Source organism: Amborella trichopoda, chromosome 4 (assembly GCF_054954075.1).
Source record: "Amborella trichopoda isolate Santa Cruz 75 chromosome 4, AtrichopodaSantaCruz75HAP2 v2.0, whole genome shotgun sequence".
NCBI lineage: Eukaryota > Viridiplantae > Streptophyta > Magnoliopsida > Amborellales > Amborellaceae > Amborella > Amborella trichopoda.
Window position 1 is genome coordinate 51,240,414 of NC_142339.1, and position 126,564 is coordinate 51,366,977.

The following is a 126,564-nucleotide window of genomic DNA, read 5'->3' on the forward strand; positions in this document are numbered from 1 at the left end:
CCCAAAACATAAAACACGACAAAAAAAAAAAAAAAAAAATTAAAATCAGTCTGTGGATACCATCCTCGAACCGCAGGGCATTATGGGAAATTTTTAAAAACTCTACAGTGAACGACTGTCCTCAAAATTTTTATCCAAATTGACACATTTGGTATTTTATTTATTTATTTTAGAGTGATTTACAAACGGATTAGCAAACTTTACCTAAAATATGAAATGGGGTAATTTTTGGCTAAATTTACACATAAGGTCAGTCCACCTATGTTTTTTTTTATCAAAATTACCCCTAAGACCACATTTTATTTTATTTTTTATTTTTTTTAGTTTTTTCGTTAATAAGTCAATGCTCAGACGGTCCAAGGTTAGCATCCTAAAGCTTGGGGCACCACCACCTATTAATGAAAAAGATAAAAATAAAAATAAAATACAGTTCAAGGATGACAATTTTGACACAAAAAAAAAAAAACACGCTCGGTTGATCAACTTTCCAAATAATTTTTACATATTATTGGATCAAGTAGTATTTTAAGTAATTATTGCGGGTCCGCACGCTCATTGTTTTACATCCACACTTAAATTACTCCTATTCTTAATTCAATTTTACGAGGTGGCCCTATTCAGCTCTCTCTCTCGAAACGGTATATTTTGGTCTATCTTATCATCTCTCTTACATAATAACAAACCCCCCATTTGTGGCTCTAGCCAATAAAGAAAAGAGCAAATTAAGCCTATTTCTCTCATCAAAAGTGGAGACACCTATCTTGCCTCTCTCTCAAGAACCAAGAAGCCTCTCCCTCCCTTTAAACGATAATTTTTGTTTTTTTCTCTCTCTCTCAAGATTCAAGAAAGTTATCTCTCTCATTTCAAATGTTAATTGTTGTAGGGCAAGCTTTTCATGGTTCTTCTCTTACAGTATAAAAGTTCTATCTTTCCCCTTATCCAATTGTCCATTCTGAATGGAAGGCTAATGTTGTTCCAATCACAATGTCATGTTTTTATATTATTTTATTTTTAATTAATTTTTTATAGATTATTTTGATACCAAATTTTAGACATCCATTTCTCTATTAAAGCCACATTAGCCAAAAGTATAAAAAAATATTAAATAAAATAAAATAACCAAATACCCCTGAAAATTCAAGGGGTATTTTGGTTATTATATTTTATCGAAAAATTATTTTAAATATTTTTTATAGGTGTGCCTCAATGAGAAGATAGCAAGTACCAAATTTCATATTAATACAATTTATATAAAAAAACTAAAAATAAAATACTTTAAGATGTCGGATCTAAAATCAAACGATTAGTAGCTCTAGTGATCAAAATTGGACGGCTCAATAGTAAAGGGAAGATATAACTTTTATGATGTAGAGGAAGCATATAAACCTTTCCCGTTGTTGTTTATCTTGTCCTGATATGTAAGTCAAATCAAGATATCCAAAAAAAACGAAAGGAAACTTCTCTCTTTTATCTCATCAACTAAACCAAATCCACTTATCAAAAAAGAACAAAAACCCCTCTATTCTATCAAGACACAGACGCAGGTGCTCCCCTTCTAATTATTTTCTTCCTTTTCATGTTTAAGACAATCCTAGTCCGTCTTTCCCTCCCATCTTTCCCAGTTTCTCTATCTTATCAAATCCCATCTCTCTTTGTTTCTCTGTTGTTGATTGCAGAAGCCATGTGTTCTTCTTTCTCAACGTTTCTACACTGCCACCGAGCTGCGCCGCTGCTTTGAAAGATGTAGGTCTATCACTCACTTTGACTTGCAACCCACCCTACGAAAACATTCAGCACCTGTCTATGGACCTTGTCATCAGATAAAGAGTCGCAGCATAGACAAGTTCAGGGACAGATGGTCCTAAAGCCTTGATTCTATCTTGAAAATCCTTAGCAATATAGCATATGAGATGTTCAATCCTTTCCACTGCTCAAAACATGCCAACCCTAGAAGATGCCATCTCCCTGGTGTGCAAAGAACTCAAGGAAGTAGACCCTGTGCTGCCCTACATAGGTAATCTCGTAGCACCCTACATGTTTGATGTAGCCGAGTCGCTTCGTGCTAATCCTAATGGACCCCAAGAAGAATTGAGCTTCACCAATTCGTTGATTCTAAATGTCGAAGCCGAATATTTTGGAGTGGTATGTATCTCAAGTTTGAAACATGTTCAAGGAGTGTCTTCGACCAAGGGCTTCTTTGGTAGAGTCCTTAGAGCTAGTGGGAGCGACAGAGACAAAAGAAGATGTACGTGTTGTGCGCATGTCCGAGCCATAGTTACAGGTAGCGCCTAACTAGGGTGGCGCTCCCCCTCTGGAACCCAACTCTAGCGCTCCGTAGTCGGGATCTAGATCGGAACTCGTTCTCTACTTTTTGGGGGCTCGCTCCTCGTTACTAAATAAATTTAGATCCCCGTTCCTAAAATTTTAGGAGCACGATCCCTATATTTCCAGAACTCCATCCCTATTTTTCTGATCCTTCCTTGAGTGGAGCTCGATTCTTTCCAAATGGGAACGCTGTCATTCTTAGATGGGGATGCAATCTTGTTGTTAATGGGAGCATTCCTTGAGTGGAGCTCGATTCTTTCCAAATGGGAACGCTGTCATTCTTAGATGGGGATGCAATCTTGTTGTTAATGGGAGCATGATCCTAATGAATATGGGAATACGATCCTATATTTAAATAGGGATCTCGATCCCGATGTATTGGGAACGCGCTTCCTGTTTGTACGAGATCTCGATCCGCTACTTTTACCTTCACCGGAACTCGTTCTCCAATCTCCGGAGCTTTGGGCAGACGTCGCTCCGACGCTCCCGCTCAATATGGTCCGAGCTGAGCAATGGTGCCAGCAATGTGAGGGAAATGCCGTGTCTGGAAGAATGCATAAGCAACTGGCTTGAGCACAATCAGTCATGTCCACTGTGCCGACATAGTTTGCGATCAGACTAACTTTCTACACGGGAAGGACAACAACATGAATACATCAGAAATTCTATTCTTCTCAACCTTATTTTTATTCATTTGTTTATTCATTTACTGAAGAGATAATACTTCATGTCGCTGCGAAAAACAGAATTCCAACTGTGTGGGATGTATATTCAGGTTATATAAGATTTGAGTCCACCTGATCCCAACTATGCGGATGTATATTCAGTTTGTAGTTATATAAGATTGAGTCCACCTGATTTTACCGCTGTTTTTTCTTCGTATATTAAGATTCTTTTCATTTTTTTTGTCAATAAGAATGGTGAATTTGGGAACCAATTTCATTTCCAAACAAAAATTGCACGCAAAATAGTGAATTTTGTGGCAATCTTGGAAAAGTTTATTCTCGTGGTCCATAACTTGGATCAAATTATTGTTCTTTGTTATCACAGAACATTTTGACGATGACATTCTTCTTGGAAAAATATTTTGAGGAAGAATCGTAGTAATATCAAATACAAGAACTTGTGATTGTGATTTAAGCAGCTGAAGTTGCTTAAACTCATGGGGAAAAGTTTTAGTCCCAAGGGGACCAAAATGCACATTGGAACTCACTACAAAACCACCGCGTTAGATGGTCTGCTTGACCTCAAAGATGAAATCATTTTTATTCATCGTCTTCTTCTTTTTTCTTTTTTTTAAAATGATAAGGATTTTAGAAATTGAGTAAACCACTTCCATATGTGATATTGACTTAGGCCCCTCCATCTCGAGTTTGGTGGTCAAGCTTAGGATCTTAAAATGATTTTTAAAAACTTTAATTAAAAACCTAAAATATAAGAAACGTTTTCCATTATTTTGGCAAAGATTAGAGAGTATTTTGGCCAAGAGTAATTTTACATTTTTCCCTTGGATTATTTCTTAAAAAAACAAAAACCAATCACAAATTTATTTTTTCAAATCAATCCTTTAACTATAGTTTTAACCTCATGTAGATACGTTTTATTTTATTTTACTTTAAACATATTTTCATATTTTTGAGATTTTCCTATATTTTTTATTTTTTAACATTTTGGGTAGGCAAGGACTTGCACAACTCTGGCCGAGTTACGAAGTCCAGACCAAGACCGGTAGAGTCGTGCTTTCTTACATTGTTCAGAACTCCGGTGGATACTTTTTTTTGGATAAAATTAGGGTCTGGAAATTGAGTTGTGAACCTAGGTTTCACTCAAAGAAAACGAGTTTGAAACTTAAACTTCTTAATTGCTTTTTTAAATAAAAAATGTAAAAAAAAACATTTAATTTAGGAACTTGAGGTCACACATTGGATGTAATTTAAGGTAAAAATAAAATAAAAATAAAAAAAATAATGAAAAAGCCTTCAATATAAGATAGATACGGTTCTAGATAACAACCCTATTTTTCCATATTTCTTCATCTGTTCTTTAGTAGATAGATGAACGTGACCATTATCACCATAACTCCTAACAGAAATAGTTTTAAGTTTTAACACAATGTTAAATGAGCAGAAGATAAGATATAATCCTAGTTGCATTAGAAACCTCTCATTATTTCAACTTTATTTAATTCTCCTTCTCTCCTGTTTCAACATCACGTTCCTCTCCCTTGTTCTCTCTTCTAAGCGTTATTCAGTTCTCACTCCCCAGATTCGAGTCTTAAAAGCGGCCACTATATGCATAAGTCAAAGTTTTGGACCATTTCCAGCCCATCCCTCTCGAGACCTTACTTAGGCGGACCAGCACCGGGTTACGGCCCCTTTGGCTCCCATCTCCCTCTGTTTCTCTGTCTTGTTATTCATTGTAGTCGCCATGTCTACCTCTTTCTTAACTCTTTTGCCCAACCACAGCAGCTCTTCGAACAATGTTAAGACTAAAACTCACTCTCACTCTCACCTTCTACCCACCCCACGAAAACACTCACCACGTACTTATAAAACACGTCATTAGACAAAGAGTTACGACATAGATAAGTTCGTCATTAGACAAAGAGTTACGACATAGATAAGTTCGTCATTAGACAAAGAGTTACGACATAGATAAGTTCGTCATTAGACAAAGAGTTATGATAGAGATGAGTTCAATCACAGATGACCCTAATGCTTTGATTCCAAATCGGAGATTAGTTCAAGGACAGATGACCCTAATGCTCTCATTCCAAATCGGTTTTGATTCCAAATCGGTTTTTAGCAATGAAGGAAAGAAGAGGATATCTCCCTAATGCCAAATCGGTTTTTAGCAATGAAAGAAAGGAGATGATATCTCCCTAATACCAAATCGGTTTTTAGCAATGAAGGAAAGAAGATGATATCTCCCTAATGCACAAAGAACTCAACAAGTAGAGCTGATGATATTGAGCATAGGTAAGCTCGCATAAAGAATTCAAGCAAGTAGACCCGATGATGCCTAGCATAGGTAAGCTCCCATCATCCTACATGTTTGGTGTAGCCGAGGCGCTCCATGCTAATCTCAATAGCCCCAAGAAAAACTGTGCTTCACTAATTTGTTGATTGTGAATGATGAAGGTGGTGACTTAGAACTGAAGATTTTGAAGAGCTTCATATCTCAAATTCGAAATAAGTTTGAGAAATTTCTTCGACCACGGGCCTTTTTGGTGGAATCCTTTAAGCTAATGGAAGCGACAGAGACAAAGGAAGATGTACATGCTATATGCATGTTCGAGCTGAGCAATGGCGCCAGTAATGTGAAGGAGACAAAGGAAAATGTATGTACTGTATGCATGTCCTAGCTGAGCAATGGAGCCAGTAATGTGAAGGAAATGCCTTGTTTGCATCGATATCATGAAGATTGCATATGCAAGTGGCTCAAGTCCGTGTACAATTTACCAACAAGTAGTGTCCAATTTGCCAACATAGTTTGCGATCAGAGTAACTTTGTGCACCGGCAAAATGAAGACATCAGTTATTTTTTTTGGATAAAGATTCATATCAGCTAAAAACAAAATTCCAACTATATGGATGAATATTGTAGTAATATAAGATTGAGTCCTTTAGATTTTTGCCGAAGTTTTGTTTAAGTTCAAATGCTCCTTTTCATGATTTAGGTAAGAATATATAAATTATTTTCATTCTTTTCTCAATAAAAATGGTGAGTTTGGGAACCAATTCATTTGGACGCAAAATAGTGAATTTTGTGGCAATCTTGGATAAGTTTACTCTCATAGTCTATTGGATCAAATTATGATGAGGGATTTAGGTATGGACCCTAAATTTTGTCCTAAAATACGAAGTCCTCTATTTATAGGTAGAAATTACCAAGAAGGTCGGTCAACCCATTTTTTTATTTTTTCAAAAGTGCCCCTCAATCTAAGGACCTCAGACCAATTTTTAATTTTTTTTTTTTTAGTTTTTTCGTTAGTCGGGCACTGCCATACTTAATAAAAAACTGAGAAAAAAAGTAAATTCGGACCGAAGATTCCATCATCAGACTAAAGGGCGATTTTTTTAAAAAAATGCAAGTTAGCTACTTTCGTTGTAATTTCTGCGTATAAACGGAGCATTTCTCATTTTAAAATAAATGTTAAGGTCTATGTGCCAAATTATTATTAGCTATCAGATAACATTTTGACAATCACATTCTTCTTGGAGAAATATTTTATGGAAGAACCCCATTAATATCAAATACAAGAACTTGGGATTAGGATCAGCTGAAGTTGCTCAAAATCATGGGGAAAAAGTTATAGTGGTCCTGAGGGGGACCAATTTGCACATTGGAACACACAGTAAACCACCATTTTAGATGGTCGGATGAAATCAGTTTTATTCATCAGATTTTTTTTTTGTTTTAAATTGATACAAACTTTAGAAATTGTTTAAACGAGTTTCATGTCATATTGACTTTGGACCCACCATCCAATATATGAACAATTATGGGGTTTAAGAGCTCAAAATTAGTTTTTTTTTGTCCTTTACTCTAAATTGATTACAAAGTGAATTAGAGATAATTCAAAAATTCTACTTAAATACAAAATTTCTTACACATCCCCCTAAAATGAAAAGGAAAAAAAAAAGAAAGAGAAAAAGACATGAGGTTTGCATGATAGACCAAATGTCCATTTTGGTCGTGTGAGGCCAGAAATATTAAGAATTACTGGTGCACAACCTGTCCATGACAAAGGCACAACGAATCATATTATATACAATGTTTCAGCTTTTTGCTATTTAAACTCATACGAATTATTTTTCATATAAGAAAAATTCTATAATTACAAGATTGAAAAAGTAGCATCACATTCATTAATTTTATAAAAAAAGAAAAGAAAAATAAGGTAATTGAGAGAAATTTAAGAAGTCACTAAAAATAGTTCTTTTGTATGAGGATACAGACTAAAATATATAATTTGAAAATATAAAAATTAAGGAAGTATCACATTTTCTTTTAAAAATATCGATAGCATCAAGAAAATTAGTCCAACATAAGTAAAAAATGTTCTACTCCCTCGGGAGTACATTGTCCATTTATTCCTCTGAGTAAAATTTCACCTAGGATTAATTTTAGAACCTCAAATTTCGGGGATATAGCCTCTTTAACACATAGATTAACATAAAAAAAAAAAATTTGCCCTCTAAGCACATCAAAAAATAATGTCTCAAGATTGAATAGAAACCGTCCAATATTTTGGGAATATTAACATGATTGTGACTTCCATGTACAAAAGATGTATGGTTTCTTTGTAGATAATCCCATATTAAAAAGGTAAATTTTATTTTAAATAGGCATATGATATTTTAAAGTGGATCCCAATATTTCAAAAGAATGAGAAAAAAATATTTTGTGTGAAAGACCAAGTTTATTGTGCTCTTCTAAAAATAATAATAGAGGGGTGCAGTTGGCATACAGATGCATCCATAAGTGTAGAGGTAAGGTGCACCTTCAAATTTTATCATGGTATATAATTTTGATGTAAAATGTTTTTAGGATTATTTCAAAATCTATTTTTATATCTCATTATAAAATTTTAAATTTCAAAAATGATTAAAATTAAGTAGATCTATAAACATATGAAAATCTTAAAAATAGACGGTGTGGATAATATATTGTAAAATGCACTAGTTCTGATACTTAAAATCTTTTTATTTTTCATAGTCATACATCTCGATGTCTAGATGATCAAACAAAGGGTTTTTCAACATTAAAACTACCTTTTCCCATGGATTTTTGAGGGGCATATGTAGTTCTACATTATAAGGTAACATCCTTATATAAACTTTTTCCATAATAGAGAGAAACATTTAAATTTTTAAGAGGAGAGAAAATATTTTAAATACGGGCTTGCCACTTTAGGAAAGAGAAAAAAAATATTTTTAGCTTGGGGAATTATGTGTACTCCTTCTGATCTCATATTATGTAGATTGCTTCATTTTCAAGAAATAAAAAAATTTAAGTATAATAAAAATGAATTATGAGTTCTTGAAGGCCTCAATCCAACAACTCATGAAATGGAAGGCCTTTCAATGAGTTCAAAGAAAAGAATTTGTTGGGGCTTTCCCAAATTATTTTTTTATTTCCATATTCTTTTTAATAGGCTTCTTTGGAGGATCCAAAAGAATTTACACGCCAAATTTGGGATTTATTGTTGCATTTCTTCTTTTACATCTATTACATAGATTTTAGATAAGGATGCAGTTAGCATGTAGAAATGAGAATCCCCTAATAAATTTAGTTTTGAAATAGTTAATCCTAATTTTTAAGGAATATATAATTTTTAACATAGAGATCAAGAATATAAATAAATAAATAAATTTGAAAAATAGAAATAATAATTCTATCAAGAAAGCATTTGGACCGTTAGGTTCAATTGTTTTTAGATGGACTACCCATTTGCATCAATTTTTAAGATGGATGCTTTATACCTCTAGACCACATATTGCACAAATGTAGTCCAACCCACATGAAACAATTATAATAATCACAATCACTCTTGTCCGTCAAATTTCAAATCAGATAATCTTTTATTAGACTAAATATTCAAAAAAAAATTTATTGACAGATACCTTAAACCATCTAATTTGACATCTAATAGCTAAAAGTATATTATAATAGAGAAAAGATTTCTTGAACTTCATGTCATACCCTAAGCCGTCCGATTTGATATCTAGTAAGTACCTTGTAATAAGATAAAGGATCTCATAGCATACAATTAGAAAGTTTTATTGGTATGGAAATGATAAATTATGCAAAGTTGTAATTAAAAAAGAAATATTTGTTATTTTCAAATTTAAAAAAATAATCATATATTTAATATTTTATTTTACACTATTAAGAACTAGGAACCAGAAAGGAGTTGAAAAAACAAAGGAAATGAGAATATTCAATACTTGAGCACCAGGCCAAAATTTGGATCCTCAAAATCACAACTCAAAAAATAAAATAAACCGGCTCCTAAAATATGTGTGGTTCGTATAAGGAATCACAACTCAAAAAATAAAATAAACCAGCTCCTAAAATATGTGTGGTTCGTATAAGGCTGAGGTCCTAAAGAATCAAAGTAAAGTAAAACGCACCTTTAAATAGCATCAATATTGAAAATCTTGATGATACCCTCAAATTTTATTTTTATCTCTAATTACAAAATTTAAAACTTCAAAATTAATATAGATCAAATAAATCTATAAACACTTGAAAATCTTGAAAATTGACTGTCCATTAAGTACATTACAAACTGCACCATTTCCAATAATTAAAATCCATTTTTTTTCATTTTCATACATCTTGAGATCTTGAGATCAAGATGATCAATTTGAAGAATTTTAGGCATCAAAACAACCTCTTCTAGTGCACCTTAATTCGATTGTTTAGAGCCTCATCCTTATATAAACGTTTTTCCTGAAACATTGTAGAGGATCACTAAATTTTGGTCCACTCCACCAATTACTCGTGATATATTAAACCCAAAAATTGGCTAGTCTTTTGAACTCAAAATACTGCAAATATTTGGAGTTCCCCTTTGAATATGCAGTGGGGGAGCTCACAAAAAATATACAAAAGCTCGGACCAGGCAATTTCACATTCTCCCATCAACTTAATAGTAACCCATCTCTTACAGGAAGAGCTGACATCTTCGAGCATTCACTACTATTTCTATGCAGAAACCTTGATGCCTCTGCTGTCAATTCCGCCTAATCTTCCGTGAATCTATTTTTTGAATAATTAGGTCATCGTTCTTGGACGGTCCCGATTGTATCTTGGCGGATTTGTCTTTGCAACATCAACGACAATCATCCACCCATTGATGATCTGAAAAAGTCATCGATCAGCAGTCAGATATAGAGAGAGAGAGAGAGAGAGAGAGAGAGAGTAGCCTAATCTAGCTGCATTACCTTGCCATTCATCTCCTTCAAGGCCGCACTCGCTGCTTCCTCTGTTGTGTACTCGATAAATCCATAGCCCTTGGACCTTTTGGATATCTTGTCCATGATAATTTTGACTATTGGGAGGAAATGCAAAGGATAAAACAGATGAACCTCAAAAATACATTCAAATGTGTGTGGATTCTTTGGCTAGAGACACTGAGAGATCATAAAAAACATCCAATATAAAGCCACAAAATTAGGGACAACAAATTATGGCGCGATAATCTTTAAAAAAAATGTAAAATTCCATAATACAATGACAAAAGCTCTGTATGGTATACTCTCTAAAAATATATCTTAAATCTAGTGAAATTAACTCTCATCGTGTTCACCGGGAGGCCAATATGGAGTCTGGCATTTCAGAAGGATTAGCTTTATGTTTAAGTTTCTTAGGTTCATTAAAACTTTGGGACTCTTAAGCTTTTTAGATGCATAATTGTGCATACATGCCCAAGAAAAAAAGTGTACAATGCTTGTACAATGAAGCATGACCTTTCAAAAAAATAAAACGAAAAGCAGGGGCAAGTGAGATGGCCAACAATCTCGCTAAAGCAGGGGCAAGTGAGATGGCCAACAATCTCGCTAAAGCAGGGGCAACACTCCACCCATCTCATGGAACCATTTTGGCACATTTTAAGCTCTCAACTCCTTGTTTTTTTTGTTTGCATCTCGTGACAATGTCGTGGGATATTATGTAAAGCATTCTTGGGACCCCTAAGGGGTTGTATAGAGCCTCAGCAAGTGGGAGGCCTATTTTTTGCATGATGTTTACCCTTCTCTTTTAATACAAAGCCAACATTTCCAAAAAAAAAAAAAAAGATCCAAAATCCAAAATTTTGCTTTTACTAACCTGTCGAAACCATACCAAATTAGAAGTTTTAAATAATGTCCATACCATCAACAAGCTTGCCAAAACCTTCAAATTCTGCACGCAGAGTCTTCTCGGATGTGTAAAAGGAAAGTCCTGCAATGAGATGATCGCATAGAATGGTGAATAGTATGACTTACAAGGGATAAGCCACCCTTTATCCATACATGCATAAGAATTGGGTACTCCAACCTGGGCATCATTTCAGTAACAGATAACAAACTGGAAAAACTCAAAAGTATGGGATGGTAAAAAGATTCATATAGTTCTTTCTACCGTACTATCTTCACTATCCATATCCCGCCGATTCAATCTAATCCACTCATTTAAGACTTGGAATTGTAAGAATTAGAATCCCTTTCATTTCTTCAGTCATTGATCATTGATAAGAACTAATAACTCAAGTTTCATTCAACAATTATATAGAAAACAAAACTAATCAATTGCCAACAAAATTTGCAAATGACATAGCACGAAGGACCTCATAGCAAATACAAGACTTCATGTTTTTGAACTAGGAGATTTTATGGGGAACTCCTTCAGATAAGAACCCGGATCAGTCAGGTGAACAAGCCATCTAAGAAACAGGTCCGGATCAGCAAATCACTAATCCAAAACGGCAATCCAGCCGAAAGAATCAGCCAATTTAATAAATAAATAAACAAATAAAAAAAAATCGATGGCAACAATAAAAATTGAAAAAAAAAAATTTAAAAGTAAGAAAATGTGGGAAGACAGAACCGGTCGGTTACTAAGTTTATGTGCTGATTTTTTTAATTTTATAAATAGAAGTACTAAAAGAGGGTACATTTTCTTTTTCTGGAAAACAAAAATGTTGGAATATAAGCAGGGAACCACTGTGACAAACTCTCAATAAGTATTTGTATAAAACAAATGGAAATAAGAGGGGCCATTCACATGTATTAGGAGCCAAGGATTACATAACACTACAGTAGTAACCGCCAGTACAGCACTAAAATGTTGGATAGGGTTTTGGAAGTAGGAGCCAATCAAACTTATCGCGAGCATTTCAAAATCGAAGAACCCACAAGATAGGGAGCTTGATGGATCTAACAACTGGCATTGGAAAGAAGAATATTTTTGACAAGTACATCATCTTGACAAGTAAGTTCCTTGTACATACTGAAAGGAAATAAAACCAGTGAAAGTAGCATAGAAGTCCCACAAAAGCCTTCCTCACCGAGCCTCCTCTATTTAAGAAAAAGAAATTCTACAAAGGCCACTTTCCTCGAGTAATTGCCATTAAAATTAAAGCATCACTATTTTTGGCATCAACTTTGGGCCCGAACAATGTCATTTCACCCATGTTACGCACTTATACCGTACCACACATCTTTATATATTCCCTATATCTCTCCTTGTTACCTTGCCAGATGAAATCAGGAAATCTGAGGGCATCCTAAATGACATTTTTGGCTACTTACTGATTTTATTTATTAGTTCAGAAGATTTTGCATATCTTTATTGTTATATTTGTTGTCAGAGATAAGAATTAATCATTCTTAGGAGATGAGAGATATTGTTAGGAGCTTATGAGTTATGACATTACCTGGGACATTTAGTGACTGCAACAAATAACAAATCACTCATATTTTCTCCTTGGAAGTCAATAAGCTTCATTTTGCTAAACAGATTGATCTGTGCAAACCTTGATAGTGCAATTTGGGGATTAGATGCTTCAATGAGTACAGCGTGGCAAGTGGAATTGTTGGGTTTTTGTTGACAGGGCAGTCTATGGCACAAAATTTGTATGTGGAATTATTGGGCCTTAGAGCTTTCAGAGGGTCTAAGAGGTCGTCCATTTGCATGTAGGTCCATCATATATCTTCAAGTTGAGAGAGTGAAATAGTGAAAGTAAGTGAGGGCAATAGAACGACAATATTTAGAAGGATGAGAGTAGAAACAGCAAAAGAACAAGGTACAGAGTGGAAACAAGATAGAGGTTCCCAAGCAGGAATGACATACTAAATATAATGTTCTTGAAACTAACAGCCATTTTGTCTATGGGTCAATATACAGCGAACGTACATGGTTTGGGGCTAATGATGCAAAAATATTTCAAATAATGTTTTTAGACTCGGCTCAGGCCATGGACTCAGACCCAGTCAGAGCTGAGTAACTCGGCCAAATCCGAGCTGAGTCGGAGTGGACTCCGGCGAGTAATGTACAGGGCCCAAGCCCTAAAAAACTAAAAAAATTTCAAAAAAAATCCAAAAAGTAAAAGAAAAACTTTAGAAATGAAACAAATAACAACATAAGAAATCAAATAAGTTGAAAAAAATATAAAAAACATGGATTTAGAAAAACGAATGATTTACAGTTGGAGACATTTCAGAAAAATCCAAGAAAAAAAGAAGGTACAAAAACACAGCATTTGACAGTAAAAACTCACATTTCACTGTAAAAGACATCCAAATACATATATACTTTGTATGCAGCGATCCCACAAAATTTATATAACTGTTATGTTGTTTTAAATTTTTTAATATGTGCCCGAGTTGTACACAGTTACTCGGCTCTGCCAGGGTCCAAGCCCTTGTAACTAAGCCGTGTACTTAAACACTGCTTCAAAATGGGTTCAATATCCATGTCAGAAACTTCAAAGATGTATCTAACATCACCAAAAAAAAAAGGAAAAGAAATATTGTTTTGTCCATATCCACTGCCTTATCTATGCATCATAGGTTAAGGCTCAGGGATCATCATACACTTCACTTTATGTAGATTATGTCGACTTGTCCTTCCAGGATCAGCTTTCCCAAGACCGGCAAATTGCTATTCAATGAGAAAATTGTTAGGGCCAGCTGTTTTTAATATTTGAGGGAACAAAGCAAATTGGCCTTTGTTATTCAGGGGAGGTTTAAGGAATTATTAGTTTGAGGAGTGGTGTCTTCTCTTAAAAGTGCCTCGAGACTGTTTTTGTTTGCCCTTGTAGGGCAGATAAGTTTGATCCGAACTAGGATGATTGGCCCAGAATGAGTTGTTATTACCAAAAGGAAATAAAAAAAATATACAACCAGCCAATTTATTAATGAAAATAAAAGGACACGCAAATCTAAAACATTTCCGTGTTACTCCTGTCAGGGCAGTATTTAATGGGTGAAAATAAGAGTAACGCTATACTTAAATAGAGTACGCAAATAAATACAAGAAAAATCTAAGGATGATCACTCAAACATAAGTGAGTAAGATCCATTAAACTACATAGAGTGACATACCAGTAACAAAAAGCCTTTTTGTTCTAATGGGTGGATCATTTGATGAATCAGTTGATTCGGTGGACTTCAACGGATTACTGACACCTGGACAATCATGTTGTAAGCATATTAAACAAGGCAGCACACTATCTTCTCTTGCAGTTAAGTTAGTTTAAATAATGAATATGTAACAACGTTTGAAAACTACAGGCCAATGAACAAAATAATATATTTTAATAAAGATATCTAACTCAAAAAGTTCTCGTTTTTATTTCTAGTGTAGATTTGGGTGGATTTGTTTCACAACTAGACCAAATATCAGACAACAACCCAATAAAGGAAAAAGTGGCAAGGTTTAATGAACCTCAAAAGAGATAATAATCTGAAAAAAGAAAAGATAAGAACCTCAAAAACGAAAGGCATTTGATTCAGCATCTATAAAGTACCTGCAAGCTCTTGGATTAAATTTTCAGCCTAGAAATGTATTCGACATTTTCACAACCCCCCAAACATGCAATGCAAACAACCAAAACTAATATAGTACGCTTAAGTTATATATTATATGTTTAAACTATATATTATGAGTAATCTAGGGTTTGAATGTTGAAAATGAAACCAAGTGTGGTTCTTTGGATGTCAGCAGCGTGCAACAAAGCATACTATTCATAACTCATTATTACATGCAACTGTTTCACATTCGTGATGCAACTCAAGCTCCTCAAAATTCAACAAAAATTTGAATTTATGACTGCATGCCCTTGCTAGATTGGAGTTGCCCCAATAGTCATCAGAATGATAGCAAAGGGAAAACTCCAAGAAAAAGAATGCAAGCACCTCAGTATGTACAAAGAAAACAGTTACATAAAGTTGACAACCTAGACAACACAACATTCAGACGAACCATACCTCCATAATCCTTGACTTCTGATTCAAAATTTGTATCTGGCTGAACCGACAAAACTCCTGGAACACCTATACAAATTTTCTTCTTGATTAATTAATTCAACAGCAAGTGTCACCACAAATAGAATTGGCAGCATCATGCATCCATACTTACCAGCCAGTTCCTTTGCATCATCATGGTCAAGTTCACAACAAAACCCAAAATTTGTTTGCCAAGAAACATGGTATATACACATCTGTGCGTCCTTTTCACTACAAAAAAAAAGAAACAATCCAATTCAAGAAAAATTGGATAATGCATAGAGGACAACAACAAAATAGATAAGTGTGAAAAACAGAAGTTGCAAAGGCAAGAAAGATCTAAACAACAAAATAGAAACTCACTTTCCCAAAACCTTGGTCAATGTTTGAGCATAATAATCCACCATTTGCGGTTTGGTAATGACCATAACACGGGGTTTCTCCATACGAACAAGCCAGTATTTTGAAACCTGAGGAGGGGAGGCCTCTGATATTGCCACTTGATTGCCATTGTTCAAGTTGGATAGATTACTAAAAATATTAAAACTATAATCCCCTTGTTTACTTCCCTTGTCAGTACTATAGTCTTTGTTGGAGGATTCAATGTCAGAATCTGGCCGAACAGACAAAACCTCAGGCAGACCTACAGAAAAGACTCGAATATCTAATTAGTGACAAAATTCATCAACCAATTACAATCCTTAATCAATTAAGTACCTAAACATGTGTAACATCTAAAGAATATTGTTTCAGCAGAGTTTTTTTTTCCTTTTTTTAAAAGACAAATGCATAGGAACACAACCTCTAATCACTAGATCACTAAAAAATGACCATAACATCAATGTTGGAGTTAAATTACTAATGGGACGATTTAACCTATCAACCAATCCCACCCCCTCACCCTCGGGCCTTTCATTTGAAAAAAGGAATGGATTAATGCGCATGTCTTTTTTCTAAGCACGCTCAAGCCACAAATGTAGTATCTTTATCAGTGAATACAGCAGAAACTGATCAAAGAAATCCTGTAATGCACAAATAGAAAACCTAAAAGTTAAAAATTAAGAGTGAGCCTAACATTAACATCCCATTAGATCAAAATGTAAAAACTCATGTATTATTTTTTCTGAAGACAATCACATTGCATCCCAACTTGGCACAAAAAACAACTGTTAAGTGTCCAGAAAACTACAAAATTCATACCATCCGAACCACAACGATTAAGATAGCAATTACACTTCAATAGAACACTGTTAGAATAAAAAAAAAAAAAAACCACAAAGGCTTACTAGAGAGTTTGGTAGAGCTCTCCTCATCGATAACACAACAGAACCCGAAATGGGTTTGCCATGAAGCATCATAAATACACATCTGAGCTTCTTTCTTGCTGCAAAACCAAAACCCATATTTCAAATTTCCTGATTGAATCATTCAATAAACAAAAAAAAAAAAATGGTAAGGAGAGAGAGAGAAGAAGGCCACCTCCCCAGAACCTCGGCTAGGGTTTCGACATAGTAATCGATGACTTGTGCTTTAGAGAGAGCCCCATTTTGTGGTTTCTCGACAACAACTAACCAGTGGTCGCAGAAGGAAGTTTGAGGAGGAAGCAGCTGAGGAGTTGCAGAGGCACGGATGGATGAGGGTTGGGTGGAAATGTAAAGGGTTTTCTGAAGGGTTTTGGGTTTTATGGGGCAACAACCGAGTCTAGGGTTTCTAAAAATTCTTGAGAGAGAATTGCAGGGCGTCGGAGTAGGTGGGGATAAAGCTTGTAAACTGAGGCGAGAGGTGGACATGAAGCTCACCTCCATACATGCATACACCACTTTCTCTATCGCCTCCTTCTTCCGCTCCCGCGCCGGATGCTTGGGTTCAGGATATCAGATGTACTATCCAAGGGTGCGGTTTGTATAGAGCCGAGGCTCTAAACAATCAGAGTGAAGCGCACCTTCAATATTATCAAGAATCTCGTTTCAAATTTTCAATATCGGAAATCTTTGTCATAGCCTTAAAATGTATTTTTATATTTAATTATAAAATTTAAAGTTTTAAAATTAGTATACATCGAGCCCATTTATAAAAACTTGAAAATTGATAGTTCAAAAACTTGAAAAAAATTTTCTTGCGTCCTTGCATTTTGATGTCGAAATAATTAATTTGAAGACATTTGAGCATCAAAACAACCTAATAAATTTTTTGAGGGGGGCTCTAATTTGATTGTTTAGAACTTCGGCTTCATATAAATTTTTTCCATTATGTCCAATGGATGAAGTTTCTACAGGTTTTAAAAAGACAAAATAAAACCTCATCTCAAATCCTCGTGGGGAAATCATTTTGGGGCAACATAAATCTATATGATAACTCTAAAATTAATTTTTAATATCAACAATAAATTTTAAAACCTAAAAAATTATACGGATCTTGCCGATATATGAACACCTATTTTTAGGGCTAAATAGACGGTCTAGATAATTTGTTACAATATATATTATTTTTAGAGTTTGAAATCTTTTTTTTTATTTAAAAAAAATCTTATTTTTTTTATCATAGCCATAATGTTCAAGTTGAGATAATTAATATAAAGCCTTTCGATGCTTGAATTGAAAATTTCAATGAGTTATGAGATTACTCTTTATTTACTTATTTTAATAAGGTTGCAGCCCTATCAAAACCATTTTTCTTATTTAATAGGTAATTATGCCATGCACAACCTGTGTGGGGTATATGGTACGCGGTAAGAACGTATCAGTTGATCACTATTGATAACATAGGATGAATATTTCTTGAACTCGGAATGGCTGACTACGCTTAAGTTTTTATTTCCATTGATGAAAGCAAGCCAGTTTATGAGTTTTAAATTGGGATTGTACACTACAAGACTACTTATATTTAGTATAAGGAGGTCATAGTCTATCAGCCATCAGATCTGAGATATGCCTTTGAGTTTGTTGCAAAGGTTAAATAAATTTCTTTTTAGACTTTGAACCAAGTCCATAAAGCACTCATAATTACCTAATTTCGTATTTAATGGTTAAGGGTGATGTACCAAAAAAAAAAGGTTTTATTATATATATATTTTTTTAAATTTGATAATTTGGATTATCGCCAACATTTAATGGTTAAAGATGATTGTAACCTCGCTGGGCATATATAACCTTCATGGATACATATGACCTTCTAGCAATATATATATATATATATATATATATATATATATATATATATATATAACAATGATTTCATGCAACGGTTGCATCATACTATAATACAACAACAATTCTAGAAAATCATGTGTTGTGTTATTTCTATGACCCAAAATTAGGCATACACACTCTCTTCATCTCAATTGTCAATCCGAAAAAAAAAGAGTTCAATTTGAAACCCTAGATATGGTCAAAATGAGTCCCTTCCAAAAACGAATCTAGACCATTCATTTGGTGAATTTCAAAATCTTAGCTTTTATAAATTCAAAATCATTTTTTTTTTTTAACATTATTCATCTAATGATAATAAAGTCATCTGAAAAGATTGGAAATGAAAAATTCCTTTTAAGGCCTAGATCTAAGCATCTCACCAAAATGAATGGCTTATGCTAATTTGGCTAAAAAAATACTTTTTAGGTTGTGTTTTGAATTATTATTATTATTTTGTGATTGTTTATTAGAATGAAAAGGGTGTAAATTTCAAATTTTGGATTAAACAAATTGCCATAACATGGTTTTTAAAGGTTGTTGCATTATATTATGATGCAACTGTTGCATGAAATCATTACTCATACATATATATATATATATATATATATATATATATATATATATATATATATATATATATATATATATATATATTTGGATTTGTATAAGAAAAAATTAAAATTCAAATACAAAACGAGGTCGTGACCATTTGATCGGGCGCAGATTTAATCTGGGCCGTTGACTGACACTGTAGTTTTCCTATATATACACACTAGTGTTCGTAAAATCAAATCGAAACGATTAACTAGACATGGGTCTAGAAGCGGTTTAACTAGCCTAACCGGTAAACCGGCCGATTCAATCGTTCTAACCGGGCAAGTGATGTGGGTCAAAAGAATGTTGAAAAAAATAAAAAATCAACTAAAATATGATAAGCATGTAAAGAATGATTAAAAAAAAAAAAACACAATCACATGAAGTTGAAAATTAATGAAAAAAATGGATTTTAACCCATTTTATATTTTTCAATGGCTATTTTTAAAGTTTTCTAAAAAAAAAGGGAAAATATAAAAGTGAGTATTAATGACCAAAACAATTTTTAATCTTTATCATAATGTAAAGAATATTTAAAAATGCATTACAAATCAAATTCATTATTTTTGAGAATTTATATACATTTTTTATTTTATTTATTTTTAAATATTGGTTGATCACCCTAACTGCCCAAAACTGGAACCGGCCACTGGCCGGTTCTGATCTAACCGGGTGATTAACGGATAGATCGGGCGATTTTGTGAACAATGACACACACGCACACACACACAAATATTTAAAATGAAAATATCACTTAAATGGTCAAATTGTATTACAATTGTCATTAAAGTCATAAAGTCATCCTATTTAACAATGGAGTTGAAAATGGTGGAGGAACCACGACAGATCACTTGGAGGCCTTTTGGAGCTTCGAAAGTCCTGCAATGGGAGGCATGATGGAGAGGGACAAGCTCGAGCTGTGTAGCAATGGAGGATTGACAGTGGTAGGGAAGAGGACAGGGTGTAAAAAGGGACGGAAAATGACAACGGGTAGCATAAGGCCCGATTAAACCTAGTTTAAGTAATGAAAATTGTTTCATGCCGGCTGGACTACATTTTTACATATGCGGTCGAGAACGTGTAAACATCCATCTTAAAGATAGATGCAAGTAGGTGTCTCATCTACAAACAATAGAAACTAGCTGTCCAAATATTTTTTTATTAAAATTATTATTTATAATTTTTAAAATTTATTTATTTATTTATTCATATTCATGATCTGCATTAGCCTTAAAATCTATATCCAAAATAGATTTATTAAGATGCTATGCGGGAAACGGGTCCTTTAAGTAAAGCCGTGATATGTCAATTCTACCTTTTCTCGTGGAATTTGTGTGAGACGGCTTCAACTCGTTTTAGGCATACACAAAACCTGGAAATGGACCCACTGCAATCTCCCGAGAGCTTTGTCATTGCAAAACCTGGATAAATAAAATCTGTATCTGTGACTAGGTCCCAAACAACCCATTACTTCTATAAGTAAGATTGCAGTCTTACATAGACCGTGGCCTTTGTTTATTATTCAAATTATGTGTTTACAGTTAACAAAAAGGAGCGGTTCGGCATAAAAGTACACATAAAAAATCAACAATTTAATATTTTTCATATAGCATTTGATTTGATTTTGATATACCAATTAAAATATACATGACCATTGTTAGTTGAAAATAAGGAAGAACTATCGAAAAAAAGTGGTAGTACTGCCTAAGCTATTGGCCTAGGCCTCATTTCTTAATAACGCATTTGAAAATTGGCTATTCGACTTCAAAACTCTTTTTTTAAAAAAATAATAATAATGCTCTTGTGGTTCTTAAATGGTTCCCAAAATTTCAGAACAAAGAAAATCCTTCAAAGTATGTACATTTAATGCGCGGTATGCTCCTGCGGTAGCATAGGAACCCTCCTCCAATCGCCGAAAATAGAAAAGGAGAACATGACTAATATAGTGATTAAATTTCCATGCACAATATGATTATGTTCACATGCATCGCTATGATATTTTGATTGATGGACATATTTGAAAGATGGAAAAAGTTCATATAAGGTCGCAACCCTATGCTATTTAAGTAATGTGTACCCCAAAAATCTTATAGAAGATAGGTTTCGTTTTAGGGAACCTCCAATTTATCATCTCAACCTTGAAAATTATGGATGTGAAAAAAAAAGAAAAAAGAATTCAAGTAAAAAATAATAATAATGTTTATTGTAGCAAGTTATCTTGACTAATGCTTCTCGTAGCAAGTTATCTTGACGGTCTATTTTTAAGATTTTCAAGTGTTTATTAATATGCTCGATATGTACTATTTTTAATATTTTACATTGTATAGCTGGATATGAAAATAAATTTTCAAACCATTACAAGGTTTCCAATGCTAGAATAACATCTCTAAACAAATTTTGATGCGTACCTTACTTATACAGGATAAGGAGGCAACCTAATACAACCTTGTACAAACACCTTTGAAAGATTGATAGTACTATTTCCCTTTAATGACATATTCCAATATTCATGCTAGATGACTCTTGTGCACATAAATATTTTGTAAAAAAAAAAGTTTATATATGGTGTCAACTTTGTATTATAAAAGCAAGGCATCTCTTCAAAACCTTAGAAAACCATTTAATTGATTATCTTAAGCTCAATAATTACATATATGAAGGAATTTCAAGTCTTAAAAATTACTGCATCTTGTAACAAATTATGTAGGCCGTTCATTTTCAAGATTTTCAAGTGTTATAGATCTATGCGATCAACAATATTTTTGAAGTTCTAAATTTCATAATTTTGGGTGAAACTAGATTTTTAAGCCATTGCAAAGGTTTCCGACAATAAAATATCTTTTCTAGTAGAGTTTGGAGCTAGGTGTTACTATGATCGTTTAAGATTGATCCGTTATATAAATTGCACCACTTTATAAAGAGTGATTTATGTACGGACCTTAAAATTTTAGGTAAAATACGAAATGCTCCACGTATATGCGAAAATTACAAAGAATGTTAGTCAACCCTCTTCTTTTTTTTTTCTTTTTTATTTTTTCTAAAATTACCCCTTCAATTAACTTGTTTTTTTTTTTTCATTAGTAGGGTAGTGGTTAAAGTTTGGGGCACTGCCCTATTAACGAGAGAGAGAAAAAAAAAAAAACAACTAATATTCGAGTTGATCAAGGGACAATTTTAGAAAGAGAGAGAGAGAAAGAAAGAGAGAGAGAGAGAAAGAAAGAGAGAGAGAAAGAAAGAGAGAGAGAAAGAGAGAGAGAAAGAGAAAGAGAGAGAGAGAGAGAGAGAGAGACCTGGACCCAAGGGGTATAACCGATCCCGGTATGGGTATGGGTCCAAAAAATTGGACCTAATGGGTCAGGTGTGAGTTGAAATCTTGGACCTGAATACCATTCTGGTCCAGGTCCAAGTCCGGTCGGGTGTCGGTGCGGGTGTTGGTCCAGTAATATTTTTTTGGGTCTCAGTATATGAAATATATTTAAAGAGAAATGCTAGCGTAGGCCAGTGGACCTACATCTACATATGAGCCAAACGACCTATATTCAATCTGATTTGACGGACACGATCACATTTTGTATTTTAATTTTAATTTTTTTTTACAAATCCAAATCACGTGAAATTTTAGGCATTTATTCTTCTCCTCAAGGCGCACTTAATACAACTATTTAAAAAATAATTCACAAGATATAAATTGATCGAAATACCTCTAAAAAGTTTCTAGAGTATTTTGGTTAATTTATTTCTCATAAAATATTTTTTTGATATTTTTATTAGATAACACACGTCAAAAATTTCAAGTGATTTAGATTTATAAAAAAAAATTAAAATTAAAATATGAAATGCAATCTGATTATTGGATCAGCCCAAATTCAATATGGATCGTTAGGCTCATATGTAGTTATAGGCTCACTGGCCTACGTTAGCATTTCCCATATTTAAATATAGTGAAATACATAAATATTTTAATTTTTCGATTGGGTCAAGGTCCTGGTCCAGTGAATTCGGGTCCAAGTGCCATATTATTTTTTAGGTCCGGCCAGACCCGGTCCTGACCCGACGCGTTGCCACCCCACGTTTGAAATGTTAAAGATGAAGCGCAATCATTCAATGTCTACTTTCAAAACGAAAAACATGGGAATCACATCAAATGTCGTAGGAATTCAAATCACTATCTCAAATCTGTAGTGGAAAGCTATCTATTGAAAAAAAAAGTACATAGTAGAAAGGTCGACGGATCCGTGAAAGAATGTTGACGGATCCGTGAAAGAATAATGTCTTATCATTTTTCATAGAGCAAGAATATTTTGCAATTTGTGCAAAGGGATTGGTGACTGGATATTAGACCGATTAGATAAAGTGGGAACATCTAATAAATAAATATAATTGTATACAATGAGACCATTTACCTTTAATACTGTGAGAAATAATCTTTATCTATATTCAATTAATTGAATTAAACTATAATACAATTATAGATTTATAGAGAATATACATGCAATACTTGTTAAAACTATAGGATACAGTTTCTATATATGTATAGCATACAATAGATACTGACACATCTCAATATCCAGTTGCCATATATATTATAGTTGTCATATTTGTTCACACTCCCCCTTAAACTCGAGATGATTTGATAGGAATCATGGAGAGTTTGAAAACAAATTGTGAGAACGGATGCAGGGGATGAGACTTTGTGAAAAAGCCGGTGAGTTGTGCTGTTGTAAACACATATGGTAATGAAATTATGCCTGATAGATATTCTTGTCGAACATAGTGGCAATCGACTTCAATATGTTTCGTGCGCTCATGGAGTTCCAGATTTTTGAAAATATATATAGCACTCTTGTTGTCACAATAAAGTGGAGTAGGGGTAGATATAGTGACACTCATCTCTTCGAATAGCCAATGTAGCCAAACAATCTCGGTGTTGATTTGTGTCATAGTCCGGTATTTAGCTTCCGTAGTTAATTGAGCAATTTGTTTATGTTCCTTCATTTCCAAGAGATAAAAGAATCATCGAGAAAAATGCAGAATCTTATGGTAGATTTGCAATCTTTCGGATTATTTACAAAATCAGACTCTGTATAGGCTCGGACCTCAAGTGAGGTAGAAGAGGAGAAAAATAATGCTTGGTGATGGGTATCCCTGATATAATGAATGATGTGTAAAATGACAACGAGATGTACAGAACTCGAAGCACTCATAAACTGACTAACCATATGTACTGCATAAGCAATATATGGGTGCTAAATTGTCTGATATATCAATTTCCCAACCAATTGCTTATAAAAGGTTGGGTCAAGAAGAGCTTCTCCATTGGTAGCTCGAAATTTGACATTGACCTCAAGAGGGGCATCAACTTTCTTTGTATCATCTTGAAGTCGAGCTTGAAAAACAATCTCTGAAAAATATTTTAGTTGTGACAACAGATAGCCACGAGGAGAATAGACAACTTCTAATCCAATGAAATACTGCAAGAAACCCAAATTTCAAAAGGTGTTATTGAACTTCTGTTTGATAATGTGAATTGTGACTATATCATTATCAGAGATAATCATGTCATCTACGTATAGTAACAAGAGAACTCGTCCTTTAGAAGTTTCAGACACAAAGAGGGTTGGGTCATGATGACTTTGTCGAAATCCAACTGAAAGAACTTCATTACGAAATTTCTCAAACCAAGCACGAGATGCTTGTTTGAGTCCATATAAGGCCCGTCGAAGTTTACACACTCATTTTTTAGAATCCACAATGCTAGAAGGTAACTTCACATATACTTTCTTATCAATATCATCATTAAAAAAACATTTTTGACATCTAATTGATAGAGGGGCTATTGCTGAACAGAAGTTACTGAGATTAGTGTATGAACTATAAGCATATGAGCGACATGTACAAATGTTTTTGCAAAAGTCAATGCCATATTGTTGATTGTAACCTTTTGCCACTGGGCGGGCTTTGTATCATTCAAGATTGCCATCTGCATTGGTTTTAATTTTATATATCTATCTACAACATACAATAGTTTTTCCTTTTGAGAGAGGTGTCAAGTCCCAAGCATGCATACGCTCGAGAGCATTCAACTCATCAGCCATTGTTTGTTGCCACTCAGGTTGACTTGTAGCGTCTTTATAAGTTTGACGTTCAAAAAAAGAATGAACAAAAGCAAAGAGTGCTTGGTGCTGAGGTAAGAAGGTTTCATAGTCAGTAAGTTGAGCAGGTGAGACAGATACCTGGATGCTCTATTTAGGAGCAAGAAGCGGCAGAAAGATCAGTAGGTATAGGGTTATGATCAGGACTGTCAGCAAGAGGTGGTGGAGTTCCTTCTTGGGCTTCAGATGGAGGGACACGGTTAGGATAACCAGAGGAATTGGGAACAAAATAAGAGAAGGTGACCAAGAAAGAAAGGTGAGAGGATGAGGTATCATTTTTATTTTCAAAGAATGGAATGTGCTCAGAAAACACCACATATCTGGATACCCAAAATCTTTTGATCACGGGGTAATAGCATCGATATCATTTTTGATGATCAGGGTAACCTATAAAGCGACATTTGAAAGTTTTTGGAGATAACTTATCTGTTTTTGTTAGGGGTAACAAGACAAAAGCAAGTGTAACCAAATATACGGAAGAGGGAATAATCGAGTGATCGTGTAAAGAGCTTATGAAAAGGTGTTTTGCCAGATAAAATGAAGGATGACATGATGTTGATGAAAAAGATTGATGCACAAATAGCTTCTACCCAAAATTCTTTTGGGACTGATGTAGACAAAAGAAGGGATCTTGTGGTTTCCAAGATATGACGATTTTTACGTTGGGCAACACCTTTTTATTCTGGTATATAAGGACATGTTGTTTTGGTGTTCATTATTTTTATTAGCCAAAAACTGTTGGGATAACCCACTGATATATTCCCCTCTAGAATTTGAGCGTAGGGCTTTTATCTTAGTGGAAAATTGGATTTCTACATATGAATAAGATTGGGTGAAAATTTTATAAAATTCAGTGTGATTATTCATAAAAAGACCCCATTTATAACGAGTGTGATCAAAGGTTACAAAATATCAGAACCCTCCTTTAGATAGAATCGGTGTAGAACCCCATACCTTGATATGAACAAAATCAAACATAAAAGATGAAATAGAAGTACTTCGAGAAAAAGGTAAATCATGAGATTTAGCGAATTTGTAAGTTGTACAATGTTGGACATCAGTAAAAAATTTATTTTTAATAGTACCAAGCACACTGCGGGAAAATAAAAACTGTAAACGAGAACCAGAGATGTGACCAAGACGTTGATGCCATAAAGATACGTCATCAACAGTGAAAACATCACATAAAGATGAGGTTGACATATATAGATAGTCCAAGTAGTATAAATTTCCAACGTTACGTCCAGTCCCAATCGATTTCCCTGACTGCGAATCCTATATGTACCAAGAAGATGGAGAAAAAATAACATTACAGTTCAAACGATTAATTTGACCGACATGCAATAAATTCATGGCAAGGGAAGGAAGATGATCAACATCAGAAACCCTTAATTTACGAGAAGGGTCAGATGTAAGAGATATGGAACCCATTTTTAAAACTTCCATAATGGCTCCATCAACAGTACATACATTGGAGGTTATATGATGGGAAACTCCTGGGTCGATCAGCCTAGTGATAGAAACAGAGTTACATGAGAAAGAGGGGGTAGGTTCAGAGGCTAGATGTGACTGAGAAAACATAGACTGTACTGGTTCAAGTGTAAATGTTACAGATGGTGAAGCAGGAGTGAGACTAATATCCAGTTTGAGTTAGTGGTACTTGAGCAATGATTGACTTGTATCGCAACATTAGCGAAGATGAGTTTCTTTTTCTTGGGGCATGTGTATTTGGTGTATCCCAGTTCGTTATAATAATTATATTTGACAGATGACATGTTCTTGGGAGGGACATAATATGAATTACGCTGATGTGGTTTAAGCACATTTGATCTTTGAGTCTGGGTGGCTGCAAAAAGTGTTTCTCCTTTAAAACCTGAGTTAAAAGATCTAATCTTGGTTTCTTCTACAATTAATTCAGAAAGAGCTTGATTCAGAGTGGGAAGAGAGCTTCTGTGGGCAAGGCTATTTCTGACACTTTCAAACCTTGAACGGAGTGCTATTAAAAATTTAATAACTTGAAATTCCTCTCGATAATTAGCAATTATTTCTGAGCTAGTACCATCTTCAATCGTAGAGCATCCCAATGTGTCTTAATGGAAGAGTAGAAGTCCTGATGGACTGCTCTGCTTGTCTGAGGGAGCGAAGTTCATTTACTAACTGCTACTGGCATGCTTAGTTAGTCTGATTATAAATTTCCTCAAGAAATTTCATGTTTCTCGAGCAGTTTTGAAATTGCTCAGATTAATCCCTATATTACTTTCTGATGATCCCACCAACCATGTTATAATTCTACCATTATTTATGCCCCATTCTTCTATTTTTCCTAGCTCATCATGTTTCTTCTGGGTTCTATTTATGTATTCGATGAGTTCTTTTCCATGAATGACATTCTACATAACTGAGGCCCATAATGTGTAGTTGGTACCATTGAGTTTAATAGGTACAAGCTGGAAAGACTCCTATTTTTCCACTGAAGGGAAAAGATGAGAGTGAGAGAGGAGTCAACAAGGTAAGTGAGAGGGAAGCATTAACGCAAGCTTGGAAAGAAAAGATAAACAGGGAGTGAGAAAATAGAAAGAGAACATAATAATGTATATAACTATCTCGGGTTTATCTACAAAGAGACTTTTCATCTTTTGTATATGGAGGTTCTTTTTTTCCCTTAAATTTCAAAATGGATGGTTGTAAGAGTGTCATTGAATCGACAGAAAGTTAAAAAAAAAATCATTTTTCGGACTTCGTGACTCATCCCAAGCTATCTAATTTGATATCTAATTAGTGAGAATGATTGTGACCTCCATGTAAAAAAGATAAATATACTCTTTGTAGACCATCCCTATTATGAAAGGTTTGATCCAAGAATCAAGGTTGCTTCATTGGAGATCAAGCAGCAGATCTAGTCCAACTTATATTCATTGTTAGAGCTATATTATAAGAAGGCCTTTGTTGCTTTGCTTACCAGAGAGTAGAATGGATGAATATTGTGTAGTAGAACAAGTAGCAGCATGGATAGACAAAAGCCTTGTAATTAATTCAATATGGAAAAGGGAAAGTGATGCCCCTCATTAACTTAATTTGTGATAAATAAGCAAACATTCCAGTCCTTGAGGATTGATAACTAATATGAGAACTAGGCATGTTTAAAGGATGAGTTTAATTTTCTTAAAAATGTTGATACTGATGGAAATTGGCAGATCTGAATAGAAAATCGTCGGGGATGAACTGGTTCCCACAAAATATCAGGAACTGGCAGGTTGCCCCCCATGACATGGCCAGTTCTCTAGTCATGTCAGAGAACTCGTAAAAATCAGCCCCAATTATTATTATTTATTAATTTTTTCCAATTTTTATTTTTTTAGTAATCAGTTCGATAGACCAGATTGTCGATCCGTACTTCTAAGTGTGTTATTTAATAGGGGATCCGAACATAAAATAGATAAAGCATAGCACCACGTTTACTCATGGCGGGTAAACTTTTTATCAACACTTTGTAACCTTGGGATACAGTACAATATGAGATCATTTATTTTTTGTCCTAAAAAGTATCAATCAATTTTAGCTATTAGACGTGAAATTGTATGCTAAAGATATATTACAAAGTTGAAGAAAGCATTTTTAAGCTAGCCCGTAGTGAAACCGAGCTATCCAATTTGTCTAATGGTAAAAAAAAAACTGATCATGACCTTTTTGTACCAAAGCTAAATCTAGTCTTAATGTATTCCTTTCTATTATGTACTATACATGCATAAAGAAAAAGAAAAACTAAACAAAATAATCTGCACAGATTGAGGAGAATACTTGTTATTCTTTGGACAATAATGAGTATGCTGCTATTGATTCTCCACTGATAATATTTTGTTCTTTGTCTCTTTTTGGTTTGGAATTTTCCATTTAGTGGGGAGCCAACAAACATGGTAGCCTCCTAAAAGCTATATCATGATTGTTACAATGAAAAGAGAAAAAGCTTCATTCTTTACTGAAACTTACAATTCCTGTTACCATGAAATGAAAAAAGAAAAAGCTTCATTCTTTACTAAGACTTACAATTCCTATCCATTCCTTTTATGATTTGTCTCTATCCATTTGAAAGCACTCTACTTTCACAATCAAAGGCTTCCTTTTTGAAATCCAAAGCATCCACTGCAACAAAATCAAGATCTGAATCATTAGTTTTGATGAATCCCACACACAATGAGTAATTTTCTTGGGGGATTGGGCACCAGGTTTGAGTCGTTTCGTTGTTGACAATTGCAGCACTAAATCCTGGTTTGGAATCCCATTGGAAATCTGGCACTATGAATTTTCTCACACGGTTGGAAAGAGAAGATCACTTAACCCAAGCCATGACCTGAAAAAGATTTAGGCACACGTGCAAATAGACAGAGACTCACAGACCCAAAGGCAGAAATGCCTGAAAAATTTGGCACAGAAGGGAGAGAGAGAGAGAGAGAGAGAGAGAGAGAGAGAGAGGCTGCAAAAGCCTGAAAAAATTGAGTCACAGAATCATCCCAAATCCTTATTCAGTCATTTCCTGGAAAATTTGACTGCTAACGTCTATCTCAATTGCCATGGATATTTCATCTTTACATGGTTTCCTATGAAAAATGCTGAACTTGACCATGAATCATAATACGCTATCAGTCTCCGAGATGCTACCCAGTGCCGGCTTCCAGGCACCCACCTGACCTGATAGGCGCCTTCTATGCACCCTCTGTGTGCCTCTCTCTGGCTTGGATTCACTCGTCTCAACTTTTGGCCTATTAACCATGACATCCTTGCCATTGTCATCATCACTGCTTCGATAGCTACTACTGTTCTCATCGTTGTGGTTGTGGCCTCGGCTCCGGTTTTGATTTGGGTTTTGGCTGTGGCTATCGTTCTTCGGTGTTTTGTTGTTGTTGTTGTTGTTGTTGCTGTGGCTGTGGTTTTGGCTATGAGTGCTGTTCTTGGGCCTTCTGTGAAGGGTATAAGCGGGAATGAGAAAATAAATCTTACCTTTGCGAAGGAGATGGTCAGGATGCACAATGGAGCTCTTCTGAACAAGTCCCTGACATGTTGGTTGAGCCAACACATGTTTGGGATTGGCCTTCATGACTTCGCCGGCCGTTATCGGGCCTCTGTACTCGTCCACCCGGCCATCGGCATGCAACACGCGCACCACATCCAGAGCTCCGCAGGGCAACATGCATGCTATGCAGCACCTCAAGCTATTTCCCATGTCTCTCTCTTTCTGTACTTATTTCTCTCTCTTTCTCCACAACCATGGCTATGGAGGGGGGAAGAAAGAGAAGCAACGGCGAAAGGGCAGGGAGAACATGCCTTACACATGGAGGGGGCGTTGCGTGCACCCTGCAGGCCTTAAAATTGACAAAAAGACAGGGGCTTTGTGTCTTTCATGGGCCCCTTTTGTTGCTATTGGGCCCTCTTTTTAGGCTCACAAAAGTTGAGTTTTGAGCCACTTTTATTTATTTCTTGGCTTATCCCAAGATGATGGAAATAGTTGCCAAAATGGACCCACTTCCAAGGCACAAATAGATATGAGTACTCATGCATTATTGTCCCGGCATCTGGGTATTTCTCTCTAAGGAAACATACATAAAAGGACTCATGGTAGATGTACCTACACATGAAATACTCATGAGTAAAATATGTTATATGGATACATATAGATTACTAACATAAAGGGCTTTTGTTTGAGAATATCAAAAGGGAATTGCTTTCCTCATCCACTAAAATATGTCTACATTGATACTTAATGCTCACCATTATCTCTCAAAATTGTAGGTGACTAAAGGTGCTCCAGGGTTTTAGAATCGTTGAACTGATTTAGGATCGCCTGACTCAGCTCTAATTTGGTGGGCGGGTAATTTTAGTTTGAGGAACCCTAGAATCATCTGATCATGTGATCCGAGTCGGAATCCGATTTTTAATACTCTGGGCTATGCTTCTAAATACAGCCATCAACATAATATTAGGTCAAAATTAGGCTTGAGCTAAGGATCCCAAATTCATTTACCATTTTCCTCCTCTGCCCAACTTATGCTTCCAAATAAGTCTATGGCTAGTAGCCAAACTTGGTGCACCAAGATAAATATTCTGATCTATGAGGGCCAGGTCCAAATACTAGCCGAGCACAAAGATCCAAAAAATAGGGCTACATGGCAAGTGTTGATAGGTCAAAGCAAACTAACCCGGGATTTGCTGCACACAAGCACAGGCTCCTAACCACTTCACTAGCTGCCAGCAATGACATGGTGACAAATTTTGTTCTCCCAAACTTACTCAGTTGAATAAATTCCATTAACTATTTTCCATTGACTTTGGTAAATACAATTGAAATTCCTAAAGGACAGAAATAATCAGTTGGCAATTCTGAAAAATAAAAGATGATTCTAAATTGATATTGACAAAGAAGAAAACAGAACTTCTCCTTTCCATAAAACACATGTTTCTATGAACTTAGTTTTCCCTATTTATAAAGGTTTGATTTTCCGATAAATAAATTTTTAAGATTGAATAGTTTATTAAATGCAATAAATATTATAAGTTTTTATTAAAAAATATGCAGCAATACTATTTAGCAGGTCACATCTTGAAAAAAGGAAAAGTACGGGGGGTCGGCACGATGTGGACGCTTGAATAGTAGACAAGCACCCTTCCAACAACTAAAATTTAGTCCGGAGAATCGAGGCCTACAGATAGCTTTGATTTAGTATTTTCGACTTTTTCACACTTATTGTTTAACTGAAAGTTGGGGCATAGATTCATTTTATACGGTGTGACAATAAAAAAAAGTCGCATAAAAAATTGATTAAAATACCTTGAATGCTTTAGTGTTATTTCGTTCAATTTTTTTATTCATAATATGTTTTATTTGATTCATCATTTTTAGATGTATAATTTTCACAGGGATAACATTTGTAGAAAAATAAAATCAATTTATAGCCCTTGGATAAGGCAAGTTAAATTTGAGCTATTAGAGGGTGCTTGTGCACCAAGTGTTCATGTCATGTTTGAGAAAATATTTTTCCAAAATGGTCTTATAATTCGTGTGCAAAGAAAAAAGAACAAAGAAAAAGAGAGAGCATTGGAACTCTGAATCACAATGGGTGAACTTTTTCATTTTCAATGCCTGCTATCCCCGGAAAGCAATGTTAGACCTTTTATAGAGGTCACAATAATCACTTTTCCAATATAAAATTCGACAATTTGAATACGTTACAAAATTCGAGAAATTTTCTTTCAAAAATCGAGTTTGATCGATAGTATAGTTTTGAACACCCAATTTACATTTAACAGTCAAAAGGGATTATGACCTCCATACACGTAATCTTATTCAATAGGTCTGTGATTATGACCTCCATACACGTAATCTTATTCAATAGGTTTTCATTATAAAGAGAGAAGACAATCCAGCCCACCAATCTATCTAGCTTGTAGTCAGGGGAGGCAACATAATGGAAGAAAAGGATTGCTTTTGCATCCATACTTTTGGTAATAAAAAACAAGAGTACCTGACCTGTTTTATATTATTACCACCCATGTTTTGTGTAGGGAAATGAAAAAAATGGGCTAAATGAGCAAAAACTCTTGGTTCACATTACAATGCCTTATAAAATTAGGGGTCATATTTATTTAACATATCCTTGTACAAACGAGGACTCGTCTCCACCAATATCCATGCTTGGAATTATCAGGACACGCCAAACGTTGCCGGAAAATTTTCTACCGGTTTTGTAGGGATTTGCTCTTAAAGACCCCTACACTCTTTCCCAATAACATAAACTAAGATCAAATTACAGTATAAAGGAAAAGTATATCATACACAATTAAGTGAGATGATTCTATGCTTCTGCCGGAGCATATCATCCTTTCTCTCTAATATAGTTCAATTATGAATATTTTTTTGACTCTAAATTTTGGGGATGTAAGCTCTTCAACTTCTCGCTACTACCTCGAACAAAGAAAAAGAAAAGGAAAATATTTCAAACACATGTTGTACTGTCTCTGAAAATAAGGTAAAACGTAAGATTGATTGGTTGCCGTTCGATTTGAATGTGAGATCCGAATTAGCTCAAATCGTTTTTCTTTCTTTTCTTCAGTGAAAATAATCATATGATTATTAGGGAATCCTAATATTTTAAATTGAAAAAATTCCTCGGTAGCAATTCTGTCTAAGAGAATTATGTATACAAAATGCACACACATTTGAAATTCGCATCTAGTATATGATAGACAATGTCCTTATCGTCCGAATCATCGAACGACGGACCGTTAAAATAAAAAATGGATGGTAGATGGCTTATGGTTTAGTATACACCACAAACATTGGTGCAAAAGTACTACAAGTTGGTGGTGCATGGTATAACTCTCTAATAAAAAAGCCTTTCATCTTTTGAAAGAACCTTATGTTAAATAATTGTAAATAAATCATCATGCATTAAAAATACTAGTTGGAGAATGTATGTGGGGGTTTTAAGAAAGAGGATAGGGCCTACTTGTGGACTCACATTGCTCAAGAAAAGGCATGTGGGTCTCTTGGAAAAGACTTTTTTTACTTGAGATAGAGGAGAGTGAGGATAGGCCACGTGAACTAGCACGTGGGGTTCTTCTTATTGGGCCTACGGAATACCCTAGCTCCTAGAGAAGGCCTTTTTTTATCTTTTTAGGACCCGGTTATTATGAGTTCCCCGACTCATATTATTTTCATGCGGGCTCCTTTGAACGCTCATTATTTGTATCGATCTTGGATCCAAATTTTTAGTGATCCATGATCTACATTATAATGATCATGAACATAAAAAAAATATATAATAAAATAAACTTTTAGAATATTTTTATTAGAATATTTTTCTATCAATTGGATAGGAATATTTAGTTGTGGATGTTCATCTTAAAAATAGACGTTTGTAATCGTGCGGGCTAGTGAGTTCGCTGACTCACAAAAGGCCTTTTTTTTATTTATTTTAATGGCTCCCTATCTGCCTCTTGTTCCATGAAGTTCTTTTACCTGTGCTAGGTGTTGACCATTGATTCCTCCTATTGTGTTTAGAGGTTGTCTAAGATGGTCAGTGCCTAAGGAGTGGGAGAATCGAACTTCACATCATGGCGTCACAATTGTGTGAGAGAATCTGATGTATTTTATGTTGGTACCATTAGGGATTATATGGATAATTACAAATTCACTTATTTGGGACCATGTCGATATACAATAGTGAATGATGTTGAGGCAAGAGCTCTTTTAGAGGGTTTAAAGATAATAAAGAACATCAAGGGCCAAAAGATGATTGAAGGTAATTCAAGCAATCTTATTGCTTGAGCAAAAGGAGAAATGAAGCCACCTTGGAGATTATGTAGCATTTTCAATGGAAACGTTTTCATTTTAAATAGTAGTTCCTTTGAGTTATCTCATTGTTTTAAGGAGGCTAATATAGAAGTTGATGCTTTAGCAAAGGGTGGTGGGCACCAACATTAATTAGTGGTTACATCATTTTCTTCTTGAACCTCTTTGTAATCGTTCATAGTTGAATTGATGCATTAGCAAAAGGTTATTTTAAGTTCTTTAGGGGTTAGCTTGCTTTATTTAGAGGGTGGTTTTCTTTATATCATGGCAACTAGTTCAATTAACAATATATCCAAGGATCGGGAGGTGTTGATATGATCTATACTAAAAATATAGACTATGATCTATATGGGCTTAGAGTAAAATGGTGAACTAGGATTTGTGTAGCTAACTCTAAAGAGTTATAAAAAAAAAGTATAATGATGATGAAAATGACGGTGATCTATATGGCCTAAGATATGTGCCATGTAATTCAACAGTTATAATAACAACATGATCATGTGAATTATCACCCTCTTGTTTGGAAAGTAGTTTAGGGATAGTTTCAAATGGCTAATTTCGCTTTTCATTTCTTGTATAATATGATCTATATGGTGATCATAACAATATGATCTAGAGGTCATCAATGTACCACCGGTGGGTAGGAAGATAAGGGAAGGATTGGGTCCCACTAAATGTCATTTTATCTTTAGATTCTGGTGTTTTATGTATGAGAAATTATCTAATATGGCCCTCTCCCACCCATGTGTGTAAACCCCAAATATCACCATTAAAGTTGGTACTAGTCTCTAGAAAAGTCAAATCTCACACTCATGTGATAATTTTTTTGAGATCCATGCCAATTTTAATGGTGATCCTTTGAGGTCCTACACACATAGGAGGGTCCTATAGGATCATTACTCCTTATGTATATAAAAAAAGAAAAATTTATTAAAATACCTATAAAAGATGAATTATTTGGCATTTTATGATCACACATTGATAAAAAAGACTACAGATATGTAGAAAAATGGGCCAACAATGGAGTGAATGAGATAAGGCAGATCATTTGAGGTGGTTTTAGCGTCAATCGCTTGCCTGGATGGACAGGGTGGGATTCGATTGGCTGCGACAATGGCAGATGAAAGCAAGAAAGAAAGAGAGAATCAAATGGGAAATGGGGGTAACAGGTGGCACGTTTTCCAATAAAAGTAGGTTTTGCAAAAACGGCTGTATGCCGATTCTAGGTTTTTTCTGGAATGCGAATTTTTTAATTCTTGAGGGGTTTTATGAATATGCAAAACTTGGATAACGAGACATGTTTTTGCGCCAAACACCTTTTGTCCCTCAAAAACCAAGATACATAATAAAACTTGATTTTGCATGGATGTCAAATTTGATGGCTTGAGGTGAATCACGAAATCTGATAATATTTTTGGGAAACTTTTGTCTATTCAATGACACTCTTACAACCACAAATTTTGAAATTTAAGAGGCAATAATGATTGTGATCTCCTTATACAAAAAGTAAGAGATTTTTTTCTATACTTTTCCTATTATTTTTATTACCTACTAGGATTGCCTTTTCACACATATATACAAATATACATACATGTGGAAAATGTTGAGATTAGCCCACTAGCTCATATGAACATATGAGCCCAATGAACGAGATTGAGTCTGGACCGATCTAACAGCCATGACCTCATTTCGTATTTAAATTTTAATTCTTACTAATCAATTTTTACTTTCAACAATATGAAAATGGTACCTAGCATTTTATTTATTTTTGTTCTTAAGTCGATGTTACTCTTGGCTAAATTTCATAAGAAAAAAGAAATAGACATCGTGAATAACTCAGTGAATGCCTTTTGTTTCTTTCACGAATAACTTAATAGATAACGTGAATAACCAAAATTTTTTGAATGACACATAGGCTTTTCAATACATCATGTTCTACTTTTCTTTTCATTTCTTCCCAAGTAACCTTAAACTCTTGTTGCATGAAGATTTTTTTCTTTTCATTTTTTCCCAAGTAACCTTAAACTCTTGTTGTATTAAGATTTTTTTCCCCTTTCTATATAACACACATGTTGTATAATATAACCACCTCTGTATACATGTATAGGATTTTCTCCCACAAGTCAAATATAAAAATAGAGATTTCTCATATGATATCAAAGCTCTGTCCTGATTCATCATATATGTTCTGGTCGGTCGATTTTTTCGACAAAGTCATTTCTAGTGGAAAATCAGCAGATCTGGTGGTTATTTTCCAAAAACCTCTAATATTCACTTCTTCAATAGGCTAATGAAGTTCTCTCATCCAGATTCGAATGACTCCATATAGGATCAACAATCTCTCATCTTTTTCAGTCGTTTGGTTTTCTCATATCAAATTTGTTATGTTTCTCTCTCTTTCACATTTTCTTGTGACGAAACAATTAAAAAAAAAAAAAAAAAGCTTAGTAATCAGCTTAAAAGCGCTACCTGATATCTCAAAACTCAATAAAAATCCATCATACATAGGAGAGAGAAAGGGGGGGCCCTCTCTTTGGATTCTAGTGCGAAAGGCCTAGACGCTAAGTGTAGGGTTCTCGAGAACCCCTTAGCGTGCGGAATCAGGAATTTCAAATACCAGGATCTCACCCAAGATCGTGTACTCAATTGGATAAATGCGAAGTAGATTAATACAACTATAAATCAAGTGCGAGAAATAAAGCAAACATAAAAAACACACCACAACAACACACAATTTACGTGGTTCACCCTGTAGGACTACATCCATAGCCCCGGCAACTAGAAATCCACCATCACAATGAAGATTACAGTTTTTGGTTACAAGAGATAATACCTATTTTTAAAGATCGGTAAAAGACCATCACCGATCTTCCCTTCTAAACCCGCTTTTCCGACAGAGCAACATCGCCGATCAACATCTTCTTTCCCACTGCAATACCGTTATCAGAAAGATAACCTCGAGAGTAGCATAGATATTTTCTCCATCTAGAAGTGAAAGTTAACCAACCAAAAACTTATAGGAATACCGCTTCTCTCTCGAAGACCATGTCTCTCTCTTGAATACCCCTCTCGATATTGAAGATCCATTATCATAACCCCCAAAGGGATGAGCCTCAAAGAATGAATATTATGTCATCAGTCACTTTCTTATAAAGATATCACTTTCTTGCTTCTCAAGAAGTCAATTTTCTATTTTCCATAATACCCTAATCTTTAAAAAAAAATATAGGTATGGTGATTTAGCTATCACCAAACCCAAGAATCTCCACCTTGATAGCAAAATCACTATAATTGCCTTGAGAACCTTCATTGAATAGATTTCTTGATTTCTTTATACTTGCTTCCATTGTGAAATTTTCACAAACACTTTACTTCTATATTTCTTCACCTCAAACCATGTATCCATTAAACTCCATTATTCATCATTTTCTCAATGCAAGCCTTAGCCCCGTACACACCTTATGCTCTGATACCAGTTGAAGGGATCGATAGGTAAAAAATCAGCAAGGGTTTATAACATTTGTGGCTATTATGCATTCATATCAATATAAATAAGCAATAGAAACTATACAATATCAAAGCAAGAACATGGAATGAAAAATCCAGCAATATTCAATCCACAGAGCACAAAGATTTAACGTGGTTCGGTCACAAATCGTTACCTACATCCATGGGAGAATGATGCGAGCCTTTACTTATTGATTTGGGAAGATTACAAAGTGAAATCGAGCTCAAAATATCAGCAGTCATTTCTCACTGTAAACAGAACCCAAAAATAAGGCATCAAGAACACCAAAAAATGGGTTCTCTTTAACACTTTCTCTCACTAAAACAAGATAGACAACAAACACACAATGGAGTTCAAGTCTTTTGCTCACTTTCTCTCTCTAAAACAGAGCATACTAAGTTCTCAAGAGAAAACCCAATTGCAACCCAATCTCTCTATCTTTTTCTCACTCTTTATCTCTCTAAACAAAAGGGTTTTAATCCTTTTAAAAGAGTAAAGTTCCTACAAAACCACAACCATTAGATTAGATACAATCTAATCAGCCAAACTATAAAAGAGAAAAATTAAATAAAATTTCTACGTATGTGATTTGTTTTCATACGTGTAACATGAAGGAGGAACTACTACACACTAAGGGGGCATTATTGAGGGAAGGGCTCACCCATTAGGTCTTATTTGAAGGGAGTTTATTTTTAAAGTTGAAGCACTTGATATTTTGTGAATGATTAAAGGTCCTTATCTTATTTTGAAATGGTAATTATTGTAGACGTTTTGGCACTACCCTTGTGTGCTTGATATTTTCTTAAAACAACCAAAAAAAAAGGGATGCATTACCGATCAATCTATCGTATGACGGTTGGTATTCAAGCAAATTGGTATAACACCACAGACAGTTGGTACTGTTTCATCATTAATCACTCTTATAATGAAACACCTTCAGTTGTTGATCGCACAATCCCTATTTTTAACAGATCTACATCTGCTTTTTTAGGTGATATCGTTTCAACTTCTTGGTTAATAGATTATTGTGTTTCTCGCTATATGCCAATGAGTTTTATCTTTTTACTGTAAACCTTGTTCTGATACTATTTTACTGCTGATGGTACTGCTCTGAAAGTTTTAAGGTTAACTCAATTACATTTTCAGATCCTTCTGGTAAATTGAATGCTTCTGGCATTTAATATGTCCCGTCCATTGCTATGAGTCTCCTTTATGTTGGTTAGGTTACATGCTCTAATTGTAATGATGTGTTCCAATTCGTACTTGATAAAAGATTTTTATGGCATCGATATCTGGGTCATATTGCTACCTCCCAGTTATAGTTTGTTTTTTGTGGTGTTATTGATTCTATTTCTTGTAAAACTCTTCTACCACTAAACAGTGTTAATAATGTAAAAGTAAATGGACAAGAATGTTTGTCACCTCCTTATACTAAAAGTAAATGGTCATTTTTTATACTTTTTCCGTTATCATTTGGGGAATAAACACAAAAGTTATTGTTAAACAACTTTGGCCATGGCAAGCTTCTTAACGCACTACCATTCACAAAAATAAAAAAGAAAAAAGAAAAAAAAGGCTTCATAATACATTCTATCTTGAGTACTTTCTCTCTCTACAATGTCTTCTTCTCTGACACAGCCTTCAAACAAGTTCCTTTACCTCTCTTTAATCTCCTAAATTCTCTCAACCATTTAATTTTCTACACCGCTCATGCTTCAAGTACCATTGTATTTGTAGACCATTTTTATGAAAGAGAGAACTGCTTATTTGAATGTAACCTTATCCTCATTAACATACTTAACCCTATTTGATTTATACCAATCCACATAAGACACATGTAATTATTTTAACCTTTGAATAATTTTTAGAGTGGAAAATATTTGAGGTAAATCAGCGGGAGATGGAGTTGGAGGGAGAAGATGACGAGGATGGGGATTCTATCCCGATGCTATCGTTGGATCGTTCGGTGGTACTTGGTTCTTTATCGAAGTCTAAGCTTTCTGTAGTGGATTTATTTTCTCCTTCTTCTTGTGACATCTTTGGTCTAGATGATTGGGCTAGAAGGAGTTGGGGCCTAACTTATGCTCCGGCCGTGAAGATATTAGGAGCTAATAAGGTGGCCTTCATATTACAGTCAAAGGAGGATGTTGCTAAAGCTTTATATCACAGGTAAAGGTCTTTGGATTTATGCAAACCTTCAATGCATGAATCTCATATGATTAAGGAGGAGATATGGATTAGACTCTGAGGCATACCTCTTCATCCCTAGAATCCATATGTTATCCAAAGAATTGCTAGATTATGTGGAAACAATTGTGATGTTGATTGTAACTTAGTGGTCGGATTGGATTATATATTTGCTAGAGTTAAAATTTTTATCGTTATCCTAAAAAAAAGTCGAATTCTAATTGACCAAATTTCTTTTGAGATTTCTGTTTCGATTGAAGGGGATACTTTGAAAGTTGGGGATAAAGGAAAATCTATTGTACTAAAGACAATTGCTAAGAACTATGAAGAATGGCAGCAAGTTCTTGCTCGAAAATGTAAGAGACCTTTTGGCTGTGGTTTGACCACAACTCCACTTTCCAGCAATTGGGCTCAGAAACGACAGTCCCGAAATTTAGGAAGGAACAAAAATCAATTACGTTTCAAGAAATTGCGAAATTTGAAAATCACTCAGAGGTGGATTCCTATGAGACGGTTTCCTGATCCTATGCCTATGTATTTGAAAAAGTTGGTTTTTAAGGAAGCTTATGGCCCAGTGAGCTTTAGTGATTACTCAGATTTTCATGGTTTTGATAAGCAATTATCAATGAGCAATCGACCTTTTATTCTTTCTGTTGACTCATCCACTTCTCTTAGGTCAACTTTGCCACAAATAGACCCTTGAGACCACCAAACAGGAAAGTGGATTTGGAAAAAGGCGGTGGGGAGATTTTCTCAGGTGTGCGTGTTCAACCTCTTGGCAATGATGGTTAGGCTTTGGAAAGTGACACCTTGGCCTACTATGCCTTGGTCCCGTCTCATCAAACCCATTCTCTTAAATTGCCTAAGAAAGCAGAGCTTGCCCTTACCATATAGTTTTTGGTGGTGGTAAACCTTTGTGTTTTTTTGAGTTCTATACTTTCCTACTAGTTTCTGGTGGTTTTTGCCTATGTGAAAATGTGTCCCTTGCCTTATCACGTGGCAGCTCTGAAGGGTCAAGGAGGTCGATCTAGGACAAGGTTTGATTTGCTCTCTATTGACCCTTTAGCTCTGGTTGATGGAGGATGATGTGGTTCATGAGGGTCAGGGGTTTGAGGATGCTATTGACGAGATTGCAGGCTTGGGGAATGAGGTGATTGACAATATTGTAGAGGAAGAGTACCTCGATAATGTAGAGGATAACAGTGCTTGTGTTTTCTAATTTTGCTCTGGTTGAGCCAGAGGAGTATAGTCTTCCTCTGCCGAAGCAGATGCCTTTGATGTTGTCATAGAATGCTTTTCCCCTTGCAAATGTGGCTGGTGAAGAGGCTGACCAAACGAAGATGAATGTGGTTGATGAAGAGATAGATAAAATGAAGGTAAGGGCCATGATGGATGATATGGGTATGGATGCTGAGGTTCTTTTGGGGGTGATCTTAGATGAAATAAAGGCAAAAAGGAAGCTAGAATGACGGAAAAGAACTATGTTATTGATGAACTTGATGCTTCTTCTCTTAAGACCCAAAGGAAGAAGATGGAGAAGCCAAAAAAGGCAGTGGTCTTCGGTTCGAGGTCCTCTGCTCGTCTGGAGTCCAGAGGTATTATCAAGAGCACCCTGAGGCCTAAGAAGGTTTCCTTGTCCTAGATAGAGATGGTGGACCTAAGCAGAACTTCTGATGTCTGACTCTGCAGCTTTGGAAGAGGCTCTGATGTTGGAAGAAGCTTACTTCAGACCTTGTGTTAATGGGCCAGGTTTGACCTCTAATATTCTATTTAAATGTTTATAATGTCGTGGAATGTAAGGGATTTGGGTGACCCTAGACAAAGGACTGGTTTTTAGTTTCTAAATTCAGACATGATATTTTGATGTTGCAGGAGACCAAATTGCTCGGCCCGATAGTTTTTGGGGTACCGTAAATTTGGGGCTCAGGGGCTGTTAACTTTTTGGGTATAGATTTAGTAAGTGCTTCAGGGGGCTTGTGGGTTTTGTGGGACCCTTTGGTTTTGCAAAGTTTTATGTCAATTGTCATGGATAAGTTTTTGTTAGTGGGTTTTATTGGACCTTTACCAATGTTATCTTGGGGTTTGTTGAATATATATGGTTCGAATTTACCTATCCTTAAAGAAAATGTTTATTAATGATCTTTCTTTTCCTCTTCTTTTTTGCTTGGGGGATGACTTTAACCTCATTTGTTGGCTAGATGAGTCTTCCTCATTGCCCCCCTAAACTCTTACATAAGACTGTTTCATGGTTTTATTGAAAGGCATCTGTTGTTGGATCTGACAATTTCAGGAACGTCCTTTACTTGGTCAAATAATAGTATCGTCCATCTTGTTATGTCCAAATTGAACAGGTTTCTATGGTCTCAAGAATGGTCGGAAGCTTTCTTTTTGGCTTCTGTTCATGCTCTTATTAGACTTTCTTCTGATCATACACCATTGTTGCTGGTTCTAAAGTTATTACTGGTGGTTTAAAACCTTTTCGTCTTGAAATTAGTTGAAGAGAAAGAGGTTGTAGACCTCATTCGTCACTCTAGGGAAAATACCATTTTTGTGGGATCAATAGATTTTCAGTTGCATAAGAAGCACTTAGAGATTAAGAAAAAACTGATTGATTGAAAGAAGGAGAATATATACCTTGTTAAAACCAAAAATGATGAGGTTCTATTAGATATAGAGATGATGGATCTTAATGTTCAGCATGAGGGTGTCTTGACAGAAGAGATGAGAGTGGATAGAAACTCTAAACTTAAGTCTCTTTTTTACTTAAAAAGATTGGAAGTTATTGGAACCAACGGTCTAGGACGAAGTAGCTGAAAGAGGGGGACCATAATACTAAGTTCTTTCATGCTATTGCCAATGCTTGAGAGAGACAGAATGATATCTCAGGCATCACCATCCCGGGTGTTGACCCTGATGATAGTCAAGCAATGGAGAGGGTAAGAAGGCTTTTACCTCTGAGGTGTCTTTTACCCTGAGGCTAAACAAGGTACCTTTCAAATGCTTTACACCTGGACATGTTGCTTAACTTGAGGTTGAGGTAATGGTGGAGGAATTAAAAAGAATTGTCTTTGGTTTACCAGGTGATAAGGCACTGGATCATGATAGTTTCCCTTTAGTCCTTTTTCAAAATTTTTGGAGTTTGACTTTTTTGGGATTGCTTGAAATGGTGCGGGACTTTATTAGAAGGGGGGAGTTATTTAAAGGGGTCAATTCTATGTATATTGCCTTGATTCCGAAAAAATCTGTGATTGTTGGTCTTGGTGATATAAGACCCATTAGCTTGCTTATTAGCCTACATAAAATGGTGGCAAAAATTCTGACAGAAAGATTAAAAATTGTATTACCGTGGTTGTATTAGGCCCACAATCAACTTTAATTCAGGATAGACTTATCACAGATAGTTCTTTGATAGCATAGAGTGCATACATTTGAAGTTGATTAGCCAAAATTCAGGGGTAGTTATTAAACTAAAAATGGAGAAAGCATATGATAGAGTTGAATGGGGGGTTCTCCTAGAAATAATGAGGAAGCTGGGTTTTGGGGAAAAATGGAGAAGTTGGATCTTTGGATGTCTCCCTTCTGCTCATTTCACTGTTTTGGTTAAGGGTTCTCCCACTTGATTTTTTAGAGTGTCGAGTGGTTTAAGGCAAGGTGACCCATTTTCATCGTTCTTGTTCACCATTTATGCCGAGTGCTTCAATTTTATACTTAAAAATATAAGGGTAAGGGGGTACTTCAGTGGTTTTTCGATTGTCGTCTCTGATATTCAAATTTTGCACCTACAATGTGCAGATGATACCTTGATTTTTTGTGATGCAGATGCAGTGTAAGTTAGTAATATTGCCACCTTTTTCAATATTTGTGAGGTGACGATTAGTTTGGCAAAACATCATTGGTTGGTATCAACAGTAGTGAAGAGTTAGTTCAGGTTTAGCGAAGGCTTTGGCATGTAAGGTGGAACATTTCCCAATCACTTATATGGGCTTGCCTATTTCGGATAGAAGATTATCTATCTCTGCATGGGATTTGGTCTTTCGTTGTGTTCAAAGTAAGTTGGATCTCTGGAAGCCAAAATATATGTCTTTAGGTGGAAGGGCTACCCTGTTACAGTCGTGTTTAGCAAATCTGTCCTTCTACCAAATGTCTTTCCTTCAGATGCCTGCAGCTGTTTGTAAGAAAATAGAGAAGATGATGCGAGACTTTTTGTGGGGCTCTTATGGTGATGATAGAAAATACCATCTCTTGAGATGGGATAGAGTTTGTACCCCAAAAAGTGAAGGAGGTTTGGCGATCCGGAGAGTTAAACTAGTAAACCAAGCTCTATTATGTAGATGGTAGTAGCGAAGTCTCTTCTAAAAAGATCATTTATGGTTTAAAGTTTCAGATGTAAAATATGGAATGGATAGCCATGGTATGTGGTTAGGAGTTGGTAGGGGTAGAAATGCATCTTTCTTTTGGAAAGCTATTGCTCGATGCAAACCTCTCATCGACAGAAGTATTAGATGGATAGTTGGTGACAGTTCTCACATTTCCTTTTGGTATCATAAGTGGGGTTCTTTGAAGCTATTATTTTATGACCTTTTTGAGAAGGTTACCAATCCAAATGCCAAGGTTGTTGACATTTACGATAGAGAGGATGACCATGTCTTTTGGAATGTGAGCTTACCATATAACAGGCCGAGTAAGGATCTTATTGTGCAACTATCTTCCCTCTTGAAAATTTTGAAAGGTGTTTATATTTCGTCTGCTTCAGATGATGAAGTTATAAGGGAGGAGGGAAGTGATTGGGTGTTTTCAATTAAGTCTTGTTACAGACTTCTCTTCCATGATCAATGGAGGTAGGCAATACCTCAGTTGTCTCAGATTTAGAAATGGTCAATACCTTATAAAGTCCAGATCTTCATTTGGCTTGCTGCACAATATAATATTCTAACAGTGGATAATCTTATCAAGAGGGGGAAAATTCTTCCAAATATTTTGTTTGATGTCTAAGGAATATCGGAAAACTCGACGTCACCTTTTTCTCCATTGCCAAGTTGCAATTAGAATTTGGCAATGGTTTTTTGTTATGATGGGTATTAATATGCCTATGCCCCAAAATCTTCTTGGTATTATAACAAACCTCTCTATTTCTGGTTTACCAGAGGTTAGGAGAGTTATTTGGAAGATAGCTAAGTGTATTATTATGTGGGAAATCTGGCTAGAATGTAACAGACGAACTTTTGAAGGGGAATACCTTCCCTTTGAAAGGTTTTTTTCTAAAAATCAAGCATTTCCTTTGGTATTGGCTGGCTGCAACAAAGGAAGGATGGAGAATATCAGAGGTGGATGTTATGATATAACTTCACAATTTGATGTCTTTGGGAGGATTAGGGCGATGATTGTGTGGTGTCCACCTCCGCCTGATGTGTTGAAGTTAAATTTTGGAGGGAGCTCACAAGGTAATCTAGGGGAATTATTGGGGGAGTTGTTCGTGATTCAAATGGAGTTGTCTTTCTATCTTTCACAGGTCCAATTGAAGAAGCTACTGCTAACTTTGCTGAAATGGCTTTTCTTTTACAAGGTTCTAAACTTCTTTATTCTAATTTTCGGGGCAGACCTTGTATTGTTGAGGGGATTTTGCAGAACGCCATTAAATGGTGTAAAAAGGAAATAAAGGTTCCTTGGGAACTCAAATCTCTGTCTCTTTCTTCCCTTACTATTTCTTATGATGTAATCCCGTTCGGGTAACTTCATTTTTTAATAATATTCATGATATTTGTCAAAAAATAATAATTTTTAGAGTGATTTATGTAAGGACCTTAATTTTTTTTTCTAAAATACAAAATGCTCCATTTATGGGTGAAAATTACAAAGAAAGTGGGCCAATCCACTTTTTAAAATTTTTTTATCAAAATTACCCCTTGGTACGAGGACATCCTAGGACCAAATTTTTATTTTTATTTTATTTTGTTAGTGGGGCATTGCTATAAACCTTCGGGGCATGGCCCAACTAACAAAAAACTAAAAAAAAAAATTTAAAATTAGGACCAACCATCTTTGTAATTTGTACCTATAAATGGATAATTTCATATTTTAGAAAATATTTTAAGATCTGTATGTAAATCACTCAATTTTTAGTATCCTCAAATATTTTAAGATCTGTATGTAAATCACTCAATTTTTAGTATCCTCAAATATTTTAAGATCTGTATGTAAATCACTCAATTTTTAGTATCCACACATGAGATGAAATGATTATTGTGTCGTAGTGCACATATTAAATTACAGGAAGTTTCCATCGAACAAAAATATAGTAAATCATAAAAAGCAGAAGAATACATAAATGATAATAGGCGTTGTTACACCATTTTGCCATAAAATGCAATAGACATTGTAGTAACGATCACTATGCAATCTCTTCCCTTATGTAAGTTTCTCCGCCAACTTTTAATATTTCCAGGATTATAGCTTAATTGGTTTATCAAGTTAAATATATTTTAATCTCTCTCTCTTTATATATATATATGGGATAACATGCAATTGCCCTCTCTTCTTCACCAGGATTTGGGAAGGTCAAGTCAAAACATTAAAGTGGGCAAGTCCAAAAGAAATGAATTAAGCATCTCACATTCATCTCTCTCTAATGACCCATCACCCAACAAACCTCTCTCTCCCTCTAGACTTGTTTGCAAAAGCTCTTCTTTTTCAAAGATCATCTCCCTACATGTGATTGCACTGGTTTGAAATGGAATCATGTCTTCTATATGTGGCATATGGGAAGCACTCATAATCCTAACAGCCTCTTCACTTTCCATTGCAAATATGGATCTCCCCACTCGATGAGGCCGTGGCTTGACCACTTTTAAAGGACCTTCAGTTATGGTTTGTGGGTTGAAGCCAGGTGAAGAGTGTCCTCGAGGGTCTACCACTTTTGTTGAACTCGCATGCATAGGTTGTGACTTTGATCTCGATGCATGCTTCCTTTTAAGGTAAGTGTTCCAATAGTTCTTTATCTCACTATCTGTCCTGCCTGGGATTGTTTTGGAAATCGATGACCATCTGCAATGCAATCTTTCAAGATTGTCATACTATACGGTTGCTCATTTGTTAAGTTATAAATCATCCCAATTATAATCACCCATAATAGTTAGATTTGAAGTTTTAAGGCTAAGGATGTATCATAAAGTTTGAGAACCCTTTTTTTTTTTTTTTACTTTTAATGAGATCAATGACACATGCCAAGACTCATCATTGCACATTAATTGTTCAGAATAGCATTGAAAATATTGTATCCAAGATAAATAGTCTCTTTGTTTTGTTTTTTTTGAAACATTAAAAGCACAAGTTTGAGAAGTGTGCGATGCAATGCGTGCGGGTGCAAGCAAATTATAGCGTAAAAAAGCAAACCAACGAATGCCCGTAGGCTTTCGATCCAGCAAAGATACGTAAGCTTTCGAGTTATAGTTTGCTTGGCGCTCCAGATGTGAAGAAAAAAGAGTGCGCTAGTGCTACGGAGAAAACAAAGTGCATTAGCGGTCAAGTTGGCTTTCGAGCCAGCTCGGACACGTAGACTTTTTAGGTGAAGAGACGTAGGTTTTCAAGCCAGTGAAGGCACGTAAGTGTTTGAGCCTATGCTTGCTGGCTTTTTGCTCTTGCGAAATGTTTGAGGGCAAAGACTAAGATAATAGTTTGACCTTGCTACCTACCTACCTGTTATCAGGACTTGGATGCTAGGAATTCTTAAGCTCATGGGAGAAGCCAATTGATGGAGTCAAAGAGCCCCGAAGAGGCAAAGAAGGTGTGAGCTCTGTCTCAGCTATGGTTCTGAACGAATTGAAGGAGTTCCCACTATGAGGACCATCCTGGGCTAAGATAGAATATTTGAAGCTTAGAAGGTACTACCAAACAAGCTAAAAGATACTCTGACTTAGATAGACCTGTGAGAAAATAGGCTATAGATTGAGAATGAGAATTCGACTAATGACGTAGAGGTGTCAAGGAATGGATTTGGAGTAATTATGCCTTGATTGGAGTGAGCCAAGGTGAAAGGTCAATAGAAAAAGAGAATCTAAAGTGTATAATGAGGTTAGAGATATGGTTTGAAGGGGGTCCGAGAAAATCACATGTATAGAGAGTGTTGCACATCCAGTGAGAATAAGCACCTTTTATTTAACATAATTTGAAGCTTCGCTTTGCGCAAAGAAAACATGTGTGTTAGCTCTCAAGTACGATTTTGAGCCAGTGAAGACATGTAGGCTTTTGAGCCGGTGAAGACACGTAGGCTTCCGTGCCAGTGGAGACACGTAGGCTTGCTTTTTGGCTTTTTACTGTTGCAAAAAGTTCGCGGGTAAATAGTTTGACCTTGCTACCTACCTGCAATGCAATGCCATAGTAGCGAGTGCTTTGACCTACTATAGAGACATGGATGCTAAGAATTCTTAAGCTCATGGGGAGAAACCGATTGATGGAGTCAAAGAGCTCCAACGGGCCGAGGAAGGGGTGAGCTCTGTCTCAGCTATTGTTTGAATCAAATGAATGAGTTCTGATTATGAGGGCTTGCTTGGGCTAGGATAGATGTTTCGAAGCTTAGAAGGTTTTGCCAAGCAAGCTAAAAGGTACTTTGACTTAGATACAACGGTGAAAAAGCAAGCTATAGATTGACAGTGCATTCTAATGAGGTGGAGGTGCTAGGGACGTGATTTGGACTAACTATGTCTTGAATGGAGCGAGCCAGGGCTAGGGATCGATAGAAAAAGAGAATCTAAAGTGTATAAAGAGATTAGATATATGGTTTGAAGGGGTTCCGAGAAAATCACATGTACAGTAAGTGTTGCACCTCGAACGAGAATAAGCGCCTTTTATTCAACATTTTCGCAAGAAGAAAACGGAAATAGGCTTTTGAGCCAACATAGACATGTTTAGAAATTATTTTTTTATCAAAGAATGAAGCAAACCTAGAAAGCATGACCAATGGTTCATTCTATGATTACATGAAGAATTCAGTCACTTGAGGGTGCTAAAGCATTTGTTTCGGTGCGGGCCCTTACATCTGCACCTCCTATTTAATTTTAATAGTTTATGCCTGACCCAATATGGGGTTCAAAATTGATCTGCATTGTTGAAACTAATGAACATTAGATGTCCACGGCTGATGCATATAACACTTTCCCTTACATGAAAAAAAAAGAGTATTTGTTTGAAATTATTCCACAATAACGTAACGTTTTTTATTTGATTGGGAAAAAAAAGGGTTTTCATTTTATTTTCCCAACAACTATTCGTGGAAAAATGAGGAGGATTCTTTTGGAAACTATTCAAATGCTCAAGAGAATACTAAAGTCAATAAAGGATTGATCTCCTTTATGTGGCAAAGAATGAACCGAAGTGTAAAAATTTGTGTGGCAAAAAATGTCCACAATATAAGTTGACATGCTTATACAAATTGACTCGTTGGATATAGATACTTCTCTAACATAGATTTATTTGATTATTTGGAAGCAAAGAAATTATGGGAGGTATTATTGTTGTATAGTCAACTTAGTTTTTTTTTTTTTTTTTCTTGATTCATAATTTTTTTTTAAAAAAATGGTACAAGGAACTAGTGCTGGGCTAGCAATCTAGGCCCAAAATGTGCCATGCATTTTCTCTTATTCTTTTCCCTTTTTTTTTTTTTTTCTTTTGAGTCAATTAGGCCCAGCCCATCCAAGATTGGAGCTAGGCTCGGGGCTCAAACAACGCTGGCCCAATATGGACCGGGACAGGACTTGGGCTTGGCTTGGCCCAACCGTTGCAACGAAGTTTGAAAGTATCCCCATGCCTTAACAATTTCAACATGACCACCTGATTTAAAAGGGTGAGGTTTTGGTTAGTGTGCGGTTTTAAACAGTTGCATCTCAAAATTTTCAAAAAACTCTAATCCCGAACCCAAAAGTAGTGGCATGATGCGCTTTTGAGAGTAAAACTTGGTGTTCATGCAAGTCTAATGTATCGTAATAAATGATGCAAGATGGACAAATTTTGACATCAAATTAGCCAATATTTTTTTTTAAAAAAAAGTTAACGTTTGTTGAGCTGAAGATGATAGATATATAGAGGATGTGAGTCGGGACATATTTTTCCCAAGGAAAAGTATGTGATGAGATTACTTACCTTTTGTATAAGGTGGTCACAATTAATATTGACCATTGGATATGATATTGGGTGGCTGCATTTATTTCATTGACCCAGTTTAAAGGTCAAAATAAATTTTATCGAACTTTACGTCACATCCAAGCTATCAGATTTCACATCGGATGGTTGTGAGTAATTGTGACCTCTCTATACTAAGGTAAATAGTCTTATTGTATACAATCCGTTTTCCCAATGAGATTTGGGTAGGGGTGGCAATGGGCTGAGTGGCTCGATCAAGGCCCTTAAAAACTATAGAATCAAATGCAAGAAAATATGAACAATATGCATATGTTTTTATTTCATATAATATGTTCAATATCTTTTAAATTCATTTTGCAACAGTGCGATCACTATTAGATTGATAAAGTGGCTGATCATGTCAACGGTCATTACTGATCATGCCATGTGATTGTCGGGTTTTCAATAGTCACAATCTAACGGTTATCAACCATTGAAAAACAAATCAACTGCTGGCACGTGCCTATGTTCACTTTTCATTGACATAACATTTGGGGGTTTCCTTGGATAATGGCTCCCTTATTAAGCACAACATTCACAGTTTAAAGACTTGATGGCATGATCATCTACGCCCTTATACATTGATTTTCATGGTGAAGTACGAATGTGGTCCTGTAGGACTGGTCACTATAGACTACTCACCACAAGAACTACTCAGACACTGATATTCATGGCGAAGTACGAATGTGGTCCCGCAAGAATAGTCACCGTAAGAACTACTGCGGTCCAAAAAGAAATCCTTTTGGTTGTGTTTGATATGAGTGACGGAATGTCTACATCAACAAGCTCACCCCTCTTTCGCGGTGGCACTTTTAAAACTTTTACTTTGTTTGATGTGGATGGAAACTCCGAGTTGCCGATACCAAACAAAGGAAGAGGGTTGTGATAGGTAAGACAGCCACAAATAAAAAAAGAGGGTTGTGATAGGTAAGACCGCCAGCATAAAATTGTCGCATCTTGATTTATGTAGCTATCTTCAAGTAGTCAGGATAACACTAGGATGATGATAATGACGACGACATTGTTTTATGCGGTTGGGATCCTGCCTCTTGCCTCATAGTTAGAGCGTGAGATGACCTCAACACAAAGTTATGAGGTTTGAATGCCTAACTAACATTCCAAAAAAGAATATAATAGGAATGATGAGATGTAGGAATGGATTCTATCCAATGGTTTAAAAAACGGATCGGTAATCCAGATCGGACATCCAAAAAACCAATCCGGATCGGCGAATCGGCGATCCGGATCTGGAATCGGGTGAATCGGTCAAGGTAAAGCTTAAAAAAAATCCGAAAAAATTATTAAAATTCATTATAAATATTATTTTTTAGGAATTCAATAAGAAATGAGGGTACTCCATTAAGAATTTTCATGTTTTTGAATGAATATGCGAATATTGATATGTTTTTTCCCTGCATGAACCGCCATTCAACATTTAATTTACATCACACAAAAGGAAAAACATAGAATTATCATAGAATAAGTATATCAATATACATGGACTACAATAAAGCATAAAATTAGTAACATATGATCTAAAAATAAAATGATAGACGACGTTATTGTTCTTCTTGGTCACGCTGATGCCATTGATTGAATTCGTTTAACAATTCATTGATTCGATTTAAAAACGAATCATCGATATTAGCAGGCGTCTGACTATTCCCAAATCCATGAGTGTTAGTGTTTTGTTGTATTCCCAATCCAAAATCCCCGAAGCTTGTCCATCCTTCATGCTCACTTGCACTGTCGTGCTCATCCCTACACTGTTGCTGTTGGGACTCGATATGTGAATAATATGGCTGGGATAGGGTGGCCTCAAAATCATCATCTCTCTCATTTTCTCTTTGAATAATATGGATTAAAAAAAAAAGTAACAAATTTTCAAAAAAATCGATCATGGATTAAAAAAAAAAAATCACAAATTTTCAAAAAATTCTATCATGGATTACAAAAAAAAATTCGATCATGGATTAAAAAAAAAAATCACAAATTTTCAAAAAATTCTATCATGGATTACAAAAAAAAATTCGATCATGGATTAAAAAAAAAATCACAAGTTTTAAAAAAATTCAATCATGGATTACAAAAAATTCGATCATGGATTACAAAAAATTCGATCATGGATTACAAAAAATTCGATCATGGATTACATAAAATTCGATCATGGATTACAAAAAAAAAAAAAAAACATAAAAAAACATAAAATTCCATCGTGGATTACAAAAAAAGAAAAAAACAATTCGATCATGGATTACAAAAAATTCAATCATGGATTACAAAAATTTCAATCATGGGTTACAAAAAACTCTATCATGGGTTACAAAAAAAACAAAAAACAAAAAATTCGATCATGGATTACAAAAAAAAAAACAAACAAACATTTCGATCATGGATTACAAAAAACAAATAAACATTTCGATCATGGATTACAAAACATTTGATCATGGATTACAAAAAATTCTATCATGGGTTACAAAAACAAAAAATTCGATCATGGATTACAAGAAAAAAAAACAAACATTTTGATCATGGATTACAAAAAATTTGATCATGGATTACAAAAAACTCTATCATGGGTTACAAAAAAAAACAAAAACAAAAAATTCGATCATGGATAAAAAAAAAAAAAAAAAAAAAAAAAAAATTTCTTTTCTTCCGTACGGGACTCGTCGATTCCGTACAGTGAATCGTCGAGTCACTGTACAAAATCGTCCGGTTCTCTCTAGAACCGGACGATTCCCGTTTTTTTCACCGATTCGAACAGTCCATGGCGATTCCCGAGTCAAACCGGGCGAGTCCTGTTCGACTCGGCGTTTTTTTAAACACTGATTCTATCTTATGATTTTATACAAGTTTTTGGTGAGTTCCTTGAGTGATTTTTTTGGTGTAGGTTTTTGGGGTTCAAAAAATACATATATATATATATATATATATATATATATACCCACAAGGTAGGGCATATTATGATATATTTGGTGATAGAACATAGTGGCCAGATATATAGGCTAGGAAATTTGGTGTAAATATAATCATGATTTAAAAATGGTATAATAGGTATTTTCTTTGATATGTTATATGTGGGAAAGGAGGGTAGGATGTTATATTTAGGAGTCAGGGACTCAAATGATAGGGCAATGATTTGAACAATATTGATGGCTTCACGGAGAGTGATTATTTGAAAGGGATTGTATATCATGACACCATTTACTTTTAGTACAAGGAGGTCACAATCATTTTTAGCTAGTCGATATAAAATCTAAGAGATTGAATTGTATCACAATATTGAGAAAATTTATTTGGGACTTTCTGCTTAATCAGTAATGTATCTTCAACCACCCAATGTCACATCAAATGGTCAATAATGATTGTGACATCCTCGTATAAAAAATAAATGGTCTTATATAATACATTTTTTGAGATGCATGTCTTGTGTCGCGACTATACAAAAAGGGCTCTTAATTTTGATGGATTTAACAAGATCTTTCCCCCACCTAAGAAACTCTCCACTCATAAATAAATACCAATAGATAAGGTCCTCATAAAGTACGAAAAGTATTAAGGGTCTACACACGAATGTGGCAGTAGCTAAATAACGCAAGATGCATTGACACTTACATGGTGTCATTCGGTGCCAATGCATCTTGCGTTCATCAGGAAAAACATATGCCACAATAGCTCAAAAAAAATTCAGACTCATGATCATCATCACTGTTGAGATTAGCAAAATCTAAAATTTTGGATCCACAATCTATTTTTAAGATGGTTTTTGGAGAGAAGTAGTATAAACATAGGTGAGTTGGTTGATTCACCAAATACGGTTTTTTATTATTTATAGAGACATCTCCATCAAATATATGAAGAGAAGACGCAAAAACATAGATGAGTCGGTTGATTCACCAAATACGTTGCTCTCCTTTTTATTTATTTATTTATTTATTTATTTATTTATTTAATGAATACGTTCCCCATCCGAAATCAAATATATAAAGATGAAATTTAGAAGTATATACATGATGTAAGTCGACTGGGTCCTTTGGAGACATTGTTCTCTCCATCTTCCCAAGTATACACAATTTCAATTTTAATGGTTCCACCTTAATCAAATTGGGAAGATCTTGTTTTTGGGGGAAAATGGATTGAATATAGCTACCATAAGGTGTAATTACTGGGCTCGGGCTTGGAACATCGGCTGTGCTTGAGTTAGTAACTCAAGCATAGTCTGAGGGGTGTATGAGCTTAAAAAAGGAGTAAAATAAAAAATAAAAACAATTTTTCCAAATAAAAAAAAAAAGTAAAAAGCACATTAACATTCCATGAAAGATGGAACTAATATAGAAAACATGGAAAGAATTGATTATAGCCGGTAATAATTTAAAAAAAATCCAAAAAGGAAGAAAATTAAAACAAAGGATAAAAAAAACTCACAAATCATTGAAAAATATCAAATATAAAAAATATTTATGCATTAATTAAAAATAATAATTTTTTATAAATTTTTATAACTTTTATATAACTGAGTTTGTGCCTTAGAACTCTTACTTAGCAAGGTGCTGACTCTGAGTTGACTCACGAAAATTAAAATCATTTCAATTTTCAAATGAACCTGGCTAGATTTGAGAACAAGAAAGGTTTTCTAAAAGATCTCGTGTGAATGTACCAGAGACCCATCTCTTTGCTTTGGCTAATGTTATGGTGATTATAATTCACACTCCTGGCATAAATATATAAGGTTATGAGTCACAATTACTTCTAACCGTTAGATATTAAACTGGATGACATAGGGCATGTCACAAAGTTTGAAATTATTTTTTTGAGTTGGGTGGGTAAAGTGGAGATGTATATCAGGTGGGCAAAAAAAAGTTGTATACGACAACTGTAATACGAGCCATACTTAATGGGACAAAATGTTGGGCAGTCAAGAAACAACATATCTATAGGATGGGTGTAGCTGAGATAATGATGTTGAGATAAATGAGTGGTAAGACAAGAAAGAATAGAATTCGAAATGATTACATTTTAGAGAATTTAGGTATAGTTTTAATAAGTTATAAAACAAGGAAAAATAGACTTAGGTGGGCTAGCTATGTGCAACGTATATCTAATACAACATCGGTTAGGAGGTACGATTTGGTTCAAGTGGGAGGCTCTGAAAGGACAATTGGAAGGCTTAAAAGGACATGAATGAAAGTAGTGGGAAAAGATATGGTCACATATGGACTTATTGAGGGTATGACTCTTGATAGAACATAATGACATAGTAGAATTCATGTAGCCTACTCCAAATAGTTGGGATAAAGATTGGATGATGATGATGATCCATATATCTCGATGTTGACATGATCTACAATTTAAGGTGTCAACCTCATATAAACTTTTTCCAGTAATCTTTTTGTTTTTGGAGCATTATAACGAAGGACCACAATTAGGAAGTCAGGGAATAATAATATATCCACGAATCAGACGAACCAGAATATCATTAATAGATCGGTTTTGTTTCAAAAAATTAGAGAAAAAAATAAGATAAAATATAGATTGTCAAAAAATAAGTAGTTATGGAATCGTGAAAATATTTCGGAATTGTTTGAAAAAAGCAGGGTAAAAAAAGTGGATACGTAAAGAGGACATAATATAGGATTATGATTTGTAGTTATTGTGCCTTATAGAGTGTCATTAAAATAATACTTGACAATTTACTCTTTAAATTTCTTTTTTTTTTTGAAAGGAACAATTTATTCTTTAACTTTCAATAACATGAACAATGCTTACTCTGTTGTTGCAACATAAAACATATCATAGATTATTTGGAGCACAAAATAAAACAACTGAAACAACAACAATAATACTTAACACAAGAACTATATTAGTAATTAACAATAACTATAAACCAACGTATATAATTGTCGTTCAAAGAAAAAAAAGATAAAAAAGAGCCTTGGCATGGAATTGCAGTTAACTAAAATAAAACTCAGACCCAAATATATATAAAATAGTTTTCCATCTATAATTTACCCCAATGAAATAAAAAATAAAAATATGCAATGAATCGAACTTCTTTGTGCATAAAGAAAGCAACAAAATGCTCAAAAAAATTTGAATCTCGTACTGAATTCTTAGCTCTAGGTTAAAAAAAAAGAAAAGAAAAAGATTGATTATTGGGTTATACATTGCTTGTCTTTTTTCGCACACTTGTTTTTAAGGGAACTTATTGGTGAAAATTTTGTCGAAATTTTACTCTAAATGAAGATTCTTAAATTTACTCCCATTGTTGATGTATTTGTATTTAAATTAAAATTCAATAATATTAAGTTAATGAAGAAATAAATTTATAGAGAAGAAGTTTTTTTTGAAATTTTTTAATGATCTTTTGAGAAACTTGGAGTTCTTCACAGTTTTTAAGAAAACATAGATCTTTTTTAAAAAAATCGTGTTTTAAACGGAGACTTGCTCTTATGCAAAGGACCATACTTGTTACCGAGGAGCCTATGGAGCCTAAGGAGGAGGTCCACTTCGTCAGAGCTGAAGTTTCCATGCTTGATACAGGGCCTAAGGTGGTTCTTCCATCTTAGCCTGTAGCTCTTATGGCACCTTCTTAGCCCTGCCATCACGAAATATTTTACGTTGAAAATATTTCACTCTCTTTTTCAACGTAAAATATTTCAATCTCTGCTTTTTGTTTCTTTTTTAGCAAATTATGGATACTACTCAGGGAGTTGATTACCATTTCATGTCTCATTTATTCAAAATTATGATCATCACCTTTCTATTTTTTTATTTATTATTTATTATTATTTTTATTATTATTATTTTATTAAGTTTTCCCTCTTAGGCAATACAAACACCAAACAAATGGAGAGTTTTTTCTGTTTTTCTTTTTTTATATATTTTTTTTATTTTTCTATAGATTTTTTTTACTTTTTATAAGTTACCTTTCTGGCAATACAAACACATGACAAAAAGCTTTGCGCACACTCAATTGCCGGACCGCTCTTTCTCCTTTTTACTCACCGTAAGTGTTTGATGTTTGTATTGCCGGACCGCTCTTTCTCCTTTTAAGTACCTTTCCTTTTCAATTTCAAATCCCACCCCTACTTCCTCACCTACACTTTCTACTCATCTCTTCTCTCTGTGGAAATTTACCCTTTTACGGTAAGAGAGGCGGTACAAAACCTTGCTTTATAACAACCGGAATTGAAAGGTAGTGTAAAACCAGAAGACCCATTAACCGAATGGAATGGCATTCTTCAAGACTATAGAAAGGGTGACAGAGCGATTTACATGGATCATCAAAAAATAAAATTGAGGAGGTTATTGTCAAAAAGCTGTATGGTCTTCAAGACCACACTATATCATTGTAACCCTTGTTACATTTTGTATTTCAAATGCAATAAAGAAATACTTTTGAATTGATACTTCCTCTTTACCCCTATTACATTCTTTGCTATTTTTCGATCAAATTATTATACAACACTTCCGCAAATTTCCAATATTTGCTATCAGAGCCTGATTCGTGCTTCCTAAAAAACTCTTTTACCTATGGCATCAACTTAGGGCATGAATTATACCCAAAATCCAATACCCATCTTAGATGGAGAAGATTACGACTCAGAGTCTCCAAATGAAGACTCTTTTTGTCTCACATGATTTGTGGGATATTGTTGAAGACAGTTATTTAGTATCTGAAGATGCAGCAACACTTGATTCGTGGTCACAAGCAAAGCAGAATGAATTCAAGGAAAACAAAAAGAGAGATGCAAAGCCCTTCCCTTCATCCAGCAAACTGTAAGTAAATCTATCTTTTCTAAAATAAAAATTATGTCAAAATCCAAAGAAGCTTGGGATATTTTGAAAATGAATTTCAGGAAGTTGTTTAGAACTTTTTTACCAGAGTTGTTGGAATGATAAATCAGAATAGATGTTATGGAGATGATATTTCTGATAAAAAAATTATTCAGAAAATTTTGAGAAGCTTGCATGAAAAGTTTGACCATGTTGTAGCTACTATAAAATAATCAAAATATTTATCTGAAATTTCATTACAAGAATTAAGCGGGTCTCTTGAAGCACACGAGCAAAGAATGAACAAATTTTCAAACCAGAATATAGAGCAAGCTTTTCAATAAAAAATGACAGTTTCAAAAAAAAAAAATATTGAAGAAATAAAGAAAGGGGGCATTTCAAAATTATCAAAGTGGTCGTGGAAGACAAAATTTTTCTAGGGGCCAAGGAAGAAGAAGAAATAATTTCAATAGCCACAGAAATCCATATGGAAAAGATAAACCTAAATTTTACTATATTATTTACAAAAATATCAGAGCATGAATCCAGAGATTGCATATATAAATGTCAAAAATGTAGAAACCCCAATAATTCTTACAGAGATTGTAGGTTTCAACAGAAACATAGTAATACATGCCATATGTTTTATCTATGTATGAATGTTCAAAAGAATTCACATGATATTTGGTATCTGGATAGCGGTTGTAACAATCATATGACATGAAATCGAAGCAGCTTTCTTGAGATAGGCGAAAAAGTCACTTTTCAAGTCAGGCTCGGCAAGTTCCAAAATGTTGAAGAAAACGGATTACATTAAAACCAAACGGAGGAAATCCTAAATTCATTTCCGATGTTTTTTATGTTCCTGACTTGACTCGAAATCTTTTGAGTATTGGTAAATTAATGAAAAAACAGTATTCGGTCAATTTCAATAGAGATGAATGTGTGATTTTTTATAAAAAAACTAAATAGATTATAGCCAAGGTGAAAATAACCACAAATAAGGTTTTTCCTATGGCGATGTTGTAATGTAAAAATTATGCATTACGTTTTGAAAATATTGATAAATCTTACTTGTGGCATTTAAGATTTGGCCATTTAAATTTTCAAAGTTTGAAATTGATGAATAAAAAAGGTATGCTAATTGGACTATCATCACCAAATAAAGAAAGAAAATATGTGAAGGGTGTATCTATAGAAAATTATATAGATTGCCATTTTCGGAGTCATCTTGGAGATTAAGTGCTCCATTGGAACTGGTTCATGCAGACATATATGGACCGACCAAAAAACTTTTAATAAGAAAATATATTTTCTTTTAATTGTTGATGATTACAACAGAATGATGTGGGTATATTTCTTGGCTAAAAAATCAAAAGCATTTTAAGTTTTTACTCAGATTAAAGCTGATGTAAAAAAACAAAGTTTTTTTCCATTAAAAGCCTTGAAAACAGATCGAGGAAGAGAATTCACATCAAAAGAATTTTGGAATTTTTGTAAAAAGAATGGAATCAGTAGAGAGTTGACAACAATATATGCACCACAACATAATAGAGTAGCTGAGAGAAGAAACATAACAATTATCGAAATAGCTCGGAGTATGTTGAAAGGTAAGAATTTTTCTAATAAATTTTGGGCTGAAGCCGTCTATACTGCTATCTAAATTTTGAACATGTCTCCTATAAAATCCCTAAAAAATAAAATACCTTTTGAGGCATGGTATAAGAGAAAACCAAAAATTAAACTCTTTCAGAGTTTTTATATGCATTGTTTATAGGAAAAGTACTTCTCAAAATAGAGAAAAATTTGATGAAAAAGGTGAAAAATATATCTTTGTTGGATACAATGAAGGTTCAAAAGCTTATCGTCTTTACAATCCAAAAACAAATAAATTAGTAATTTTCAAAGATGTTATCCTTGATGAGAAAAGTAAATGGAACTTGAATGAAAATTCTGGCTAAGAAACAAAAATTTTAGAGAATGATGATTCAAATAAAAGTTCAGATCCAAGCCCTTCAAGTTCAAGTCAAAAAAGTCCAAGACAAGGAAGTCCAAGTTCAAGTTCTTCAGATTTAGAGATGCTTCCAAGAAAAGTAAAGTATCTTTCAGATATTTATGAATCATGTAATGTTGCTTTCTTTTCTAGTGAACCACAGAATTTTGAAGAAGCGGTTAAAGAAACAATTTGGGTAAATGACATGAATGAAAAAAGTTCTATCATAAGAAAAATAATACATAAAAACTAGTAGATCACCCAAAAGGGAAAGAAATAATTGGTTTGAAATAGATTTATAAAACCAAATATAATGAAGATGGGTCCATTAAAAAACATAAAGCTCGTCTAGTGGCAAAAGGTTATTCACAGCAACCTAGAATATATTTCATTGAAACTTTTGCCTCTATTGCCAAACTAGAAACCATTCGAACTGTTTTGGCCAAACCTGCCCAATTAAAAATCCTAGTTTTTCAGTTGGATGTAAAATCTGCTTTGAATGAGAAACTTGAAGAAGAAGTATATGTTGAACAACAGTTGAGTTTTGTTGAAAAAGGAAAGGAAGAAAAAGTTTATAAACTGAAAAAGGCATTGTATGGGCTAAAACAAGCTCCAAGAGCTTGGAATAGTAAAATTGATAAATATTTTCAAAAAAATGGATTTGAAAGAAACCCAGGTAAACCTTCATTTTATGTGAAAATGGGAAAGGGAAATTCCTTCCTAATTGTATGTCTTTATGTGAATGATTTGATTTATACTGGTACATGCCAAAAAAATGTAGAAGAGTTTGATAAAGTCATGATGAAAGAATATGAAATGATTGATTTGGGAATTATAAAATATTTTTTTGAAATCCAAGTAAAACAGTCAGATGGAGTAATTTTTTTCCCTCAAGAAAAATATGTTGAAGATCTCTTGAAAAAATTCAAAATATCAAATTGCAAGCCAATGAGTACTACAACGGCAGTGAATGAAAAAATTGTCAAAATATGATGGTGCAGAAAAAGTTGATGCATCGATTTATCGAAGCTTGGTTGGTTCTTTAATTTATTTGATAAACACAAGCATAGATATTGTGCACGCAGTCAATATTATTAAAAATGTTTCTTTTTCAATAAATTTAAAAAACAACTAATTTTTTTGAAAAGTATGTCCATACCCATTCTTTAACTTTCTATAAAATTTTTTATCAAAAATATCCTTCGCAGTTCGATTGGAGCCGTAATGGTCCGACACACATCTCTCACCTCTCAAGTTGTTTTGTAGACCATCACTGTACTTATAGGTACACGATGGTTCAACATCCTTTTCTAGACCATCACAGACCATCAGCCACTATTAGGTACTGTGATGCTGTCATAGTCTATAAAATAGTATGTTCCCTCACATATTAGTAGTATGATGGTCCAAAGAACCTTGATTCATTATGGCGCTAATAAAACCGTGGTGGTCATTTTAGGACATTGAACCATGACGGTTCTATGAGTATTGTTATGTTCTTTGGTAAAAAATATATATAGAAAGTTAAAGAATGGATAAGAACATAGATTTTAAAGAATTTGAGCATTTTTCAAATTAATTGAAAAAAAGAGATATTTTTATAATTACCCTGAAACTTAACATGACAAAAAAAAGATAAATTTGAAATAATTGTCACTCGAGTTGTAAGGAATTTAAAACGCATCGAAAAAACCATAAGTGCAAGTGGCAATTCACTTTCAAGAATATCTTTAGATGCTTACACTCTATTGGATATTGGGTTTTTGTGACCATTAAAGGCTTTATGAAAGCTTGTATATAAACATTTTATATAATAAAATATAAAGACATTGGAAGTGTGGCCCTTTGTAGACCATACCAGGCAAATGCTATTTGCTGATACTCAAACTAAGCTTGATGTGTTAGGCTAGTCGAATTGAAAAACCATGGTACCTAGACATAGAACTATATCAATGAGGGTTTTGTGAGTTATTCTTTGATAAGGTTGGAGTTGTTGGGATTAGTGAGCCAATAGACTGTGTGACCCTTGTGTATGATGGTTGGCCTTTAAAGACGAGGGCCAAAGCCTCATCTTCAAACCATCACACAACATTCATATGATAGTCATATCTGAAAATCGAACCATCTTTCGAGGTGAAACGGGTATAAGTGCGAGAGATTACCCCTATGCACCATAAAGTTGTGGTTGCATCAAGTCAAGGTAATGAATTTTGGTTAAGTCTTGTGATTTAAGACGTTCGTCTATTCAAAAGAATAAGAGATGATCTTCATAAAATAAGAAAGCATGAGATTATTTTTTATATTCAATTTTTTATAAGATTAGGTTTAGAAAACTGGAGGATAAAGTTCTAGCACCTTCAATTATGATAGCTATTCTAAAGAATGGATGACTCATATCTCTCAACCCACAACTTTTTATGATCAATGGTCCAGATTTAATCTCACGAAAGATATCTAATCCTAAAAAAACCCTAACTCCTAAAAAATATATAAATAGGAGACCCCTCTCCCATATTCTCTACATATCTCTTCCTTCTCTCTCTACTCTCTCTTGAAGGCACGTTCCACTCTAAGAAATCTCCTCTTTCTCCACCTTAGGCAATTTTCTCTCTCTTCAAGATCTTCCTCGGTCTCTCTCTATCATATGATCTAAAAGGGGGTGCCACACCCCACCTAGACTTAGAAAGGGGGCACGCCCCATAGCTAAGAGAAGTGAGTTTGAGCCCTTGGCCATAGAAGTTACATATGCTCTCAAGTTGTAGGATTTAGCCTTAAGCTTTCCCATATTTAGAAGATTTGAGATTAATCATTGATCCCGAGCGCTATTGTCATTGAAGGAGGAGACTTGGTGTGCGATGTACTAAGTCCGGTTAAAGTAATCTTTAACATTTTTACTTTTGCTTTGCTTTATTTATTTATTGTGTTTTTCTTATTCTCATAAGCAATGTGTCAAGTTTTGTTTATTGAATAAAGAAGTTGTATTTAGTGGTAGCAAGTGAGAACTATTTTTATTGCTTATTTGCTTATTTTAAAATGATCTTTTATTATACTTGGACCACTGTAAGTGATCTAGTCGGTGAAAAAAAAAAAAAAAAAATTAAAATTTATATACATCGTGCTAGATCACGTTGTCCAACTTTCAATGGAGAGTTAGATTACAATAGAGTTTCTCAAGCCTATTTGCTGGTGACATGCACCCGTCGTTTGCATGATGCAAAGCAAATTATCCGCTCATGGGTCAATTGGATTGGAGAAAAATCCAAGCCTACTCATTTTCAGAATTCATGATTTTTTTAAAATTACTTGTACTTGACTCGGAATTTTTCGTGTTTAAGCGTAATTTGATAATTCATGAATCTCTTCCAAGTGTTCATGTTCATTTCTTTTGTTTGGTAACCAATCAAATTTCCACCAATGCTTTGCCGTGCATTTAACTAAAAAATTTTCTTGCAACAAAACCATAATATAAAACAAATTTCATAATTATGTATAATTCAAACCAGCGTACCGAATAATCGGGAAAAGTACTCGCCACTGGTCCGAGGCAAGTTGCATGACTCGCCCAAGTAATGATGAAACAGTAAATTACAAAAGTAAAAATAAAAGGGATTGTATATAATTGGGGTGCGGTTGGTATAGAGCATAGGCTCTAAACAATCAAATTAGGGCCTACTTTCAAATGGTGTCCAAAAATGTGGTTTCACGACTAGAAATTTTTATGATAGCCTTAAAATATATTTTAATATTTATTTATAAAGTTCAAAGATTAAAAAATAGTGTAGATCGACAGATCTATGAAAACTTGAAAATTTTGAAAATTGACGGTCTAAAAATGCGTTACAAAATCACTATTTCCAAAACTGAAAATCCATTTTTTTCACATGTCCATGTATCTTGATGTCAAGATGATCGATTTGAAGTTATTTGGGCATCAAGACAACCTCTTCTAGTGAACTTTTTGATGTAGGCTCAAATTGATTGTTTAGAGCCTCGGCTCTATATATAAACTTTTCCCTTTTACAATGAGACTATTTACCTTGTACACAAAGTGGTCACAATTACTTACAAAAATTTTATGTGATAGCTTAGGTATATCACAAAGTTCGAGAAAAATTCCTTTGAACTTTGAGTTTAGTCAATGAAATAAATGTACCTACCCAATTTCATATCCAATTGGTCAAAAGATTATTTGGTATAAGGTGGTCACAATTAATATTGACTATTGGATATGAAATTAGATGGTTGTATTTATTCTTTTGACCATGCTCAAACTTCAAAAAAGAATTTATCAAAATTTGTGACACACCCAAGCTATCAAATTTTACATCGGTTGTTTTCAAGTAATTACGATCTCCTTATATCAAAGGTAAATAGTCTCATGTATAAAATCCCAAAAAAACTAAATAAAAAGGTACTTGGTGGCCACATGCCCGAGAGAGAGCGCTGGTGGCCAAAGTGTCGCACTCTCTATCTCCTCGATCTCAAGATCTCTATCATTCTTTATAGTCTCTCTCTCTAATCTCGGGAGCTCTACCTTTTTTTCTTTCTTTCTTTATCAATTATTCGGTTAATAAAGGAAAGCTTTTTTATTTTATTTTTAAACATTCACACACAACTTTCCATTAAAGTAAAAAAAGGTTTAAAAAATATACAAGAGAAACAGAAAACCAAAATTTAGTAGACATTAACAACCAAAGAAGCATGGTTGACACCACCCTGAGCGTCTGTTAATAAAGGAAAGCTTGAAGTGATATAATATCTCTCTTCCCCTGCTCTCTCTCTAGAGTAGTTTGTGTTTAAATTTTGTAGAAAAGTATACCATAAGACCATTTACTTTTGGTACAAGGTCGTCACAATTAATTTTGAATATTAGATGTGAAATTGGATGGTTGTATTTGTTGGGTGAGTGTGACCATTAAAGGCTTTATGAGTGCTTGTAGAAATGATATAGTGGAACATGAACTCAGTGGAAGTGTGATCCATCGTGGACCATACTAAGCAAACAATGTTTGCTGATACAGGATTGAGCTTGACGAGCTAGGCCAGTCGGTTGTTAAAAACCTATGTGACCTGAGCATAGAAAACTATCCGATAAGGGTTCTAATAAGTCATCCCTTGATGAGGTCGGAATATGCTTCGATGAGTGAGCTGGAGAACTGTATGACCCTTGTGTGTGATGATAGCTTTTAGAGATGAGAGCCAAAACCTCATTCGCGAGCCATCACACAGCATGCATAATGATAACTGTTTCAGGAAAGTGAACAACCTTTTAGGGTGAAGCTTATGCATGTGCGAGAGATACACCTATGCACTAAAGGAGTTGTAGTCGCATCAGATCTAGGCGACATTGGTACGTCTCTAGGGGATAACCTTAAATCCACAAACTGAGATTACGACCCTTTAGCTCGTTGGCCAGAATTTGATGACCCACTAATGAGGCGCTACATGGACTGTTGATCATGAAAAATACTGGGTCGGTTTGATGAAGTAAGTGTGGACCGTAATCCACAGTTGAAAGTGGAGTGCCCCAACATTTATTATTTAATTCATAGATCATATGGATCATTTTCTCATCTAATTATTTTAATTATGTTTGTTTTAATTATATATGATTTTTAAAATTATTATTTTAATTTTTTCTAAATCTATGAATATTTTATTTAACAAATTTAGATTTACAAAAATAGAGATATTGATTTTATATTGATCTAAATATTCAAATTTGATTATATGGATGTCTAAAAATCATATAATTAATTTTAAGTACCGCCTAGGGTGGTACACCCCACCCTAATGAAACTTTCCTTGTGTTAGTTTAAGATTTGGCTTGAAGAGAAAGCTTTGAAGTGTTTTGATAAAGGAGTTCATAGTTCTATTAGAGGGTTTGGCCTAAACTTGTTTTCCCGGTTGAGATTAAAGGTTTATCGTTGATCCCGCGTCATCGGATGGTGGTGACTCGGTGTGAGATGTAATAAATTCGATCGAGGTAATCTCCAACACTCTATATATTTTTCTTGTCATATTTAATTATATTGGCTTTATATTCCCAAGCATAAGAATTGTGGATATTTATTTATTTTTTTAAATAAATTAGTTTAATGGCATCAAGGTTTTTAAGATCTTGGATTTGCTAGTTTTATTTTCTTTGAAGTAAGAGTTATTGTAAAAAAACTACTTGTAAGTGATATTTGCCAAAAGAAAAGAAAAAGAAAAGAAAATGGGTGAAAGAAGAAGAAGAAAAAAAAAAAATCCCCCCGGTAAGATCACATTAGTCTTTCTTTTAGTATTTATTTCAATAACTAAGCTCAACCTTCAAAAGAAATTTTCTCAAACTTTGTAATACACCCAAGCAATCAAATTTCACATTGGACGGTTATAAGTAATTGTCACCTCCTTGTATCAAAGGTAAATGTTCTCATTGTATGCAATCCCTATTTTTCCAAGTTCATGAATGAACCAAGTAAATTGTATTTTACAGCAAAAAGGATTTTGAGATATATCCAGATAACAAAAAAACACGGTATCAAATTTATGAAAAATAATACTAATCTGGTTGGATTTTTTTATAGTGATTAGGCAAGTTCTATTGATGATCGAAAAAGCACTTCCGACTATATATTCTATATAGGAACAAAAGTGATATTGTGGTCATCAAGAAAACAAAATATTATGTCTTTATTGTCAGCAGAAGCCGAATATATCTGAGCAACAAGAACATCATATGAAATTCTTTGGCTCAGAAGAATTTTATCAGACTTGCATCAAATGCAGGATACCCCCACAACAATTTTTCGAGACAACATGTCAGCCATTGCAATGACAAAAAATTCAGTATTTCACAGCAGATTGAAGCATATAGAAATACGACATCATTTCATCAGGGTATTGACAGAAACCAGTGAAATTGAGCCAAAATTCATCAACACAAATGATTAGGTTGCCGACATTTTCACGAAAAAACTTTCAATAGATAAATTTATCCAATTCAGAGATATTATGAGAGTAATAAATTAAGAGAGATGTTAAAATATTAATTATGCTAGTGCCAAATTAAAAGAAGGGGTGTTAAAATACTAATTTGTCTCCATTCACCGCCATCTCATCTCTTCTCCGAATTTTCCTTTTTACAATAAGAGGAGCGGTGCAAAATTTTGCTTTGTAACTAAGTAAATGAAAAAGTGGTGAATAACAACGGCATTGGAAAGTTGAAGGTTGTAGAAGGGCGGTGTAAAACCACCATGGAAGACCCATTAACTGAATGGAATGGCGGTCTTCAAGCCTATAAAAAGGGGTGATAGCCTACTTGCATAGAGAATTGATCCTCAAGAAAACAAAAATTGGAGAAGACTCATGTCAAAAAACTCTTGGTCACACTATATCATTGTAATCCTTGTTATACTTTGTATTTCAAATGCAATAAAGAAATACCCTCTTCACCCTATTACATTCTTTGCTATTTTTTAATGAAATTATTATACAACGTTTCCACAAATTTCGACCAAGGGAATGGCGTGGATTTGGGTGCACCATTGGTTTGGGCACCCACTTTGGGTGCAGAAGGGCTCAAATTAGGGGGCAATCGGGTCAATTCCAAGGGTATTAGGAGGTTAGAAGAGGTAGCAACCTATACGGTATTTGCATTATTAGTAAGGGGGTAATATAAAAATAAAAAAAAGGCCACAGCGGAAGGGGGTGATTTCAGGCAGATATCAAATGGTAATTGACCCCCTTTAATAATGTCAATACATAATTATTATTTTTTTATTTTTATTTTTTCTTCTCTCTCTACTTTTAAAGTAAAATGCATTTTCTTTAATGGTTTTTTTTAAAGGAACTTGTCCACGGAAACTATGACCAAATTCTGAACTCCTCCATAAACAAGCATAAGAAGGAGAGAGAGAAAGAGACTCTGCTCAAAAGAGACAGAGAGAGAAAGAGATTACGTTCAAAATAGAGAGAGAGAAATAGATATTATGTTCAAATAAGAGAGAGAAACAGATATTATGTTCAAAATATGGAGAGAGAAATAGATATTTATGTTCAAAATAGAGAGAGAGAAATAGAGATTATGTTCAAAATAGAGAGAGAGAGAGAGAGAGAGAGAGAGAGAGAGATTACCTCCTTTAGCTGGAAGAAGCCTCCAATTACCCTAGCCATTGTCCTGAAAGTATCTTCGCAAGAGCGTGTCTTCTTCAGGGCTCCATGGACCCCTACGGACCCCTGCACCTCTGTCCAAGCTCGCCATTTCTAGAGAGAGAGAGAAGACTTACCAAAAGAGCTCAACTGTTCTTTCATGGTATAGCGACAATAAAAAAGAGAGCGGCTTATTTAAAGGCGAAGGTTGAAGATATATGTAACCCTACGGCTTAATTGCATACGAGAGAGAGAGAGAGAGGAGGGAGAGATAGAGATGTGGTTTGTATTAGGCTGAGGCCCTAAAACAATTAGAGTAAGCCATACCTATACCTATAAATAGTAAGGGAATGTATACGTCCTGAACAATACAAATGATGGCCTGAAAGCTTATTTTTACCATTAATTATAAAAATTCAAAACCTCAAAAATAATGTAAATCGAGCACATATATAGATGCTTGAAAAAATTGAAAATTGGCGGCACTGATAATGCATTACAATATGCACTATTTCTCAGACTTGAGATCTATTTTTTTCACATCTATACATCTTGATGTCGAGATAATCGATTTGAGAGTTTTTAAATAGAGATGCAATCTCTTCTAATGAATTTTTGAGGTGTACTTTAATTTGATTATTTGGGGCCTTAATCTTATACAAACTTTTTTCTAAGGGTGGCAACGGGTCAAGTCGGGTCCGCAGGGCAAGAACCCGAATTCACTGGATCCAAAAATACAGTGTGGGACTTAAATCTGGACCCAAGCAGATCTGGACTCAGACCCAAATAAAATTTGGTTCCAAAATATGGACCCAGACCCGACCTATCATGTCCAACTTTTTTTTTAATCTAAACCCAAATTGGATCAGGTCAACCCCTCATGTCGGGTTCTGGGTCGATTGCCACCCCTACTTTTTACTTGCTTAAAGTATGGTAATGTAAGTTGTGTGCCGTGTCTACTTTTTTCTTGGCCTTAGACCGCTCGTGTGCGATATACTGCAAGTAGGTAAGCCCTCAGCCAAAGCGAAAACACTAATAATGTTTTTTTTTGGGTGAGTGAGTGGGCGAGGCCCTTATTTTTGTACCGAATTGAGTTTAGGATGCAGTTATGCAAATCCTCAAGCGCTAACCAATCAAAGGACGGAAGTACACTTTATTTTTCATATATAGTCTGATGTGGTTGATGGTAATATTTTTATTTTTTATTTTTTATTTTTTATTTTTTATTTTTTATTTTTTATTTTTTACAAGAAGCGGCGGTAGCACCCTACATATTAGGTATCACGTTGTGATTTTCATTCCAACTACTAACACCATCCTATTAATACCTTAAAAAATCTAACTCCTAACCTATTTGAAAAAATAGATAACACCACCTCGTTAATACCTTAAAAAATCTAACTTCTAATTTATTTGAAAAAATAAAAACAAGGGTGTGTCGTTTCTGTTTTTTAAATATAAGGATATGTTAACATTGGAATAGAGGGCGGGATGTTACGTTGAACCATATGCATCCTAACCATACACATGCCGGAACCCATTCCCTAACCTTTTAATCTTTATTTTTGGCATTTCTTTTTAAATAAATTCAAGTACCAATTTTTATAACAAGTATCGTGTTCTTTTGCTTCGTTGGGTCAACCAAGATGGATATAGAATCTCCAAATTAGTTAAGGTTGTTCATGTTACGATGTCACCTAAAATACTGTTTGATTTTTAAATTTTTTGTACAAAATATTTTTTTTAGTGAAATTCTGGTTGCCCATCTTTTTTATTAGAGCGCAGCTAGTAAAAAATAGAAAAAAAAATTATATCATGAAAATAAATGACCAAAATGGCCCAAAAGTTTTAGGAGCATATTGGTATTTTTATCTAATAAAATATTTATTATTATTTTTATCAATTAGTTGAGAAAAAACTCTGACGATGATGAAATAATGATCATGTACCCCCTGTTAATGTGCATGCCCCAAATTTTAATGCAAAATAAATTATAAATTAAAATTTAAAATAAAAACTTTGAGTTGTTTGATCAAGATCTGATACTCAAGAACCAACTTGTGGCATTGTGACTCAAATCATGCTAGCCCTCTACTCAGAACTGGCGATTAAAGAGTGGGACCACATACACTTTACACACAGTTGGGGTCACGTGTAAGAGAAAGTTTTTTATATGCCACTAGGCATACAGAAATTTTATACGTCACTCACTCCCAGGTGTTCGATCTGAATGAATGGTTGGGATACCTTCAACCATATTTCACAAAGGTGCTATGACCGTTTGATCTAGATTTGACGGCCTATAGTATTTTATTTGTATTTTTTAACAATTCAAATGAACATGAAATTTGGTGCTTGTGATCATCTCAACAGGATGCAAACAAAAAATTATTAAAAAAACATTTTTATGAAATAAAAATGACCAAATTGCCTCTTAAACTTTTATGGATATTTTGATCATTTTACGTTTTCAAAAATCCTTTTTATATTTTTATAACAGCATCCTATGAAATGATTGGACGCTTTAGATTTGGTATCAATATAATTTGTAGAAAAAATAAAAAAATAATAATATTTAAATGTGATAATGCACTTGGAGCCATCTCAAGCATCCATTTAAACCGGATGACTAGGAGAGGAGTAATACATACAAATTCCTTATACCTAGTGACATACTGGATTCGGCATCAGCTAGTTTTATTGTATTTTTTTTTGAGGCGCAATTAAATGAGAAAGACAAACCCCTACCTACTTTTTTAAATAATTTAAGAGTTAGTATTTTTTAAAGTGTGGAGAATGCATAGAATGTCAGAGGCTGGCGAAATCAAACCAACAACCAAAAAAAAACAAGTACACAAAAATAAATGAACAAAATGAGAAGTCGCTATAGCACCTGCAAATCACACTAAATAGAAAAAAAATAAGTGTGTGCTTCAATTGCATTCTATCTTCTATGGATATCAGTATATGCACGTGCTATGTACGTGTTGTGCCCTTTACTGTTATTTAATATTGGAAAAAGTTAATATATGGTTGCCACCTTATTTTGTTGAAGCAAGGTACATCTGAAAAATCTTTTAGAGGAGAGTGTTCCGGCATTAGACAGCCCTCCAAGTGATCATCTTGACATCGAAATGAATGGACATGAAGAAAAAAGAGAATGTCATGTCCAAACAACAGTGCGTCTTATAACGAGTTATCTTGACAATCTATTTTCAAGATTTTCAATTGTTTCTTGATTTGCTTGATTTATACAATTTTTCAATTTTTCAATTTTTTAATTGAGGATGAAAAGAGATCTTTGAACCATCATAAGGTTTTTTAGACCGAAATGACATCTTTAAGTAAATTTTATTGACACACCTTATTTGTACCGTATAAGGAGGCAACCTTATACAAACCTCACCCTTTAATATATGGTAAAAGTTTATACACGGTCTCGACTGTATGCAAGGTGTACCTAAAAAAGCACACTAGTGAAGGTTGTTTCTATGCTGGAAAACTCCCAAATTGATCATCTCAACCTTGAGATTCACATACATGGGAAAAAAAAAAAAAGATTTCTAGTCCTAAAAAGAGTTTATCTTTTAATACAAATTCTGGACTATCCATTTCAAGATTGTCAAGTGTTTATAGATATGCTTGATTGTCAGCATTTGTGACACTTTAAATTTCATAACTGGGGGCCACAATAGATTTTTAAATCATTGTAAGGCTTTGTGGCACCGAAACTGCATTTTCGACATAGTTTTGAGGCACACTTTACTTTAATAGTATATGGTTGACACTTTGTACAAACATCACCCTTAATATATACAGATCGGATTGTCTATAAAGAGAACATTTATCTTTCGTACAAGGATGTCACAATCATTCATGTCACTTAAATTTCAAAATAGGTGATTGTAAGAGTGTCATTAAATAGACACAAAGTTGGATACATGGAGGTCACACCCATTCTTGTCCCTTACATACAAATACTTTATAATAAAAGATGGGTAAAACAGTTTATCGATATTCAAATACTTTATAACAAAAGATGGGTAAAACTTTTTAGTCATCTTTTTTTCATAGTGTTATTATAAAGGAAAGAGTTTATATAGAGTTGAGGCTCGAAACAACCAAATTAAGGCGCACATCAAAATTTTTACTAGAAGATGTTGTTTTGATGCTCAAAGATCCTCAAGTTGATCATCTCGGCATCAAGATGTATGAACATGATAAAAAAAATAGATTTCAAGTTTTGGAAATAATGTATCTTGAAATGTATTTTTGGATCGTCAATGTTCAAGATTTTCAAGTTTTCATAGATCTCCTCGATCTACATTATTTTTTAAGCTTTAAATTTTATAATTAGAGATGAATATATATTTTAAGGCTATCACAAAGATTTCCAATATTGAAACTACATTTCTTGACACTATTTGAAGGAGGGATCTACTTTGATTGTTTAAAGCCTCGGCTCTATACAAACTGCACCCTATTATAAAAGAAAATAAGTTTTTGCAATTTAAAATGCTTTTAAAATTCCAAAAATTTTAATTTTATTTTTTGATCAGTAGGTTATTCTAGGATAAAAAAAAAAAATTGAGAAATTTTCTTTTAAAAAAGAAAAGTACACAAAAATAAATAAACGGAATGACAAGTCGCTATATCACTATTTGTAGGATGAAGTTTCTAAGGCCTAGGTTTTATGAAAACAAAATAAAGCCTCACATCAAATCCTTGTCCGGAAAGTACTTTTGGGGACAGAAATCTCTATCATGCTTCTAAAATAAATTTCTGACACTAATAATAAAAGTTGAAACTCAAAAAATGGTATGGATCTTGTGGATCTATAAATTTTTAAAGCATAGTGGATATGGATGATCTAGATAATTTGTTACAATATATACTATTTTTAGAGCTTAAAATCCCAAATTTTTTCACAACCATAATTTTCAAGTTGAGATGATTGATGTGAAGGTTGTTTTGACTTGCAATTTTCATTGAGTTATAATGTGAGGATTACTTATTTTGACAAAGTTGCAGCCCTATCAAACCATTTTCCCTATTTGCATGTTTCAATCAATGTTCGCAAAATCAAATCAGAATGGTTAACCGGTTTCGGGGCTGGGAGCTGTTTGAACCGGAACTGGACAAATCGGGGCGGTTAACCGTTTTAACCGGTCAAGTAGTTTTTTTTTTTTAAAAAAAAGGTACAAAACATCCAAAAAAATTGAAAAAACATAGAAAAACTTAGACTAAGTGTCTTAAAAAAAAAAAATTTGAAACAGCTTTTTATATAAATTAATATTTGAATTCTATGACGATATGCAAGACAATTTAGAGTTTGACATTAATTCAATTAATGAAGTTACAAAGTCCAACTAACAATGCTAGTAGTAATGAGAGCAGCAAGGGGAATCATGATATTGTTGTGTTTCACTATTAAGATTTACGGGGAGAAAAATATGAGTAAGGGATGGTGGAGTCTGTAATGCCGCAGTTGTGCCCCCTCGCCAGTCAGGAATATTTCTTGTGGTACCCCCTTGGCCTCTCCTAGACTCGTCCAACCTTCATGCGCTCCCCCACCCTGTTCTGTGTTACCCCCACCTTGTGGTACCCTCTTGAATATATATATATATATATATATATATATATTCTCATATTCATCACAAAAAAAATATCAATTTTTTTTTCATTCAATAATCCCGAAAATCCCCAAAATTGACCCCCAAATTTTTGTTTTTGTTTTAAAATTCGTTCATTTATTTTATACAATCAATAATCTCACACAAATATTGTTTATATATATTGTTATATTCATCACAAAAAACATATTTTTATAAATATATATATTATATAACATTAAAAACAATCCTCACAAAAAAAATATCAATTTTATTTTTCATTCAATAAACCCTAAAATTCCCAAAATCCCCAAAATTGACCACCAAATTTTTGTTTTGTTCTAAAATTTGTTCATTTATTTTATGCAATCAATAATCTCACACAAATATTGTGTATATATATTCTCATATTCATCACAAAAAATATATTTTATAAATATATATATTATATAACATTAAAAACAAAAAAACCCTAAATTCCTAAAATCAAGCTCCAAAATTTTCTTTTGTTGTTAAAATCGTTCTTTTATTTATTGCAATAAAAAATACTAGTCAAATATTGTCTGAAAAATCCTAAAAAAGCTGTAAAATTAAGAAAAAAATTTAAAAAATTGGGTTCGGGCTTACCTTGTCTGCTTCAATCTCAAAATCGAGCCCAAATCTCTCCATTTCAATGAAATCAGGAGTCTTGAAATATATGTATCTCTGTGATCATTAAAATCCCCAACTTTTTATCGAAAAAAACTAAAAAACCAGGCCAAAATCAAATGAATGGAGGATTTTTCATAAAAAACTGAAGAACACTAAAAAACGCACCAAAACTTCGTCAAAATCGATTTAATCTTGGAGTTTTTTATTCAATATTGATAGATTTATAGAAGATTTGAAGGTGTAGTATAATAATTGAGCCAAAAAAAATAAAACACGGTAGGAAAAAGCATAAAAAAGCTGCAAAAAATGGCGGATCACTGGTTCTGCCCAAATAACAGGCAATGTTACAAATAACGGCCGTTATTTTCTATGGCACTGTTATTTTGTTATATCGACTGATATAACGCCAAATCGGACCGGTTTTTACAAAACCGGCCGGTTTTGTCAAAAAGTCACCGGTTCGAGGCTAAACAGGCCGGTTTTTTAGCCAATTTTTTTAAGGACGATGTGTTTTTTTACTAATACACTAAAATTGGACCTAACCGGAATTACCACCCCACCGATAGCGAGCTAACCGGCCGATTTCGGTTTCAACTAGGCGGTTTTTTGAACACTGGTTTCAATTGCAGTCTAGCTTCTATGAATACTAACACATGCACGTGCTCTCTAGGTTTTGTGTCCTTAAATGTTATGGAATATATATAGATCAGAATGTATTTATATTCACATATTTTATAACAAAAGATGGGTAGAAATTTTTACTCATTTTATTCATAATGTTATTAAAAAAAGAAAATATTTTTTTGCAACTAAGAATGCTTTCAAAATTCCAAAAATTTTAATTTTATTTTTTTGATTAATAGGTTATTTTAACACTCCAAAACTTTTAAGTTTTAACAAAAAGATATCCTTATAAATATATGTTGTGGAAAGGGAAGATGAATGGAATTAGTTAAAAAAAGTCCATATCTAAATTCAGCCTTCTCTTCATGAGAGGAATAAAAGTGATGGACGTGGAGCTCCTCTAAGTGTTCCGGTTAGCGAAGCTACTCTCAAACGGATTTTCAACATTCTTGGAGAATCTGTCGATAATTTAAGTTCTCGGATGGATTTTCAATGTTCTTGGAGAATCGATTGATAATTTAGGTACTGTAGATACTTGCACAACATCTCCTATTCATATATCTATGCCTGCCTTTATACAGTTAGATGCTAAATTATCAATCTTTGAAACAAACATTAAAGTAGAAGATTTTTAGTTCCTTATCGTCATGAAGGAAAAATTGGGCCAGTTGGGGAGGCGGAGTGGGTAAACCAGTACTCATCATGAAATTGATGAATAACATTGCTAAATCTCAAAAAGGTGTATCTATATTTGAAAAATAGGAGAATATACGTATGAAGGAAATGATCTTTACATGAAAATAGAACCCAGAGTTATTTGTTAAACCTCCTCTATCTCTCCTTACCACCCCCAATCAGTATGTGTGAATCCAAATCACCCATGTGTTTCCTTTTTACTTTTTCCATCTTTTATTATAGGGTCTAGTTTGTATAAAGCTGAGGCCCTAAACAATCAAAATAAGACGTACCTTCATTTAGCAAGGATTTATGGGTATGGCAGCGCTTGCTTCTGCAGTAATAGAAAAACCAAATTTATCCACACAAAAGCCATCAAGATAAGGGGTTTGGGTGCTTGGATCCTGCGGTTAAGGTTCAAGGACCCTGGCGCATAATCCCAAGTTCAAAAGGGGGCTAACCTAACTAACGTTAGAGTAGCATCATAAATTTATTCATGAGAATAGCCGTCCTCAAATAGTTTGCCTTCTGAATCAAAGTAGGTCTCGACTTTTGTATTGTAGTCGGTCAACTATAGCTTACATTTGTTTTATTTTTAAATGGACTAATATGACTCACCCCGAGCCATCCCTTCATTGAATCGAAGTTTTGTAGTAAATATTGGGAAGATACAAACCATATAAGCTGGTGGGATTCTACGGTCTATCTTGATGGACGACTTGATACACTTGTTAGAAATATTTATGGGAGGGTGAAATTGGGGCAATAAAATTAGAAAAAAGTTTATATAAGGATGCTACCTATAATGTATAACTATCCATCGGAAAAATGTAGTTTTAATGTTGAAAAGCCCTTTGATTGATCATCTCGACATCGAGATGTATGATTATGAAAAATAAAAAGATTTTAAGTCTCAAAAATAGTGCCTTTTACAACATATTATCTACACTGTCCATTTTCAAGATTTTTATATGTTTATAGATCTATTTGATTTTAACCATTTTTGAAATTTTATATTTTGATATAAAAACAGATTTTGAGATAATCCTAAAAACATTTTACATCAAAATTATATACCATGATAAAATTTGAAGATGCACCTTACTTCTACACCTACGGTTGCATCCGTATGCAAACTGCACCCACAAGATTAGTATGTAAATAATTGAAGAGTGATGTTTTCTGCTTTCTAGGCATGCTAGGAGCACTACTTCATGTGACTGATTAAAATCAATATGCACATATTTTTAGGGCTGATAATGGGTTGGGGTTGGGATTGGGGTTGGGCAGAGCCAGCCTTCACCCTAATCCCTATAGGGTTGGCCCTAGCCCTAACCGGCCAAAGAGGCCATGGCCCAAGACGTGGCCCACTCACAAAAATTGGGTGCCCTTGCGAATTGAACACCAGTGTTGGGGGTTTTTGAAAATAATTTTTGAAGTAATGTGTTGTGACTTGTGTGGAAGGGAAACACACGTGGTGGTGCGAAATGTATAGTGAACGAGCGATATGAAAGCAAAGCTAATTTAAGATGCAAAGATAAACTATGCTCTTTGTTTTCTAAACTACTTAAATTTTTTTATATTTTTAGTTTTTCTGGATCCAGGAAGACAAATTAAAACATTAAAAAACTTTAGGGACAAAATTCAGGAAAAGGCCGCATGAAAGTTTTTCCGAGATGTTCTTGGAATGCACGAGTCGTATCGACTCGTGCTCAGTGAGTTGGTCCGATTCATGTAGGCACTACTACTCTGAGTCGAATCAACTCGTGTAGGGCCTGAATTTTCCTCGAGATTTTGGAACATGTTTCTTTTTCTTTTGAAAAAGAAAAATTCAGAATATTACAAGGATCTTTTAATGTTTTAATTGTTGTGAAATTTTAGCTAAACTTCCCAACGACGGGTGTTAAATTGTTTACATATAGATATGAGAAAATCGCTGAGTGAGAACCACTCAAATTTGTGCCAAACGATTAAAACTTTTATAGCCGAGTAGAGAAGCGGAGCCGGTCAAATTACAAACCTAAAACTGATGCAAATTTGATCCTTTTCAGATTTACCTGAAGCACCAGCTGAATTTCCATACCAAATCCAATGTTAAAATCTCTAAATTAACTAAGTTAATAAATAAATCAGGAAAAGAAGGAAATTAATAAAATAACTGAAAAGATAGATTTCTAACTTGGGGACCCAAAACTCAATTCCGATTTTTGGGCTCGAATCGGGCCGTTCTTGGTGTAGACACTCCCCTCGAAATTTTAACTAAGGAAACTCCTAAAAACCTTGATTTTGAGCTTAAAGAATCACAAAAACCTCTTAGATCATAGGCAACTTAGACCCAATATAATTTCTCCAAAACTGCCCAAACCCATCTCAACTTGAAGTAGATTCCATGAGCTTTTCAACGGTCTAAGAATCGCCTGAATCATACATACAGATAAAAAAAATCCAAGAAATGACAATTTAGTCCCTATGAGACCCAAGTGTTGAGCTGCTGAGAGCATTTCAACCGTTCAAGAAACCCCCTCCATAACCCAAAAATAGATAAAAAATCATCTAGAAATCCCTTATAAATTCCCAAAATAATCAAAATAGCCTAAAAATACCCCAAAATAAGAAAAACCTTAGAAAATTTCTAAAAAAATAGAAAAAAAAATGCAAAAAAATCACAAAAAACCTTAGAATTCATATTCAATCTTAGGAGATCCGAAAACACTTAGATAACTAAAGAATTTCATATTCAACCTTAGGAGATCCAAAAACCCTTAGATAACTAAAAAAATTCATATTCAACCTTAGAAGATCCCAAAACCCTTAGATAACTAAGGAAATTATCTTCCAATCCCAAGCAAAGGTTAGGTAGACCCTACCTAAAATTCTCAGTTTTTCCCTTGCTCTGCCTTAGGAACCCTAGATTTAGGGCAAAGAACTTTAGCTCTACTAATTCCAAAAAGCAAAGGCATCCAAAAAAAGAAATGGTGGCACAAATCGAAAAAGCGAAATGATCCAAGTCCAAAACTCTGGGTTTCGAGTCCCTAGAGGTAAATGTCTCTTTCTTTTACTTAATTTAGTTTGTTTTTCTTTATTTAATTCGTTGCCTTATTATTTTTACTAAAAATTAATTTATCATTAGATTTCAGTAAATTTAGAACCGTTTGTTAAGTCAAAATATGGATTTAGAGTTGGCACTGCTAGTGGACTCAGAAAAAGACTGGATCTGTATAGATCTGGGATTTTTTTGAGCCCGTAATTCAAGCGACCTCAATTTCTCTACTTTTTTAAAAAATAATTCAGTTTTTGTGCTAAGATTTGAGTAGATCTCATCCAAAAGATCGGTGCAGTTGCACACATTCTCATTTTTTGGATGCTTTTTGTGGAAAAATTGATTTGGAAGCTCTATGGTTATTGGAAAATAGGAGGAATTTCGAGGAATTAGGATTTATTCTCCTAAATCTATGCTACTAATTCTTAAGACATTTAGGATTTTTGCAATAGAAAATATTAGGCTTTTCTAACCGATGGTTTTCCTAATTATTTTCCTTAAAATTGTATATTTTCTATGGTCTTCTAAATTTTTTAAGGTTTTCGAGATTTTTTCAAGAATTTTTTTTATTTTTTTGGAATTTTCTAGGATTTCATATAATTTTTTAGAATTTTAATGAATTTCTTGAGTTATTTTCTAGGAATTATCACATAGGTTTGCATAGACTAGGTTCAGGGGCTCTTCTGAAATTTCTAAAAATTAGTTTTAATTTATCCAAATAATTTTCCTAATTATGCTAAAAAATTTGGGTTGCCAGTCAAAAGCCTATATTTTGGGTTAAAAAATTGCCTCAACAAGTCTATCCAGGACCTTCTAGAAGGTTCTGGCGAGATGTTGGCCCATTGGGCATGTGCAAGTCCTCGCGACTTGTGGGCCCATAGGCCACATGTGTGGCCACCACTCGTGCAGGACTGAACGACTCGAAATGGAACACACACGGACCATTTTGGCTAAGCAGTTTTGTTCGGGTCATAATTTTCAAATGGTACATTAGATTTGAGTGATTCTTGGACATTTGAAAAGATATTGATTTCCCCTACAACCTAGGCTTGGTATTGGGCAGTGTTTAAAAAAACGCCGAGTCAAACCGGACTCGCCCGGTTCGAATTGGGAATCGCAATGGAGGGATCGAACCGCTAAAAAATCGAGAATCGTTCGGTTCTAGAGAGAACCGGACGATTCTGCAGAGTGACTCGTCTATTCACTGTACGGAATCGGCGAGTCCGTGAAGAACACGGGTTACACATTGTTCTTCACGGGATTCTTCGAACTTTATCATTTTTTTATCATTTTTCTTATTTTTTTTGGCATGTGATCTAATTTGAAGGCTTTAAACAGCTTTATTCAGCTTTTACACGGATTAAAGGGTTGAGAAATTTGGTGTTTTTGGATCATGAAACTTGCATTTTTAGGGTTTTCGCCTTTCATTGTGTTTCATGCCAAATAGGGCATGAATCTTTCAAAATTTGTAGGCATTTTGATCGTAAAGTTGTTCATCAAAACCTTTTGTTACTAATTTGTGATAATCGTTGAGAACAACAGAGTTTTTTGGAGATTGAAGGCTCCGGTTCACAAAACCAGGTAAGAAGTTTGGGTTTTTTTTTTCCGCCATATGATTAATTTCACTGCATATTTTGAAGATAATGAGTTCAATTTATAGGGTTTTTAATCTTTATTGTGTCTATTATGATTTAACATATTCAATTTTATGTAATTTGGTCAATTACAGCATGAAATTTGAGACGAACACAGAGATGTCTGCGGAACCAAATTTCCACTGTTTTTTTTTTTTTTTTTTTTTTTTCCGCCTTTTGATTTTTTTTTCATGATATATTAGAAGTAATGTGTTCAAAATTTAGGGTTTTGATTCCTTATATTTTTTTTTATCAGAAAATGTACTCAATTGGATGTAATTTATTCACTTAGGGGTGGATTTTTTAGTTAAAATGGCTTATGTAAGATGGCTCTGTGAACAACAAATTTTTTTATTTTTTTATTTTTTTATTTTTGTAATCCATGATCGATTTTTTTGTAATACTTGATCGATTTTTTTGTAATCCATGATCGAATTTTTTTTTTTTTTTTTTTGTAATCCATGATCGAATTTTTTGTTTTTTGTTTTTTTTTGTAACCATGATCGAATTTTTTGTAATCCATGATCGAAATGTTTTTTTTTTTTTTCTTGTAATCCATGATCGAATTTTTTGTTTTATTTTATTTTTGGTAACCCATGATAGAATTTTTTGTAATCCATGATCGAATGTTTTGTAATCCATGGTCGAAATGTTCGTTTTTTTTTGTAATCCATGATCGAAATGTTTGTTTTTTTTTTTGTAATCCACGATTGAATTTTTTGTTTTTTGTTTTTTTGTAACCCATAATAGAGCTTTTTGTAATCCATGATTGAATTTTTTGTAATCCATGATCGAATTGTTTTTTTCTTTGTTTGTAATCCACGATCGAATTTTTTGTTTTGTTTTGTTTTTGTTTTTTGTAATCCATGATCGAATTTTATGTAATCCATAATCGAATTTTTTGTAATCCATGATAGAATTTTTTGTAATCCATGATCGAATTTTTTGTAATCCATGATCGAAATGTTTGTTTTTTTTTCTTGTAATCCATGATCGAATTTTTTGTTTTTTTGTTCTTTTTTGTAACCCATGATAGAATTTTTTGTAATCCATGACTGAATTTTTTGTAATCCATGATCGAATTGTTTTTTTCTTTTTTTGTAATCCACGATCGAATTTTTTGTTTTTTTATGTTTTTTTTTTTTTTGTAATCCATGATCGAATTTTATGTAATCCATGATCGAATTTTATGTAATCCATGATCGATTTTTTTGTAATCCATGATCGAATTTTTTGTAATCCATGATCGAATTTTTTGTAATCCATGATTGAATTTTTTGAAAATTTATGATTTTTTTTTTTAATCCATGATCGAATTTTTTTTTGTAATCCATGATTGATTTTTTTGAAAATTTGTGATTTTTTTTTTTAATCCATGGTCGAATTTTTTTTTGTAATCCATGATCGAATTTTTTGAAAATTTTTGATTTTTTTTTTTAATCCATGATCGAATATTTTTTTGTAATCCATGATCGAATGTTTTGAAAATTTGTGATTTTGTTTTTAAAATTTTTTTTGAAAATTTGTGATTTTTTGAAAATTTGCTATACTTTGAAAAATGATGATTTTCCGAAAAGATGTGAAAATCGTGACAAGGTTTTAATTATCATGAGGTATTAAACCATATTTTAACTTTTTATTGTTAAAGTTTTTGTTGAAAAAATGGTTTGTTGATAGATTATTTATTCAAAAAAATGCATGTTATTATATTTTTAATGCAAAACTGTATTTTTTTTATCTGTTGTTCATGCATTTTTTAGTTGGAATGACTAATGTTAGCTGGCTCTATGAAGAATTGTTTTTATTATTAATTTTTTAATGCAAAAAATGTATGTTCTTGATAATTGAGTTGTAGCGATGTTTGGAGCTTGCATTTTGTATTATATTATCCTGAATGTTTGTAATTGATATGTACGAAAATATTATTGTCAATAGAGGTATTTTGCAATAACAAATAACAACAAATATGACTACATGAACTACCGCAACATATTATCACTACACATGGTGATTATTTTTCTTTTTGAACTGTCAGGTTAATTTTATACTTTTTACATCTTAAAACAGATGAATCATGTCAAGATCTGCAGAAGACCCTGCATGGCAACATGGGGTCAGACTTGATCCCAACAAAAAATACAAAATTATTTGTAATTACTGTCAAAGAGTGATAAGAAGCGGGATACATAGGTTCAAGCAACACTTGGCAGGGGTTAAGGGAGAAGTTTCTGCATGCACTAGTGTCCCTAGTAATGTAAAAAAACAGATGGCGGCAATTCTTAATGCTAACAAAAGTAAAAAAATTGCCAAACATAGGATGAATGAGGAGATAGCTAGTTTATATACGCCATCAAGCAGGAATGATACAGAAGAGCAATATAATGACCTAGAAGAGCAATATAATAATGAGCTGGACATGTCAGTGGGCCAATATTAGATGAAGAGGTGGAGGAAGTTAAAAAGTGGATTGAAGAATATAAACAGAGTTGGCCAAAGACAGGCATTACTCTCATGAGTGATGGTTGGTTGAATAAAATTAGCAAAAAGGAGTTTTTAAACTTCTTGGCCTATTCCCCAAAAAGTACAGCTTTTTTGTCTAGCAAAGACGTATCAGGGACGAAGAAGGATGCAAACTTCTATGTACGACTATATGATCAGATACTGGAGGAGGTGGGAGATAAGCATGTAGTCCAGTTTATTACGGACAATGCGCGTGCATGTGTTTCTGCGGGCAGCAAGTTGATGGATAAGAGGAAGCATCTAGTATGGACCCCGTGTGCTGCACACAGCATCGATCTTATGTTAGAGGAGATCGGTGAGATCAAAATTGTGAAGGAGACTCTAGAGGAAGCAAGATTGGTATCGAGATTTATATACAACCACTCTAAAATTTTATTTCTATTTAGAGAACACTCTAAGAAAAAAGAGATAATCATGCCTGCCATAACCCGCTTTGCGACCGATTACTTAGCTGTGGACTCCATTCGAGAATCTGAAGGTGCATTAAAGAGATTGTTTACCTGTGAAGAGTGGTTAAATAACCGCATCTCGAAGTCCAGTACAGGTATAAAAGTGGACAACATAGTCTTAAATAGGTGGTTCTGGTCTCGATGTTCCAATGTTGTAGAGGCCACTGCCCCTTTGGTCACGGTATTAAGAATGATGGATGCTGACAAGAAAGCTACCATGGGTATCCTTTATGTAGGTATTGAGAGGGCGAAATCAATTATTGGGGAGAAGTGTAATTTTGCTAGCAAAGTGATCGAGATTATAAAAAAGAGGTGGAACACCAAATTTGGACGTCTAATTCATTATGCTGGTAAATATATATTTATATCATTACAATGTTTCATTTTAAATCATTTTTTTATGAAATTGTAAATGACATTTTTCTACCTATATATTTTGTAGGTTACTACTTCAACCCAAAATTTTTCTATTTGACACTTGAACAACCCCACAAGATTATGGAAGGGATCAGATACATTATTGCAAGGTTGGCGAGAAGCCATCGAAACCAAGTAGCAGCAATACAAGAGGTATTATTTAATGTTTGGGTAAGAATTTCATTGAGTTGTTATATTTATGAGAAATAATGCACTAAAACGTAATATATTTTTTTTAGCTTGCTATGTATAGGGATGCTATAGGATCCTTCGGAACTAGACTTGCCAGGAATTCTCGAACTATGATGGATCCAGGTTATCCCCTCGCTAATATTTTGTTCATTCATATATTTAATCTTATAAATTGTTCTTGCCCTTACAATGCTTTTTGCATTTTAATCCAGCTGAATGGTGGGAGATATATGGTACTGATGCACCTCACCTAAAGAGGATAGCAATCAAGGTGGTCTCCCAGACATGTTCTGCTACTGGCTGTGAGCGCAACTGGAGTACGTTCTAATGGTTGCACACTACTAGGAGAAATCGACTCGCTTCTAAGAAGCTTCATAAACTAGTCTACATTCATTATAATTTAAACCTCCGAGAGCGACAAATAAGAAGGAAGCTTGAAGACTATGGGCCGATAGACTTAGACACAATATTTGTTATAGACACAGCAGACCAATGGGTAGTAAAAGAGGTGGAGCTAGTGTTGCACAAAAAGGCGTTCCTTGAGGCTATCGGTGAGGAAGATCTTGAATAAGGTGATGAGCATCATGAAAGAGGAAGCAGTCAGCCAACGTATCCACAATTCGTCGGAGATGTCAGTGATATTACACCTAATGAGGAAGAGTGAGAATGGGGTCTAAGGGAAAATGAGAGAGATGATGATTCCGAGGCCACCCTATCCCAGCAATATTATTCACATATCGAGTCTCAATAGCAACAGGGTAGGGATGAGCACGACAGTGTAGGTGAGCATGAACGATGGACAAGCTTCAGGAATTTTGGATTGATAACACAACAGAACACTAACACTCAGGGATTTGGATATAGTCAGACGCCTGCTAATATTGATGATTCATTTTTAGATCAAATCAATGAATTGTCAAACGAATTCAATCAATGGCACCAGCGTGACCAAGAAGAAGAACGACGTCGTCTGTCATTTTATTTTTAGATCATATGTTACTAATTGTATGCTTTATTGTAGTCCTGATATACTTATTCAATAATAATTCTATGTTTATCCTTTTGTGTGACGTAAATTAAATGGTAAATAGTAGTTCATACAGGGAAGGAACATATCAATATTCGCATATTCATGCAAAGAAATGAAAATTATTAATAAAGTACCCTTATTTTTTATTGAATTCCTAAAAAAAAATATTTATAATGAATTTTAATAATTTTTTCGGATTTTTTTGAAGCTTTAATCTGACCGATTCACTCGATTCCTGATCCGAATCCGGATCGTCGATTTATCGATCCGGATCGATTTTTGAGGTGCCTGATCCGAGTCACCGATCCGTTTTTTAAAATTGTACCACAGGGTCTATTAATTTTGTTGTGTTCCCTAAGACTTAGAACCAAGATTTCTGGAAATCCTATCGGCCAAACACATAAGTCCAAAGCTCAAGTTCAAATTCATGATAAGCATCCCTCAATGCCCCAATTTTGGGTGCCAAGCTTGTGGACCCAGTTCGTAAATTTCTTCCCTTCTCCAAATTTCACCATCTTTTCTTGCTTACTCTGATTTAAATTTAATTTTCATCGACTCTGAACGGTTTTAAGGTGAGATCTAAATCATTGATTTTTTATTCCCCATTAGGGAATAAACAGTTTGGTGCCCATCATATGGGCATGGTCAAACATAGGCTTCAAAACCATCTAATTTACAATGGTTTGTTGTTCTTGACAAAAGAAATTTCTTCGGACCTCAAGTGTAACCTTAGTACTTTATGCTCATGAGACAGCTAAGGGTGGCAATGGACCCGGACTTGACCCGAGACTTGAGGGGTAGATCCGATCTGGTCCTGGATATAGATACAAAATTAGACCCGATAGGTTGGATTCAGGTTCAAATATTGGACCCAAACAATATTTGGGTCTACGTCTGGGTCCAGTAATATTTTTCGGGTCCCAATATGTAAATACATTTAAATATAGTTAAATACGTAGATATTTTAATTTTGGATGTGGTTTATATAGAGCCGAGGCTCTAAACAAGATCCTCTATTTTCAAAACTTGAATATATTTTTTTTCTCATTTTCATGCATCTTGATGTCGAGATGATCGATTTGAGGATATTTGAGCATCAAAAGAACCTTTTCTAGTGAAATTTTTGAAGTGGGCTCTAATTTGATTATTTAAAGCCTCGGCTCGATATAAACTATTTCCTTTAATTTTTTAGTCGAGTCGGGTTTGGGATCGAATCCCACACTATATTTTTGGGTCGAGGTAAACAGAGAGTATATTGTCTATGATTCCACGGATGCGGTGTTCCTGTGTACAAATTGATTGGGTACGTATGAAATGTGCATTATTACATGAAAAAAATAAAAGATGCATTGAATTCAAAATATACGTTGTTTGCATATGGAATTTCTACCATTCCATTTTCATGATAACACAACAACACTTGGACATTTAAAATAGGTGTCCTTAAATCCCTCGCATGAACCATCGATTCCAACGTGCTTAAAATTTACAGATATGGTCCATTTCTTTTTAAACAATTCCACATAAGTCCAAATATTTTAGTTAGAAAATATCTTACATATGGTTAAGGTGGTCCAATCATCTTATTTAAAATTTTGATTGTTGTTTTGCAAGTTTTATTTTATTAAGATATTTTTTAAAACAATTTATTGAAAATGACCCAATTGCCACTATTCAGGATTAAAATTTTTGAACAAATAAAAAATCTTTGTAACTTAATCCACTTAGGGGGCTTGAGCCAAATGACCATAATAACTGTCACTTGTTCAGGATCCGGAACATGGAACAAGAGTCTAAAAGGCATTAATGTAGTTTGGCAGTTCCATATCCCTAATCTTCGACAACCGGGAATATTCTAATCATTTAGCTCAGGCCACTTTCGTAGTGCCAAATTTACAAAAATACCCCTAGCAATTTAATCATATTTAAATATTTTTGAGGTATTTAACTTGAATGAAACTAATAAGGTAATCACCCAAATATTGAACTACTATAATGACTTTGTAAGGTTGTTTGCCGATTTATTTATGATTTCAATTTTAAGAATTACAATTTAAAAAAGAAAACAGAACAAGTGTTGATTTATTTAATTAAATTACACTTAGAATAGATTATTGTTTCAAAGTAGTGGAGTGATTTCATATAACGGATTTAAAGTAATATAATGAAATGCCCCTTTAAAAATCATATTACGTGCATTTGATTGGCCCCAGTTCTAAGCATACAACTCTCATTATTTTGATGAGCATTCTCTAAAAAAAGAAAATCAAAATTTTAAAAAAACACCTTAAAAAATATTTTTTAACCCAGTACACATAGGTTATCTATTAGATGGGATAACTAGATCTAGGAGTTAGAGGGATTCTTTTTTAACCCAAAATTTTTAGATAGCCTTATCAACATAATTTAGAAAACAAATGAACAAATGGATTTTTATGTTCATAAAGGTCTAGATCTAGATGTCAATGTTCATTAAATAGAAGATATGGATTCAATGTTGGAGAGCAACTCGTTTTGATCGCTTCATTAGTGCCGATTCAATTTCTTCTTTTTAGATTGATTTTTGGGATAAAAAGAGTGTTTGTGTATATTATGTGGTCATACAAATGCCATGAAAATGATTTTTTTAAAAGAATAACTTGGTTAAATTTCAATGAAACAGTGAGGTGAAATCACTCCCCAAATAAATAAAGCCAAAAGATATTTTACTCCCTCGGGAGTAGAGTGTTCATTTATTCCCTCGTGTAAAACACCATTAGAATTAATTTCAGGACCCCAAAATTTGAAAATATAAGCTCTTCAAACCATAGACTAACCTCAATAAAAAAAATCCTAATTTCACCTTCTATGCACTTGAAAAAAACTTATGTCTTGAGATAGAATAGAGACCATCAAGTTTTTAGATGGTGAGATCTAAGATTTAGAGGGCTCAATTTTATTTTATTTTTATTTTTGATAAAAATCATCTAATAATTCTCAAGTAATTACCAAATTTTTAAACTGAAAAAAATCCTTGCAAGTAGGTCTTCTAACGAAGGGAGTTACATGCTCATAAATAAAATAAACACCCATAATTTAACATTTCGAGATATAATAGAGACCATCCAGTTTTTAGATAGTGAGATCTAAGAGTTAGAGAACTCAATTTTTATTTCACTTTTTGACAAAAGTCATCTAATAATTCTTGAATAATTCCCAAAATTTCAAATTGAAAAAAATCCTCGCAAGTAGGTCTTCTAACCAAGGGAGGGAGTTACATGCTCAGTAAACACCCATAATTTAACGGCCTCTAAGCAATAATAGAGATAGAGTCCCCTGTGAATGTGACCAACCGTATGAAGAGCAAAGGAGCGTGACGAACCTTGGAAAATCAGCCTATAACATTGAGATTTTGATTTAGGGTTATTATGGTCATGTAATGACAAAAGTAGTAGATAATGCCAACCGTTGGATTAAAACGTGGACATATGGTTTAGTGTGAGCAAGCCTCATTTTGGAAGAAATTTCCTATTCCTGTCAAGTATTATCATCATCAAACCCTTCAGCTTTATTCTAACTATTTGATATCCGTTTTAATAGAATATTAATTATAACATAAAATAATAATAATAATAATAATAATAATTTTTTATGTTCTTGTGCCATCAAAAGAAGATCATACTCTATTGCCTATGAAAGATTACTTGAATATGATTGAGATGATAAGTACATTATTTTGCACAATAAATGTATTTACAACAATGGCACTCAAAAGCCAGATGGGAATCCATCCTTTCTAGCATCACTCACAGCAGTAAGCATGCCATGAAACACTCGATTTCGACCAACCGATCTTCGTTTTAACATAGCAGTAGTTGGGCGCCGAAGATTGTGAACAACCATTTGGCATATACCACCATTTTCCATGGCCTGTAGTTCATGACCTCTTTTCTCTAAAAATAACTTTGCTTCATCAGATAGCTCATAGTGCTCCCCATCAAGCACAGTCCAATTCTCATATGACACCTCGTTAGGTATCAGCTGAAAAACCAAAAAAAATGCAACATCAAGAAACCAAGCATTATCAGAGCAACAACCGAAAAAAAAAAAAAGGCTGCGAGCCAAAGTAAAAAACAGCGAAGAAATTGATTCAGGGACCTGGTGATAGACTCGCGGATGTTGGACAGCAGACAGAGGATCCATTCCAAAGATGAAATGCTTGATGAAAACCTGAACCACTGCAGGAATTGTGAATATCCCATTGCTACCTCCTATCACTCCAGCTAGTTGGCCGTCCTATTCAAAATTTTCATGGACAAGTTCACAGGGTCAGGGCAAAATATCAAATGATAGATTTATTGATAGAAGAAGGAATCATGCCCATTGTGTCAAGAAAGAAGAAGTATGTGAAACACATTTTGGTGATAAAAAGTCAAGTAAAATGAAGTTCACTTTCAAGTTGCGTACAGTTTTTCATCATCAAATAATAGTGCCCATATTTGCGGAAGGGTTAATCCTGGGAATGGAGGATGCCCCAAATGTGTACCACATATACCATTTGCAGGCTGTCATGCTACAACATTTTCATTTGTCAATTGTAGTTACTATTAGAAATTTTCAATATCTGACATACCTTGAGAACAATAAATGGGGACATGGATGACAAGGGTCGTTTGTTAGGTGCGATAAAATTAGCAGGAGCCGGAGGAAGATGATCAGGGGTCATCTCAGTGGGTGTTGAGAAGTCATCCATCTCATTGTTAAGCAAAATTCCGGTAGATTGCGAGACCATGCCACCTCCAAAGGGAGAATTCACAGTGCTAGTCATTGAAACTGCATTTCTATTGGCATCTACTATGCAAAAATGGCTTGTTCCATGGTCTCTGAGCTGACTCCACCTGCAATTAAGGACCGACTGTTAGAAGAAGAAGAAGAAGAAATAAAATAAGAGGGTAAAGAAAGTGTTTTCTCTCACTGGTTCATGTAATAGTCGGGGGGAAATGTGGTGTTATCGAGAATTCTCTCACGAATTTTTGATGCAAATTCTGAGGAAAGCATATCAAGCATGCAAGATGTAACGTTGACAAAGTTTGGATCTCCCAAGTTCATTCGGATAGCAAACATGTGTTTCATAGCTTCGATTAGCCGGTGGAGGCCAAGATCGCCCTTTGCCGCATTGCTATTACCATAACTGGCAAAAATGTTCAGGACCTGACCAATAAGGGCGCAAGAACAAGCGCATCACAGACAACAAAAGCACAGCTGTACATAAGAAAGAATGAACATGAAGAAAGACTCTCAGTTCTTAATCAATGTAACTAATTAACAGACAAAATGGAAGGGGATGAGAAGCAGGGAACTGGCATTCCCTTTCCCTGTGAATATTCTCAGAAAAATGAGAAATGGTGTTCCATCAATGCCTCTAACCATGTAAACATAATCCGCATATGCCTATCTTGAAACTAAATAAGAAGCAGAGGAAAAATACCAGAGATAGCCCCACAGCTCCACTAGAAGGAGGCGGCATGCCCAATATCTCATGCCCAAAGGCCTCGAACTTCACAGGCTCACTTACTTCAACCCTGTAATTCCTGAGATCATCCATCGTTATAATCCCTCCAGCCTTCTTTACGTCCTCAATCAACATCTCTCCAACACTTCCATTATAGAAAGCAAGAGGGCCATGGTCTGATATAGCCTGAAGCGCTGCCGCAAGCTTCTTGTTATAACAAATCTCCCCTGTTTTTAGAAGCTCTCCATTTGGTGCAAAGATACTGCGTAAACCAGGGTTACCCATAATTTTGCTCTGAAATACTAGAAGCTTAGAGCCAAGATATCGAGCAATTGGAAAGCCATCTCTTGCCAATCTTATTGCTGGTTCTACAAGTCTCTTCCATGGAAGCCTGCCATGTTGAAGCCATGCTGTGTGAAGGCCTGCAAGCTCTCCTGGTACTCCCACGGCAAGTGCACCATATTTCTTGGCTTGCTCGTTGTTGTTGTACATGTCCTGGTTTAAAAGAACAGGGCTAGTGCATCAGCTCAAGATCCAACCACATGAGCATAATCAGACTCTAAACCAGCAACGATCAGACACAAAAGTATTCTGAGAACTGGGAATTTGATCACTGGTACGCATTAAGGAACAATACAATCTGAAGTGGAGTGGAGAAATTTGTATGATGGACAGATGTGATAATGTTTTCTTTGTTTTCTTATTTGTTGATGTGAGATGGCTTTCAGTTTGGCAGAATTTTGTCATAGTGAGCTTAAATTCAGATTCTCTCTTTCACACACACACTAAGCAGGGCCAATAACACATTGCAGGGAAGAAAACAATACGAGGCATATGTAATATAAACAGTACACTACTTGTGGACTTTACATCTGGTTCTCAACAAGAGATGGTTGAGATCACCCAATCTTACTAGTATGTGCTTCGGAGTGTTCTTCGTTTTGGACAGAAAAATGAAGCACTTCAGTTTTTCGAAAGATTAAGAGGAAGTTTTCAGTTGTATCTTTTTGACCAAAAATTTTGGAATCCAATTTAAGAATCCTCATTATTTTCAAAATATGGAATTAAATTTTGAGGGTTTCTTTTTTTTTTGGATAATTCAACGGCAAAAACAAGCCCTACCCATTTTTCAAATATAAAATTCAATTTTAAGTTCTTCAACACTTGTCAATTTCCAAAATTGGAAGGTCCCTATTCAATGTGGGATGTTACATAGAAAGCCCTACCTACATCTTCTAGCTACATAGAGTGCATTATAAATTATTTTTTTCTTTATTGGATGTGGATGTTAGTGACTAGGTTAAACATGTTACATTCCCAATTGTTTGCTTGTTTTTTTTTTTTTTTTTTTGACAACATACTTCCCCAAAATTTACATCTTAAAAATACTCCTAGACTATTGTGTAATATTTACAAAAATAATATATGTTTATATAATATTTAATTCATATATTAGACAATAAATTATATTTCAATAATATTTGCTAATAATATAGAAATAACATTTTATATAAATAATAGTTTATTTTATATTCTATTATATTATTTTAAATTATATCATATTATATATTTATAATTATATTATTAATATATTTTTTATTATAATACATAATATTTAATTTATGTAATCGATAGTTATAATATATTATATTATATTATGTTTCATATTTAATATAAAATAATATTTAAATATTTACTGCTAAGTGTTTACATTTTTTTTTTTTTTTTTAACTATAACGTACGCCTTATCATTAATTTATATGTAAAATACAAGATGTTCAAGCAAAGACACAATATTACATAAATGAAGTAAGCAATAGAGAGGGAGTAAGGACTCCTCCTTTGGCAAGAACATCGGCATCTCCATTCACCTCTCTATAATAATGTTGGACCTTTGGAGTAAGGACTCCTCCTTTGGCAAGAACATCGGCATCTCCATTCACCTCTCTATAACAATGTTGGACCTTTGCCTTAGAGGTCGATAAAATATGCCAAATTTGATAAAAGATAGTCCTTAATCTCCAATGAATATGCGCATTTCTCTTACTCTAGGCTTTGCCAAGTCTCCTTCGATAATCCTGCCCCCTTTCAAAATGCATAGCAATTTCAACCCTTCTAATAAACCTTGTGCTTCCGCCTCATTTGCTGTTGTGATACCACAAGGACCCGAGTAAGAAAATATAATGTGACCCAAATTATTTCTGATGAGTCCACCATAGCCAACTGGCCATGGATTGCCAAGTGAACTTCCATCAAAATTAAGTTTGAAGGAATTCACTTGTGGTGATATCCAAATAACATCACTACGAGTGTTGGTGGTAACACTCATAGTCGCCACTACCACGGAATTGCTAATGATAAGACTTTTTGGAATAAATCCATTGTTCCTATGTGCAAGGAACCAATCAGCTGCAACTGTCAAAATATTCGATTTTAATGTAGACAGATCTGTACTTATACTATCAAATACTTTTTTATTTCTTTCCTTCCACACATTTCACAGAAGGCTAACCCAAATAGATCTCCAAAGAATAGTTCCCATCTTTGAAATATCAGTTGTGATCCATTGATTAAGAAGAGCTCCAATATTTTGGGGCAAAGGTGATGACAGATTGAGGCACTGTCGAGCCCAATCCCAAAGATTTGCAACAAAAGGGATAACTACTGCGAAGTTTTATCACTGTCTTTGCATAAGATACATACCTTGGTAATAATAGACCCCATCTTTCTCAAGTTATCAACAATTGCTAATTAATCTTGACACATAGATCCATAAAAATAACTGTGCTTTAAGAGGCACATGCAATTTCTAATAGTGAATAAACCAGTATTCAAGTTTCTCCAACGATCAGAAAATAATAGATTGTAGGTTGACTTAACCGAAAAATCTCCCGAATGGGTAAGATCTCAAATAAAGCTATAATCCATATTTGGAGTCAAATATGTGTCATTCAATAATTTCAACAATGTCTGATACTCCTCAATAAATCTGTCTGTACCTCTCTTGTACTTGCAAGGAATGGACCAAATAACATTAGTGTAAACGCCCCCGCTAGCCTCCTTGACAGATGTTAACAGGTTTAAAGCTTTTGAGAAAACCTCAGGAAAAAAATATCTCAACGGGTCATCTCAAATCCATTTATCAAACCAAAAGAGAGTGGATTCTCCATTTCCCACTATTTTTTGGAATTATCGTAGATACACAGATCTCTCATATTCAATACCTCTCTAAACATATGACAAACTTGTCTTGTTTTGGACTTTTAATGAGGTCAAAGTTCAAATCCATTCCATATTTATCTCTCAGAACAAGTAACTAGAAAGACTCATATTGTATATGGATCATTTACCACAATTTCATTCTCCTAATACCCAATCCCCCCCCGCCCCCTCCATTGGTCTTCAAACTTTTTCCCAACTCAACGGATGAAATCTTTTCTTTCTTATGTCATCTCCCCTTAAGAAATTTATCACAATTCTCTCTAGTTGTATTTCAACTTCTTTTGGCATCTTAAATAAAGACTTAAAATACACTGCGAGGTTAGACAAAGTGGATTTAATCAATGTATATCTTCCCCCAATAGAAAGAGTTTTAGCTTCCGAGTGTCCAGTTTCTTGTCAAATCTCTCCATTACAAGATCCCAAATTAATCTTGAAGGTCTCAAATCCACTAGGGGAATTAACAAATAAGTTCAAGGTAAGGACTCAACACCACAACCTAATAAATGTGTCATTCTTGATATCACTATTTGCGGACAGCCAATACCAATGAGCTTGGTTTTACTCAAATTAACTTTAAGTCCAATAGAGATTTTCCACACTTTTTAATAAAATCCATAGGCAAGTGATTTCCTTAACCGTGGGATCACATGATATAATGGTATCGTCAACATTATGTAAATCTGATACTATAAGACCATTATTACTAATATTAATGCCTGATATGATCCTTTGTACTATCAATCCATTAAGCATGACACTAAAGCTCTCAGCTACCAAAGTATATAAAAATGGTGAAAGAGGGTCCCCTTGTCTCAATCATCTTGATCATTTGAGAAAGTCAATTGCTTTGTCATTAACAAGAACTGAAAAATGGGTAGAAGACAGGCAACCATTAATCCATAATCTCCACCTTGAACGAAAAGTCATTTTAGCCATGATATTTTATAACACGCCCCCAATCAACCTTATCATATGCTTTCTCAAAGTCTGTCTTATAAATAAGACCCGGTTTGTCATCATTGATTCTTGAGTGGATATATTACTGTGCAATCAGAATATTATCCATAATTTTTCTATCTTTCAAGAATACTGATTGTGGTCTTTTAATATCCATGTGAATCACCTGTTGCAGTCTATTAACTAAAATTGTTACTATGATTTTATAAAGACTACCAATAAGGCTAATAGGCCGAATATCTTTGATCTCCGTAATGACATTTTTCTTTGGAATTAAACCAATAAAAGTGGAATTCATAGCAATATTAATTTTACCCCTCCAATAAAATTCTTCCAATAATTGAACAATATCGTCTTTCAAAATATCCCAAAAAGGTTGAAAAAAAACCATTGGGTATCCATTTGGGATAGGAGCCTTATCTCTACCTTGGCAAAAAACTGCTTCTCTGATTTATTGCTCTTCAAACTTTCTCTCCAACCACTGAACTTCTTCTAACAACAACCTAGTAAAAGGTAGATCTTGAATGGATAGTTGAATCTCACTATTGTCCTCATAAGACTTCTTGAAATGATCAACCAGGACCCTTTCAACCTCTGACATGTTGTCACAGTGTATTCCTTCAATACCGAGGCTTTGGATTGAGTTACTCATTTTCCTTGCATTAGCAATAGCATGAAAGAATCTAGTATTTTTATCGACATCCTTGAGCCATTGTACATGAGATCTTTGTCTCCAATAAATTTCCTCCAAATTAAGCAACTGTTTATACATAGCCACCCATAAGCTTCTGTCTCTGAATTGATCTTGTGTTAGAGCACCTCTCATAAACTGAATACTATCTAACTCCTCTATATGAGACTTTGCTACCCAGATTTTAGATTGTAAATCTCCCCAAACATTCTTTTTCCATATAATAATCATTTGTTTCAATAATTGAAGCTTTTTTAAAATTTAAAAACCTTTCCAACCATTAACAATAGTATTTTTCTAGAAATTTTCAATCAGGCTGAGTAAATATCACTCTGATAGCCATGCCAATTCAAATCTAAACGAGGATGGTCTAGACAAAAAACCGTCATAGTTAAGGAGAAGAGGGCCATGATCAGAAGAAATTTTTGGTAGGGCTTTCACACTTATTTTTTGGAAACGAGTAACAAACTCATAAGAGACAAGAAACATGTCTAATCTCGTCAAAATAGGATCCTGTAAATTATGATTGGATCAGGTATACTTAGCTTCAGTATAAGCAAGATCAATCAATTCATGGTGCTGTATAAAACCTTCAAACATTCTCATGCAATAATACATAGAAGGAGAAGATGTAGAACCAATTGGTCATCTAATAATATTAAAGTCACCACAAACCATCCAAGGCACATTCAAATTTAATTAAATATTTGCTAGTTCTTAAACAAAAACAGATCTGTCAACAGCTCTGCTAGGCTCATACACCATAGATAAACACCAATAAAATTTATCTAAAGGCCCCTGGAAAACAATAGAAATATGTCTACTGGAAAGAAAGTTTTGTGAAGCACTCAAAACCAAAGGGTCCCAAAGGACCCAAATACCACCATAAGAACCAGAAGCATCTACTCCCAAATAATCCAGGGAGCTATTTATCCAAACCAATATGACAGTATGAAGAGTCAGAGCCTCCAATTTAGTTTCCTGAAGAAACAAGAGATCGGACATTTCCTTTCTGCAAAAAGAAAGAACATCTCCCTTACGTTGAGCACTATTGGGGTCCCTGACATTCCAACATAATACTTTCATACATACTGGTGGTAACCATCTCTATGTTTGGTGACCCTTGAAGGACTAGCAAACATAAGCAGCAAAGCTTTAGAGTGAGCACGAGGACAAACATTTACCTCACCGTGATCATAGTTAATATGGCATACCAAATTGTCAAATTCTCTTTGAAGCCTTCCTTTCTTCTGAATTTTACTCCGAACAAGTCTTTCCTCTAGCTATTTTCTATGCTCCTCCTTTAGGGTGTCTGTAATGGCGTCAAAAGAGTCACCATAACGTACATTAATTGCATCCAAAATTGTACCAACTTCCAAAATGTCATATCACTAAGGACACGCCATCATTAACATTGTCATAGTCATCATATCCCTCAAAATTATCTACTACAGGAACTTCATCATCAGCATCATTACTCGGTGGTCTCATAGCAATAGGAGGAACTATAAGAGGGTCTTCCAGCTCGTGTTCTTTAAGGCTTCGACTAATGCTATCAAGAACAACACTTTCGAGATTTTTCCAAAGTTTATCATTATAGGTAGCAAGAGCATATATTTCTTCTCTATCTTCATCCTTACTTTCGACATTATAAATTAGCACTGGTTTTTCAACAAACTTCCCATTATTTTGCGTATTTAGACTCCTAAATAGACTCCTCTGCTGCATCTTTTCTTCTTTATTCATATGAGAGAAAGAGCCAACTTGAAACTCAACAATGGTATTCTTTTTGGTTACTTGTAGGATGAGAGCTTTTTTTTTAAGCTGCAGAATTTTCTTATCTTTGATAGAAGTTTGTGAAAAGGAATTAATTGGCCACTTGTACAAACATCCTAAGGGAAACTTTGATGCAAAGTGTTTACATATGTAAATATTTTCGTGGAGAAACATTTACTTACCAACAAAACGTGCCCTTACATATTTTTCGCTAGAGAGAGAGAGTTGAAAACAAGGGTTCCCACAATTCATACAAAAATTTGTTGTTCCAAATACAGACCATCATTAGTAAACTGGTAAGTTCCAAATACAGACCGTTATTCGCTTAAGTCTACAACGGCTAAGCGAATTTGATAAAAATAATATTTAAAATTAGTGTTGTGAATCTTTCTCTAAAATAAAATTCAGAATGGGACTGACTGCATTGGAAATAAAACCTCAATTTAAACATTTCCTTTTTCCTTTTAGACATTATTAAGCAGCAAAGGCCTTCCTCTTGCCCCTACTGTCCATTTTCTTTTACCTTTTATATTGGTAAAGAGTTAGAGCTTTTGAGACTATTGGGCCCTGGCAAGAGATTCAACCCCACAAAAAGGGAAAAGGGGTTCCTTATTATTGTTTGTTAAACATGTTGGCTTATGTGGCTTTTAAAGGCCTTATGAGAGCTTGTATGAGTGTTTTATATAGTGAAACATAAATTTAGTGGGAATGTTGTCTTCATGAGGACCATACTATGCAAATGGAGTTTGCCAATATTTGTTCTAGACTCAACGTGCTGGGCCAGCCGGGTTTGGAAAAACCTAAGATACTTGGGCATTGGGATCTACCGAGAAGAGTTTATTGGATTAGCCCTTGATGAGGTCAAAGTATGCCCAGATGAGAGCTTTTAGAGACATGGCTAAAAACATTATCGTTATATCAACACATGACATGTACATAGATAGCCGTATTGAGATTCACGAATGAGGGTAAAGCATGTACATGTGCAAGAGATTACCCTTATACACCATAAAGTCATAGTTGCATCACGGTCTGGAAGGCCATGATTTTTTTATCTCTTAGGGAGAACTTGAAATCCATAAATTGGGATTGCGTCCCCTAGTCTATTGGCTGCCTTTGGTGCGCCAATCATGAGCCCCTGCTGTGGATTGTGGGTCATGAAAACTTTTGGGTCAGTTTAAGAAAGCTAAATGGATTGTGGTTCGCAGTTGATGGTGGTATGCTCTCGTATATTGATAAATTCCTAGATCTAACGGATCTGATTTCTATCAAAATTATATAGTTTTAATTAATTAATTTAATTAATTTTACGATATATGATTTTTAGAATGTTTATTTGAATTTTTTTGAATCTTTTGATATATTATTTTTGACATTTGGATTTATAAATTAAGATAAATTAATTTTTCAATGTTTTAAATAAAATATAAGATTTAAAAATTTTAAATGCAAAATAAAATATTTTCTAAAATTTGATGGACCCCCATAAATATGGGGACCAATTTAGAACATGTGGGATTAGGTGAAGCCCACATGACCACCAAAAGGTGTCACACCCCACCAATAGGGATTAACTTGTTCTCCAATATTTGGTGATAGTTATCTTATTGTTTGTTGTGCTTATCTTTTTTAGGTATAGCTAACTTATAAGATTGAATATTTGAAATATTTAGTAAATCGTTGATCCAAAAAATAAAGATTGGATAGATTAAAATATTAGTTTCCTTATTTAAAGATTTGATGGGAATAGATCTAGGAAATGGAAGAAAAGGTTATAGCTCATATCTTTTAATCTTAATGGTGGATCAATATGACTCAAATCTCTTACCCTACTAGTCTCCCTAGATCGACGATCAAGATTTGTACTATGAATTGAGATAAACCCTGCGACGTAGAAAATATATATAAATAGTCTCTCCCACCTCATAAAAATAATTTTTTTCTTTTTTGGAGAGTTCAGTGGTAGGAATCGACCTTGAAATAAATAATTTTCCTTAAAAGAATTGATCTGCTTCAACAAATTAGTTGTTTGCAATTTATTAAGGGTAAAACAAAGATCAATATCATCAAAGAGCAAGCTATCGTTTATTAAACAATGAGAAGGAAAAGGGGATTCCTTCTATTGTTTGTTATAAACATTTTCTCCCTAATTTAGCAATTGAAATTTTCTGCCAGTCTAGGAAGCCATTTAGTATTCATGTAATTTGGTTCATTGAACGTTTCTCCCTAAGTTGTATGTTTTTTTTTTTTGGGGGGGGAAGGGGGAGGGGGAGTTCAGCAGTAGGAACCGACCTTGAATGACTAATTTTCCTTAAAAAGATTAGGGCAATATTTTCATGCTCCGGTCCCTCTACTGCATAAAACTTATGTGCTTCCCCTATGCAATTGTCCATTATGAATGGATGGCTGTAATTGCCCCAATTAATGTTGCATCTCTACACTATTTTATTTTTAATTTTTATTTTCAAACTATTTTGACACCAAATTTGGGCATTCACTCCTCTCGAAACGTGGCACCTGTAAAAAAAAAAAAATATAAAAACAATATTCTCAATAAAATAACCAAAATACCTTTAAAATATTCAAAAAATACTTTGGTTATTATATTTGATCAAAAATATATTTTCAATATCTTTTAGATACACCTTATTGAGATGATAGCACGTGTTAAATTTCATATGCATATAATTTATAAAAAAACTAAAAATAAAACACTCTAAGACATTAGATCTAGATCAAACGATCAATGACTCATTGATCTAAATTGTATGGATGGAAAAGGAAGCAAATATTTTATATACACGAGGTGAAGTATAAAAACCTTTCCCAAAAGATTAAACAAGATTAAACTGCTTCAACAAATTAGTTGTTTGAGTTGTTTGCATTATATTAAGGGTTAAAAAAGATCAATATCATCAAAGAGCAAACTTACACCACCCATATTGCTCACCCAAAATCCATCGAGTGGTTAGAAGGGCCCATAGAATATTTTCACCCATCTTCTGGGTGGAAATAGGAAAACGAGGGTCAGATTTTGTCCAAGTCCTCTAGGCATTTAAGGAAAATGACAAAAAGTCGTCCCTCTTTCTTTTGAAAATGATTAGAACCCAAGCTCAATAAAGCCGACCACATGAACCAAAACAAAACGAAGTTTTTATAGGGCCTAGGCTTTATGAAAACAAAATAAAGCCTCACCTCAATTCGTTATTCAGAAAGCACTTTGAACATAAAAAATCTTCGTGATGGTTCTAAAATCAATTTTCAACACCAATAATAAAATTTGAAAGGCAAAAAAATAATACATATCTTACGAACCTGTTTACACTTATTTTTTGGGTGAAATGGATGGTCTAGATGATTTGTTGCAATATACACTATTTTGAAAACTTGAAATCCAGATTTTTTTTCACAACCATAAAATTCAAGTTGAGATCATTGATTTGAACATTTTCCAGCACTTGAATTGGAATTTTTAATGAATTATGAGGTGAGGATTTACTTATTCTGATAGGGCTACAGTACTAACAAACCATTTTTTTTAATAGAATCTTTTGGGTATGGCTTGAAAATTAGGGAAAGTATGTAACTAGTCTATTTATCTTTGGTACAAAGTGGTTACAATTAATCTTGACCATTAAATGTGAAATTTTGTGATTGTATTTATTCCATTGATCAAGCTTAAAGTTCAAAAGAATTTTTCTCAAACTTTGTGGTACACCCAAGCTATTAGATTTGATATCAGATGGTCGTAAATAATTGTGACTTTCTTATACCAAAAGTAAATGGTCTCATTGTATACAAGCACTGAAATTTATTTTCAATGTTATTTAAATTATCTTCTCAATATTATTTGTCAATGTTTCTACATAGAAAATGCATAAAGAAAAAGAGAACGCATTACCAAACTCCAAAGAGGCACTAGCTAGCTGTAGCTCATTTTAATAAGAGCAAGTCCTTAAAAAATGTCAACAATCAAAAAAATAGAAGATCCTTAAAAAATGTGCCTTAGCATCACGTCGCTTTCTTTTTTAAGAATTTTTTTGTTATGTGAAGGAGGAAACAGAGAAAATTACGGGGCAAGATCAAAGTCAGGAAACTGAGGCCATCTAACCGGTAACTGCTAACCTCCCGGTTAGATCCAAATTGGCCACTAATACGTTCTAGATGAAAAAAGTTTATATAAGGATGCAACTTTAAATGTAGAACTACGGATGCACCTCAGAAATCATAGAAAAAGGTAATTTTAATGTTGAAAAACCCTTTGACTGATCATCTCGACATCGAGATATATGGCCAAAAAAATAAAAAGATTTTAAATCTCAGAAATAGTGCATTTTACAACATATTATCTACACCGTCAATTTTCAAGATTTTCATATGTTTATAGATCTACTTGATTTTTACCATTTTTGAAATTTACAATTTTATAGTTAGATATAAAAATAGATTTTGAGATAATTCTAAGAACATTTTACATTAAAATTATATACCATGATAAAATTTGAAGGTGCACCTTACCTCTACAACTACGGATGCATCTGTATGCCAACTGCACCCATTCCAGTTTTGAGCAATTTTGGCGATCAATCAGTATTTAAAAAAAAAATTCAAAAAAATATATATATTATGGTAAAAATTAAAATTTGTTTTGGCAATTAATACTCACTTTTATATTTTTCCCATCTTTTTTTGAAAATTTAAAAAATACCCCTAGGCACAATCGATTTGTTAAAATCCATTTTTTTCATTAATTGTCAACTTCATTTGAATGTGTTTTATTTTAATCATTTTTTATATGTTTTTCATATTTTAGTTGATTCTTGTTTTATCTGTTTTATTTTTTCAACACTTTTTTGACTGTCAGGGACTTGTCAGGTTAGAGCACTTGAATCAGCCGATTTACCGGTTACGCCGATTAAACTGTTTCCATGTCCATGTGGGGTTAGCCGTTCTAGTTCGATTTTGCAAACACTGGGCACGATAAATATGTCGAACTGTTTGGTGCAATGTGTACTGCACATCTGTATTCGCCTCGAGAAGGGCACCGTCGATTGGATGGTTGGGAGGGAGCCTTGAAACCCGAATTTGAAAACTCAAAGACGGATCGAGTGAATCGGCCTTCCCGAAATCTGGTATTGATTGATGAATGGCCGAGTTGAATTGGCGAATTGGACAAATTCTCGAGAATTGGCCTATAAAAATAAACATAAAATTATAATATATGGGAACTTGACAATTTGGCCGGTTCCGCGTTCCCCGACCAACTCACTCTGTTTCTTGATGAGACGGGCTAAGTCCAAGGAACTGGACCGATTCCATGTTCGAAACCGGGTTGGTTTGGGCTGATACCGAGTTTAGACTGAGTATTCCCGATCCTAACAATAGTACTTGAAACAATGTTTCATTTGTTACCATCAGCAGCGGTTGTTAACATGTCACATTGTTGTCAATTCCCTCCCCACCAATGGATCGGGATTGAATGGATGGATATATCTATGAGCATGTAAATTGTAGAGAAATTTAATTATGAAGCTAAATTAATTTGTGGAATTAAATATATATTTGTTTGGCTTTATATTGAGGCTAAAATTTTGAAGTTTTTTTTTAATGAATTATAAATTGGTTTCATGTTGGACCTTTGTACCAAACAAGTATGTGGATGTTTTAACAAGGAAAATGTTAAAATAAGGCGAAGGCTCTATAGAAAAAAAAGTAAATCCTCACTTTAAAACTCATCTAAATTATAGTTTAGGTGTTGAAAAACCTTCAAATCGATCATCTCGACCATGATCATTATAGTTGTGAAAAAAATTTAAGATTTTAAGCCTTAAAAATATACTATTTGTAGCAAATTATTTAGATCGTTCATTTTCAAGTGTTCATAAATCTACAAGATCTACACCATTTTTTAAGCTGCAAATTTCATAATCAGCAATGAAAACAAATCATAGAGCATGTTAAGGATTGCTCATGCCTTGCATATTTTCCAAGCAAGATTTCAAGGCGACGCTTTACTATTTTCTTCACAAAGCCTAGGCCCTATAGAAAGCATTTAAATAAGAGATTGTATATTACGAGACTATTTAATTTTTGGTACGAGGAAGTTACGATCACTTTTAGTCATTGCTTGTCAAATCAAATAGATTAAAATTTTATAATTAGATATAAAAATAGATTTTGAGATAATCCTAATAACATTTTACATCAAAATTATATACCATAATTATATACCATCTACATGCCAACTGCAACATTACATAAAAGGTTAACAGATAGACTATTATATGGCTATTTCAGCCTTTAATAGTTGGATGTGGGACTATTCGTGCTTAGTTTTCAAATGCGATGGAAGACATATTTGGACCTCATTTATAAGGGGGTGGTTTCCATAACCTTAAACAATCCATTTAAGGCGCACTTCCAAATTTCATTGTAGCATATAATTTTGATCTAAAAATATTATTAAGATTATCTCAAAATCTATTTTCATATCTAATTATAAAATTTTAAAATCCAAAAATGATTAAAATCAAGTAGATCTATAAACATACGAAAATCTTGAAAATGGACGGTCTATAGTGTGTTGTAAGATGCATCACTTTTGGGATTCAAAATCCTTTCTTTATTATAGTCATACATCTCGACATTGAGACGATCAATTAGAGGGTTTTTCAATACTAAAATAACCTTTTTCGATAGATTTTTGAGGTGCATCCGTAGTTCTAGATTTTAAGGTTGCAACCTTATATAAACTTTTTCTTTTTTCGGTATAAAGGCTTAGTTGGACTAAGGCAACTAATTTCTTTTAGAACCTCAATAAACACTATTTTTAAATATTCATAATGATTTTTTTTTAAAATATTTTGAGACAATTTGTTCATTTGGCCGATTCTCCCAATTTATTATTAAATTTTTATATTTTTAAATTAGATGATATTATAAGAAAAATTTTAAATTTATTTTTATTTGTATAGTAAAATAATGATAAAATAAAAAAAAAACATACCAATAATTCTAATTTTAATGTATAACATCGTCTTTAATCAGATTTTAATAAATATTTGATGAATATTCATACAGAGAACGAAAATCTCAATATTCCCATATTGATGAAAAAAATGAAAGTTAATAATGCAGTACCCCCATTTTTTATTAGATTATTAAAAAAAACATTTATAATGAATTTTCATAATTTTTTGAGATTTTTTTAATGCTTAATCCGACCGATTCGGCCGACTCCCGATCCGAATCATCAATTTATTGATCCGAATGGGTTTTTTGAGTGCTCGATCCGAGACACCCATCCATTTTTTAAACTGAGTGGTCACAACATTCAAAATATCATATTTAATTTTGTGCCCAAAAAATGATAGATCCTCAGCCATATAATTTGACGTCGTATAAATAGTCGTATACAAAGACCTCTTTTTAGTTGGTAAAGTCAGCCTCCTATTTTTAAAAAAAAATTCATGTAAACCGTGCGCCCCTAAACCCAAAAACAAAAGTGCCCCAAAATTTAGAAATCAGAACAGCCATTTTTACACGCAAATAATAAAAAATTAATAATAATAAATGTTCATGTGTTGCAGAGAGAGGGGAAAGGGGAGGCTGACCTGAGAAGCAGCTGCAGGCGCTGTTTCACGCATGTCGAATGCCTGGGAGAGGCCGGTCTCAGAGCTGCGATGGAGTAAAAAAGCTCCGCCGCCGATCCCACTCGCAATGGGGTTGAGGACACCGAGGCAGAGTGCAGTGGCGACTGCAGCATCCATCGCATGGCCTCCCTCCCGCAGGACATCCACCCCTACAGCGGCGCACCTCCCATGGTCTGCCGCCACCACGCCTTGCTCTGCTTCCACCTCCTTCTTCTTCCCCTCCTCATTTTTTACTGGCGTTGGCTTTTCTTCTAGGTTGAATTCTAATGAAATTCCCTCCCTTTGTTGTTGTATTAGAGCGTTCTGTTGCCTTCCACCTACTACCCACACGGCTGCTAAAACTGTAGAGACATGGCATATCAGAGAAGAGAAATTATCTCAGAGAGAGAGAGTAGAAGAAATCAAAGGTTGAGGAAAGAGATTGAAGGATAATATGGACGATGAATAAATTTTGGATGGAGAAGTAAAATACTTTGAAAACAAAGGCAAGATACAGAAGCATAAGAGAGATGATGCCAATCATCTAAAAAACACACCAGACAGAAAATAAACCATCGATCAAACTTGATGAAGAGAAAGAGAAAGGGAAAGGGAATAAAAGATCAAAACAAAAGAGAGAGAGAGAGAGAGAGAGAGAGAGAGAGAGAGAGGGAAGGGGAATAATTAAAGGGAACAGAAAAAATGGTGAAATTACAGTAGGGAATAGTTCTTAAAAAGTAAAAGGAAACAAAAACCTTTCAATCAAAAAATAAATATCGCAGAGAAGGATTTGAAATTGCTAAAATTACAAGAAAATGAACGGAAATAGAATAATTAAAGAGAGAGAGAGAGAGAGAGAAAAAGGGCGAGGAATGATTAAAGAGAGAGAGAGAGAGAGAGAAAGGGAGAGGAGAGGAGAGACTCACCTATGAGTGCGAAAGCTACCCTGCACGCCCAGGATTTGGAGGGTGAGGCGCCATGGATGAGCAGAGGGGAGCTCAGGCTTGGCTCCGCCATGGAAGCGGAGTGCCGAGGAAACGATGTGGTTGTGCCCAATGCCAAAATATTTCTGAACCCTCCAATTGTATTTTTGCTTATTTATTGTACGGGAATCAATTAATGGGCTCCATTTTTATGCGTGTGTCATTCGCCGAATCTGAATCTGAACCTCATTTCGTCTTTTTCCTCATCGCGTCATTGATTACGTAAAACAATCGTATGATTTCAGTATTGAGCAATGACTATGGTTGTACTATGATGTGATGACCTTATAATATCAAGCGAGTTGTTTGATTCAAAAATTTTGAAATATATATTTTTTTTCATTTTGATGAACAATAAAAAAATAAAAATAAAAAATATTAAAAACACAACCTATAAATATTTTTTTTAAGCCCAATTAACATAGACAGGTTATTTTGGTGAGATGCTTAGATCTAGGTTTTAAAAGGATTTTTTCATTTTCGATTTTTTTGGATGGCTTTATTATCATTAGATTGAACAATGTTAAAACAGAAAAAAATGATTTTGAGTTCATAAAAGTTAAGATCTTGAAATTCACAAAATGAATGGTCTAGATTCGTTTTTTGGGGTGACTCATTTTGACCATGTCTAAGGTTCAAATTGAACTTCTTTTTGGGCCGATTGATTATTGAGATGAAGAGTTTGTGTGTGAAAAATTTGAAGTCATACAAATACCACAAACATGGTTTTCTAGAAGTGTCGTTGCATTATACTATGATACAACTGTTGCATTAATACTTCCTTTTTCCATGATTTTAACAAGAGTGGACGGCATACTACTATTATTAGAGGTTTCAATGAACCTAGACCCAACTTGGAACACAAAGGGTAAATACCACCTAAGTCTGGGTATAGGTCTAAAAATTGGACATGACTGATAGGGTCTGAGTTCAAATCTTAGACCGCAATATCATTCAGGTCCGGGTCTGTGCCCAATTGAGTTTGGGTCCTATATTATATTTTCGGGTCTAGGTCTTTAATAGAGTAGAATGGTGAACTAGAATTCGTATAGCCGATGTTAAATAATTAAAAAAATCTACGATGATGATGAACCAGGTAAAAATATTGTCCATCCTTTAGTTTTAGAAAGGTCCCTGGTAAAAGTAAGGGTGACAAGGGGTATGGGCCAATCAGACCCAGGCCCTGACCCAAAAAGTATTTGGGTCCAAAATTTGGACCCATGCCTAAACCTGTCGGGTCCCGGGTCTAATCGAATCTATTGCCAACCTAAGACTATGAACTATTATTATTACTATTATTATTTTGCCTTTTGTTTTTTACCATCATATACCCTATGACTGTGAGTCATTGTTTGAAAACGGCCCTATGTAATGGGTAACCGCTCGGTTAGATCGGAACCGGCCCCTTGCCGATTTCGGTTTCGGGTGCTTTTGGTGAGCAACCAGTGTTTTAAAAATAATAATTCAAAGAAATGTATATAAAATCTCAAAAATTAGGAATTTGATTTGTAATACTTTTTTTTTATATTTTTTACATTATGGTAAATATTAAAAATTGTTATGGTCATTAATACTCATTTTTAAAATCCATGTTTCATTAATTTTTAACTTTATTTTTCATTAATTTTCAACTTCATTTTTCATTTTTCTTTTAATCATTCTTTATATGATTTTTATTTTTATTTTTTTTCATCTTTTATATTTTTTTCAACAATTTTTTGGCCGTCCAAAACTTGCCCGGTTAGAACGGTTGAATCGGCCGGTTTACCAGTTAGGCCAGTTAAACTGCTTCTTGCCCCATGCCCAGTTAACTATTCCGGTTCGATTTTACGAACACTTCTGTGAGCTGTTTTTTTGTTTTTTGCCAATGACTATAAATATTATACATATTGTGACAATATGAACACCTAACACGTGCCTAAAGGCACATGATTACCATCACATACCGTATAGCTACGGGTACCGATCGGGTATAGTTGGATCCAAATACGAGATCAGATATACCCGTCAGTTTTCATGTCTAGTCGGGTCCCCCTATGGGCGCCGAAGTAAGTCAACTCCGTAATACGAATCTAGCTGTTTTGCGTAGCAAAATTAAGAACCCTCGGTGGTTAATTAGAAAAATAGGTCCGCGTAATGAAATTGGCCTTCATCTCGTGGAGAAAGAATCATCCCAACACATTTTTTAGTTTTGTTTTAAAAAATATAAAATATTATTTAAGAGGATAAAACTATTAATACTTATTCTTTTTTTTCATTTCACTTAGATATATCTTCCTAAAAATAGAAACTTTTCAAAATTGCACTTATTTTGTATTGGCATGAGGAATAGAATTATTTGGGGCATTTCGGTAAATTGACCCCAAAAGCCCAACCAAATAATAAAATTGCCCTTGATTTGTCCTCTTTACAAATTAAAAAAAGAGGAAAAACTAAGGTTATTTTTATCATTTGGCATCAAATGCCTTGTATGCATCAAATGATAAAAATACCCGCAGCTTTTCATCATCACTTATATTTTTTTTTATTTTTAATGAGGAATAATTAAGGGATTTTTATCATTGTATTGGAACCTCTTGCGGTCAAATTACTTCTATAGAATAAAGACAATTTAGAAATTTTATTTATTCTATTTAGAATTTTATTTTTTTACGACACACCAAAGTAAAATGGAAATACAAAAAAATAACCCCTCAAATATTAATTAGAATAATTTGACCTTTTTAATAATCTTACAAGGGGCCTACAACCCCATTAAATGATTTCCCTTTTAAAAAACGAATCAGTTGCAGACTTGGTTCATTCAGATGGGAAAATTGGCATAATAAACTTTGATGCGATGCCGATTTAGGGACCAAAGTTACCATGCATCCCCTTTCGAAGGTCCAATCCACCTTCACAATTAATGGAACTCCACTCTTGTTAATCCTAGTGATTATATTGATCCAAGCGTTGAAGAGTAGAGTGGCTTCATATTTATCCAAAAAAAAAAACACTCATAATGGAAATGAGGCCCTTGGACTAACATGCGCCATTGATAACTCGATCAGGCGGAATCGGCCTTCTGAAAATTAGATCAATAGACAGGCAATCCGGATCGTGAATCAAAGTGATTCTCTAGCGTGAGAATCAGTCCCAAAAAAAACTTAACAATAATTTTTATTTTAAAAATAAAAAAAATTTAAATTAGTAATAAAAAGTAAAATAAGTGGGAATCAAGAGATTCTCTCGATCCAGATCGTCAGGTTCCCTCACAAACCCACTCAGTTCCGTAATAAAGCCAGATGAATCTGTCAAAATCAGACTGATTCCTAGTTTCGATTGTGAGCAAGGTAGGTCCCCATTGAGTTTTGGTTTGAATGAGCATATTTCCTTATCAAATCAGCAAATTTCAACATATTTAGCCCTTTGAGATTAGTTAACCCAATTTAAATTAGGCTCCATGATTAAGACTAGGTAAAAGATTTCATGCTCATGTGAGTGCGAGAATCCACTCTATTTAAAAGAGTCCCGACACCAAAACTAGACCCAAAAGAGAAAAAAGTTGGAAACTTGGAGCTCCAAAACTTTTTCTAAATATCAAGCCTTCAAATTATTTGGATGAGGGATCAGGTTCTTGGAATCGGGTTCTACATGGAAATGTGGGGTATTGCTAAAAGGTTGTTGAAAAGGATTAGGAAGAAAAGTTCCAATTAAAATTAAGATTAAAATGAATGGGTGTTTGGCTTCTCCTGATTCAGAGGAAATAAGTGGGACCCATGCTTTGTTATCAATAATAATTTTGTTCCATTGCTCATATCTATTCACGTCCGTGATATTGACGTCTACCAAAGTTTGAAAAAAAAATTTGATTTTAGGGAGGAGGTTTTGTCACGCATTCACTTTTTTAATCATTTCTAACTATTAGTCATGAAAAATGGTAATATACATTTTTTTTATGAAAATAGTAATATACAATTTTCACCTAACCGTCCAATTCCACATCTCACAACCAATCCAAAAAAACTGAATGGGACCTTATTGTACCAAAAGTTTAAACAGTATTGTAGGGTATGTAATCCCATTTTTTTTATTCTGCCTCCAAAATGTTAAAAAATTTATCAAATTGCCCATGAGAGATGAACAATTTAACACTTTATCTTTTGAATTGTTTTCAAATACCTATTGTTTAGATGCTAATCTGAGATGAAAATTTACTGGAGGTGTGTCCCATCTTGATATGTATCCAAACTTGTTATTTAAAGAAATTGGTAAAGATGTAGGTAATGTGAAATTACGATTTATGAAAAAGTCAGCCTCAAGAGGCAGATTCTCATGTATCATCCACATAGCCGGCTTAGATCTATACAAAAACTGAAAATAAATTTTTTTAGAAACATATGGAAACACGAAAATTGATTATGAAATATTATTGCCAAGGACAACAAACAGTAAAGGAAAATAAAGAATAGAGAATAAAACATTCATAAATACTTGGAATCCAGGCCCCAGACACCCGAGGTTGGGCCCAAATGGAAGATGTGAGTCTTTGCGCCTTCATCTTTGAGTTTTGATGAAACAGATTGTATTGAACTCTCGAGAAAGCGTTGCCTAGGAATTTTCTTCTTGGGCTTTGATTGACCTAAGAAGGATTTTCTTCTCCTAGGGTTTGCTCTGAATTTGCATAGGAATGAGGAATGTTGATCACCTACGGTTTCTAGGGTATAGGGGTCATGAGGGTTTCAGGTAGTGTTCGCAAAATCGAACCGGGATGGTTAATCGGACATGAGCCCGGAAGCGTTTTAACCAGCTTAACCAGTAAAATAGCCAATTCAATCGTTCTAACAGTGCAAGTCCAGGGTAGTTAAAAAATTGTTGAAAAAAATAAAAACGATGCAAAAAAAAAGTGCTAAAATATGAAAAACATATATTTAATTATTAAAACAAAATGCATTTGTTGGAAATTAATGAAAAAATAGATTTCAAAAGTGAGTATTAATGACCAAAACAATTTTTAATATTTACCATAATGTAAAAAATATGAAAAAAAAAAAAAAAAAGTATTACAAATCATTATTAAATCATTATTAATGCTCACTATGCTTCTTTAGGGGGACTCATTATTAAATCTAATTTCAATGGGTGTATGTACAGCTGTCCCTGATTGGCGCTTTTTTTTCATAGGAGAACAAGTGAATGAAAAAGAAACAGACATATTTGACGGATAGAAACTTGAATCCCTATAACCAAATAGTTAGGAGGACAATGGTCCCATCAGGTCCGTTGGAATTTCGACCGCAGATCCGACTCTGTGATCTAGGTCATTTTCTACTAGGGGTTTTCGACCTAAGAATTTTCCGGATGTTTTTTAATGGAGCAAGTGTCGGGCTTCTGCCTGGGTTTCGTCATGCCTTTTGATTGGAGGTTTTTAAGCTAGATTGAAGATGGAACTGAATTTAGTTTTATTTTAGGGTTCCGTATCCCTTTGGCTCGTAAGGACTTCTAGAGCTTAGATAGATTTTAAAGGGTAAATTCGAACTTGGGATGCCTTAGTAAAGGCTTTACCATGGCTTTTCTCTCCCTGATTTGATCAACCTCTGCTTCAAACAATGTCCTTGAATCTTGGGACAGTGTTTTATTTTAAGAACATTTTAGAAATTTTAAAAAAGGTAGGGAAGAATTTTAGAAAAGAAACATGTACCGGGTTTTAAAAGAAAAATACAGTTTTAGAATACATCTAGCCTAAAATTTTGAAAATCCAGATGAGGGTTGATTTGAGATGGTATGAAATTAATAGTTAAAAGTTAAAACTTCAGAAATTTTGAAAAGGAAGATCTTTTTTTTTTTTAAAAGGTCAGTCTTGCCGTTTAACGGCTTCTTTAATTAAATTACACTAGAATAGATTAATGTTTCAAAGTAGTGGAGTGATTTCATATAACGGATTCAAAGGAATTGTTAAAGTTCGAGAGAGCGTGAGCACAGACATTGAATGTAAAGAGAAGAAGATAGATAGCACAAGATTATGGAGAGAGAAGAAGAGAGATAACACAAGATTTAATATTATGGAGAGGAAGTGCTTGAGGAAAACCTGAACCACTGCAGGAATTGTCAATATCCCATTGCTACCTCCTAGTACTCCAGCTAGTTGGCCATCCTATTCAACATTTTCATGGACACGTTCAAAGGGTCAGGGCAAAATATCAAATGATTTTATATAGATTTATTGATAGAAGAATGAATCATGGCCATTGTGCCAAGAAGGAAAAAGTACGTGAATAGACAATAGATAACACATTTTCATGATAAAAAGTCTGAGGAAAATGAAGTTCAGTTTCAAGTTGCAAAGGTTTTTCATCCTCAAATGAATCTAGTGCCCATATTTGCGAAAGGGCTAATCTTGAGAATGGAGGATGCCCCAAATGTGTAGCATAGTTACCATTTGCACGCTGTCTATGCTACAAAATTGTCATTTGTCATGTGTAGTAACTATTAGAAAGTTTCAGTACCTGATATACCTTGAGAACAATAAATGGGGCCATGGATGACAAGGGTCGTTTGTTAGGTGCGATAAAATTAGCAGGAACCGGAGGACGACGATCAGGGGCCATCTCGTGGGTGTTGAGAAGTCAGCCATCTCATTGTTAAGCAAAATTCCGGTAGATTGCGAGACCATGCCACCTCCAAAGGGGTAATTCACAGTGCTAGTCATTGAAACTGCATTTCTATTGGCATCTACTATGCAAAAACGGCTTGTTACATGGTCTCTGAGCTGACTCCATCTGCAATAAAGGACTGACTGTTAGAAGAAGAAGAAGAAGAAGTAAAGAAAAAATAAAATAAGAGGTAAAGAAAGTTTTTCTCTCTCACTGGTCCATGTAATAGTCGGGGGGAAATGTGGTGTTATCGAGAATTCTCTCACGAATTTTGATGCAAATTCTGGGGAAAGCATATCAAGCATGTAAGATGTGATGTTCACAAAGTTTGGATCTCCCAAGTTCATTCGGACAGCAAGCATGTTTTTCATAGCTTCGATTAGCCGATGGATGCCAAGATCACCCTTTGCCGCATTGCTATTGCCATAACTGGCAAAAATGTTCAGGACCTGACCAATAAGGGCTCAAGAACATGGGCATCACAGTCAACAAAAACACCACTGTACATAAGAAAGAATGAACATGAAGAAAGACCCTTAGTTCTCAATCAGTGTAACTAATTAACAGACAAAATGGAAGGGGAAGGGAAAGCAGTGAACTGGCATTCCCTTTCCCTATGAATATTCACAGAAAAATGAGAAATGGTGTTCCATCAAAGCCTCTAACCATGTAAACGTAATCCGCATATGCCTATCTTGAAGCTAAATAAAGCAGCAAAGGAAAAATACCAGAGATAGCCCCACAGCTCCACTAGAAGAAGGCGGCATGCCCAATATCTCATGCCCAAAGGCCTCGAACCTTCTTTACATCCTCCACCAACATCTCTCCAGCACTTCCATGATAGAAAGCAAGAGGGTCATGATCTGATATAGCCTGAAGCGCTGCCCCAAGCTTATTGTTATAACAAATCTCCCCTGTTTTTAGAAGCTCTGCATTTGGTGCAAAGCTACTTCGTAAACCAGGGTCATCCATAATTTTGCTCTGAAATACTCGAAGCTTAGAGCCAAGATATCGAGCAATTAGAAAGCCATCCCTTGCCAACCTTATTGCGGGTTCTACAAGTCTCTTCCATGGAAGCCTGCCATGTTGAAGCCATGCCATGTGAAGGCCTGCAAGCTCTCCTGGTACTCCCATGGTGAGTGCACCATCTTTCTTGACTTTCTTGTTGTCGTTGTACATGTCCTGGTTTAAAAGAACAAGGCTAGCGCATCAGCTCAAGGTCCAAGGACATGAGCATAATCAGACTCTAAACCAGCAACGATCAGAGAAAAATATACTGAGAACTGGGAATTTGATCACTCTACACATTAAGGAACAATACAATCTGAAGTGGAATGGACATATTTGTATGATGGATAGATGTGATAATATTATTATTGTCCCGGTTTCTATGCGGCCTCTTAATAAATCTATTTTTGAGATGGATTTTAAGTCTTTGACTTTTAAGGACATATGATATGTAATCATGGAGATCATGAATAAGAAAAAGTAAATAAATTTTAAAAACTAGAAATAATAATTCTAGTAAGAAAACATTTAGATCGTTGGTTTCCATTGTTTCTAGATGGAACACCTACTTGCATCCATCTTTCAAATGAATGCATTACACTTTCTAGACCACATGTGTAGAAATGTGGTCCATCCGGTGTAAAACAATTTTCTATTTATTAGATAATATATACTATAACATAAGACATAATAAATATATATTATATTATAATATAATATAAATATTATGCAATATAATATATATTATTTATGCAATAGCTACTTATAATACAATATATAGTATATAATGTTTGATATTTAATATAAAAACAATATTTAGATAGTATTTGGTATATAATATTTAAATAAATACAATTATTTATTTTTAGTCATAATATTTAAATATTACATATATAGATTTAATATATTTACAAAATATATTTAAATACCAAACAAGTTACCAAACGTAACTAGTTCATTACACATTGCTTTTTAAACGCACGAACATGGTGAAAAAAAAGTTTGCAAAATTTCTCCTGCCAAGTATTTACATATTTTAAATTTTTTTGAGGAAATTTAGAAATATTTATGCAAAAAGATTGTTGTCTATAGTTGAAAACAAAAGTTCACCACAACTCGTATAAAATTTCATTGTACGGCTTGAAGGGTTGAACCGGTAAGGCCAAAATACGGACCGTTATTCGCGTCGCATACAAGAAGTCCACAAAACCTAGGCGAATTTGACTTGGGGTGCGGTTAATATAGAGCCTAGGCTCTAAACAATCAAATTACAACTTATCTTCAAATAGTGTTGAGAAATGTGATTTCAATACTGAAAACCTTTGTAATAGCCTTAAAGTATATTTTCATCTTTATTTATAAAGTTTAAAGCTTCAAAGATAGTGTAGATCGACATATCTATGAAAACTTGAAAATCTTGAAAATTGACGGTCCAAAATGCGTTACAAAATATACTATTTCAAAAACCTGAAATGCATTTTTTTTCTCATATCCATGCATCTTGATGTCGAGATGATCAATTTGATGATAGTTGGGCATCAAATCAACCTCATCTAGTGAAATTTTTGATATAGGCTCTAATTTGATTGTTTTGAGCATGGGCTCTATATAAACTTTTCCCATTTGGTAATAACAATATTTAAAGTCAGTGTTTTGTCTGGAGTTGTGAATCTTTCTCTAGAATGGAATTACGAGTGCATTTGGAAATAACAAGATTTAAAACCTCACTTAAACATTTTCTTTTTCCTTTTAGACATTATTAAGCAGCAAAGGCTTTCCTCTTACAAGAGATTCAACTCCACAAAAAGGGAAATGGGACTCCTTATTATTGTTTGTTAAACACTCTCTTCCAAATTTAGCAATTGAAACTCACTGCCAATCTTGGAAAGCCATTCGGTGTTCATGTAATTTGGTTATTTGAACGTTTCCCCCTAACTCATTAATCTACAACTCCTCTATATGCGAAATCATTTTTTCGATATTTGGGAAGTTCACTGGTAGGAATCAACCTTGAAATGACTAATTTTCCTAAAAAAGATTAAACTGCTTCAACAAATAAGTTGTTTGCGGGTTTTCAAATAAGTTATGGGAAAGTATAGAATTTTTTATACAAGGAGGTTGAATTAATCTTGACCATTGGATGTGAGATTGGGTAGCTGCAATTATTCCATTGACGAAACTCAAACTTCACTATGAAATTTTTTCGAATTTTGTGACACATCTAAGCTATCAAATTTCACATCAAAAAGTTGTAAAGAATTGTGACGATCTTGTATCAAAAGTAAATAGTCACATTATATACAATTTGCAGCAATTTGCGGCTTTTTTATGGGTAAAAACAGATTAAGACCATGAAAGAGCAAACTATACCACCCATGTCGCTCACCCAAACTCCATCAAGGGGTGACAAAAGGCCACATTGAGTATTTCACCCATGTTTTGGGTGGAAATAGGGAAATGAAGGTAGATTTTTGTTGATATTTTGAAGAAAATGACAAAAAGTCATCAACTTTCTTTTGAAAATAATTGATGTACCCAAGCTCAATGAATCCGACCACAAGAACCATAACAAAACGGCACAAAGAAGGACCCGGTTTCTACGCAGCCAGCCAACATATGTAGAAATGCAGGTCTCTTAATAAATACAATTTTGAGATGGATTTTTGGACTTAGTTTTTAAGGACATGTAATCTCTAACATGAATATCATGAATATGAATTAATTAATAAATTTTAAAAATTAAAAATAATAATTCTAGTATGAAAGCATTTGGACTGTTAGTTTCCATTATTTTTACATAGAACACCTACTTTCATCTATATTTAAGATGGATGCTTTACACTTTTTGGACCACATATATAGAAATGCGGTCAAGCCCTCATGAAGCAATTTTCCTAAAAAGAATCCTTTTGGGCATAACTTAAATATTATTCTCATAAAAAGTGTTTTGTGCACAATCACAAACATAAAAATCCACAACTAAAGATTTCTATCTAATGGATAGAAAAATATTCTAATAAATATTTTAAAATTTTATTTGATTATATGTTATCTTTTATATTCATGGTCATCATAATGTAGATCATCGATCAAAATTTGGATCCAAGATTGATACAAATAATCGTTGGAGCCCGCATGAAAATAGTATGAGTCAGGGACCTCATAAAAAACAGGGTCTTTATTCTCAATGTTATTTAAATTTTTTCAATACTATTTGTCAATGTTGATTTAAAAATGCATAAAAAACAAAAGGGAATGCATAACGTGACCCAAAAGAGCTAGCTGACATGGCTTAAGAGTAAGTCGTTGCTAACAAATTTGCCTAAGCAGCCTGTAACTTCATTTTTAAGAATTCTTTCAAAACTCAATAGTGTATTTTGTAAATAGTGTTTTGATGCCCAAATATCCTCAAATTCATCATCTCGATATCAAGATACATGGACATGATAAAAAAAATGGATTTCAAGTTTTAGAAATAGTGTATTTTGTAACGCACTTTTGGACCGTCAAATTTCAAGATTTTCAAGTTTTCATAGATCTCTCGATCTACATTTTTTTTTAAGCTTTAAACTTTTTAAATAAAAATGTAAATATAGATTTTAAAGCTATAAAAAAGATTTCCAGTATTGAAACCATATTTCTGGAGACTATTTGAAGGTAAGCTCTAATTTGATTGTTTAGAGCCTAGGCTCTATACAAACCGCACCCTTTTTTAAATGAATTATAAATGGGTTTGAATAGGGACCTTTCTGATCTTAACAAAAGAAATAAGTATGTGGATGTCATAACAAAGAAAATGTTAAAAATAAGGCCAAGGTTCTATAGAGAAAAAGCCTCACCTCAAAACTCATCGAAATTATATTTCTGGTGCTGAAAAACCTTCAAATCCACCATCTCAACCTTGATAATTATAGTTGTGAAAAAAATTTGGATTTCAAGCCTATCTAGACTGTCAATTTTCAAATGTTCATAAATCCACAAAATCTATACCATTTTTTGAGCTACAAATTTCATAATCGGCAATAAAACATATATTAGAGTCATCTCAAGGTTTGCTCATGCCTTGAGTATTTTCCAAGCAAGATTTCAAGGTGAGGTTTTACTATTTTCTTCATAAGGCCAAGGCCCTATAGAAACTCCATCATTTAAATAAAGGAAAAGTTTATATAGAGCGGAGGCTGTAAACAATCAAATTAGAGCCTACCTCGAAAATCTCACTAAAAAAGGTTGTTTTGATGCCCAAATATCCTCAAATTACTCATCTCGACATCAAGATGCATGAACATGGAGGAAAAAATAGATTTCAAGTTTTGAAAATAGTATATTTTGTAACACATTTTTGGACCGTCAATTTTCAAGATTTTCAATTTTTCATAGATCTGTCGATCTACACTATTTTTGAAGCTTTAAACTTTATAAATAAAAATGAAAATATATTTTAAGGCTATCACAAAGATTTCCAATATTGAATCCACATTTCGTGATACTATTTGAAGGTAGGCTCTAATTTGATTGTTTAGAGCTTAGGCTCTATACAAACTGCACCTTTTAAATAAGGGTGTGGTTTGTATAGAGCTTAGGCTCTGAACAATCAAATTGGACCCTACCTTCGAATAGTTTTGAGAAATGCGGTTTCAATACTGGAAATCTATGGGATAGCCTTAAAATGTATTTTCATCTTTATTTATAAAGTTTAAAGCTTAAAAAATAGTATAGATCGACCTATCCATGAGATCTTGAAAATTGACGGTCCAAAAATGCATTACAAAATACACTATTTTCGAAACTTAAAATTTATTTTTCTCTTGTATCAATACATCTTGATGCCGAGATGATCAATTTGAGGATATTTGGACATCAAAACAACCTCTTCTAATGAAAATTTTGAGATACAAAAATAAAGTCTCATTGTATACAAAGCCATCTTTTTAATTGGTGAAATTAAGCGGATGGAAGGTGTGAACCTCCTACTACTACTATTATTATTATTATTACTATTATTATTATTATTATTATTATTATTATTATTATTATTATTATTATTATTATTATTATTATTATTATTATTATTATGTGTTTCAGAGAGAAGGGAGAGGGGAGGCTCACCTGGGAAGCAGCTGCAGGAGCAGTTTCGCGCATGTCGAATGCCTGGGAGAGGGAGAGGCCGGTCTCAGAGCTGAGATTGACTAAAAAGCCTCCGCCACCGATACCACTTGGCCATGGGGTTGAGGACGCAAAGGCAGAGTGCAGTTGCGACTGCAGCGTCCATTGCATGGCCTCCCTCCCGCAGGACGTCCACCCCCACGGCGGCGCACCTCCCATGGTCTGACGCCACTGCGCCGTGCTCTGCTTCCACCACCTTCTCGTCGGCCGCCTCATTTTTTCTTTTAGGTTGAATTCCAATGAAATTCCCCCCTTTTGTTGTTGTATTAGAGTCTTATGTTGCCTTCCAGCTACTACCCACACGGCTGCTGACACTGTAGATACATGGCACTTAAGTTTTTTTTTGTAAAAGTAAAGTTTTTTTTTTTGTAAAACTAAAGTGGTCCGGGAATTTGAACCTTTTATCAGAATTTAAGTTTGAAAAAAATAAAAAAAAATTACCCAAAAAAAAAAAACAACCATTTTTATGCAACTTACCCCAACCTAACTTTTTCTCTCACGTTTTTCCCCTAAAACGAAATACCCCCATGAGAAAAAGTTTATTTCTTTTAGACGGAAATGCCCTTCGCATACACAAAAATCATTTTGGCCAGATTTGACGTTGACTGCCCTAGAATCAGTAACATCTACTAACAGACTTACCGGATTGCACTTTACATAATGTTGGAGCCCTAGCAGACTTACCGGACTGCACTTTACATAATGTTGGAGCCCTATTGACGGACCGCAGTCTACACAATAGAGGAGGCCCTATTTTAGTGAGACAGAGCCCTACTGGCGGACCACACTCTACTGTAGCGGAGGCCCTATTTAGTGGGATAAAGGAGAGAGAGGCGTGGGTCTACTGTAGCGGAGGCCCTATTTAGTGGGATAAAGGAGAGAGAGGCGTGGGTAAGGTAAAAATAAGAGATGATAGTTTAGGCATTTTTTATTATTTTTTTGGTTGGGGTATTTGCATGGGAGGTATATTTTGGAGAAAAAAGTGAGAGAAAATGTCCTTGTGGTTTTTTGTAATTTTCGCAAAACAGGTGAGAGAAAGTGTCGTCTTAGGGTTTTTTGTGATTTTCAATAAAAATAAAGCGGTCCGAAAATTTCAACCTCTGACTGCAACTTGAGTTTTAAAAAAATATAGCGGTGGAATAATTTCAACTTGGGACCACAACTTAAGTTTCGAAAAAATAAAGCGGTTTGAAACTTTGAACCTCGGACCGAGGGAAAAACTTCAAAAAAAAACCGTGTGTTGATCAACATTTCTGGTAATTTTTGGCTAAAAAAAGAATATCCTTCAGTTTCATTATTTTTTTAGGGTCTGTACTTAATTAACTAAAAAAAAAAAAAGGGAGAAAAAAAAAAAACTGGAAGGGGAATAATTAAAAGGAACACAAAACATGGTGAAAATACAGTAGAGAATAGGCCTTAAAAGAGTGAAAAGCAACAAAACCCTTCAATCAAAAAGTCCATATTGCATGCTAAATTACAAAAAAAACTAAACAAAGATGGGATAACGATAATTAGAGAGAGACTCACTGATGAATGCGAAAGCTACCGTGCGGGCCCAGGATTTGCAAGGTGAGACGCCATGGAGGAGCGCCCGGGATTTGCAGGGCGAGACGCCATGGAGGAGGAGAGGGGAGATCAGGCTTGGAGCCGCCATGAAAGCGGAGTGCTGAGGCAATGCCAAAATATTCCTGGACCCTAAAATCTCATTTTTTTTCTTTTTGTTCATGGGAATTTATTAATCCGTTCCCTTTTATAACACTTTCATGGGCTGAAACTTCAGAGTGAATCTTCTTCCCTCTTTTTCCCGATCGCGTCAGTGATTAGGTGAGATCCACCCTCTATTTCTGATTCCATGTTTTTAACCACGTAAAAGGCCAGGATGACATACTAACGTAGGTTTCAATGAATTTGGACCCGACTTGGAATCGATCTGTAGATCCGACTCAAGTCTAGGTATGGATTCAAAAATTGAACTTGGTGGGTCGGGTCTGTGTTCAAATCTCGGACCTTAATACTATTTGGGTTCAGGTTTTAGGTCCAATCAAGTATGGGTTTGATATTATATTTTTGAGCCCGAGTTCTTAATAAAACAGAATGATAGACTAGAATTCGTATAGCTGATCTCAAATAATTGAAAAAAAAACGGATGATGATGAACCAAGTAAAAGTCCCGCCCGTCCTTTAGTTTCAATGAGGTCTTTCGGTAGTGGTTAATTTGCATTCGCTTCTTTATTAGGGTGACTTGGGCCATTAACTTTTTTTAAGTAATCCACCAGATGCTATGGGTATAGTGAGTCAACTCCGTAATACCAATCTAGATGTGTTTTGTGTAGCAAAATTAAGAACCCTGGGTGGTTAATTAGAAAAGTAGGTGTGCGTAATGAAATTGGCTTTCATCTCGGGGAGAAAGAATCATCCTCACGTTTTTAGTTTTGTTTTAAAGTGATAAAATATTATTTAAGAGTATAAAATCTAAATTATTAAATGGATCAAATTATTTTTGTTAATATTTAAGAGGGTACTTTTTCTTTCTCATTTCACTGAGGCACTTCCTAAAACTTCCTAAAATGTGGAAAACATTCCTAAATTGCTCTTTGCATTAACACGAGGAACAATATAGGACATTTTAGTAAAATGACCCCAAAAAGCCTCTACCGAATGATAAAATGGCCTTAATTGTTTCTCATTACAAATAAAGAGCAAGGAAAAACTAGGGCTATTTTTATCATTTGGCACCAAATGCCTTGCATATATTAAATGATAAAAATATCCCTAGTTGTTCATCATCACCAATATTGTTCTTTATTTTTAATGACATATAATTAAAGGCATTTTTGTCATTCAGTTGGAGCTTCTTAGGTCAAATTACTTCAACACCCCAAATTGTTCCCCATTCTCAATACATAACAAGGCAGTTTAGTTTTTTTTTTTTTTTTAGGAGGCACCAAAGTGAAAAAGAAATAAAAAAATGACCCTTCATATGTTAATTGAGATAATTTGACCATTTTAATAATCTTGCAAGGGGTTTACATCCCAATTAAATGATTTCTCTTCTAAAAAACAAAGCAATTGCTGACTTGGTTCATTCATATGGGAAAATTTGATAAGGAATTATAAAACATAATAACATAAAAGTTGAAATATGTGTGAATCAAGCAATTCAAAACCTTCAATGAGTTGGATCACCTACCATCCTAGATCGAACCAGTCAATTTGGATCATATCCACGTTTTTTAGAATATTATATTTTTACATTGTATATCATAAGACTATTTACATTTGGTACAATAAGGTCACAAATATCGATAGCCATTAGATGAGAAATCTGATAGCTTGGGCCACGATAAAATTTGAAGAAAGCTTTTTTGGAGCATTGGGCCCAATCAAAAGCACATACTCAGCCGCTCAAATTTACATCAAATGGCTAAAGGTGATCATAATCTCCTTGTACCAAAATTAGATGATGTTATCCTACACTTTCTCTTAAATTTATACTGCATATGTTAAACAATTGGTATAATGGACATGGTAAACCATGGGACCATTCTTCCACAATATGGACAGTGGAGAAAAACCTTAGTGCCAAATGCTATACAAACACCTTTTTTTTGTTTGGGGGTAGTTCAATGAGGAAGATAGACCCTACCCCGTTTCTTCATATTGATCAGGGAGTTAGCTTTCTTGAAGCTTTTGGTGGGTGCTGTCGGCAGTATTGAAAACCATAACGTGATAACTAGGTATGCAAGTGCTACCGTCAAAAATGAAAAGATCATCCAGTATTTGCATAACAAACTTTAATGCGATGCTGAATTAGGGACCAAAATAACCATGTATCCCCTTTCGAAGGTCCAATCCACCCTCATAATTAACAGAACTCCACCATTGCTAATCCCAGTGAAAGCTGAGTATACCTTGAGTTGGACTGCTATGTCATTACATAGATCTACGCATTGAAGAGTAGAGTGGCTCCATAAAGTTCAGGCAACTCCAATGCCAATGGGATACGTGTGTATGGAAAATTGGTGTGAAGCCTAAGAGTAAACTTACCCTGTCGATATATGCAAAACTTGTAATAGAAATGAAGCACTAACAGGCGCCATTGATATCTCGAACAGGCCAAACCCGCCTTCTGGAAATTAGATCAATGGACCGGCAATCTGGATCATGCATCAGATCGATTCTCTAGTGTGAGAATCAGTTCCAAAAAAAAACTACAAATAATATTTTTTATTTAAAAATAAATAAATTTAAATTAATAATAAAAAATAAAATAGATAAACTACAAATAATATTTTTTATTTGAAATTAAATAAATTTAAATTAATAATAAAAAAAATAAAATAGATGGAAATCAAGATATTCTCTCTATCCAAATCTTCAGGTTCCTATTGACGATAAAAAGAGACCAAGTCAAAACCAAACTAACTTGAGACCAAATCAAAGTTGTTATCACCAAACTAACTTGATAACCAAATAACTTTGAATTGGTTTATTCTTATCTTCAACATTCCCAGATAGACTCACAAAGTCATGTAATATAAACAGTAGAAGAGATCAAGTCAAAAGACCAAACTAACTTGCGACCAAGTCAAAGTTATTATCACCAAATTAACTTGATGATCAAGTAACTTTCAGTTGGTCTCTTCTTATCTTAAACATTCTTAGGTAGTTCGGTAATGGAAACAATAGAATTGTCATAATCAAATTGACTCCCATTTTCGATTGTGAGCAAAGTAGGTCCTAGGGGTGGCAATAGACTTAGGACCCAATTCAGGATCTGATGGTCGGACCCGACCAAAGACCTGATGACCGGACCCACTAGGATCTGGGTATGGGTCCAAAAATTGGACCCAGTAGGTCGAGTCTAGGTCCAAATCTTGGACCCAATGCTAATAGTGATAACATTTAATATATGGTATTTTAATATTATAATTAAACATTTAAACAAATATAATTATATATTTTTAATTATAATATTTAAATTAGAGAAATGATCCTATAGGACCCTCTTCCACCTATGTGCGTAAGACCCCAAAGGATCACCATTCAATTTGACATGGATGTCTAAAAAAGTCAATCCCACACCCATGTGATAACTTTTCTAAGGATCCATGCCAAATTTAATGGTAATCATTTGGGGTCCTACACATATAGATGGGGGACAGTCCTATAGGATCATTACTCTTTAAATAATACATATTTATAGTTAATATAATATTTAAATATTTATAAATATCTAAATATTTATCTTTTTTAATGTTTGAGTTGGGTTTAAGTGGGTCTGATCAGGTTTGGGTCTGGGTCCCAGTCCCGACCCGTTGCCATCAATGGAAAAGGTCCCCACCTATTCCTAGTTCGAATCGGCATATTTCCCTATCAAATCAGGGAATTTAAAAATGTTGAGCACTATCAGGTCTAGTCAAAAGATTTTAACTTAGGCTGCGTGATTAAGACAAGGTAAAAGATTTCATGCTCATGTAAGTGCGAGAATCCCCTCTATTCAATCCCTTGGGCAGTAAAACCCAACTTAAGACTAATTTTTAGGACTTTGAGTTTCGGGGATGTGCCCTATACAGTCTATCGATTAATGTCCAAATAAAACATGAAACCATCGAAATATTTTTTTGAACGGTGGGAATTCAACTTGAGATGTAACATTATAATATTGAACTCGCTTGTCAAAAAAAAAAAAAAAATATATATATATATATATATATATATATATATATATATATATATATATATATATATATATATATATATATATATATATAACATTAAACTAATACAATCAGATTTTTGGATAATAAGATGCAACTATTTAAAAACTTGCGATCCAATTTTTTAAAAAATTAATTATTTAGTGATTTTTAGATGGATATCAAAATTTCATATATAAAAGAAAGTCCTACGTAGCTCATTAGCTTTAGGACACGGTTTCTATGCGGCCAACCTGCATATTGTAGAAATGTGGGCTCGGCAATAAATATATTTTTAAAATATAATTTGATCCTAAGTTTTAGAGAATATATAATTTTTAACATGGAGATCATGAATATGGAAAAAACAAAAAATTTGAAAAACTAGAAATAATACTTATATTTAAAACATTTGGATTGTTAGTTACAATTCTTTTTAGATAGACCACCTGTTTACATCAATCTTTAAGATGGAGGCTTTATACTTCTGAACCACATATTATACCAATGAGGAACAATTTTCCTTAGCTTTAGGGTCCTGTGTGAGCATACGCATCTTATGATTATATCCCACATAAAGACAATAGTTTGAGATAAATATTTTATCGATAATGAGAAATTTTTTGTAAATATCTCTTTTCTCGCAACCGCTAAAAAAGGTCCAATATTTTAAATTTTGTCCCTTTTTTTATTTTTTTTATTTTTTTAATTTTTTTAATTTTTTATTTTTCTAAAATACCCCCAGATACGGAACTTGAAATTCCTACCCTGGTTTTTCTTTGGGAAAATTACAAAAACCCCTCTCAAGTATACTATCTATGCAACTTACCCCATATAATTTTTTCTCTCACTTTTTTTCCCACAACCACCTTTCCTTGTAAAACCCCATAAGGTAAAAAGTTCTTGTTTTTTGGATGGAATACAAAAAAAGTCAATTGGTGGTCCCAAGTAGCGTATTGTCGGAACGACCAATTCAACTGTTGGACCGATGTGGCTCCAGAAGGTGTACTGCCGGAGCGCGTCTTTGTACTACAATGACCTATTCAACCGTCGAAGAGCTGTGGCTCTAGAAGGTGTACTGCTGGAGTGTGTCATCGCATTACTGGAGCACGTGTTCTCATTACCGGAGCGACCGGTCCAACCGCCGGAGCGCTTTGGCTCCAGAAGGTGTACTGCCGGAGCGAGTCTTTTGTATGACCGGAGTGCATTGTCCTCATTGTCGAAGCGTTTAATTGGACTGTTGGAGCGCACGGGGAGAGAGTCGTGGGTAAAAGCCAAGAGGAGAAAGGGGGAGTAGTTTAGTATTTTTTTTTTTTTTAATTGGGGGGTTTTTGCAAAGAAAGGTGGTTGTGGGGAAAAATGTGAAAAAAAAGATTACCTATGGGTAAGTTCTATAGATAGTGTACTTGGAGGTTTTTGTAATTTTCTCTTTTCTTTTTTGTTGCCAAGTTTTTGGGTCTCAACTAAAAGGTTTGGCATGAATTTTTTTGTAAAAAAATCATGTTAGAAGTTGGGGATATGACCCGGTCATTCAAAAACGATACAAGTTTTGAAGAATGGATCGGATCTTCATGTTCTAACGCTGTTTTTTTACCCAAAAAATTACATTAAAAAGGGGATTAGAACTTCATTCTTTGACTTTTTTTTTTTTATATATTCAAACAATTTGTATAAAATACTGATCAGAACTTCATGCTACAAAACAATCCAATATTCTTACAAGAAATACGTGTAAAAAATTGGGTTAGAAGTTCAAGGTCCAACCAATTCATTCCCAAAAAAGAAAAAGAAAACGGAACTGTTGAAAATACTCAGTGTTTTGACCTGTTATTTTCGAATTCAATATGATCGTGTAAGAAACCGGCCTAGAAGTAAGAGATCCAACCCGATCATTCAGAAAATGAAAAGTTGTCGATGAGTCAGGGAGTTCGCAAAATCAAACCGGAATGGTTAACTTGACATGGGTATGAAACTGGTTTAACCGGTAAACTGGCCGATTCAACCGCTCTAACAGGGCAACTATCAGGTGATAAAAAAAATGTTAAAAAAATTTAAAATAAAATACAAAAAAAAATCTACTAAAATATAAAAAACATA

General features: G+C 34.2%; 3 protein-coding genes, 1 long non-coding RNA gene and 1 pseudogene across 12 annotated transcripts; all 5 read right to left on the reverse strand.

Annotated features, from left to right (window-relative positions):
• Positions 1–9,812: 9,812 nt before the first annotated feature.
• LOC18422304 (RNA-binding (RRM/RBD/RNP motifs) family protein) lies at positions 9,813–17,172 on the reverse strand. 2 transcript variants are annotated; one of them, XR_016054719.1, is made up of 9 exons: positions 16,803–17,172; positions 16,610–16,707; positions 15,687–15,966; positions 15,457–15,554; positions 15,306–15,371; positions 14,421–14,504; positions 11,164–11,277; positions 10,281–10,469; positions 9,813–10,197 (listed from the first exon to the last, which is right to left on the reverse strand). XR_016054719.1 is itself a non-coding variant. In XM_006826756.4 (9 exons), exons 1-9 carry the CDS (start codon positions 17,126–17,128, stop codon positions 10,111–10,113), a joined length of 1,215 nt encoding a protein of 404 aa, XP_006826819.2. In that variant the 5' UTR covers positions 17,129–17,172; the 3' UTR covers positions 9,813–10,110. The 2 variants fall into 2 exon arrangements, 1 of the variants encoding a protein (XP_006826819.2); XM_006826756.4 differs by having other exon boundaries at positions 10,281–10,387; positions 11,209–11,277.
• A 12,028-nt stretch (positions 17,173–29,200) lies between these two features.
• Positions 29,201–30,635, reverse strand: LOC18422327 (uncharacterized). The gene has a single exon (XM_006826757.4). It carries the CDS (start codon positions 30,473–30,475, stop codon positions 29,882–29,884), a length of 594 nt encoding a protein of 197 aa, XP_006826820.1. The 5' UTR covers positions 30,476–30,635; the 3' UTR covers positions 29,201–29,881.
• A 21,286-nt stretch (positions 30,636–51,921) lies between these two features.
• LOC105420503 (uncharacterized) lies at positions 51,922–68,661 on the reverse strand. 2 transcript variants are annotated; one of them, XR_016054721.1, is made up of 2 exons: positions 68,356–68,661; positions 51,922–52,310 (listed from the first exon to the last, which is right to left on the reverse strand). It is a non-coding gene; the product is annotated as an uncharacterized LOC105420503 (long non-coding RNA). The 2 variants fall into 2 exon arrangements; XR_016054720.1 differs by having other exon boundaries at positions 51,922–67,861.
• A 20,218-nt stretch (positions 68,662–88,879) lies between these two features.
• LOC18422328 (glutathione hydrolase 3) lies at positions 88,880–106,053 on the reverse strand. 6 transcript variants are annotated; one of them, XM_088865576.1, is made up of 9 exons: positions 105,909–106,053; positions 104,965–105,344; positions 99,644–99,868; positions 98,349–98,492; positions 90,682–91,200; positions 90,169–90,404; positions 89,827–90,091; positions 89,352–89,489; positions 88,880–89,234 (listed from the first exon to the last, which is right to left on the reverse strand). In XM_088865576.1, exons 4-9 carry the CDS (start codon positions 98,367–98,369, stop codon positions 88,962–88,964), a joined length of 1,452 nt encoding a protein of 483 aa, XP_088721702.1. In that variant the 5' UTR covers positions 98,370–98,492; positions 99,644–99,868; positions 104,965–105,344; positions 105,909–106,053; the 3' UTR covers positions 88,880–88,961. The 6 variants fall into 6 exon arrangements, with proteins under 6 accessions (XP_088721702.1, XP_088721703.1, XP_088721706.1 ...); XM_088865577.1 differs by lacking the exon at positions 99,644–99,868 and adding an exon at positions 102,255–102,543; XM_088865580.1 differs by lacking the exons at positions 98,349–98,492; positions 99,644–99,868 and adding an exon at positions 96,760–96,887.
• Positions 106,054–106,098: 45 nt separating this feature from the next.
• Positions 106,099–119,042, reverse strand: LOC18422329 (glutathione hydrolase 3-like; annotated as a pseudogene). The gene is made up of 6 exons (XR_016054722.1): positions 118,712–119,042; positions 113,326–113,779; positions 112,812–113,046; positions 112,451–112,723; positions 112,033–112,098; positions 106,099–106,249 (listed from the first exon to the last, which is right to left on the reverse strand). The product of XR_016054722.1 is annotated as a glutathione hydrolase 3-like (transcript).
• Positions 119,043–126,564: the final 7,522 nt, after the last annotated feature.

Coding starts and splice junctions, on each gene's coding strand:
- LOC18422328 (XM_011622762.3), bottom strand. CDS start 105,999: ATGGCGGAGCCAAGCCTGAGCTCCCCTCTGCTCATCCATGGCGCCTCA. Junction 91,201..104,964: donor CGCCTGCAGCTGCTTCTCAG/GTCAGCCTCCCC, acceptor CTTTTAAACCAG/GACATGTACAACAACAACGA. Junction 89,490..89,826: donor CCCCATTTATTGTTCTCAAG/GTATGTCAGATA, acceptor AATTTTGAATAG/GACGGCCAACTAGCTGGAGT.
- LOC18422327 (XM_006826757.4), bottom strand. CDS start 30,475: ATGGGAAATAGCTTGAGGTGCTGCATAGCATGCATGTTGCCCTGCGGA.
- LOC18422304 (XM_006826756.4), bottom strand. CDS start 17,128: ATGGAGGTGAGCTTCATGTCCACCTCTCGCCTCAGTTTACAAGCTTTA. Junction 15,372..15,456: donor TGATGCAAAGGAACTGGCTG/GTAAGTATGGAT, acceptor AAATTTGTATAG/GTGTTCCAGGAGTTTTGTCG. Junction 10,388..11,208: donor TTTTGGCAAGCTTGTTGATG/GTATGGACATTA, acceptor TCCTCCCAATAG/TCAAAATTATCATGGACAAG.